Raw genomic sequence first — 144,179 nt, 5'->3', positions numbered from 1 at the left:
GAGCTGCTTCCCAGCATACTTAAGGATTTTAGGATAGTCCTTAACACCAGAGTCATTTTCTCCTTGAACTTTAGATTTATAGAGGCCTGAATTCCCAAACATTTCAAAACTATTCATGATTCCCGTTTTAATTCTATGAATGTGGGTAGGTACCAGCACCCAGGAAACTAAGGCAGGAAAATTACCTGAACCCATGCTGGAGAGTTTTAAGATCAGCTTTGGAAACATCGTTAAGACCTCATCTCAATAAACAAGACAATATGATGAATTAGATGAGGGGGGGGAGGAGCCTGGCGTTGTGGCCAAAGAGAGGGAACTGGTTAAGAATGACAGTCACCACTGGATCTGCACAACTGCATACTGAGATAGAGGAGGGAGCACCAAAGGACAAGAATGAGTAAGACTTGTGAACTGTGTGTGTGCTCATGGGATGGTGTGATGTGGAAAGCACAAGCTTTGTCTGGTTACAGTGCTAGTGTGTGCCAAACGTATGGCAGTAAGCAGGCCTCACATAGGGAAAGCCCTGTGCCTTGCTTGGTTTTCTCTTCTACAAACATTATACAGTTAGTATTGGAATCCATGAGGTAATGGTGTGCTATGAACACTATATAAGAATAACAATAATACAATATTTGTAATTCCTATGATGTCGTACACTAAAGTCTTAGTCATAACTAAAATGTTTACCAAGTCTTTCTAAGTGAAAATTAGGACTAAAAGAACATTTACTACTTTGGGTTGTTTGTTTGTTTGAGACAAGGTCTCATTATATAGCCCTGGATGCCCTGATACCATGTAGAGCAGGCTGGCCTTGAATTTACAGATATCCACTTGCCTCTCCCTCCCAAATGCTGGGATTAAAGGTGTGTGCTACCATGCCCAGCTCTTTGATACTTTTTTTCCCCCAAGATTTTAAATGAAAAGATTAAATGCTACCTAAGAACTAGACTAGGGAAGTCTTTACTAATCATCTAAGCCCAAGATTACCATCTGTGAGTGCCAGACATTCGCAAAATGCTAACCCCACATTTAGCACCAGAGTCCTTTAGCATCATTGTCCTTAGGAGAAAATGTTTAGTTGAATCCTGGCTTCACTTATTGCATAAAAACAATTCCCAGTATCTATAAATGAAATGAAAAACTAGAACCATTTAGAAGACACTGGGAAATACTTTAATAAGATCAAGACTTGGATAATCTATTGTCCATGAGAAGGCAGAGCCAGTAGCTAACCCTGAGGAGGGCAGGAGCCGGGATAGGATTGGACGCTGGAGACAGCAGGGATTTTAAACTGTTGTTTCAGAGAGTAGGAGTAAGTTTATTGTAATCAGACTCATGCAAAAGCCAGGAGTTTCACTGCAACAGTTCCAAGAAACAGCGGAAAGGCGAGAGAGTTTAGGAGATTGTGTAAACATATATCAGACGATTTAAATCAGACAAGAAATGTAAAATTGAGTGGAGACTGATACAGAGAACAGGGATAAATGGATTGAAGTCCACAATATAAGGACTTTAGAACCACTAAAAAGATAGGCCCCGAACAAGCTTGTGAATATGGAAACGGAGTAAACCTAATTATATAATACTAACACTTACAAAGAAGATATAATTAAACAGATGAGTGAAGAATAAACCACGAAATTGTGCCAAGAAAAATTTGACTTCCATGGTGGTAAAAATCCTAAGAAAAAAAGGAAGCAACTCGATAATATAAATAATTTCTTCATCTTTGACCATTCTGCAACATAATATAAAGAAAACTCTATTTACAAGGTAAAGAGAACTCTTAATTAAAATCTACTATCATTCAATGTGTAAGCATCAAGTAACATGGCTCTAGTTTGGCCACAATGTTTAAGGTACTGTCACTCCATTAAGAGCAGATGGTTATGGGACTGGAAAGATGGCTCATCAGTTAAGAGCCTGTACTCCTCTTCAAAAGGACCTCAGTTGAGTTCCCAATACTCTTGTCAGCAGCTCACAACTCCTTGTGACTATAGCTCCAAGGGATCCAAAATCTGCCTCTGGCCGCCACAGGAAACCATGATCCTGTGCACACACCCAACCCCCACCCCAGATACAAACATAAACATAATTAAATCTTGTTCAGTAAGTGATTATAGCAGTATTTCCCTCTGCATTGAGCTTCACAGTGCCACATACTAGTTCATGATAGCTTACTGACAGCTTAGCATACATGTCTGGATTCTTGGATGTCATTCAGGAGGTTGGAGACTGACAAAGATGCTGGTGAACAGCTGAGGCCAGAACCTCAGCATATTAGAGTCCAGATTTTAAATAGCATCACTTCCTTACGGTGACAAGATGCTTCGAATCTACCCCACTTGTGTGATTCTGTTCTCAGTAAGTATGGAGGTCAAAGTGAAACTATGATGGCTCTCACTTCACCTGTATGTAGATGCTAATCTAGAATTAGGGCTCAGTATTGAAAAGATTTCAGCTGAAGTTAGCAGCACAAAGTTGGGCAATCATTGCCTGATGACCTCTCAAGATGACTAGCTCTTTCAGTATCTTATAAAACTCTGTTACCCTCCAAAATCCTTCAGACCATTTGGTCCACAAAAGGCACAAGGTGTGAGTAACAGTCATACATACATATATCCTCAGTAACAGTCATACATACATATATCCTCAGTAACAGTCATACATATATCCTCAGTAACAGTCATACATACATATATCCTCAGTAACAGTCATACATATATCCTCAGTAACAGTCATACATACATATATCCTCAGTAACAGTCATACATACATATATCCTCAGTAACAGTCATACATACATATATCCTCAGTAACAGTCATATATATATCCTCAGTAACAGTCATACATACATATATCCTCAGAGAAGGGGTGTGTGTTTTTCAGCATGGCATCAATAAACTTTTTAATATTCACTTGTTTTGTATCTAAAAGGAAAAGAAACATTTCCTTTAATATTGTCAGGTATTAAATTATTATGACAAATACCAAATTGTGTGAAGATAAAATTATAACCACCATATAATACTAAGCCCTAAAATATGTTTAGAGATCAGTTTAGAATCAAAATCAGACACAGAAGGAAGGTGTTCAAAGTAGTACACAGTATTTTAACTTTAAATATATATTACGTGGCATCTCATTATGTCCATGTATGCTCATAGACATGTCTGGAAGCTCTTTGTCTTGACATCTATAGGATTCTCATTCCCTGTACCACTTACACACACATACCTTGCCAGGCAGCAAGCCCAAACTCTGCCTTTTTTTTCTTTGCAATTTTACCTCAGGAAAAGTGTCTGAAAAGACTAGGAACACTGGCTATTTCTAGATGATAGACTTTTGAGCACTTAACTATACTTTTGAACTTTCCTGATGGACTCAATACTTCTAACAAAAGGGATAAAGTCATGATTGTGAGAATAGTTCCCACATTATCATTTACCGTCAACTTGAATTAATTCTTTGATCCTCTGTCGTTCTGATTTAGGAAGGTAAACTCCAAAATTTTGAAGACACGTGTCCAGATCCTCATATTCAACATATTCATCCTGAATTTTACTAATGCCTTCAATGGCATTTTTCAATGCTGAAAATAAACCAAATTGTTCATTTTAGAATTAAGCAGACATAAACAAAAAACACAAGTATTAAGATAAATGTTAGGTCCAACATTAAACAAAGATACAAATCACTTTAGACATGTTGGATGGCAACTGCATAATCGGAGGCTTTAAGGAATTTATGTTTGTTCACGCTCTGTTGTTTGAAGACAGGGTCTCCTATAGCCCAGGCTAGCCTCAAAACTTCCTTTGTAACTGAGGATAACCTTAAACTTCTGATGTTCAACCACCATGCATGGTTTTTGCAATGCTGGGGATTGAACCCGGGGACATGTACATGCAAGGCAAACACTTTACAAACTGAGCCATATCTCTAGCCTCAAACTTTTCAAATGCTAAAAATCTGTAAGTATTAGAGAAAGTCAAAAATATTCTACTTTGCTATGTCATTTAGACCAAGAAGTGCCAATGTTATCCTATTGACACCATCACTACTGAAAATATTTAGAAGCAAAAATCCCACTTAATTGAACAAGTTAAAATTCCACAATGATTTATTTCATATTAGAAAAAACACAAGCAGAAAATCTTTGATCCTTACTGATACTTGAGATAGTGCGTGTAAGAATGTGTACTTTGATCCATGGCAAATTCATTACTCTAATCTTCTGCCATAATAAATATGATTACTTAGAAATAATTATTCTACATCTCTTGAAATCTATATTTTATTAATTAGGGCAGTGATTTCTTCATTATATTTAAATTGCTAAATTTGTGCTTCAGTGAAAGGATTCCTTTCTTTTCTTTTCCTTTCTTTTCTTTTCTTTTCTTTTCTTCTTTGAGACACTGTCACATTATGTAGCTTTGGCTATTCTGGATCTCACTGTGTAGACCAGGCTGGCCTTGAATTCACAGAGGTCTGCTTGGCTCTGCTTCCCAAGTGCTGGGCATAAAGAGAATGCCACTATGCCAGGCTTTGAAAGCATTCTTAAAAGAAATTATTCCAAAATATACAGGTTTTCATGCCTACCTCCCCTCTCCCATGCTTGGATTTCATCTAGCTTGAGCTTAGAACAGGTCTTGTGCTGTTGTCACCAGTGCTGTGAGTTCTTATGTGCTGCTGCTCTGCTGCATCCAGAAAACAGAGACTCCCTACAAGCATAAACCACCTGTCTCTTGATTTCTTTTCGCCCCCTATCTGAGCCTTGGGAAAAGGGGATGGATAAAGATGTTCCACGTAGTGCTGAGCATTCCACAGACTCGTTCTCTGCACCTCTCTTGACTAAGGAACTACTGCCAACTGATAGAAGCTGAGAAAGGGAGTTTGAATTTTCTTTAAGAGTGGACTAAGCAGCCAGACATGGTGGTGCATGTCTTTAATCCCAGCACTTGGGAGGCAGAAGCAGGCAGATCTTTGAGTTCAAAGCTAGCCTGGTCTATAGAGTAAGTTCCAGGACAGCCAGGACTACACAGAGAAATCTTATTGTGAAAAGAAAGAAAGTGAGAGAGGGTGAAGTGAGAGAGGAAGGAAGGAAAGGGAAGAAAAGGAAGGGAAGAAAAGGAAGGGAGGGGAGGGGAGGGGAGGGGAGGGGAGGGGAGGGGAGGGGAGGGGAGGGGAGAGGAGAGGAGAGGAGAGGAGAGGAGAGGAGAGGAGAGGAGAGGAGAGGAGAGGAGAGGAGAGGAGAGGAGAGGAGAGGAGAGAAGAGAAGAGAAGAGAAGAGAAGAGAAGAGAAGAGAAGAGAAGAGAAGAGAAGAGAAGAGAAGAGAAGTGAAGTTGGTTGAACACACTCCTGTGAAAAACCACACATCCAAGAGTATATGACAGTATCAACTATATTTTGTGAGTATTTTTTAAAAGTAGACATAAAGGAGGGAAAAATAATTTTAAAAATCAAGCAAATATTACATATATATTAATAATTTTTCAAGAGGTTGATAGACTAGACAGCAATCAACACAGAGAACAACTGAACAAGATGTAGGGAATGCCAAGCCCTAAATAGAACATGTATATCATATGTTCCTCCTCTCTAGGCTCAGGGATCATTGTGAAAGAAGGCATGGGAAGTGCCAGAGGCAGTGGATGACTTCAGAAAACAGTATCATCTGGACACAACTGCGCAGCTGCAGATATGAACTCATAGCAGTTGCAACAGCACACATAAAACCTGTGCAAGCTGAAGCCAGACCAAATCCTAGCGTGGCGATAGAAGCTGCACACACAATCCCACCTCTAGTCATGCAAGCTACTGGCAAAATGTGAGCTTCTGGGAGAAGACAACACTGAGTTCTTTAAAAGCGTAGTTCCTAGTGAGGTGGTCATACTCCAGTGGAAGACCACGCATCCAAGAATATTTGGCCAACACAAATTGGTCTTGAAGGGTATTTTTAAGGACACAAAACTCAGTGGGTAGTGAAGTGGGATGGATCTGGGAAGAGTTGGTGGGAGATGAGAATAATCAAAACACATTGTATGGAACTCTCAATGAGCTAATAAAATTTAGATTTTTAAGTAGAAGGGGTAACATAAATCCTTTGAAGAAAAAGTGAGATCTGAAAGAATATCACACAGGTACATGGGGGGGGGGTTAAACAGGTTCTCTCAAGTGTAAGAGTCAGACAAAGTACTTTATTTCTTAATATCATCTTGTTTTTACAAGCTGGCATTGACCTGCTAAGAGATCCAGCAGCAGGAAATGTCTGTCCCAGAGGCAGCGAGTGACTATCCCAAATCAAGTCCAGTTTTTTTGTTTTCCTTGGTCTTAGCTTTGTTTCATTTTGTGCTCTGTTTTGTTTGTGTGAAGACAAGCTATGTAGCTCAGCCTGGAATTCTCCATTCTCCTGCCTCAGCCTTCTAAATGTGGGAACTACAGAGGTACGCTCCACCACGCCCCACATAACCAAGTTCTCTATGTTCTACTTGATCTTTTTCTTTTCAGCCTAATTGTTTTTCCTCGAACTCATTCTAAATCAAATTTTCTACCTACCATCATAGTCAGGAAAGTTGTGTTCCTTGGAGACTGCCGTGATAAAGTCATCTAAATTCACCATTCCACTTTCTGTAAAATAAAGAATTTAAATTGCACAATCTGGTATATTTTACATTAAAAATATGTTTCATTTTTATTAGATTAAGAGAAAAACTTTCCCAATCCTATACTCTTTCTAAAATGAGTTTTTCTGAATTAGGACACTTCGTATCATTTTTTCCCTTTTGGTATCTTTGAGATCATAATTTTTTTTAAAATATTTGTTTATTTACTTATTTTATTTACTTGTTTGTTTTACACCAGAAAAAGGCATCAGATCCCACTACAGATGGTCATGAGCCACCATGTGGTTGCCTAGAATTGAACTCAGGACCTCTGGAAGAGCAATCAGTGCTCTTAACTGCTGAGCCATCTCTCCAGCCCTAAAGATCATAATTTAATTACAACACTTCTCCCTTCCCTTCAGTCCCTCCAAATCTTCTTATATTCTCCTCCCTGTTCTCCTTCAAATTCATGCTCTCTGTTGTTTACTAATTGTTCTTGTGTGTGCACGTGTGTGTGTGTGTGTGTGTGTGTGTGTGTGTGTGTGTAACATACATATATACATTAGGTATATATATATAAGATATATGTATACATATATTATATTAGGTATATATACACATATGTGTATAAAGATATAGTTAAATAAGTCTAATATATAATAATTATGTATGTATACATGTTATTTTAACAACCACTAGGGGAATATTAGTGCCATAAACTATACTAGATACCAAGGACACAAAAATAAGTAAGACACAGTCCCTGTTTTTTTAGTAGTTACTTGCAAAGGTCTGGGTTGGATGCTAAGGTTTGACAGATACAGGGAGAAGGAACGTCCACATCAATGGACCAAGGAAGTTGGGGAATCAATTTCAAGTCAAGGTGAAAGGTGAGTCAACACAGCATCCATTAAGACATCTTGAGAGCATGAAGCAGCCCTGACCATGTATCCCACAGCATTCCTGGGATTCAAAGGTCCAGTTCACTACTAGGTTTTAGATAGACTTGCTCCAACAGCAATCACTCAACCCTGATAAGCAGCAGAGACAGTTCCACTTACTAGCATCTACTCCGTATGCATTTTAAAATTAAATTTTCTTCTGACTTGCTATAGCTAAGAAATTACGCCAGATCCTGAAAATTCACTCTTAATGTTACTTTATTCACGAGTCTTTTGTTCCAAAGAAAAAGGTCTCTCTGTCTCTCTCCTCTCTCTCTCTGCCTCTGTCTCTCTGTCTCTCTCTGTGTCTCTCTCTGTCTCTCTCTCTGTCTCTGTCTCTCTCTCTGTCTCTCTCTCTCTGTCTCTGTCTGTCTCTGTCTCTGTCTCTCTCTCTCTGTCTCCCTCCCTCCCCCCCTCCCTCTCCCCAGATGAGCTTCCACAGTGGATAATTCTTAGTGACTGATAAAGACAACTCTCTAATGCAAAAGAAGAAAGAACTTACAGGTCTAACTGCTGCCTTATTCACTACCTGCAAATCCCTCTTATGCACAGACCCTTCAGTTACTTCTCCTTAAACCCAAGCTACTTGATTAGAGATTTTTATAACCCTTTTTAATAACCCTTGTTTTACTCCCTGACCTCTGCAGCAGCCTTGCCACCTCTGCCCACTCTAGACCACACAGGGAGGACAGCAGTAAGGAGTTAACCAGAAACAAGGCCCAGTTTCCAAAGCATTCCAGCAACCCAGACTTCACAAGGGTTTTCACAACGGTAGTTCTCCGCTTTTATGCTTCCTTTTTGTCCTGAGTGTATGTAACGTGTAGATGGCGTGGTGATAAACATGGGTGGTCACATACATGTGTGTGTGCACGAGTGTGGGTGTGTGATCACACACTACCGTGCCTGCTTAGCTTTTAGGGGGCTAGAAGGACCTCAACTCTGGCCCTCGAAGTTGATCCTCAAGAGCTTTATCTGGTGAGCCATCTTCTCCGCCCATTATTTGTTCTTTCTTAATCTTTAGAATGGTCCATTCTGTTCCACTCCTCAGTAAAAGAAACTCCTCCCACCCCCACCCCAGGTTCTTACTCCCCGAAAGTATTTAACTTTCTCAAATGTTTCAAGTTTCTCACCAGTTTGAGTGAGCTCTGGCACAATCCTCTGGAAGTCTTCATCGGATAAAGTGACCCCTACCGAGGGTAAAATGGTTTGAAGTTCTTCTGGAGAGATGTAATCTTCTTGGAGTTTAAGGATAACTTCATAGGCATTTTCTAAATACAGAATGGTTATTTGTATCTAAAGCAATAATGACTGCCAAATCCGTTTTGTTGTTGTTCTTATTTTATACACTTTGAGATAAAATCTTGTCTGTATCTTAGACTGACTAGCACCCTCGCCATAGCCAGGCTGGCCTTGAACTCAGACACCTACCTCAACCTCCTGAGTGATGGGGTTGCAGGTATGAATCACCATGCACAGCTAGTACTTAAAATCTTGAATAATCTGATAACAGTCTTATCTACTCATCGCCTTGCAGAAGGATTCTGTTATCTTACACTCTTTTTTTCTTTTAGATCATAAATAAAACTGTTAAAATTCTACAAATTCCTGTGCGGAGAAAGCAACCTGTTGAAGTGGCCCAGGCTGCTCGCCTCTGATTCAAACATAGTTTAGGTGTCGAAGACATCAAAGCATCAATGTATTTTGTTTAAATTCCAGAACTCCACTCACATTATTAAGGGTTCTTTCCCTGCCCATAAGTTGGCCCTTGCTATGCTTTGAATGTTCATTTTCACATAACAAAATCCTATGGGCATACACGAATGGACAATATCACTTCCATGGCATTCAGATAAGAAATATATAACCTGAATGTATGCATAAAGAAATACAAGGAAAATATAAATTTTTGTATGGTCACTATTCCTCTAGTGTCAAGACCATGAAAAACTGAGAAGACATTCTAGAATGAAAGATGGAGATGACCTGGTCACTAAATATAATGTATAATCCTGGGTCAGTTTGTGATCAGAAAAAGGATGTTCCTTAGACAATTAATAATATTTGAATAAGGTCAAAAGCCAGTAAGAATTTATATCAATGTTAATTTCATTATTCAGATCATTGTGCCATGAATATATAAGATATTAAAACATAGAAAAAACAGGTGAAGGGTATTTGGAAATAGTTGCACTATATTTATAACTGTTGTGAATATAATGTCAGTTTTAAATAAAGGGTTAGTTTTTCTCATTTAATCATGGAAGCAGTCACATGTCATAGAATTCCCATTACCATCAATATTTTTTAATATTTATTTATTTATTTATTTATTTATTTATTTAATTATGTGAGTACACTGTAGTTGTCTTTAGAAACACCAGAAGAAGACATTTGATCCTGTTACAGATAGCTGTGAGCCACCATGTGGTTGCTGGGAACTGAACTCAGGACCTCTGTAAGAGCAGTCAGTGCTCTTAACCGCTAAGCCATCTCTCCAGCCCACTATCAATATTTTTAAGAAAGATATTTATATCAAATGAATGGCTCCATTCCTCCTTACATACAGAACATCATATGGAAGTGGTAGGTGACATCATTTGATTTAATAAAGCCAGGTAGGCAGACATTGGCTTGTGAAGGCCTCTTCTATCCACTGACTAAATGTTTGCTACTCTGTTACTCTGTAAACCTGGGACGTTGATTCTTACTGAACACACAGAAATTGCAGCAAAGTAGTAGAGGGATCACAATAAATAACCATAGTTTTCCTTAATGGATATAATTCTTTTTTCAACTACGTTATTGTTAGTGTATGAATCATTTATTTTTCAGTAATCCTTATTTTTTAACTACTGCGTTAAATGCTGTTTGTTTTTAAAGGATTTTTTAAATTAATTTATTTACACTCCATATTTTATTCCCCCACCCTGTCCACCCTCCAACTGTTCCATATCCCATACTTCCTCCCCACACCCCTGTCTCCACGTGGATGTCCCCACCCCCAACCCCTCCTGACCTCTAAACTCCTTGGGGACTCCAGTCTCTTGAGTGTTAGGTATGTCACCTCTGAATGAACACAGACCCAGCAGTTCTCTATTGTATGTGTGTTGGGGGCCTCATATCAGGTGGTGTATGCTGCCTGGTTTTTGGTCCAGTGTCTGAGAGATCTCGGGGGTCCAGATTAATTGAGACTGTTGGACCTCCTACAGGGTCTCCCTTCTCCTCAGCTTTTTTCAGCCTTTCCCTAATTCAACAACAGGGGTCAGCTGCTTCTGTCCATTGGTTGGGTGCAAATATCTGCATCTCTTTCAGCTGCTTGTTGGGTCTTCCGGAGTATGGTCATACTAGGTCCCTTAAAGTTGTTGTTTTTTTTTTTTTAAGAGAAAAGACATGGCAAAATAACTTCACCAGACTATAACAAGTGCATAAGTTCCATACAAGGTACTTCTCTGATGGAGGCAGAACAGAAATGGGAAATAATTATCTTTGATGAGGGCCTTACAGCATAAGATACCTAAGAAGTATAGTAGTAATCATTCTTTTTTATATACATTTTCCATCCATTAAAAAAAACAATACCTGACATACCAGGGCTATCGTCACATATTTGAATTGTAGGACTCTAAACAAAATTTCACCAATTTCTTACATATTCTAATAAACTACAAAAAAAAGCTTACCAAAGAAAAATGCACCTACTTTTCTTCTTCCCCACCTCCTCTCTCTTTCCGTGTGTGTGTGTGTGTGTGTGTGTGTGTGTGTGTGTGTGTGTGTGTGTGTGTGTGTAAGTGTGCATGTTATGGGATTGTATGTGGACATGTGTGCCTGTGAATGTGGAGGTCAAAGGTCAACCTTGGGGCTTGTTCCTCAAGTGCTGTAGGCCACGATTTTTGAAACAGGGTCTTTAACTGGGCATAGAGATCTTTGTTTAGGCTAAGCTGTCTGGCCAGGAATCTCTATCTAAAGATCTGTCTGTCTCCACCTTTCCCAGGAATTATCATCAAAATCACAGAATAACATGTACTAGAGTCTGCATACCAAAAGTAGTGGTTACACAGGCTGACAATTAAAATGTTAACTATTCAGGGAAAATGTTTAAGTATTCAGTTAATGACCCATGCTGCTCATTTCTACATAGACTGAAGTGCTCGGAAACCTAAGTCCTGACTTAGGCATATGGTACTGACCTAAGGCACTGATTGTAGACGCAGCAGAATGTAGAGTGCTGGACAGCCTCCTCATAGCCAACTTCTGATATTCTGAGATAGAAGTATCACTTTTATCCAGTAACTTTTTGAGGCTTGTATCACTTTTATCCAGTGACTTCTTGAGACTTGAATCACTTTTATCCAGTGACTTCTTGAGACTTGAATCACTTTTATCCAGTGACTTCTTGAGACTTGAATCACGTCTATCCGGTGACTTCTTGAGGCTTGAATCACTTCTATCCGGTGACTTCTTGAGGCTTGAATCACGTCTATCCGATAACTTCTTGAGGCTTGAATCACTTCTATCCGGTGACTTCTTGAGGCTTGAATCACTTTTATCCAGTGACTTCTTGAGACTTGAATCACTTTTATCCAGTGACTTCTTGAGGCTTGAATCACGTCTATCCGATAACTTCTTGAGGCTTGAATCACTTCTATCCGGTGACTTCTTGAGGCTTGAATCACTTCTATCCAGTGACTTCTTGAGGCTTGAATCACGTCTATCCGATAACTTCTTGAGGCTTGAATCACTTCTATCCGGTGACTTCTTGAGGCTTGAATCACTTCTATCCGGTGACTTCTTGAGGCTTGAATCACTTTTATCCAGTAACTTTTTGAGGCTTGTATCGCTTTTATCCAATAACTTATTGAGGCTTGTATCGCTTTTATCCAGTAATTTTTTGAGGCTTGAATCACTTTTATCCAGTGACTTCTTGAGACTTGAATCACTTTTATCCAGTGACTTCTTGAGACTTGAATCACTTTTATCCAGTGACTTCTTGAGGCTTGAATCACTTCTATCCGGTGACTTCTTGAGGCTTGAATCACGTCTATCCGGTGACTTCTTGAGGCTTGAATCACGTCTATCCGGTGACTTCTTGAGGCTTGAATCACTTCTATCCGGTGACTTCTTGAGGCTTGAATCACGTCTATCCGGTAACTTACTGAGACTTGGAGTACTCTTCAAGGAAGGTGATTTAGACTTTGAATCATGAATCTTTATCTGTGATTCCTGAAGTCCCACAGAATCGCTGATGATCCCACTTGAGAGCCGTCTTGTCTCTGAAGATCTTTTGGAGAGTTTAAGTTCAGCCTCATCCTGCTTCCCAGTGGTTTTACTGGGATGTGGTTGGGGAGGCACAGTCTGGTTTTTTGGTGTGCTAGGTTCGGGCATTCTGGAAAGTAAACTGCTTTTCTTCTGTTGTGGGTGGTGTCCTGGGATAGTTGATGCTCTTTTACCTGAAGTAGCTTCATCCATAACTGCTAAATAAGAGAAATATATTCTGCTCTATCATTTATTTGTATGATTTGTACATTTCAAACAAATTCACTAAGCCCTCATAAAGCCCATTACAGAAATGATGAATCACTTAAATGTGTAAAACAAAGTTTAACAGAGTTGAAAGGGTTGGTGATTAAATGATCAAACTATTAACCAATACACCTTATTTTATTTAAATACATTTGTTCAAATCTAGAGTTAAAAGAAATACTCTGTGGGGCTGCATCGTTCTCTACTCCTCGATTTAGAAAAATAACAGGGTAAGAAGATAACACAGTTAGCAATACCCTCATTGTGAGTGTGCAGAGCTAGAAGAAGTTGCAGAAGGGAAGATTTTGTTAATAAATCTAAAATCCGAATAATTATTCTCATGAATGTTCTCCGTGTTTGTAGGTACAGAAGTCACAACTCTAGAATACAATAACCCAATGTCCGACATCACAACTTCATTTGTTGGTTCAGAAGACCGCCTTATGAATGACAACACATTTCCACACACTTCAAGACTCTCAATACTTGACCCTCAACCCAACTCTATCAGATTGCCACATGCCTAGAAATCAGACGAAATACAACATTTTGACAGAGCAGCAATGCAATCTTGAATATGAAGCCATTTCTCCTAGAAAATGAAAGTTTCATAGTTTGAGCTGTACGAAAATAAACTGAAGATAAATATTTGAGTTCTACAGTTCTTAAAGTCACTAAAGATGGTGTAAATTGATAATAATTAAATCTTTGAAGGTTGAAGAGATGACTTAGAAGTTAAGAGCATTTACTGCTCTTGGAGAGGACTCAAGGTTTGCTTCCAGACCATGGGGTTCACAACCATCCCTGACTTCAGTTGCAAGGAATCCTACTCATTTTTCTGGTCTCTGTAGGCACCAGGCATACACACACACACACACACACACACACACACACACACACACGTACACACACATGCAGAGTAAACACTAGTACATACAAAATGAAATAAACTTTAAAAAATCTTTAAGACTCCTGCTTTGAAATTTGTACCTTGTAAAATGGTCTGCCTATTACCTGGCTAGGCTGGCTGTCATCTCTCAATGACTTTTCCAGAAATCAGCTTGGAAAAAAAAAAAGTCCTATTTCTGTCATAATCATCATCACAAAGCAACAAGAAGTTTGAAAATTGCAGAACACTACTAGAGGAAGACAAAAATCCCCACCTAGCTGATTCCCCCCAAAATGCAAAAACACAAATTGCCTGAAGAAGATTTCAAGATTTAAGAAATATAAGAAAATTTTCATGATACACAAAAACTAATCCTATTGCATCTGAAAGATAGTATCCAAAATTATAAACTTAATGTAGAAAATCAATTTATAAAAATAAGAAATCTGGAACTTAAATGCAATGCATGAGAATATATATATATATATATATATATATATATACATATATGACAAAGTACAGCAGAACCAACCAAGTAGAGAAAGATCTCAAAGTCGGAAACTACAGTGTGTAATCCTAAGAAAAGCAAATAATTAAAAAAGAACAAAGAAAACTTAGTGGATTTGTGGTACAGGATTAAAATTAAACATTCCAATTTATGGGGAGTGTGTGAGGAGAAAAAAACAAAGAAGGTAGAAAGTTTACATACAGAGCAAGAGAATGGGGATTGGAGAGATGGCTCAGCTATAAAGAGCATGAACTGCTCTTCCAGAGGACCCAAGTCCGAGTCCCAGCAACCACATCAGCTGACTCAAAACCACCTGTAACCAACTCCAGGAAGATCACACACCTCCGGCCTCTGCAGACAAAATGCACCCAAATGCACATATCTACCTATAGCCACCACAAATATACACATAATTAGATAATTATAAATATACACGTTTAAAAAGCAAGATTCAAGGAGTCATTAGAAAGAGAACATTTTTTAATTAATAAAAAAGAAAACTTTCTAAATCTTGGGAAATATTCAAGTACCAGAAAATCTGAAGACTCCCATAAGATTCAACCCAAACAAGATGACATCAAGACCCATTATAGGCAAAGAACCAAACAGCAAATACAAAAGGAGAATTATTAAACAGCATGAAAGATGCCAAAGCATGGCGGGCATGGTTGTGCAGACCTGTAACCCTGACACTTGCAGGCAGAGGTAAGAGAACTCGGAGTTTAAGGTCAAAACTTGGCTACAAAGTAAGTTTGAGGATAACCCAGGATCTTGAAATCCTGAATCCCAAGGAACTAATTAGTAACATAGAGACACAAGAAAATGTAACACTCTAGTAAAAATTCATAGACTCAGATTATTACTATAATTGATGCTATGTAACTCACATATCAATATTATAGGTTTGTATGAGTGCATGCTTATACATGCACATTTATGGGGCGTGCATACATATGGTCGTGTGTGTGTGTGTGTGTGTGTGTGTGTGTGTGTGTATGAGAGAGAGAGAGAGAGAGAGAGAGAGAGAGAGAGCATGCGCGTGCATGTGTGTGCATGTGAAGCCAGAGGACAACCTTGGGTGTGGTTCCTTCCTGGGTACTATGCACCTTGGTTTTTGAGACTATGTTTCTCACTGGCCTGGAGCTTGCCAAGTGAAATAGGCTGGTGATCAGTGAGCCCCATGGATCTCTGTGGCCAGTGAACCCCATGGATCTGTCTCCCCTCTTTGGAACAAGGATTACAGAGGTGTGCTACAACACTCTTTTTCTTTCCTTTTTTAACAGCACCACAAAAAAATATTAAAAACTAAACCAAGAAAATATAAGACTCAAATGAACAAAAACATCAGAGAGAAGACATAACTAAATGCCACAGAAACCCAGATGTTCACAAATGGCTACTATAGAATATTTCACTTCAACAAATTGAATAATCTAGAAAAGGATAAATCACAAGAAATATATCATTTTCCATTTTCTATCATCATAAAGAAAATGAAATATTTAAACAGATCAATAACAAATAAAATGACAGATCAATAACAAAAGTATCATCAAAGGAAACCCCAGGATGCAATGGTATCACTAGTAAATATCAACAAACTTTTCAAGAACTAATATATAAACACATCCCAAAAATTAAAGTAGAGGAAATATTTCTAAATTCATTTTATTTTTCATGAGCTTTTGTTTTTTAATTATGTGCATATGGATGGGGTGTTCGTGTGAATGCAGATACCAAGAGTCCAAAGAAGAAGCTGGATCCTAGATCTGGAATCACAGGCAGTGTGGGTCACCCAATATAGGTGCTGGGAAAGCAAACTTGGGTCTCCTATCAGAGCAGTATATACTCTTGACTACTGAGCTGTCTCTCTCCTGCCCCTATAAACTCATAAGGCTGGGATCACTGTGACACCAAAGCCAGAAAAACACCATAAGAAACACAGATGCAAACATTTTCAACAAATACTAGCCACTGTGAAGGATCTACCACCATGTCCAAGTGGCATTTATAGTTGATATGCAAAGTTGGACCATCACATAGAAGCCTATAAATATAGTATATATTAACAGCCTAAAGGAGGACTGGCAAGATTGCTCAGTGGGTAAAGGTGCGTGCCACCAAGTTGGACAACTTGAGTTTGATCCCCAGGACCCACATCATGGCAAGATAAAACTGACTTCTGCAAACTGTCCTCTGATCTGTATGTGTGAATGGCAAACTTGTATACCCTATCTGAGACACATTAATACAATAATATAATTTAAAACTTTAAGCAATATAAAAGATAAAAATAACATGGTAATTTCAATAGATGCACAAAAAGTATTTGATAAAGCTGAACATTATTTAATGATATAACCTTTGAATGCAATAGTCTTAAACACATAAAAGCGACATATGACAAAGCCCTACCTAACTTCTTACTTGATATTGAAAAGTAGAAAACTTTTCCTTTAAGGTCAGGCTCACTCTTTCTAGCACAGCACTAGAAATCCTAGCCATAGCAATAGGGAACAGACAGGAAAGGTGACACCCAAATTGTAGGGCAGGCACAAATTGTTCCTGTTTTCAGATGACTAGAGCTTACAAATGGAAAGCTCTTTAAGATTCCATTACTACACATAATAATGAATTCAGAAATTCTCCATATAAAAATCAAAAGATCAAAAACATAAACTAAGATCTCGAACCATGAATCTACTTGAAGAAAACACAGAAAAATGTTTCAAGCCATTAATAAGGGCAACAATTTTTATATGATGCCAAAAGGAAAAAAAAACAGGTAAATGGGATTATATTAAACTAAGACACTTCTAGATAGCTTAGGAAACAGTAGTTTGCAGACTGAAAGAAGAATTTGAGAAACATTCATCTGAAAAATAATCCATTTCTAAAATACATATCTGTTTTTATAAAACCAAGTAATACAATTAAATGTTTCTCTATTAGTTAAACACAAAGACAACATCGGATAGGGAAGTGAAGAGCCTAGAAAATAAGCAACAGGGAAGCCTTGAATGTAAACGTCCAGAAGATGCAAAGATCAACAAAATCCAGTAGTTCCCCAGCATGCAAGTTGTCGGAACTCTGTATCCGAGTACTGAAAGACAAGTTTGGGCATTAAGACAGCGCTGACAGAATATCTGGTACACCCAAACTTACAAAGATAACTGTTGGACATTTGAGAACATTTGAGGTCAAATCAGTAGTAAAGATGCTTTTAAAAAAGAACAAGCAGATAAATAAATGACAATTATTAATTCGAAGAATGGGATTAATGTTATACAATCAGAAAGAAGTGCTATGTACCTCAGCTATACGCAGTGTTCTCAGAGGTTTATTAACATCAGGACTGAATGTGGCGCTCCTTACATTGGTCATAAGCATCTTGGAAGAATAGACTTGTGTGTGAGAAGTGTGGATGCTGAGGACAGAACAGGAAGCTCACACTCTCAAAAATTTGAAAAATTCTTAAAAGTTTGACAGTTCCTAATACAAATAATTATCTTCGATCAAAAAGTGTGTCCATTACAAAAGTTATCATACTTTTTCACATAAGTGTATATATTTGTCAATTAATTTTAGTAAAAAAAAAATCAACAATAAATTCTAAGTATGGAGAGCAAGGAGTCAGCTAAAATAGTCAAATAATTGCTGTCCCTGGAAAACCTAAGTTGGGGGAAATTGAAGATAGAGCTTGTTTTTGTAATAAGCTTAACCAAACTGCAGAACTTTTATAATTATTGGGATAACCTTGACAAATTTATGTTTGAACAAATGAATATTTGAAATGTGGCATGAAGTACATCAAAAGATCAAAAGGGATGTAATTAATGAAGAACTGTACCAAATAATCAGAAATAGTAAAGACTGTGTGAAGAAGTAGTGTCAGTGCGATACTCGTAGTAAGATGTGAAGAAGGAATGCTTACAGGATGTTATATTTTGGCCTCCCTGATTAGAAAGTTAGGAATAGAGGTTTACTCCCCATTAAAAGATTTTTTTTTAACTGTAGGCTAGAAGCTAACTTAAAGATTACTTATAAACAAAAGGTAGAGCCACATGAGATGCCTTACAAACATCTTCATACTGCCGTTGTAGTTCATCCAAAGTAAATATAATGTCTCCAATGTCCATAGTGTGGTAATCTGTAATAGAAAGAGGAATTTAAAGTATTTGCATTATTTTTGAACATAGATATAGCTGCCAACCTGGATACAATACGAATATGATTCAGAAGCGTGGGAAAGCGGCATCAGGGGGGCAGCCACTATGAGCTTTGAGTACTATCTGAAACTGTTCACTAGTAACTCAGTACACAATGAAGTAACAAATTAAGACTGTAGTTTTCTTCATTAAAGGAAAGAATCGCACTTTAAGTGTCTATGGTAGATAATCTGGTTAGCATTTTATAATATTTTTTGATGATTTACTATAGATAGAACTTCAAGCATTTACTCCTTTGTCTCAGTTTCTAGACTGTGAGCTCAAGAAAGGAGAATGCGTATTTCAATTATTTCCCCAACTCTTAGCAAAACATCTACTTCCTACCACTTAAAAATGATTTTGATGGGACTGGAGAGATGGCTCAGTGGTTGAGAGCACTGACTGCTCTTCCAGAGGTCCTGAGTTCAATTCCCAGCAACCATGGAGGCTCACAACCATCTGCAACAAGATCTGATGCACTCTTTTGGTGTGTCTGAAGAGAGTGACAGTGTATAAATAAAATCTACTCAAGAGCATCTAAAGAGTCAATCCCTCTACATGTGTATCATAAGTGATGTTCCAAATCTTTGTGTCCCTTAATATGTAAGCCAAACAGCTTGAGACCTACCCCCATACCATATGGTATCAAAAATCTATATCCACCTAAATACTGAAGGCTCCTAAGCAGTTTTTATTTCTGAAGTCAACTTTTCTACCCTCGTAGATTGTTTTTGCTTTATTTTTGATTTAAAATCTGATGCTATAACTTAAGTTGGCCTGGAACTGACTGTATAGTCCCTGCTGGCCCCAAACTGGAACAAGTATGGGAATTACAGGCATGTACTAGGATCACAGGCATGTACCAGTATAATATCCATGTGTGGGGATCACAGACATGTGCCAGGATCGCACACATGTGACAGGATCATAGACATGTGCCACCACACACACCCAGCTCCCATAGATCCTTAATCTTACGCCACCATCCACAGACTCTATCTTCTCTCCATCATAAGGAGAACCAACACAGAACTTAGAAACCTTTCTGCTTTCATCAGTGTCTCCCAATTATTTGTAACTAATGAGAAAAGCATACAATTACGTTTCAGTCTGAATTTGTACTGATCCCAATCCATCTACTTCTCCATCAATCTTCTACTTCTAAACCATAACTCTGTGCCAAGTTTCTGTTATTTTCTCATTGTGTGTACTTTAACTTGTCTCTCTGCACAGTTTAGGTACTGCCCAGTTGATTTTAACTCTCATGATCAAACACATCTATTTAAACAATTTTCATGGGTCCTGGAGATAGATATAGCACTGGCGGAGTGTTTTGCTAGCATGCCTGAGGTACTCCCAACACACAGGGGTGATTTTAATATTGAAAGGCAAGAAGCTTCTGTGTGATAATGTATGGTGTGTGTATGAAGAGAGGAATAGTCAAGGACATTTTTTAAAAAACAATGGCTATTTGGCAGGAAAAGGTACCATATGTAGCTGCAATTCTAAAAGGACACAGAAATCAAGAATGGGTTCTGAAATAGAACTGAAGATCTAAATAAATGGCAGCTAATACAAGGCAATTTTCCTAGTAAATGTGCCTATAACCAAAGCAACCTGACAGGAAAGTATTCATCACTGAAGGAAGTCAGGACAGGAACTCAAACAGAGCAGGAACCTGGAGGCAGGAGCCGATGCAGAGGCCATGGAGGGATGCTACTTACTGCTTTGTTCCTGTGGCTTACTCAGCCAGCTTTCTTACAGAACCCAGGACCATCAGCCCAGGGATGGCACCACCCACAATGGGCTTACCTATGGCCTGTTATAGAGGCACTTTCTCAACAGATATCCCCTCTGATAACTTCTGATAGCTTCTGTCAAAGTAACATAAAACTAGCCAGCACAGCCTGGAATATCACCTCAAATGTTCTTTATCCTCAGAGCTGTTGTTGAACATTACACCAGGAGGGTAATATGACCAGATCTGTGCTTTGATCATTCTGCCCAGAGTGCAAAAGGATCAAAGCTGTTATGGGTAGACTTGGGAGGCTGAACTGCCGTAGTCTCAAAGAAAAGGTACGCTCATTAAAGTGGATTAAAGTAGGGCAGTATGTCTCAGAAATATCTCAGAGTTTAAACTAAGAGAACTGTACAATGTAGACTCGTTGAAGATGACTCCAGCTTCTACTTCACCCCCCTATTTATAATTACAAGCTCTCTGATAGATGTTTGCAGCCAATTTCTACAGAAATCCTTTGAGACGACTTTTATTTGCTCAGTCTACCTTCCCAAATCACATGGAGATCTGGAGACCTGAAGACTTAGATGAGAATCCATAAATCAAAACATAAGGTTCTACAATATTCCACATAGATCAGTTGTCCTGGTAGGGCAGACCCTAAAGACTATCAAACAATATGGCTTGAAATTTGTCTCTGGAAGTCTCCTCTTTTATGAATACTACACACACTTATCATGCAAGAGCTCACCATAGATAATAACCCAGAGCTCTGGGAGGCCAAAGCAGAAGGATTTCCACAAATTCAAAGCCAGCCTAAGGCTACAGAATGATTTCTGGGCGAGTCTGAGATACAGAGTGAGATCCTGCCTCAAAAACACAAAGGCGTGGGGCTGGAGAAATGAGTTAAGAACACGTCACACACGCAGAAGACCAAAGCTCAGTCCACAGCACCCACATGGCGGCTCACAGCTGTCTGTAAGCTCTGGTTCCAGGGGATCCAATCCCTTTCTGGCCTCTGTGGGTACGTGCATGTGGTGTGTATACATATCTGTAGCCCAAACAACTTATGCAGATAGATAAATAGCAAACTTATGGAACTATTCATAGCTCAGTTCTAGCTCCTCTGTGTCCAACAGCAGCAGCCTTACGCAAGGCTGACTATAGGTATTCACCACAGAGCAGTATCATTTCTATGGTCCTCTCTACACTATAACTGTGTTTTATTCACCTTTATTGTTATCTTTATTCCACCTATCATTACTCCAGGCATAGTAGGTATTAAATAACTAACTGGCTTGTTGAATGAATAAATCATTTCATCAATCACTAACCAATCTATTGTAGGCTGTCTATCCTCTGGGCAAATATCAGCATGATATAGAACATCTCATAAATTTGTATAAAATTTGAAGTCAAGCTGTGTTGCATAGAGGATAATCAGACAGGATAGGAAATGTTAATCAAAATGACACAAGAATAATAATTCTCTATTAATTCAAGAACTCTGTGTCTCATTTCTGAAGTCAACAGTCCTCCTTTGTCCTATAAGAAATGACTCATTTATAAAGACAAGAAATGACCACTGAAAACAAGATGAGGCTGGATGTTTTAAGATTTTAATTTCTAGTTTATTTTTATTGTGTGTATACATATATATGTATATATACATATGTGTGCATATATACATATATATGTCACATTGTGTGGTCAAGTATTCGTGCTAACAAGGCAAGCCCTTCACCAACTGAGCTATCTCACCACCTCAGTGTTGCAATGTGTGTGTGTGTGTGTGTGTGTGTGTGTTAAGATTAAGTCTTACTATGTGACTAACCCTGGTTGGCCAGAAACTCATAGAAACCAGACTCCTGGAGGTCTGCCTACCTCTGCCTCCCAAGAACTGAGATTAAAAGTGTTTTGAGACCCTGCCTGGCCATGATGAGATTTTTTTTTAATTCATTTTATGAACTTTCAAAAATATATCAAACTAGAACAACTGTAGAACATTCTCGTGTGTCTTCCACGCTGATTTTTTTTTATGCCGGTATCAGTAAGCAGTACCAGTAGCAAACGGTAAAGTCAAGGGAGAAAAGAAGACATGAAGGCTAATAGTGTGTGGCAGAACTGATTTGAAAAAGTCAGATAACTCACTGTCCTCATAAGCATGCTGTATCACATCCTTGATCATCTCGGGGTTCACTGAGATATCCATGCTTTCCAAAACAGCAGCCACGTCAGTGGTGGCCACTCGGCCACTTTTCACCTTAGAAAATATCTTCAAGGCATTTTGAAATTCTGGAGGGAAAAAAAATGAACAAAAGTTATGGAACTGCAAGAATGGACAGCTCTTCCCGGAGAACAGCCTGATTTCGTACCAGTCACCTAGTGAGGAAAAGGTTACCCCAGGCGCACAGGTTTCGTTGTGACATTCCATACACACACACACACACACACACACACACACACACACACACACACACACACCATACTTCCACCATATTCACCTGCATTCCCCCCTCTTGCTCCCGATCTGAACACTCACCCTTCCCTTCCCCCTCTACTTTCAAGTCTTTTGTTGCTACTGTGGAACGGATGTTTAAATATGGCTACTTATAGGATCTTGAGTAAGGAATTATTTATAGGATCTGGGCACCTTACCAGTGAGGAAAATAGGGAGAGATCTCTTGATTCCCGATAGTATGCTTTGATGGTTTGTTTTGTTTGGGGGTATTTTGTTTGTTTGTTTGTTTTTTAGATTCTGTAAGACCTAGGCTCTCTGATTCTCCCTTGCTACTAATTGGTCATTTGTGTGCCTTGAAAACACATTTGTATTACATATACATGTATTTGTGAGCAACAGTGGTGTTTTAGAAAGTATTCTAACTGGATGTAGTGGTGCAGGCTTGTAATCCAAGTTCTTAGGAGGCAGAGCTGGGGAAATCAAGAATTCACAGCCAGCCTCAGCTACATAGCAAATTCAAAATCAGTCTAGATGACAAAAGACCCTGTCTCAAAATAGGATAAAAATATTCTAAAGTGAATATTAAACTTATAATAAGCTAGAAAGAGCTGAAGTTCTTTTAGAGTTCAATGCTTAGACATCTTATATCTAAATTTTAGATAATATATTATTTTTTATTTTGTTTTAAAAGGAATATGGGAAATATGAGATCTTGACTACTCTCAAGACATTTTGACCATAAACACAAAATAAATATTGCTAATCCCAAGAAGAGCTTGCTGACAAGAGCCTGGTATAGCTGTACCCTGAGAGGCTCTGCCCAAGCCTGACCAATATAGATGCAGATGCATGCAGCCAGACATGGGACTGAGCACAGGGACCCTATTGGAAGAGTTAGGGTAAGACTGAAGGAACACCCCTAGGAAGAACAATAATATCAATCAGACCCCTGAGAGCTCCCAGGGACTAACCACCAACCAAAGAGTACACAGGGGGTGCCCGTGGCTCCAGCTGGATATGTAGCAGAGGACTGCCTTATCAGGCATCACTGGGAGGGGAGCCCCTCAGTCCTGTGGAGGCTCGATGACCCAGGGTAGGGGAACGCTGGGACGCTGAGGCAGGAGTGGGGGGGAGCACCCTCATAGAAGCAGAGGGAAGGGGAGGGGATGGGGGTTTGTGGAGGAGAAAACTGGGAAGGGGGATAACATTTGAAATGTAAATAAATAAAATAACCAATAAAAAATGAACATAAATAAATAAACAAACTCAAGAACTAGGCACTAAAATATAAGCGATACTTTATAGCTATGAAGTATTACAAGTCTACACACATAGGTGGATAGAAAAAAAGGCTTTAAGTTGGATGACAACTAAACAAAGAAGCCCAGTATCATGGGAACTTGAAGGAAAATCTAAATAGGAGGTAGAGAATCAAAAGGGGGTGGGGGGAAATAAAGCAAGTATCTTATCTATTGTACACAGTCAGGCATTTAATAACTTTGGGTGAGTGAATTAAAAGCAGTTTTGCTTGCATTTCCTGGAATAAGAATACTACACCACACTCTCGTATTCTCAAGTCTAAGACAACACAGTCTGATTGACTGTAAAATACATGATCCCAAGGACTGAGCTAAGAAATTGATCTTGCCTAATGGGAATGGAAAACACTAGCAGTCTCAGAGTTTTGGAAGTATTGTTTCTATAACTAACATCAACAGTGCTTACAATAGCTTCATTGTTTACTTGTAATCCAAAATAAATAACTGAGAAGTCAATAAGTATCTGAAGGTTCAGGGAGAAGTTACATGCTGATTTTTAATAGAGTGGAGAAAGAACTATCGGTGGAGAAGAAAACACAACTTCAACCGAAAACAAGCACACACAAGAACAAAAATGCATACACAAAAATGGAGGTTTGCCTGAATAGAGGTTTGTGGTTAACCAGGGAAAGAAGATGCTTTTTATAAAATATTCTGTAGAGAAGTTTAGATAATCAAAATTATACCAGTCTCAGGGCCAGTGAAATGGCTCCACAGGTAAAAGTGTTTAACTAACAGGTCTGACAACCTGAGTTCAGTCCCCCAGAACTCATGTGGAAGGGGAGAACTGAATCCGCAAAGTTTGAAAGTTGTCCTCTGACCTATACACACACACCATGGTGTGCATGTGCGAGCATGTGTGCGCGTGCGAGCGTGTGTGTGCGCGCGCGAGTGCGAGCGTGTGTGCACGCGCGTGTGCGAGCGTGTGTGTGTGCACGCGCGTGTGCGAGCGTGCATGTGTGTGTGTGTGTGTGTTTGTGTGCGCGCGCGCGAGCATGTGTGTGTGCGTGCACACATGCACTCTTAAGTGCTGAACCATCTCTTCAGCCCCTGATTTGTTTTTGTCATAAAAAACATTTAAAAACTTAGATTAGGGCCAGTAAGATGGCCTAGTAGGTAAAAGCATTTGCTACTCAAGTCTGACAACCTAATTTAATTTCTGGATCACACACACACACAATTTTTTTTAAATGACTCCATCTAAGGGCAAGGGAGATGGTTTGGTTGGTTAAAAGCTTACCACAAAGTGTGAAGACCTGAGTTCTGGTCCCCTGAGACGCCCTTAGACCAGGCATGGTTTCACTGGTCTGTAATCCCTGTGGTGAGAAGCAGAGGGCTAGAAACCAGTGAGCCTAGTGTACCCAGTAGGAAGAACAAGAGGCTGTCCCAAATAAGGTAGAAAGCCAGACTCAGCACTCAAGTTGTCCTCTGACCCCTATGTGTACACCTATATATACACAAGAACATAGACATACATAAAAAAATGAAATAATTCATCTAGTTGTTTACCAGTTACATACGGAAAAACAGGAGTTTAACAATAGAAAATTATACTGCTGCAGTGACCCAGGGGTCAGTGTGTGTGTGTGTGTGTGTGTGTGTGTGTTTCAGAGATTTTGAATTAGGTTGTCAAGTTTGAGTAGCAAATGCTTTTACCTATTCAGCCATCTTACTGGCTCTAAATTGTTAAATGTCTTTAATGACAAAACGAAAATCAGGGGCTGAAGAGATGGTTCGGCAGTTAAGAGTGCTTGCCACTCTCAGGGAACTCCAGTTTGGTACCCAGGACTCACACCAGGTCCATGGTATCTGATGCCCTCTTCTGGCCTCTGTGGGTACCTTCACACATATGGGAGAGAGAGGGTGAGAGACAGAGACAGACAAAGACAGAGATGACAGTCAGTCAGACAGACAGACAGACAGAGAAAAAGAGATTCACATTAAAAAAACTTTTTAAAAACTCCTGTCTAATTTGTGTACTCTATCAAGTAAAAGAACATGAGGTTCTAAGAAGACAGAAGATGCTCTCTCTAGCCCTACATTGAAACCGGTTGCTATCCAAACCATTCTCTTTTATACTTTTGATCGATATTATCTTTACCTGGGTCCTGAGAGGATGATGGAGAAGTGTCATTCATGACCTTAAGGAACTCTGTAAAATCCAGGATTCCATTAACTATAAAAAGGGTTCAGAATCAAGGAGACAGAGAGCGTCAGAAAACTCATTAAGCTTAAAATGCAAACAGAAAACGTGAGTGTAATTTACTGATATCAGAATCTCGTTGCCTGTCCACAAGAGCCATCGCACATTTCCATTCTATAGAGAATAGACATATATATATGTATATAAAAGAGAGAGACCTGACCAGGAAAGAACTTAAATACCATATTAAATAATAAACAGTATTTCCATAATTGAATGCCAAGGATCAGGGATTATCAGCACTTTCCTGATCTTTATTCATGGTTCCATCAAATTTATATTTGTAACTTGCACTTGTGGAGGGATATCTGCATGTAAGTGTAAGTTTGGGCAGAGGTCAGAAGAGGGCATCAGATCTCTGGGAGCAGAAGTTACTAATGGTTTTGAACCATGCAGCATGGATGCTGGGAACCAAACTCTGGCCCTTTACAAAACAGCAAATATTCTTAATTGCCCCCAGACATCTCTCTAGCCCCCAAAATGACACATAACAAAAAAAGTATGCCAGCTTCTGCAAGTCATATTCAGAAATCAAAGTGAAACCAAAGGGCCCATGGGTATTTGTACTTTTCATTGACATTTTTTCTCCTTTGGACTTTCAAGACAGGGTCTCAGGTAGCCCAGGCTGGCCCAGAACATATTATGTAGCCAATGATAACCTAATTCTTCTGTTTTGACCTTCCAAGCACTGGGATAAAAGTTGTTTCCCACCACACCCAGCTTCTCTTTTAGGCATGTACACAGTCACACCCAGTTTTTTATAGATGCTTGGCTTCAAACTCAGGTCATTAGCCTTGCATGCAAGTGCTCTTACTCACTGAGCCATCTTGCTAGCCCTCATTGTAATAATCAATCTCTTCATCCATACATTAAAGGATCTCTAATATGTAATTTAGGGTTTTTGGATGATACCCAGGAGCTGGGTTATAGGGTAGTTCTCATTTCTCTCTCTCTCTCTCTCTCTCTCTCTCTCTCTCTCTCTCTCTCTCTCTGACATTCTGACATCATTCAATGTAAGCTAGACTAATGTAAATGACAAATATTTATAACCACCAAGATATGGTGTGTTTTTCTTGACTCCTAAAAATTGTGACGTATATAATCAGGCATAGAATGTTGACGTCGGGCTGGTGCGATAGCTCAGTGGGTAAGAGCACCCGACTGCTCTTCCAAAGGTCCAAAGTTCAAATCCCAGCAACCACATGGTGGCTCACAACCATCTGTAATGAGATCTGACTCTCTCTTCTGGAGTGTCTGAAGATAGCTATAGTGTACTTACATATAATAAAAATAAATAGATCTTTAAAAAAAAAAAAAAGAATGTTGACGTCATGATGTGTACTCCACCTGACTATAAAACATTAGGAAATTTTTTTTTCTGTGCTTCTTTTAAATAAATCAAAACCTTCGAAACATAATTTGGCATAAACTATCTTCCCACAGTCAGTTTTGAAAATTGTAAGGAAATCAAATTTAAAAGTTACACACATCAAGGCATGTATCATGACAGACTTGGAAAGAAGTCCCACATTCACCGGTGACATAGTGGACGTGAAGCTGTCTTCTTCCTGGAATAAGCAGCCCAACTCGATGGCAGTGGAGCCAGGAGACGTCACTGGCAGACCGAGGCCTTCCACTGGCTTTCACTCTCATATGTCAAAGCGCTTATTCCAGAAAGATTCAGGCAACAGAAAAACAAAACATGATGTAGCTTCACAGCCTAACAGCATACAAATGATTAAGCAAACAAGAGGTAGATACAAAAATACAAAAGGAATCTTTTTATATAATATTGATATAAAAATCAAGATTATATACATCATGATAAACTTTGTAAAAAAAAATTTAAATAGATATTTAAATACCCTGAAAACATATCCATAACACTGAAAGTATATAAAAGGGAATAAAAACCCATGCCTTTAATCCCAGCACTTGGGAGGCAGAGGCAGGTGGATTTCTGAGTTCAAGGCCAGCCTGGTCTACAGAGTGAGTTCCAGGACAGCCAGGGCTACACAGAGAAACCCTGTCTCAAATAACCAAAAAAAAAAGGACTCGGCGGGATAGAACTTTCCTCAAACTGGAGAAACTGAAAAATTGGGCTGCTTTGTGGACTTTATGACTAGATGCAAATCACTGTGAAGATCTTGGGTTTCATCTGGGGAGACTGGCTCAGATATTTATTACATCGTTAATGTGGCATCACTATTAAAATAACTAAATGAAAGTAGTCCCTTTGTAGTTCAATGATGAAACTGTATCAAAGTCCAGACCAGTAATCAATCCAACTACGTTCACCTGAGGCATCGCTTTTTAGTCGTTGTAAACCATGCTTTTAAAACGCTATAAAAGCTTCATGTTGTATTTGCCGTTAAGCTTTCCTATCATCATCTATAATTAACCAGATAAACATAACTGACATTCATGCGTGCAGGATGAGACAACTTACCATCGATGCTAACGGCCTTCAGCGCCTGACGAACTTCTGAATCACTGGTAGAAATCTTCAAGGCGTGAAGGACCACTGGCAAGTCGTTCACGTAAATCTTACCGCTGCGAACTTTACTGAAAATGAGACAGCCCTTGGAAAGGGCTGCACACACAGAGAACACTTGGTTAATTACAGTGAGCAGCCAGCATGACTGCCCCACACTCCCACAGGAGAAAGACTCGTGCGATTGCCTGCCCAGGCTTTCCCTTTCAGATCTAACTGTGATTTAGGTATGTCCAGAAGAGTAAGCCTTTCCTCTCTGCTCCCGCAGCACACGGGGTGCATTGCAAACAGCACGTTTTATGTTCTTGTTGTTTCTAGAAGACAAGGTTTTTCATTTTTCCTCTTTCCAGCGATACTGTATAGATTCTCCTCCCCCTCAAAATTAAAAAAAAAAAAAAAAAGGCTGTCGAATTGAATTTTGTTTAGCTCAGTGAAGACAATATTCAAGAAAAAGATCCAATAGCCAGGAAAGTCGGGGTAGGATGATTAAAATTCAGGGCCTGCCTGGGTTGCATAGTGAGTTCCAGGTCAACCTGGGAGGGAGGGAGGGAGGGAGGGAGGGAGGGAGGGAGGGAGGGAGGGAGGGAGGGAAATGGGCAAATATAAAAGGAGGAAGTCATAGAAAAGGGGGTGGGAGAAAGGAAATTAATAACAATAAAGGGGGTTGGAGGAACGGAGGTAGAAGACAGACAGTTCAGTAAAATGGGAAGCAAAAATAATGGGGTACTAACGAAAACAGAAAGTATTTAAGAAGAGTCGCTGGGCTGGAGCTGTGGCTCAGTGATTAAGAACCCCCTGGTGTTCTTCCAGACTAGGTTTCCATTCTTTGCAGCTCACAACTGTCTGTGAATCAATCCAGTTCTAGGGCATCGGATGCCTCTGCTGACCTCCATGAACACACACATGGTGCACAGACATACATGCAGGAAAACCAAACACACACATTTAAAAAAGAAGAAGGAGGAGGAAGACGAGGAGGAAGACGAGGAGGAGGAGGGAGGGGGAGGAAGAATAGTAACGGAAAGGGAAACTTCAAATACAGAGCATAACAAGACTTAACTGTGACTTTTATCTCAGCACTTGGGAGGCAGAGGCATGGGGATCTCCATGAGATCCAGGCCAGCCTGATCTACATAGTGGGCTAGAGTTACATTGTGTGACCAAGTCTCAAGTACATATACACATAGCATATATAAATATATATTTGTTGTTTATATTATATGCACTTATATATACTTATGTTATACATTATCTATATGAACATATTGTATATTTATCACATATATCATTAATATATAAATGCATATATATATATGACCCTGCAGAAGCAGAAATAAATAAGTATAAATGAAATGTAAAGGGATTGGTCTGCTGAAAGGGAACCATTTCTGAAGAGAGAGAAGGGGAGACTGTGAAAGGTGTTTATAAGTCTGTGGATATTAAGCAAGAATTGTTGGAAGTCTTCCCAGTAGTTTTTATTACCTCTCTATGAAGAAACAAACCTATATGATGTAGCAATCCTACCTCTGAGCTTTTATTTTTAATAAACAGTGGAATCAGCTACACTGGGAATGACAGCAGCATACCTACAATCCCAGCACTTGGAAGTCAGAGCAGGCCAGTCAGAGGCAAAACTCGTTCTCTGCCTCATTGGGAGTCTGAGGACGGCCTAGACTACATGAAGCTATCTCATCCCTCACTTCATTTTAAGTCTGAGGGCAGCCTGGGCTACATAAAGCAGAAACTGAAGGAATGACCATCCAGAGACTGCCCCACCTGGGGATCCACCCCATAAACAACCACCAAACCCAGACACTAGTGCAGATGGCAACAAGATCTTGCTGACAGGAGCCTTATATAGCTGTCTCCTGAGAGGCTCTGCCAGTGCCTGGCAAATACAGAAGTGGATACTCACAGTCATCCATTGGACAGAGGACAGGGTCCCCAGTGAAGGAGCTAGAGAAAGTACCCAGGGAGCTGAAGAGGTCTGCAGCCCCATAGAAGGAGCAACAATATGAACTAACCAATAACCCCAGAGCTCCCTGGGACTAAACCACCAGTCAAAGAAAACACATGGTGGGACTCAGGCTCTAACTGCATATGTAGCAGAGGATGGCCTAGTTGGTCATCAATGGGAGGAGAAGCCCTTGGTCCTGTGAAGGCTCTATGCCCCAGTATAGGGGGAATGCCAGGGCCAGGATGTGGGAGTGGGTGGGTTGGGGAGCAGGGGAGGGGATAGGGGATTTTCAGAGCGAAAACTAGGAAAGGGGATTACATTTGAAATGTAAATAAAGAAAATATCTAATAATAGAAAAAAAGCTATCTCATCCTCCACCTCTTTGTGAGTCTAAGGACTGCCTGGGCTAATAAAGCCATCTCACCCTTCACTTCATTGCGAATTTGAGGCCAGCCTGGCTCACATGGAGCTATCTCATCCTCTGTCTCATTGTGGGTTTGAGGCCTGACTGGGCTACATGAAGCCATAAAATAAATAAATAAATAAACACTTTAAATCAGAATCTCAATAAGATAGCACCTCCATACCTGTGACCAGCAGTATTCACAGTTGCCAAGACATAGAATCAAAATACAAAAACTACAGCCATCAAAAGATTAATTAATTTTTAAGCAAGGTATATACACAGAATATTATTCACTTAGTTGTTTTTTAAATAAATAAATAAATAAAAGAACTATTGTAATATGAACTGATAAGAACAAGCTGGAAGATGCTGCACTTAGTGAAATAAGCCAGTCACAGCCAGTCACAGCCAGTCACCAGGGCAGACCAGTCTACTTACACCACTTATCTGAAACAGTTCAATCTAAAAAGCAAAGACTAAATAGTGGTTGTTAAGGACTTAGGGGAGGGGGAAAAGAGGCATAAATGGGCATAAAGTTCCAATTGCATATGATAAACTCTAGAGATCTTCTGTACAATATTATATGCATAAAGAGCAACCCTACATGGTATACTTAAAAGATGTTGAGGTAGTTCTCATGCTAAATACTGTTGAAAAGAAATGGAAAGTAAAACGTTTACTTTCATAGATTTTAAATAAGCAAGTCATGTGTGTGCATACGTGCAAGTGTGCGAAGGTCAAAGTTCAGCCTCAAATGTCATTCTTCGTGAGCCCTCTGCTTGTCTTCTGAGACAAGGTCTCTCACTGAGACCTGAGGCTTGCCAATGAGGCTAGAGTGGCTGGCCAGCGAGCTCCAGGGATCTGCCTGCTTCTGCCTTCAAGGGCCGGGATTACAAGCGTGCACAGCCATGCCAAACTTATGAATATAAACGCTGGAGCTGGCTCGTGCCACGTTCTCACGCTAGCCTGGCAAGCACTTGAGCAACAGCTCTTAGAGAGAACTGGAGACCTAAGACAAAAGCAAACTTTAAATTTTTATATATATCTTTAATACAGCCAAAGAATAGCTGATAGACGTGAGAATTTGAGGAAAACAGTAAAATTTGGAATAGACCCCAAGAAAATTAGCACAAGAAAATGGGGGCAAAAATTAAAAGGGATACCAACCAGGCCAGAAGAGTGGCAAGTCTGAGTCCAGTGTGACCTGCATAGGCTCAGGGAGAGAGGGAGGGGGAGGGGGAGGGGGAGGGGGAGGGGGAGGGGAGGGGGAGGGGGAGGGGGAGGGGGAGGGGGAGGGGGAGGGGGAGGGGGAGAAGAATGTGAGTTCTAGAATTTCTTATTACCATTTAGTTCTTGGTGTTTTAAGAATTCTTCAGGTACTTGTTCATATAATGTCAGGGAGAGGTTAGAAGGTATAACTTTTCTCCTGTCAGAGAAAGGGTCACATTAGAAAGCAGCAAAGGACATTCATTAAAAAAACAAAACAAAACAAAAACTTAAAAATAATAGCAAGCCTATAAGTATCCTGAAATCATAAGAAATTTTATTTTGCCTGATTTATTATGGTAATTGTTGAAACACGGTCTCACTAAGTTGCCCAGGCTTTGTTAAACTCACCACGTAGTCAGACTAGCCTTGAACTCTTGGTGATCCTCCTGCCTTAACTTCGCAAGTGCTGGGACCACAGGCATGTGCTCCAAATTCAACCAAGAGAACCTTCATTAAAGAATTTCCACACGGGGCTGGCAAGATGGCTCAGCAGTTAAGAACACTGACTGCTCTTCAGAAGGTCCTGAAAAAATCTCAGCAACCACGTGGTGACTCACAATCACCCATAATGAGATCTGATGCCCTCTTCTGGTGTGTCTGAAGACAGCAACAGTGTACTTATTTATAAATAAATCAATCTTTGGGTCGGATTGAGCAAGGACTGAGTGAGTGGGGTTGACTGTAGTGAGCTGAGGTCCTAAATTCAATTCCCAACAACCACACGAAGGTTCACAACCATCTGTACAGCTACAGTGTATAGATGCTTATATACATAAAATAAATAAATAAATCTTTTAAAAAATGAAAGAAAGAAAGAAAGAGAGAAAGAAAGAAAGAAAGAAAGAAAGAAAGAAAGAAAGAAAGAAAGAAAGAAAGAAAGAAAGAAAGAATTTCCACATGGTAAGAGTTGATATTTTCACCCCAAAATTCCCATCTTGCGTCTTTGTGACAATGATTCTGCATGGAGCAGAATCTGCCCTTGTCAGTATGCTGACTCCTTAGCCTCTGGCTCCAGTCCAATTTTTTCTGCTCTTAGTACAAGCCATAGTTATTCTTTAAAGAAACGTTTATAAGACAAATCAAATAAGAACATCTTTAAGCAGAAAGAAATCCCAGACTCCACCATTACCTACAAATAAAAAATCTGGAAAAGGGGATTCATTTGGTAATACTATAAAATGTAAATGACTAGAATAATAATATTAGTGTTGAAAGAAATCTAAAGAGTCAACACAATACAAGATTCTGTACAAAAATGAACAGGGAGGGGCAGAACAAATGGCTAACTGGTTAGGATCAAATGCTGCTCTTCCAGAGGACCCATGTCAGGTGGCTCACAGTCACCTATAACTCCCTTTACTGGCCTCTATAGACACTCACACATATATGTGCACACACACACAGAGAACTTTTTAAAGTTTTTTTTTAATAGGTGGAGCCAGTGCACACTTTTAATCCCAGGACTCAGAAGTCAGCAACAGGTAGAGCTCTGAGTTTGAGGCCAGTCAGGGCTATATCATAAGACCCTCTCTTTTAAATAGCTGGAAGTGAGGCCCAAGATACAATGTGAATTTCACAGAAACTGAAATAGGATATGTGGTCAATAGGATACAATCTAAGTCCTCCAACCCCACATAAAGTATTTCTGCCTCTGCCCAGGCCTTCCTAACAAATTATTGGCACTCTGCATATGGAAGAGATACACAATTGCAAGGGGAAACCCCCAAGTTCAAACCCCACACTCAAAAGTCAGAGTAGAATGATTTAAATACCCAGCAGTTGAAGCTGTACGTTGAGTTAGTGAAGGTTTGTGACTTGGCAACTTGGAAGGACTTTCTTTCTTGGTTATCTTCTCCTTTGACACCTTCAAAGAGGGAGTGGCAATCTAGAGCCCAGAGCAATTACGTTGATTAGTGAGCAAGTTCAGCCTGGCAATCCATTGACTTGAACAATAAACCCCCAGAGAGATAACCATACCACAGCATCTGGCTTAGCCATGTTCCTGCTATAAAGCTGCTTTTTTGGAATTACATTTCATGGGCACTAAAAACTTTTCAAAACTACATATTCTTTGGAAGCACCACTTTTTTTCCTTAAGTTCAAAACTAAATAACTTTTAATTAATATTTTTGATTAACAGTAATAGATTTTATAGAACAGGAGAAACCTGTGGCAAAAAAAAAAAAAAAAAGAATCTGACTCCGCTACCAGACTAGGCTCATATACTGGCCTTAGCTATATAAGCAAAATACTGTGGGGAACCAATGGTTACACAAATGATACAAGTGATTTCATTTTAGGTCATCCTTACAATTTAACGAATTAACCACTTAACAGAGCATGTATAAAAAAGATTGGGAAAACCACAAATGACAAGGGACATAGAAAAATACCACTTTAGAAGATGAGAACTCATACGTGTTTCCAATTTTACATGCAGCTTGGCCCTTGGAGCATTAACGACTGTGGAGAAAACTCAAGCACCAGGAGATTGGTGGGAGTTGGTACTGAGGCTCCATGTAGCGCTAATGTTCTCAAAAGTAATGCTCTCTATAAGAACCAGCTGGGAAAAACAACAATAACAACATTTAACCCCAAAGGAGGAGTACACAGGATAAAGACTTGCCCTGTCTCAACTCCAAGCTAGAAGAAAAAGAGAAAGAAAAACCCCTCCTTTTTAACTGGCTATCTTAAGGCATGTGTGAATGTTCAATTCAAATGCATAAGCCAAGAAAAGTGGAAGTTTTTAATTAAAGTGCTCCAAATTTGTGAAATACAAGGCAGAAATAGATGCAAATTCTCTCCAAAATAAAAAGATACCTGTTGTAGCCAGACATGGGGATGGTGCATGCCTGTAATCATGGCCCTGGAAAGACAGATGCAAGAGGAACACCAACAGTTCAAACCTTCCCGTCTACAAAAAAGGTTCCAGAATAGTCAGGGCTACACAGTGAGTCTCTCTCTCTCTCTCTCTCTCTCTCTCTCTCTCTCTCTCTGTGTGTGTGTGTGTGTGTGTGTGTGTGTGTGTGTGTGTGTGTGTGTGTGTGAGTGTGTGTGTGTGAGGTGTGTGTATGTGTGTGTATGTGAGTGTGTGTGAGTGCATGTGTGTGAGTGCGTGTGTGTGTGAGTGCGTGTGTGTGTGTGTGTGTGTGCGTGTGAGTGTGTGTGTGTGTGTCTCAGAGAAGAAGAAAATCATCACAAGGTTCTCAAATGTAGATCAATTACAAGTGAAAGAAAGGACACAGCTCACACGAGCAAGAATAACAAAGATTTGGATGCCACAAGGATTTCACACACTGGATTCACTAGACACCTTCTTGAGATAACTACAGAACATGAAGGGAGCATGACATATAGATAAACTTTAAGGAACCACTAAGTAAAACTTTTGGAAATAAAATAATCATTGGAATTTAAATCTCAATGAACAGGGTTAAACCTGTACATTAAATTTGGGTAGAAAAGCCGGGTGTGGTAGCACACGCCTTTAATCCCAGCACTCAGGAGGCAGAGGCGGGCGGATTTCTGAGTTCGAGGCCAACCTGGTCTACAAAGTGAGTTCCAAGACAGCCAGGGTTATAAAGAGAAACCCTGTCTCCAAAAAAAAAAAAAAAAAAAAACAACAACAACAAAAAAAAAAGGGTAGAAAAAATATGTTAACTACTAAATAGATAGGGAACAAAATACTAAAACCAAAATAGAGTAATAAAAACTTGTGGGGAAAAAACATGAAGCAATGTAACCCTGGGTAGTATACCCAAAGGTCCACACATTAGAGACTTTTTGCCTGGAAGGGGCTATGAGGAACCAACGGAAGCTTTGAGAGCTAGTGATGTATTGGGAGCCCCTAGGATACTTGAGGTCTACTGGTGATGGACAGCAGGACCCTGGTATCTTACTGTACATGAACAGGAGTTTGGAAAGGGAGTGATCTGTTTAGCCTTTGCTCCTCACCAAGAGTGGAGGAGAGCTGGAGAGAGGGCTCATCGGTTAAGAGCACTGACTGCTCTTCCAGAGGTCCTGAGTTCAAATCCCAGCAACCCCATGGTGGCTCACAACCATCTGTAATGGGATCCGATGCCCTCTTCTGGTGCGTCTGGAAACAGCAACAATGTACTCATAAACCTAAAATAAATAAATCTTTGGGCTGGTGAGATGGCTCAATGGGTAAGAGCACCCAACTGCTCTTCCGAAGGTCAGGAGTTCAAATCCCAGCAACCATATGGTGGCTCACAACCATCCGTAATGAGATCTGACTCTCTCTTCTGGGGTGTCTGAGGACAGCTACAGTGTACTTACATATAATAAATAAATAAATAAATCTTTAAAAAAAAAAAAAAAGAGTGGAGGAGAGGTCTCGAACTTCCAGAGCCACAACAAAAAGAAAGCTCTTACCATCTAAGCTAATTGCCTCAGAGTGTGTGTGTGTGTGTGTGTGTGTGTGTGTGTGTGTGTGTATGTTAAAGAGCATAAAGAATGGAGTGGTGTGGTCCAGTGGCAGAGGAAACCAAAAGGATGACAAAGAATTGGAGGACAGCAAGCATCCTAAAAGATGTGTTAAGGGTGGATTTGCTTGGTGTGCACAAGGCTCCAGAAATGGGAAAAAAATAAAAAATAAAAACAAAAAGGACAACAGATTGAGCTCTTCCAGACTTGAAGTGTTTATTCTCAAGTTTAAGAAGCACAACAAATAACAAGACAGACAGATAAAAAGAAGTGCAGACCTAAGTATATAACAGAGGATACAGTAAGCGCAACGTTGGTTCCATTTCTTGCCCTAATATCTGGAATCCGTATACGTGACCGTGTTTAAAGGGAAAAAAAATCTTTGCAGATGTAATGAAAATGAAGATGTCAATACAAGATGTCCAAGGACAGATGTGCTTTTACAAATAAGCACAAGATAGACTATGAGATACAAAGCCCAGGGAGAAGACCATTGAAGACCCATGCAAAGATCAGGGCAGATGTGCACCAACCAAGGAACACTGAGGGTCAGAGTTAAATGGCAAACAATAGTAACACACAACACAGTGAAAATTTTTTTAAAAAAAAGAAGTTTAAACTAAGTCAATAGGAAAACGTAAAATCTCCTAGTCTTCTAAGATCGAACGTATTATTTTTGGAAAGAAGGAGGAAAGAAAGGTCAGTTAGATATGGTGGTGCACACCTGTAGTCCCAGCTGCTTAAGAGATGGAGGCAGTAAAATCACTTGAGCCCAAGAGTTTGAGGTCGCTGTGGACAACATAGTGAGAACCTATTTGAAGCAAATAAATAAACTAAACCAAAACAACAACAACAACAAAGCAGAAATTTTTATACCACTATGAAGCAATACTCTGAAAAAGCGACCTAAAGGAGAAAGGCTTCGTTTCGAGTCATAGTTCCAAAGTGCAGTCCTTCACAGAAGGGAAGTCACCGTAGCAGCAAGAACTTGAGGAAGCTGCTCACATCCACAATCAGGAACAGAGAGCAATGAATGCATGCACACGTGCCCAGCTCAACTTCACTCCCACAGCCCAGGATCTCCTGCCTAAGGGCTGGTAGCACCCAGGGTGGACAATTCTTCCCACATCAATGTAATCAAGGAAACTTCCCCCAAAGACATGCCCAGTGTACAACTGGCACTAATCATCACAGGCATAAGAAAAGAAAAGGAAGCCAAGCAATAGTGGCCCACGCCTTTAATCTCAGCACTCAAGAGACAGAGGCAGGTGAATCTCTGAGTTCAAGGCCAGTCTGATCTACAGAGTGAGTTCCGGGTCAGCCAGAGCTACACAGAGAAATCTTGTCTTGGAAAAAAACAAGCAAGACGGGGCAGAAGAAGGAAAGGAGAAGGAAAAAAAAAAACCCAATATTTAAAATAGTAACATTTTAAAAAATAAAAAAAAATAGTAATAGTTAGTGGCCTTGTTTGTGTTAGCCAGAAGCCAGAAACAACCCAGACATCCCACAACAGAAGAATGGATACAGAAAATGTGGTTCATTTGCACAATGGAATATTACTCAGCTATTAAGAATAAGGACATCATGAGTTTTGCAGGCAAATGAATGGAACTAGAAAATATCATCCTGAGTGAGGTAACTCAGACCCAAAAGGACATGCATGGCATGCACTCACTAGTAAGTGGATATTAGCCCAAAAAGGTACAGAATACAGATACAAGATACAGTCCACAGAACTCAAAAAGGTTAACAAGCCAAAGGGCCCAAGTGAGGACTCCTTAAAATGAGGGAGAAGCAGGAGGGGGGAGGGAGGAACCTGGATGAAAAAGGAGACAGGGAAGGAAAGAGGGGAACATGGTCGGGTATTGGGTGGGGGAAAAGGACTGAAGCCCTGAGGACCAGCAGAAAGAATGGAAACAGGCAACTTTGGAAGGTAGGAGGTAGAGGGACCCTCCAGAATGTTCCAGAGACCTGGGAGGTGAGAGACTCCCAGAACTCAAAGGGAGGGACCTTAGATGAAATGCCCTACAGTGGAGAGAGGGAACTTGTAGAGTCCACCTCCAGCAGAAAGACAGGGCATCATATGAGGGATGGGGTTGCCATCCCACAGTCAAAACTCTGACCCATAATTATTCCTGTCTGAAAGAACTGCAGGGACAAAAATGGAGAAAAGCATGAAGAAAAGGGGGTTCAGCGACCGGCCCAAAGTGGGATCCAGCTCAAGGGGCCCGAAGTGGGACCCAGCTCAAGGGGAGGCCCCAAGTTTTGACACTACAACTGAGGCTATGGAGCACTCAAAAAAAGGGACCTAGCATGACTGACCTCTGAAAGATCCAACAAGCAGCTGAAAGAGTCAGATGCAAATATTTACACCCAACCAATGGACAGAAGCTGCTGACCCGTGTGGTTGAATTAGGGAAAAACTGGAAGAAGCTGAGGAGAAGAACGACCCTGTAGGAGGACCAGCAGTCTCAATTAACCTGAGATATCTTGGACACTGGACCACCAACCAGGCAGCGTACATCAGCTGATATAAGACTCCCAACACATATACAGCAGAGGACTGCCAGGTCTGGCTTTAGTTAGAGAAGATGCGCCTAACCCTCAAGAGACTGGAGGCCCCAGGGAGTGGGGAGGTCTGGTAGGGAGTCGGGGGAGTAGAGACATCCTCATGGAGGCGGGGGAGGGGGTGTTAGGGGAAGGAGGTATGGGATGTGGAACAATCAGAGGGTGGACTGGGATGGGGATAAAATCTGGAGTGTGAAAAAAAATTAAATTAAATTTTAAAAAATAATAAAACAAAAATAAAATAGGAACATTTCAACACTTGAACTAAAACATCCAGAAGCTTTGGGGGCTGGGGACAAGGGACACTTGCCAGGTTCAGACTCGCCTCCGTTCTCTTACTATGAAGCTGTACTTGCACACTTTTCTTTCTCCTGAGTTTTTTTGATCCTGAGAACTCTGTAGGTTTTTCTTCTCTGTACACGAATAACGATGTTTCATATCTAAATGGCACAGAAATTAGAATAACTGCTGAGTTGTTTTCCCGGCTTTATCTTCCTCTCGATCTTTGATTGTGGAAATTTCCAAATAGGATGCTAAGCTCTCCACGGACCATCACCCGGCTTAAATCATGGCCTAATTAGATCTTTTTATCCCTGCTCCCATCTCCTATACGTTCGAAATCCCAATATTTAGTCATCTGCATAGAGTTCATCAGTAATGCTTCATCTGTAACAATTTCGATAAAAGTATCTATCAGGTATTGTTTCTTCCTTTAAAAAAACACTTTAAAGCATCATATGACACATAAACATTAATAGGCATCTATTAGTATCACACAGACAATGGGTGTACAAGTTTCCAGTTGTCTGCTAAATAAACTTCCACGCTCCGCATCAGATGCAGTTCGCGTGCCATGCTTGCTTGGAATGTGTTTTAAATCTCCTTTCATCTACACAGCCTCTCCTTCTATTTATTATTCCTGCCAATGTTGGATCATCTATCCTGCACATTTTCCACTATTCCAGCTATTGGAAAATTTAATCCTAAGCAAAATTGTGAAGTAAGAGGAAATGTCATCATCTGCCCACTTCCTTTCTTAGCAGATACCGTGTCCTTCTTGATACTATATCCTCATTAATCCCAACCCTCCCAAGTTCCCACGCTATGAGCGTGGTACCTGCTCTTATCCCAGACACACCCCAAAGCTGTCTACGGTTAGTCACCTATACAGACCTCTGGCGTCAAAGGAAATGGCTTTCAACTATTTTGACTATGACTCACGTTCTAAAATATTTTTTTCTACTAAGAAATAGAAACAGAAAGAGACCAAATATATAAAGACTGAACTTGTTTTACAAAATGTAGCTGTGTTAAAAAGAAACATTCTAATGTCTTCAATTTCTTCTTAATCTACTTCCTTACAAAGGAAAACTTGGCAGTGACCTCTGAAACTGACGTCATGGCCCCTTAGCCACACAATTTGGAGCTTGCTACTTCTTTGCCTCACCACCCAACCCACACCTCCTTGATGAAATTAAGTCTTTCTATTTCCGACTTAATCATGGCTTCCACAGGACTGCACAGAGTTTAAGCTTTCATATTTTTAAAGTATAAACACATATAAAATTATGAATTACCTCTAGCACTTTATGAAAAATAAATGGTTTGCTATAAATAATGTATTAAAACATTGGCCCTACATCCCACTCCTTTGAGATTTGTGTCTCCCAAGGCATGAGTTTGAACACTTCAACACTAAGGAAGGAAAAGAGACACTTGCAGTATCTTCCACTCCTTGCCAGATAACTTTTATGTGGTTTTCCAGAGATAAATATTTTGATCATCGTTACCTTAGAAATGTAAATAGTGGTCAAAATGTCGTATTAAATAAAACAGAAATACAAGCATGATAGAAGACTTCAGTTCAAATGCCCTTCCAATTACAATACACAGGTAATTTCTAACTTCACGAATCCATTAGACCAAAACTTGGTAGAAAAAAAAAAAAAGATGAGGGGCTGGAGAGATGGCTCAGTGGTTAAGAGCACTGACTACTCTTCCGAAGGTCCTGAGTTCAAATCCCAGCAACCACATGGTGGCTCACAACCATCTGTAATGAGATCTGGTGCCCTCTTCTGGTGTGTGTGTCTGAAGACAGCTACAGTGTACTTGCATATAATAAATAAATAAATCTTTTTTAAAAAGGAAGGAAGGAAGGAAGGAAGGAAGGAAGGAAGGAAGGAAGGAAGGAAAGAAGGAAGGAAGGAAGGGAGAAAAAGAAAAAAATGAGATAAACCCAAAACATTTTCTCATAGTATTTCTTTCCTATAGTAAACAATTTTTCTGCCTTTAAGAAATATTAAAAATGAAGACTGTTTGCCTAGGTGTATACAGAGTGCCAGAACTTCTTTTTTAACTAACAAAAGACATCTAGGTAACTGGTATGCCAAAAAGAAACTACAGGATTCAAATGATCTAATTTCATAAACCCAAGCCCAGATGGAAGAATGCTTCTATGTCCTTCTTAAATTCTCTTGAGGACAAACGTACAGACCTATGAGCTACTGCTCCCATCTAACTGAACCTCTGTAAAAGCTTTTAGACCGCAATGGAGCTGCAACAGAAGTAAGAAGAGGTGTAAGAACAACCGTGCAGGTGCTAACACCGTGTTCCTAACAGAATGACCACAACACACACGACCCTACTGTGACACATATGTGCTGCGTGTCTGACCATTTTAAACCTGAAAAGGGATAATTTTATAATGTAAATTCAAAGTTTTTTAACTTACATTTTTTTATACTCTGGGATAAAACCCTTACTTTCAGATGAAATTTTCTTCCCTGTTGTTTTAGAAATTTTGCAGTATTTCTTAGTTTCAATATTTCTTGATATCAGCTTGGTTGTGATAGTATCCGAGCCATGAATTGATACATCAATGCTTTCTTCTGTCTGAGAATAGCCAATAATCACAGTCATGTATATGCCTCTTCACATACATATTAGATATAACATTCAACTAAAGGGAGTTTGGTTATAAAAGGATCTTATTTATTTGAACATTACTATTCTAAAAGAATATGTATCCTTTAATATAATACATAGCTATAAAATGCACAGAATTCATGAATATACATAGCTGCAAATTTTTATCAGATTTTTCAAAACAATCATTTTACCACAAAAAAAAACTATTTTCAGATACAAACCTAAGGCATGGTCCATGCAAGGAAAAAAAAACCACATTCTATTAACATTAAAGAGCATCTACTCTGTAAAGAACATCAGCAAGAGGTTGAAAGGCTAAGCCAGACACTAGGAGAAAAGTATTTGCAAAGAACACATCTAATAAAGGATTTTAAAGTATGTTACATGTTTATGTGCATGCAGATGCACTCAGCCTTGTTACAGGTGTGGAGGTCAATTTAGAAATGGCTAGGATCTCTGAACAAAGTTTGCAACCTGAGATATACAGACATCAATCTAGTAAGCACACGAAAAGGATATTAAACATCATCTTATGAGAAAGAGCAAGTTAAACAAGACACCACTCCACATCTGTTAGAATGGTAACAATGAAAACTATAAAAACAATAGAAGACACTCAAGACTGGGCTGGAGAAAGTAGCTCAGGAGTTTAAAGCACTTGTTGCTCTTGCAAAGAAGTCCAAGCTCACATATGGTTGCTCACAATCACCCCTAACCCTAGCTCTAGGAGATCCAGTGGCCTCCTCTGATTTCTGCAGGCACACAGCATGCACATGGTACACATACAGATGTGCAAGCAGAACATTCCTACACATAAATAAACGTAAAAAAAAAAACCATGAGAGTAAAGACAGAAGTAAATAGATCAACATAACCATTCTCATAAATTGGAAGAACAAATATTGTGTGTCTACACAAAGCAACCTATACAGTTGATGAAATTATCAAAATTTAGACGCCACTTCACACATAAATGTAAACAATCTTAAAATTTGTATGGAACCATCATGGGTTCTAAATGCCCAGAACACCATGAAGTTAGGAGGGAGATGTGTTGGAGAACCCAAGGAGAGCAGGAGGGAGGGAGCTGGGATATAATATGACCAAGATACAGTGCATATGTGTATGAAGTTTTCAAAGAATAGAAAATAAATAAAATAATACAAAAAAAGAGGCTGGTAGACATCTAAGTGATTCTAGATTCTGTCAGGTTGACAACCCTAACCATCACAAAGAGCTGTTATCAAAGAGATTAATTGACCAAAATGTGGAAGAAAGGGAATAAAGGTATAGTGATGGTGGGTACATAAACTACCAATGCTGTTGCCTGGCCTCTACAGACACCTGCACTCACATATAAGTAAACACACGCACACACAAGGTGAACAGTTTAAAGGTGCTGGCAGCTCACTATGCCTGTGTGCATATGAGCAGCACAAACTGAACTCAGTAGGTAATGTTTTAAAAAAAAAAAAAAAAAAGACATGACATTAGAAAGGAGACAGTGTTGAGAGAGTCTAGGGGGAGTGGGAGCAAGGGAGTGATGGCTATGACTAAGATACAGTGTAATGAAATCTTCAGATAGAAACAGACTGTCAGGAAGAAGAAAGGATGGAGACAAGGGAAGAAAAGAATTAAGGGGTACAAAGTCTCAATTGCACTGAAGGAATGTCTCAATAATCTAATTACTAACTGCAGGGTGGCTATAGTTTTAATAGCATATAATACCAGCAACTGTCATTGCTGTTGGTTGCTATCAGAACTAGCTGGCAACACTATTGCTAAAGATACAACAAGTCTCAAGACATAGGAAAACCGAGCTGAAACCCAACCGGACACTCCCTCCTTTCTGGCCAGCCCCAACAGTGCTGGAAGCTGCTCTCCAGGCTGCCAAGAGAGAATTGTCAACAACTGCCTTATTTGGCTGTGGCCCCCTGCATGCAACAACACTGACTATCCAGGAAAGATGAGCTCACAGGTAAAATAAGGGCTAGCCAGTGGTGGGGCTCACCAAATGCTTTCTGATTGGCACGTGTGTAACAGTAAATCTGGTCAGAAGCCCTAGGGTGGAAGCTGCTGTCGCTGTTTCGCTAAACGGACATGACATGCCTGTCAAAACTGCTTTCTAAATAACTGTGTTTATGCCCACAGGAAAGTGCTATTGGCTTTGATTACGAAAGCTTCTGTTTACGGTGGTCAACGGTGACTACACCGACTCATAACTAGTCAAAATACAAAGAATAAATGACTACTGGATGCTGCCGTGGTTTCACTGAGAATGGTCTTTGTAACGCTTATATTTGTACACTTAGTCCCACTGGATGACCTGTTTGGGGAGGATCAGGAGGTGTGACGTTAGACTAGATGTGTCCTTGTTGGAGGAAGTGTGTCACTGGGGTGAGCTTTGAGGTTTCAAACCCAACACCTGACTCAGACCTAGGCTCAGCCTCTCTCTCTCTCTCTCTCTCTCTCTCTCTCTCTCTCTCCCTCCCTCCCTCCCTCCCTCTCTCCCTGCTGCCTGTGCATCAGCATGCAAAGCTCTCTTCTTTTGTAAGAGCTACATTGGTCACGGCATCTCTTCGCAGCAATAAAATAGTCACTAAGACAAATGCCCAACCATAAGTGGCTCAGAAAACTTCACAGAAGAATGAGTAGAAAGAACTCTGATGTCTTGGTGACGTGGCAGTGTTATCCTTGAACTCACAGCAGCTGTGATTATCTGCACAAGACCTCTACAAGACTGAACCCAAACACATCCTGTCACAGAACAGTGAGGGGCCAGTGGAACCTCACCCCTCTCTGAAGAGCCTATCTAACGGTGGAAATCCAAAATGGTATAGCCATTTTGACAATGTGTTTAAACTGTTTGATGACCTAAAAATTATCTTACCAAAAAAAACCCCAGGAAATATATATTATATTTATATAGTTTAATGTATGTATGAATTCCACAACATGCTTTAGAAGCTTCTTTGGTATAGTATTACCTTATTGCTAAATAATATTCCAACATATGTCTACTGAAAGAGTTCAAAAGTCATCAGTTACTAAACAGGTTTATCAGAACTTTATACTCTTTAAATGTTTAAAAGTAATGAATAAGAAACAATCATAAAAATAATTTTAAAAGGAGAAGAAATCTTTAAAAGTTAAATAAATAAATAAATAAATAAATAAATAAATAAATAAAACTTACCTTGCAAATTAAATGTGTTTTCTCCATTTTTCTGTTTGGAAGTAAATTCTGTCCTTCAGGACCCAAAGGCTTTGACGAATAAATAGGAGTGAGCAATAATAATATAAAAGTGTTTCCTGACAAACTATAAACAGAAAAAAATAGGAAGAAAATATCACAAACTATAAACAGAAAAAATAGGAAATAAAGATCATATCCCTGTTTAAGAGACAAAGGGGTTATATTTATCTACTTGAAGTTGCCTCTTCAAAGAAATGCTCAGAGTATAATACACAATAAACAGCAACAATGTAGACTGGTGGGCAAAAGCAGGAGGAGACAGCTAGTAGGTGATAAATCAAAGGTGACCCAGTTTCCTAAGTTTACCTTTTTGGTATACAGAGATATAGAGAAATGTACCTCAAATGACATGAGAAAGAGAGAAGCCATGTTTGTTGTTGTTTCTGTTGTTGTTGTTGTTATTTAAACAAACCCTAAGACAGAAGTGTGGAAACAACAACCACCACATTACTGGGTGCTTAATATGTGCTAGACATTACAATAAACACATGGACATGGTTGTTTCATAGATTACTCATAATTATCCCTTAAGGAATTGTCATAGTCACCATTTTACAGAACACCCAACCAACAAACAGGAATTAGAATATGAATTCAGGAAATCTAGCTCCAAAGCCTTGGTCCTGTATCACACAATATTGCCTCAAAACATTGATACTGCATAGGGCTGGGAATATGGCTTAGTGATTCAGAGCAAAGAGGCCCTTAGGACCCAAGGTGGGTTCCCAGCATCCGTGTCAGACACCTCACAACTCTTCAGCCTTCTTCTGACTACATCAGGCACTGCACTTACATGCACAAACCCACATAGAGACACACACATATACACATAATTTTTAAACCTTTTGAAAATTTGGTTGAGGGAATCAATGTTGTTGCAAACAAAAGATATTTTATCCTGGCTTCACACCAAAGACTTTCATGTTATGCAAATGTAATGACCTACATTTAAAACACTCAGAATTTTTTTACTGCTATACAAGCCACATCTGATGAGTTACTCATTACATTGTTAGTTGTACTACAGTACTAGTTGCAACTATCAGAATTTTTTTCTACTATAAAGTGTTAATATTCTAATGGACAAACTGTACCACAATTGCAGATACATTATAGTTAATGCCACTATTTAATGTTCAAACATTAACCTCCATTTATCATATTTGCTTAACAATAGATCCTCCACCTCATGCAAGAACTTACGCTGTGGAGAATTTCCCCCCAGCTTTGCTTTGGGGAGGTAAAAGCTTGAGAGGAAAGCAGACATGGAAACACAGAAACCATCCAAATGATCTGACAGTCGTAGAGCTGAAGGCACCGGGAAGTTTCCCAACCACTAAGTCTCCACATAACTAGGACAACCCATTGACTGACCACTTAGAGACCTCTCCACCTTTCTGCACCGTTCCTCCATCCAGTTACACGGACATTCACTTTGTCCTTTAATATCGCATCTCTTCTCAGCCTCTGAGACAGCTTAAACCTTTTCCTCAGCAAGTCTCACCTATCCAGCTCTGTCACCTGAGGGTCCTACTACTGCTCTCTAAACCCTACTCTCTGAATCGTCCCACCATTGCCCTCGTGTCCCTGAGGTTCTGCGTTCTGTACTTCGTCCCTCCTGGAAACCTGGAGTCCTCCCTCCAGTGCTTCAAGCCTCCTCACAGGATGCTCCAGGTGCCTACTCACGCTCCCTGCCCGCGAGGCCCCGCCCCTGAAGTCACCTGATCAGCCCGAAGCTCCGCCCATGGAACCGCCTGAGGGATCTGGCGCAAAGACCTAGCCACTGAAGTGTCCAGCCCGGCTCCCTGGGAAGCCGCTGAGCTGGTGAGCACCTGCTGCCTGGGCGCCTCCTGGAAAACGCTGAGGTGGCGCGCGCATTCCCCACACCTCATAAGGGCCTGTGACCTCATCCGATCCAACCGAGGCCGGTTGTGGACATCGTTGGAAGACCGTCCTCGGACTTGGGTCACAGCTGCCTCCTGTTCGACTTTCAGTCCTTCTCTGGTACTCTTAGTCCCGCTGTGGCCTGTCCCCAACTTGAGGTTTGTCTCCCATCATTCCTTTGACTATCTTCACCATCCCTTCTAGCACCTTCCATGCCTCCTAGTCTCTAAAGGATAGCAACTCAAGGTCATCTGTCCCACCAACTTGTTTATATTAGGCCTGGTTGTTTCCTTTGTGGGGAAGAGCTTGGGGTCTGGGGATCAGGGAGTCCCACAGATAAAATGAGGTTGGCAATGTATAAATCCTAGTCTGTGAATATAAATGCTTTTTTAGGATGTACTGAATTTTAAAATTCTGTGAAGTAAAGAGTGTTTTGAGAATATTTTTCTCCAGAATTCTGACATAAAGTGCCTTAAAAAACAAAACAAACAAACAAGACAAAAACCAAAAAAACTTTATCACATTTTGTTTGATATTGGGGATGCAGTACTCATGCCACTGTCTACATGTGGAGATCAGAAAAAGTCCTAAGGAGTTGGCTCTTGGTACACACTTGTGGAAATCAGAAAAGGATTTAAGGAGTTGGCTCTTTTCACCTTGTGGCTTCCAGGTATTGAACTCATGTCATCAGGTTTGACAGCAAAAACCTCTCCTCTCTGAGCCATCTTGCTGGCCTTCAAGTATATTATTTTTATAAACAGATCAATGGATTTTCTCATACTGCTAACCCAACCAGAATTCTCCCTTATTTAACTTGGAGTGAATAGCACAGGCCTTAGATAGATGAATACAATTTAAATTCTGCCCTTACTGTGTACAATTGGCAAATTTCTTATGCTCTTTGAATCTCGGTTTTTTCATCCTTCCAAAGTTATAAGAATTTTTAAAATATGCCTGTGGACTAGCCCGGACCCCTCAGAGCTCCCAGAGACTAGGCCAAGAACCAAGGAGCATACATGGGCTGATTCGTGACCCTCGGCACATGAGTAGCAGAGGATGCCTTGTATGGCCTCAGTGGGAGAGGATACACATAATCCTGTGGAAACTTGATACCCCAGGGAAGAGGGATGCTTGTGAGGATGGGCGGGTGGGGAAGTACCCTCTCAGAGGTGGGGGGTTGGGGTGAAGAACTCAGGAAGGGGGCACAGGTAAGGGAGACAACTTTTGGAATGTAAATAAATAAAATAATTTAATAAAAAAAAGTGTGGTGCCTTAGCAAATGTTACTGTATTTCACGCATTTAGCAATATCCCCTTTCTGTCTTCATGTAAACATGAAATAATTTTATTTCTATTTCACTTATTTTCAAATTAACAACTCATAAATTAACAACGTGTAACTACTATGTTATGAGATATGGTGTGTTTTAATATATGTACTGAGAATAGAATGGTTGAATCAAGTCATCACCTCACATTTGAAATTTACTCCCCAGGCAATTTTTAAACATAGAATACACTAGTAACTGAATGATATGCAATAGATTTCAAATTGTATCCCTCTTATCTAGCGGAAACTTTGTACTCTTTGAGCAATCCCCCTGTCCCTACTCTGTCTCACTCTCTGACAACCAGCAAGTTCTTATCCACATGGAGACATCTCCTCATATTCTACATATATGTGGATCATGCAATATTTGCCCTGGGACTGGCTTATTTTTTGTGGCAAAATGTCTATCCATCTCCTTTGTGTTGTCATAAATTACAGAATCTCCTTCTTTAAGGTTAAAATAATCCTTAGCTGTGAATGTACAGTTTCTGTATCCATTCGTCCACTGGCAGACACTTCCATGAATGTACACAGTTTCTGTATCCATTCGTCCATTGACAGATGCTTCTGCTGTCAGACATTGGTTATCATGAATAACGCAACAGTAAACATAGCTGTGCAGCTGTCTTTTGATGTACTGACTTCTATTTTCTTGGGGTTTCTAGATCATATAGTGATTATTTGTTGCTGGTGAGAAATCTTTGGGAGGGGAAAACCAAGCCTCTAATCCCAGCACTTGGGAGGCAGAGGCAGGTGAATCTATGAGTTTGAGGCCAGCCTGGTCTACAGAGTGAGTGCTAGGACAGGCAGGGCTACACAGAGAGAACCCTGTCTAGAAAAGCCAAAAAACAAAAATCAAAACAAAAACAAAGCAAAGAAAAGAAAAAGCCAAAAAACAAAAACAAGCAAAGAAAAGAAAAAGAACAAAGAACGAAAGAAAGAAGAAAAAGAAGCCTCCGTACTTCTTTCATGGCAGCTATAGTGACTTGTATACTTTGTGTTGCTATGATAGAACATGACCAGACGAATCCAGGGAAGGAAAAGGTTTATTTGGCGTCACACTCCATTTCGGATAGAAGCCTGGCAGGAGCTCAAACAGGAGGGTGGAAGCAGGAGCTGCAGCTTTCCGCCCTGCTTCTCCTTCTTCAGCTACCTTTCTTACATAATCCAAGAACACCTGCTCATGAGTGGCACCACCCACAGTAGGCTAGAGCCCACTCTGTCAATGAAGTAGTCAGAAAATGGCCCCACACATATGCCTTCAGGCCAGTCTGATGGAGGCGATTCCCCCTGTGAGACTCCCTCTCCCAACCAGTTCCTGGTCGGTCCTTGCCTCTTCCCAGGTGTCTCTACTTTGTGCCAAGCTGACAAAACCTACCCAGTACGGTGCCCTTGCCTTTACATCCTCACCAACACTTACCACTAGCCTTCTCTGTAATAGACGTTCTAACAAATATAATGCAAGATCTCACCACTTTCTGTTTTCATTTCCCAAATGAGGCATGATTGTTAAGTATTTTTCAGATATCTGTTGGCAGGTCTTCTTTCCAGAAAATGTTAAGAGCTTTTGCCCATATTTTCCCACACATGAAAAGCTTTACTTTTTTATGGTTTATTTGTTTTATCTATTACTTATTTATTGTTTATTTAAATTTGGTCTTTGACAACTTCATAACATGTAAACCATTACCTTCTGATTGCTCCCACTCCATGCCTCCTCTTATCTCCCTCCCATGCCCATCAACACCCCAAGTCCCTTTCATGTCTTTTTGTTCCATGATGCAGTGAGTTTAACCATAACCTGGGACCCAGTGGTGGGCTCACCAGGACCTTTGCTCTGTTTTCATTAATTGCTATTTTTCTTGCTATTGACTCATTTGGGCTTCTTATATACTTTGGCTGTGAAGCCCTCACCAGACATATGCTTTGCAAATATTTTCCCAATTTTTAGGTTGTGTCTGGACCTTTGACACCTCTGCTGTGCAGAAGGTTTTTCAGCTGCTAATACCCTCTGTGTCCATTTCTGCTTTTGTTGCCCCTGCTTTCAAGATCAAGTGCAAAATGCTGCCAGGCCAATGTCATGGAATTTATTTTCTTCTAGTAGTTTCACAGTTTCAGATCTTACATTTAGGTATTTTATCCATTTTAAGGTGATTTTAAAATTATATTTATATTATATATAATATAGATTATATTTTAAATTTAAATTGTATAATATATACATATATGTCTTAATTAGGGTTTTACTGCTGTGAACAGACACCATGACCAAGGCTTATAAGGACAACATTTAATTGGGGCTGGCTTACACGTTCAGAGGTCCAGTCCATTATCATCAAAGTGGGAACATGGCAGCGCCAAGGCAGGCATGGTGCTGGAGGAGCTGAGAGTTCTACATCTTCATCTGAAGGTTGCTAGGAGAATACTGACTTCCAGGAAGTTAGGATGAGGATCTTAAAGACCACAGCCACAGTGATACATCTACTCCAACAGGGCCACACCTTCTAATACTGCCACTCCTTGGACCAAGCATATACAATCCATCAATATATGTGCCCAATTCCTTTCTCTAGTATGTAGATATTCTCTTTTCTCAGCAGCATCTATAGAAGAGATTGCCATTTCCCCATTGTCTATTCTAGGTTCTTTTATTTAAAATCAGTTAACTTCTAAGAAAGCATAAAGTCTTTTTCCATCAGCAGAAGCCCAAAACATGTCTTAAAGAGGTTTGTGAGACTAGCTTTAATCTCATGTACTAGAACTCAGTAAGATTTAAACAAGACTAACAACATTTTTAAATTGTTTAAAGAATTTTATTTCCGGGGCTAGAGAGATGGCTCAGTGGTTAAGAGCACTGACTGTTCTTCTAGAGGTCCTGAGTTCAAATCCCAGCAACCACATGGTGGCTCACAAGCATCTGTAATGGGATCTGATGCCCTCTTCTGGTGTGTCTGAAGACAGCTACAGTGTACTCATTCATATACATAAAATAAATAGATCTTTTAAAAAAATTATTTTATTTCTAAGGACACTTACACACACAGAGAGAGGGAGAGGGAAGAGAGAGAGAGAGAGAGAGGAGCTGAACCTAGTAATGCTGGGAATGCATGCTATGATCCAGAACTTGGGAAGCGGAGACAGGGTTGCCATGAATTCAAGGCTAGCCTGATATACATAGTGAGTTTAGTAAGACCCTGTCTCAAAACCATGCAGAGGGGCTGAGAAGATAGCTCAGCCAGGAAAGTGCTGGCCTTGCAAGCAGGGCTTGAATTTGATTCCCAGAGCATACAGCAAAATGCCAGCTGTGGTGACGTGCCTCTGTGCTTGGGAAACAGAGGCAGAAGCCCGGGACTCGCTAGCTAGCCAGCCTTGACTTGCATTCAGTTGGAGGAGGGTTTTGTACCTGAGGAGCTGTAGATACAAAATTGTACCCAAGAAACACAATCTTCTGCTCCTGTGCCTATTTAGAGGACACAAATTGGTTCTATAATGGGCTGTGAGAGGGTGAATTTATTTTACGTGTGGGAAGGCTAAAAATAATTCGTGGCCAGAGGCTAGACAGTGGTAGTTTTAGACTATATCCACAAATACTATTGTTAAAAAAAAATTCCCACAAATTTAGTGATTTAAACAATGCAAATTTATTATCTAGAGGTCAAACATCCAAAAAGGCTCTCTGTCGGCGGCATGTGGTGGTAAGATGTCTCACAGGAAATTCTCAGTTCCCAGGCCTGGGTCCTTGGGCTTCTTGCCTCGAAAGCACAGCAGCTGGCACCGTGGGGAAGTCAAGAGTCAAGATGACCCTTCCAAGCCTTTTCACCTCACAGCCTTTCTGAGGTACAAGGTACAAGGTACATGACCCACATCGTCTGGAACCCCCAGGATCTAAGGTGAACAAGAAAGAAGTCGTGGAGGCTGTGACCATTGGGGAAACCCCACCCATGGTGGCTGTGGGCATTGTAGGATATGTTGAAACCCCACAAAGCCTCCAGACCTTCAAGACTGTATTTGCTAAGCCTATCTGTGATGAGTGTAAAAGTCGGTTCTATAAGAACTGGCACACATCTAAGAAGAAGGCTTTCACCAAGTACTGTAGGAAATGGCAGAATATGACACAGGCAAGAAGCAGCTGGAGAAGGACTTCAGCAGCATGAAGAAGTACTGCCGGGTCATCCCCATAATTGCCCACACTCAGATGTGTCTGCTTCCTCTGCACTAGAAGAAGGCACACTTGATGGAGATCCAGGTGAATGGAGGCACTGTGGCTGAAAAAACTAGACTGGGCCCGAGAGAGGCTGGAGCAGCAGGTTCCTGTGAACCAGGTGTTGGGGAAGGATGAGATGATTGATGTCTTCGACGTGACAAAAGGGTACAAAGGGGTGACTAGTGGTTGGCATACAAAGAAATTGCCCCAAAAGACCCATTGAGGTCTGCGCAAAGTTGCCTGTATTGAAGCCTGGCACCCTGCCCTTGTAGCCTTGTATTCAGGCAAAGGGGCAGAGCAAGTGAGGAAAACCAGAGCTGAAAAAAACAAAACAAAACACCCACCCCCCCCCCAGGAAAACAAACAAACAAACAAACAAAAAACCCCAGAGCAGTCGGTCAGGGGAGCAGAGGTAGCCTTCTTTCTAAGCTCTGCTCTTGAGATGTTTGCTTCATGGAGCTTCAGCTCTGTGGAGTGCTCTTCACTCCTCCCAGGGATGGTGTAGGGAGTGCACAGATGGATATCCATCCCTGACATAAAAATCACTGACACTTGCCCTCTTGTCTTCTTCTTATCATCATTTTTACATGATGTCTATGCATGTGTGTGACTGTTACATGCTATGGCTCTATAAGAACTGAGAAGAAAGGCTACCATCACTGAACAGAGATTAACAAGAAGATTTACAAGATTGGTCAAGGCTACCTCATCAAGGATGGTCAACTCATCAAGAACAATGCATTTACTGACTATGACCTGTCTGACAAGAGCATTGACCCACTGGGTGGCTTTGGCCATTATGAGAAGATGACCAATGACTTCATCATGCTCAAAGGCCATGTGGTGGGGACCAAGAAGTAAGTGCTTATTCTTCAGAAGTCCTTTCCGGTCCAGACCAAACATAGGCTCTGGAGAAGACTGATCTGAAGTTCACTGACACCACCTCTAAGTTTGGCCATGGTCGTTTCCAGACCATGGAGGAGAAGAAAGCATTTATGGAATCACTCAAGAAAGATGGCATAGGATGCCAAGGAGGAAGGTGCTTGATGCCAGGATCACTCTGCGCAGCTGGTGGGGTCTCATCAATAAAATGTTTCCAGTAGCCGGACAGTGGTGGTGCATGCCTTTAATCCCAGCACTTGGGAGGCAGAGGCAGGCAGATTTCTAAGTTCGAGGCCAGCCTGGTCTACAGAGTGAGTTCCAGGACAGCCAGGGCAATACAGAGAAACCCTGTCTTTATCCTTTACAGGGATAAAATCAGTGGCTCCAGGCTCTAAGTGCTATGGCCACATTGACTAACTTATGGCCAAATCACTCTGCCATCAATCACTTGCTTGCAGCCAATGTTGTTACCCTACTCTGACTCGTGGGTCCCAAAAGGACTCTTCTAAGTATATAGTACCCACCAGATAATCCAGGATAATCTGAGCTCAAGATCCTTAATTATATTGAAGCCCTTTATTTCATGTATGGTAGCATAGTCCAAGGTTCCACTTTTAGGATGTGGATATCTTTGGGGGAAATAGGGGCCACAGCTCTGCCTATAAAAAATGGAACCTGCTCAAAAGGTGGCGATTGAACCATCCTCAGTAGAACATTGGTTGGTTCAGTGAGCTACATACATGACTAGAACACAGCTTACAATGTGACATCATAAAACTAACTCATAAAAATCATGGGACTTCTTCCCTATACTCTGTTACTTACTCTGAGAAAAGCCAACACTCAGGCAGTCCAGCCAGCACGGACTCCATGTCTCCTGCCAACAGCCCTGTGAGAATGCCCTCTTGGAAAAAAAAATGGTCTCACAGTTCTTAGGAGCCTTCAGTTGACTGGAGTCATGGCCAGTACTTCGGATTCAATCTCATGAGACTCTGAGCCTAAACCTCTAAATGAAAGCCATTCCGAATTCCTGACTCCAGAGGCTGGGCAGTATTTTTGAGTTGCTAAATTGTGACATAACTTGTTCTGTATGAGTAGGCAATTGGACACAGTCCCCTAGGTCACTTCCTGGTCCATCGTGGCTGCTTTGCTTCTGATTCCTACAGAAAAGGAAGGGATGGAAGACCATGCATCATCTCTCCTTAAGTGATGCCACTGGAAGTCGTGGACCTCCTTCATTTGCATCTCATGATCTAGATGGGCATGGCACATCCGGCTGTAAGAAGATTAAGGAGAAATGTGCTGGGCTGCATTAGCAGTCTGCCTCGATAATGATTACAATTATCAGAAAAAACTAAGTCCAGCCCACACCCACCAACATTTTTCCCGTTTCTTAACTAGTAACTTCCACTGGCCACCAAAGTGACATTTACACATGGGTCACTGACCCCTCCAAATTTTGCCAAGTATGTATTAGTCACCAGAAAGCCCAGCTAAATACATTTTGTAAAACAGTTAATTGTGGAACTTTTTCCTTAAAGTTCTTTTCAGAGAAGCCAAGGATGTAGCTCCATTTATAGGGTTTTCTTACAATCTACAAGAACCCTGGGTTCAAATCCCAGCACTCCAGTTGAAGGCTGAAGGATCAGAAGTGCAAGGCCATCCTAGGTTACATAGTGAGTTCAAGGCCAGAGTGGGCTACATGAAACTCTCAAAAGAAAAGAAAAGAAAGAAAGAAAGAAAGAAAGAAAGAAAGAAAGAAAGAAAGAAAGAAAGACAGACAGACAGACAAACCATGTGGCTGAACACATGCTGGATCAAGAACAGAGCATGTGTTCACTGGCTAACTGCCTCTTCCTCCTCCTCCTCCCCCTCCCCCTCCTCCTCCTCCTCCTCCTCCTCCTCTCCCTCCTCTTCTTCCCCTCAATTTCTTTCAAAGTGGGTCTTTCCCCTGTTTGCTGGGATGCTTCATTTTTGTTGTTAATTTGTCTGGCTCTGAATTCAATATGCTTTTGGGTGGGTCTATAAGCCTGCTTCCTAGAAGGATTAACAAGGGGGAAGCTGCCCCTAGAGTGAGCAGCATTTCCTTGGTTGCCCAGATATGAGGTCTTAGGAGAGAGAGCTGTATCCGTTTGCTCACTAACCCTTGCTGGTTAGTGCATCCACTGGCTTGCAGCTGCTGCTGCTGCTGCCTGTCTGTCCCTCACTGACATGAGAACCCAGCCTCTTCAGCCTTCCAGTGTGGGCTGAAGACCAGTGTCACTCCAGGCCCTCAGCACCGGGTTTCAATAGTGCTGCTGAGGCATCCATACCCAGCATGTACTGTGTGTGCCAGCCTAATAAATCTCCTTTGTGATATATATTCATTCTATTTGTTCTCTTCCTCTAGATAATGCTTCACATACCAATCACCTCGAGATCTGGATGATAAAGATCTGATCACACTCACCAAGTTTCATATAAAAATGAAGGCTTTGTTGTGAATAGGACTGCATGCTACATCCTGACATGCACACACAGACACAAAAATGATGCTCACGTATTACCCATCCCAATCTAAGACCAAGTCTAAAGGTGATAAATTGTTTATCACATGGAGGACATTTCAAGGCAGTAAAACACACAGATGGAGCCATAGATATCACCGGCTCCTCTGAACCAAGTTTTGTGAAGCAAGAGTAGGGCAGAGATATAAACTTTTTTATTAGATATTTTATTTATTTACATTTCAAATGTTATCCTCTTTCCTAGTTTTCCCTCCAAAAATCCCCTCCTCCCTCCCCCTGCTCCCCAACCCACCCACTCCTGCTTCCTGGCCCTGGCATTCCCCTATACTGGGGCATAGAACCTTTAGAGGACCAAGGGCCTCTCCTCCCATTGATGACTGACTAGGCCATCCTCTGCTACATATGTAGTTAGAGACATGAGTCCCTCCATGTGTTTTCTTTGACTGGTGGTTTAGTCCCAGGGAGCTCTGGGGTTATTGGTTAGTTCATATTGTTGATCCTCTTATGGGGCTGCAAACCCCTTCAGCTCCTTGGGTACTTTCTCTAGCTCCTTCATTGGGGACCTTATGCTCCGTCCAATGGATGACTGTGAGCATCCACTTCTATATTTGCCAGGCACTGGCAGAGCCTCTCAGGATACAGCTGTATCAGGCTCCTGTCAGCAAAATCTTGTTGGCATCAGCACTAGTGTCTGGATTTGGTAGTTGTTTATGGGATGGACCACCAGGTGGGACAGTCTCTGGATGATCCTTCCTTCAGTCTCTGCTCTGAACTTTGTCTCTGTAATTCCTTCCATGGGTATTTTGTTCCCCCTTCTAAGAAGGATCAAAGTATCCACAAGATATAAACTTATTTAAAAGACTTTGAGAAGAGAGACCCAAATTACTCTGTTGCACAGGACTTTGTAGGGAAGTTTCTCCATACTCAGCCATCCTGCACACTCAGAAGCACTGGCATTCTCCATTTTGTGCTGGATTTTGGGGTATGTAGAGTGCAAACATCAGGAAGTCAAGAAGGCTTCCGTCAGATTTCAAGGGAAGGTCCAAGGAGGTCAGGAGATGTATGGCAGCATCAGAACCACTGTGAACATCCTCTGGAGAGAGTAATGCATACGCTTTATTTAAAGAGAGAGAGAGGAGGAGAGAGACAGAGAGAGGGGGAGGGAAGGGAGGGGGGGACAGCGAGAGAGAGCGAAAGAGAGGGAGAGAGAGAGAGAGAGGGAGGGAAGGAGGAAGAGGAAGAGGAAGAGGAAGAGGAAGAGGAAGAAGAAGAAGAAGAAGAAGAAGAAGAAGAAGAAGAAGAAGAAGAAGAAGAAGAAGAAGAAGAAGAAGAAGAAGAAGAAGAAGAAGAAGAAGAAGAAGAAGAAGGAAGAAGAAGAAGAAGAGAGAAGAAGAAGCCGCCAAAAGCATAGGCTTTTCTGAAGAAAGCTGTAGGCAGTTGCGGGGGAAGTGGGTGTGGCCACATGGGCCAAGATGGCGCCCTGGCCCATTGCCAGGCCCAGAGAAACCCACATGTTTACTGCCTTGCCCAAACATGCGCAGTGAAACTGCATGCGTAAACTGCCTGCCAAGTTAGATTATTCCTCGTGATCCGGATCTGTCAGCCTATCTGTGACCGACCTGAGCGCGTGCCTGGAGCATGTGTGATTCTGATTGGATGAGGTGGTGTGGAGTGAGATGAGGTCAGTTGCCGCTACTGTATAAATATAGCCCTTGCCCCGAGTATAAAGAGGAAGCTGAGGAAGCTGTGTGAACCCATCTTGGTGTCCGTGTCATTCTTGCCTCTGCGGGTTGGAGACTGAAGCAGGCAGTAAGCAGGCCCAGCCTACCAGAGGAGCCAGGCAGGCAAGGCCACGGGGACAGGGCTACCTAGCACATCACAGCTCACAAGGCAAACTCCCAGATGTGGGACATAGAACTACGGGACTGTTTGCAGTGTTGGGGGTCAGTTACGCTTTTGTCTCACTCTACGCTCCAAATACCCTATTTAAATTTTTATTATTTTTTTTATTTTTGTGTGTGTGCATGTGACATGTAGACAGACATATGCCACCGTGCATGTGGAGGTCAGAGGACAGCTCCGTGGAGTTGGTTCTCTCCTTGCACCTCTGTTCAGCTCCCAGATTGAACTCAGGCCACCAGGTTTACCGTGAAGCACTTCACTGGCTGAACCATGACACTGGTCCCCACTGTTTCCTAAAGCAACCACGTACCCCATTTGTTGGTTTCTTTCCCAGAGGTCCCAGCTTAGAACCTCTTCAGAGTTGACTTTGGACCTGGACAATAAAAACCGCTGATAGTGTGTGGATCCTTAAAAACAGACTTAAATGAATTTTTCATTAGTATATGGGCATAAGCTTATGAGGGCAGAATATAAGGGTTTGGATACAAAATAAACACACACACACACCTTATCTATCAAAGATTCATCCCAATTGCAATAATCAGAGGAGTTTTAAGGAGGCTTAAATCATAAAAGGCTCTGGATCTAGTCAATAGATTAATTCACTGATAGACTGATAACTTGATGGCATTGGGGTGGTGGGAACCAGGAGAGAGGGCCTAGCTGGAGGAAGCTGGTCACTGGAGGTCTGCCTTTGAATGGCATCTCTTCCCCAGCCCTTCCTCTTTTTCTATCTACCAAGGAGTAAGAACACTTTCTCCCATGCCCCTCCCATACCATGTTTCCACCTTACAGAAAAGCAAATAGACCCACACCAGCCCCAGACTGAAAGCACAAAACTGTGACCTAAATAACTCTTTCCTCAAGTAGGTATTTTTCTCAAGTGTTCATCCCAGAAACAATAAGCTAGCATAAACATTCCATCCCCAGACATTTAGTTACCAAATGTCTAAATGTAAATAAAACAAGGAGACTCTCATAAGATCCCAGACAAGATGGAACACGTTTCAGATGACTCAGCTGTAGACGAATCCCACAGATTTCAGCTTTCAATAGGTCATCTACATCCACTCAAGTCTCTTTATGATGCTGAATATTGTGTTGCCAAAATTTAAAAAAGAAATGGCTTTTTAAATTTGTGTTTGGGTGTTTTGCCTGCATGTATGTCTGTACCTTGCATTCATGTCTGATGCCTTAGACGGCCAAAAGAGAGCATCAGATCCCCTGGAGCTAGAGTTATAAACAGTTGTGAGTCACCACATTTCATGCTGGAAACGTCCTTTGGAAGAGCAGTGAGTGCTCATAACCACTGAGCCATCGCTCCAGCCCCAAATGTTTTAAGATTTTTTTTTTTTTTTTTTTTTTTGGAGACAGTGTCTCACTGTGTACCCCTGCTATCCTGGAACTTACGGACATCTGTCTGCTTCCATCTCACAAGTGCTGGGATTAGCCTCATGTATTGTCACATTCTTCACATTCTGGCAAGCCTTTCTTGTTTTCTTTTGGGGGGGGGGGGGTAGTGCGGGGGGGGGGGGTGTTAATTCTGCCCAGGGAGGAAGGGTTGTGCACTTGAGTGCAGGTGCTCACAGACTCCAGAAGATGGCATGAGATCCTCAGAAGTTAGTCGCGGGCAGTTGTGAGAGGCCTTATGTGGGTACTGGGAACTGAACTCGTGTCTTCTAAAGAACAATTACATATTCCTAACCACTGAGCCTTTTCTCCATCCCCATCCCCAAATGTTCATTATAGAAGGAAATGATGAGGCAAAGAAAAGAGTTATTATACTCAATTAGCCGTATACTGGTGATTTTTCAGGGATCCATACATATTTGCTTCTTTTAGTTTTTGTTTTGTTTTTCATGTTTGTTTTTTAAGGAACACTTGATATGAAGAAACTAAAGAATTCCAAGATGAAAATAGATCAAAAGTAGATGTTCAAGGCTGGCAAGACTGCGCAGTGAATAAATGCACTTGCCACCAAACCCTGAATTCAATCCTCAGGACCCATTTGATGAAAGGAGAGACCCAACTCCCACCAAGGTATCTTCTAACCTCAGATACGTACTGTGATGTGCACGCGCACGCACATGCACACACACACACAATTTTTTAAAAGAGAGGTTTAAAGAGATTTTTCCTGAGTTAATATCTGGTTTTCTGAATCTGTCCAATAAATGTCTACAGTGTAGTAACTGAGTTAATTAATAATAAAACATCTACCTCTGGGGCTGGTGAGATGGCTCAGTGGGTAAGAGCACCCGACTGCTCTTCCGAAGGTCCAGAGTTCAAATCCCAGCAACCACATGGTGGCTCACAACCATCCGTAACAAGATCTGACTCCCTCTTCTGGAGTGTCTGAAGACAGCTACAATGTACTTACATATAATAAATAAATAAACTTAAAAAAAAAAAAACAAAAACAAAACAAAAAAAAAAAACATCTACCTCAAGAGGACATGGATACACCAACAACATAGCTATCATCAAGCATTCTAAAGTTAGCTACTCTCAAACAAGCAGTCAGCAAAACCATTGGGAGGGGGCATTAAAACACAGATTGCTGGGCTCTGCCCTCAGATTTCCTTCTTTACCCCCTCCCCTTCATTAAAAATAGACTCGTTTCTAACATAATAAATCCTGATTATGGTTTCCCCTCCTTCTACTCCTCCCAGTCCCTCCCCACCTCCCCTTCCATCCCAATCCACTCCCTTTCTGTCTCTTGTTAGAAAAGAACAGGCTTCTATGAGATAATAAAATACAACAAAATAAAATATAATAAAAAAATTACCATGTCAAAGTTGGACAAGACAAACCAACTGAAGGAAAAGAGCCCAAGAGAAGGCACAAGAATCAGAGGCGCAGTTATTCACACACTCAGAAGTCCCATAGAACACTAACCTGAATGCTGTGATATACATGCAGAGCGTCTGGTGTGGACCCATACAGCCCCATCCACGCTGCTTCTGTCTCTGAGACTTCATAGGAGTTTAGTTCATACTGATTTAGAGGGTCTTGTCTCCTCAGTGTCCTCCATCCCCTCTGGCTCCTACACTCTGTCAGCCTTCTCTTCCATGGGGTCCCTGAGCTCTGGACGGGGGAGGGGAGATTTGATGGTGATACCTAACCACTTAAATGTGCCAGCTGAGTGTTCAAGGAACCTATTTAGTGTGTGTGTGTGTGTGTGTGTGTGTGTGTGTGTGTGTATGTGTGTGTGTGTAAAATGTATGGCTGTGGGTCTCTGCATTTATTATTCAATCCTTACATGATACATGACAACATTTTGTATACATGACAGTGGTCTCATGAGATTGTAAGAGAGCTGAATTTTCATATCACTAGGTGTTATCATAGCTATCAAAAATGCTTGTTATTCATATGTAAATGTGTTGCTGCCAAAGTACAACACATCGGTTGTGTACAGTACAGAATACTTGACAATAGCTCTGTTGCCGCTTATGTATTTACCGTGCTATGTTCCAAACATTATTTTAGTGTATACTTTTTCTTCAAGGTTTCCTGTGAAAAGGTATGTCCTTCTCCCTGGCAGCAGCCTCTTCTACCTTTGGTTTCCCGTGTCTCGGGACTGTATTAAGAGGCCTTGGGAAGTGTCTCACTTGCACTCCCCAGATTTGTGTACCCACACACACCTACAGCAGCAGGACTACTCGACAGTTCTCAGGACATATGGTTGTGGTTCTGAGACTTGTCAGTTTTCATTTCTTTGTGAGGGTGTATGTGTATGTGTGCGTGTGTGTGTTTCTATCTGACTGTGTCTGTGTGTATATACGTATGTATGCAGGTTCCCTCGGGAGCCTGAATGGATTCCCTAGACCTGGAGTTGAAGGTAGCTGGGAACTGAACTCCACACCTCTGAAAGAGCAGAAAGCACTCTTGAGTACCGAGCTATCTCTCCAGCCTCTCAACTGCATTTAAAAAACAAAAAACAAAAACAAAAACAAAACTTTCTAGGTGATACTATAATTTACCACTAGCCATTTTAAGTAGAAGTTTGGCATGTAAACGGCCCTGCAAGTCATTTGTCACTGAGATTTTACTCGTGATCCCTACAGGCAAAACCTGGACTATATTGACGACGTGTTCTACTTTGTTTGCAAAAGATCCTAAATAACCCCCAATTTAAAATAATAATAATAATAATAATAATAATAATAATAATAATAAAGCCTTAGAAAGTAGTAACCTGCTCATTTTGAAAATAGCAAAGCTCTGGACTCAGAAGCCAGCTCCAGCTCCCACAGCAGGCACCATCCTGTTACATCCGGAAGCTTGCTTTTACTATACAGTTGTCCCTTTGGAAGGAAGCAGTGACACTCTTTGCACCCAGCAAAAACAGATCTAACAACATGGGGTAGTCTCAGGCCAGTTCTTTTGGAAAGCACATTTAATTCTCTGTTACACAACTCAGAGGAGGTGGGGAGGGTGTCAGGAAGGCGCGTAAGCAATTTCAACCAAAAATGGACAAAGACTCTGATGTTGCTGTGGGCAGCTTCAGAATGACTGTCTCTGAGGGAAAGAACGGGAACAGAGCTACCTGCCAGGCATTCTCTGTCTCTTCCTGTTGTCCTCAGACAGAGACTGGACCGAAACCACCTGTAAGAGAACGGGCCCAGCCGCTCTGTGCTGCGCATTCATTCCCAGCACAATTTTAGATGTTCATCCCCTGGAAACCACTCAGACTGTTCCTCAGCCTCCGGAGAGAACAGCTACAGATATGCCCGAGTCCTGACCGGCGTTGCCGCCCAAGCACCACAAGCCTCATTCCAGAAACCGTCAAGATTCCTACTCACCTTTCACTCTTCTAATACATTTTCTTCCTTCCCTGCTAGTTTCCTCATCTAAACAGTCTTCTCTAAAGAAAACCCCACTCTACTCTCACGGACTCTGCCTCAGTAGCTAAAGGATGGATCTCTGACCATCTTCCCTGTCCCTCTACTGTACTCCCACCACCTAAGCCAAGAGTAACCCAAGGGCACAACCGGACAGTCGCTGGCTTTCTCCTGTACTCGAGGCCTGCTCACCACACCAACATCTGGATCAGCCACTCCTTACTGAAGGTCCTCCCTGGTATGCAGATGCAACTGTATGCAGAGTGAACAAGAAAGAACAAGTTGGATAAAAACTAAGTGCTACATCAGATGCACCCACTAACAAAAGATGAAGGGAGTCTGAGAAGGAATGAGACTCGCTGAGACAAGTTCTAAGAATAGCATCTGCTCTCGTGAAAGCCAAGGCATTCAGTCTGGAAACTGAAAGACAAACAGGAGCAACACCACCTCTCCCCCCACAAAACACACACACACACACACACACACACACACACACACACACACACACGTTTTCAGTGCTGGGAATCAAACCCAGGACATTCCTTAACTGCTTGTTCTACTACTGGTCAACATTCCAGCCTCCTTATACACACACAGAATCTGGACCGCAGGCTTGATACCGTATTTACTCTCGGCATCTTAGGATGTTGATACTAAAGCTGGGAATACAGATCAGTTGGTAATGTTCTTGCCTAGCATGTGTGATGTCCTGGGTTCTATTCCCAGCACTGCATAAGCCAGGCAGGATAACTCATGCCTGTAATTGTAGCACCTGAGAAGTGTAGAAAAAGGATCAGAAGTTCAAGTCAACCTTGGCTACATAGCAAGTTCAAAGCCATCCTGGGATACATGAGACCCTGTCTTTCAGAAAAAAAGAATAGTGACACTTGAAATAGACTTTCCAAGTTACCAAATCCAAAAGAATATTGAACTCCAGAGGGGTGGGGGAAATGGCTTTTCTGAATTAACTTTCAGGTGTTTTGACAGCGATCCCGAGGCCAGGACTCAGGTCTCAGATCATCAAGATGCTGTTTATAGGCCTCTTGTCTCTGGGTGGTAAGCACTGATTTTTAACATTAGATCTAAGTCAATGCCAGCAGAGCAAACCATGCTTGCTGGGCCAACAGAACCCAGAACCCAGTCGAGAAACCTCTTCAAGAAAGGGTCAGTGTGTCCACATACCCATCTTCACATGCTTCCAGGAAGAGGGAAGCCCCTTGCAGACCCAGCCACTGACTGGCAAGTTACTAAGAATGTTTGCCACACACTCTGTGTGGGGTTTTTTATGCTCTCCTTTGTCATCATACAAAATTATAAATATAATAATGCAAGTATGTTTATATACGTGCTCCTCTAGAGTGATCGGGCCTCATCATAGTTTTGGGTGTCCCCATAGGGAATAAAATAAAATTGCACTTGTGGCCTCCCAGATTAAAGGCTGAGATAAAATGAGGTTGTCCAGCCCACAGGAGAACAGGCCACACATGCAGTTCTGACTGGCCTTTCAACTCCTCCCTGGCACGTTGTTCAACAGACTCATGGGAGACTCGGGGGACTCCTTCACAAGACACCGAAGAGGTAGATACACACAAGCACCCCCATGGATGGGTGTAGCAAGCACACAGAGGCATAGGATGAGGTGTGTGGAGGTGCCCGGAAAGAGGAGCAGAAAGCCTGGAGAGTGGGGATGGACCTCCAGCTCTGACCACTGCACTCTCCCCTGAGGAGAAAGCATCTGACCATGAGAGAGAGCCTCAGCCCATAGCATCTGACCATGAGAGAGAGCCTCAGCCCATAGCATCTGACAATGTCAGAGAGCCTCAGCCCATAGCATCTGACCATGACAGAGAGCCTCAGCCCATAGCATCTGACCATGACAGAGAGCCTCAGCACATAGCATCTGACCATGAGAGAGAGCCTCAGCCCATAGCATCTGACCATGAGAGAGAGCCTCAGCCCATAGCATCTGACCATGAGAGAGAGTCTCAGCACATAGCACAAGTCTGTGGCCATCAGGGTGTAGAAGCAGGAGGTAAGAGATGGTGTTGACACAATGACACATGTTCACAAATCTCCTGGGAAGAGCTACCAATGAGGCAATTCTGAATGGCTGTGATTATGATCTTGGAGGTGCTGGCACACCCCCCAGGCCATGCATGACCCCTGAGTGGCCTTGCCATCCTCACCCTTAACAGGCCAAAGAGCCAGGTGACAAGGACTTTCCTTATGAGAGAGAGAGCCATAGCAGGACTGAGGTGCTGGCAAAAGCCACAGGCAACTCTTGAGGACTCGATTCTCCCCTAACTCCACCATCAGCCTGAGGAAGGGAGGGAGGTGGGCAGAGGCACAGACGATACAGCTGAGCTTCAACGTCAAGCACTTTCTACCACAGCTGTTGACAGTCAGCCCCAAGAACCGGAAAATTACAAAGTTGGTATAGAACCAAGACTTGACACCACTTCCTCTGGAATGGGGGTTGGGGAACCTCAGCCCTGCCCTTCTCTTCTGGGAGAATGGCCTGACAAAGCAAGCTAGCTTCTCAGAGGTAATGAGCACCTGCCGGGCATCATGAGTCCCCCTCAAGCTAAGCAGGAAGAATCCTTTGGGGAGGGCCCCTGAGGACAAAGGCTGTGGAGCTCTGCCTGTGAGACACATCACAAGTTTTAAATTACACATTTCCCCACACTCGTCACACACATAAGTACACACAGAGAGATACATTCCCACATACTGACATTCTTCCAGCCCAGCCCAACCCACGCCCCAAATCCCACCCATACACCCACACACCCACACACACACAAATGTCCTCTGTAAACATAATGGCAGAGAGTCCCACGGTCCTGGCGTCATCTGAAGATGGTCTCATTAAGTCCCCCGGTAGGTGATATTGGTGAAGGTGGAGGTGGCCTCTTTATACAGCGGGTTGTTTGCCTGCAGAGGGAAGAGAGGAGAAACGGTGGTCAGCTCCATGCACTTCCTTACCCCAAACGGTTAAACGTCATCTCAGAAATCAGCCAATGTTTACATTTACTCATCAACTCTTAGGATGGGAATAGATAGGAGAGAAGGAGGGGAGAGGGATGCTGTATTGCTGGTCTGCCACTGTTTCTAAGGGTTTTTAATTCAGTCACTTTGGGTGGAAGAATATTTGTCAGTCCCAGACTAGTATACTGTTTGCCCTGCCTCTCCCGTTTCTTCTTCTGTCCCTACTCTTTCTTTCCCTTCATTAAGGCAGTGCCCGCGATGGGAGCCAGAAGGGAAAATGTAGCAGGTGAGGTCAGAACACAGAGCCCGGCTTTTGCTGAAATTATTCCTAACTTGTTTTTATCTCATCTCTCGGGCCAGTTGCTACCCACAGACCTGTTGTGTGCCTTCACCAGGTTTCCCAAATTACTTCCTAACAAAAAGTAAATGAATCCCCCTTAATGGTAGTCAAGAAATTTAGAACATCCCCTCCATGTCAAGAAATCTAGAGAAGTTCCTCAGCGGCTCAAACGCTGTACATTCTTGGCCTGTCTAGGAAAAATAAAGTGAAGTTGGACTTAAAATTAAATAAACAGTTCTCAAAGAAAAATGCTCATCCGACGACGGACTAGCGAGCTGGCAGAGCGGGCAGAGCGGGCAGAGGCGGTTGCTGCCGGGCCTGATGCAGCTGACACTGGTCCTCAGAACCCACGTGGGAGGCAAACCTGACTCCTGCAGACTGTCCCCTGACCTCTGAAAACACACCATGGCCATACACACATGCATGGGGCTTTTGTTGTTTAGATGCTCGTTTGATTGGATTAAATCAGGTTAAACAGCATTCTGGGGTCTCCAGAGGATCCTGGTTTGCAAGCTACCACCTCTCATTTGAAGGAAAAGAGAAAAATGAGGTAAACAGATGTAAGGCCATGACATCTAAGAGGCTGACTCCGAAAGTACTTCCTGTATTGCCCCATCCCTTCCTTTGTCAGGCAAGCTGCTTTACTTCTCTGCCCTCAGTTTCCTTAACTATAGGATCCGAATGATAATATTGTCCATCAAAAGGGCTGTTACGGAGATAAAGTGTCAGAAGCATTTAGCCCTCAGGAGACGTTCTCTGCTATGTCACTTTCTGTACAGTGTGTTACATGTCCCTGATACAGATTTGCCCTGTCCCCTCAACTGGAGAATTAAGCTTCTCCCTTTGTCATAGTATCCCGTGTGAGCTCAGTGATCAGGACATGTGGTCACTGTAAGGTAGAGGACTGGGAGGCCTCATAGCACATACAGATAAAAGAACAGTCAAAACATTTCCCAGTTTCGAGGCTGGCTGACCACTGAGCATCTCCTGCCCCAACCTCGGGTTCATGAACCAAAGACTCCGGAGAACTCAAAGCTCAGCACAGCCACTCACTGTGTCCCACTTGGCTCTGGCTCGTTCTTCCTCAAATTTAGCAAATTCCTTCCGGTCATGGATAGTGATGAGTAGCTTCCAGATGAGCAGAGTAGCAAGGCCAATGAGCAGGATGGCCCCCATCACTGACAGCAGGACCACCAGGATATCAGGACCCTTGGGACACTCTGGGAGGCAGAGACGGAGAGCAGGAATCACCAGAGACTCCCAGGAATGAAATCGGAACAGAGGGATTCAGAGTTGAAGATGGGACCATCAGAAACAGTAAGTTCGTCGCTTTTTAAAAAGGACAATCTTTAGGACAGCAGTCATCTGCCCTGGGTACCCTAAATCGGGGTTCTCCGGCTGAACCTAACCCATTCAGTGTGGAGGGATGGCTCCGAAGCTGAGAACACACGTTGCTATTGCACAGGGCCCAGGTTAAATTCCCAGCATCCTCATGGTGGCTCAGACCCATCTATAGCTCCAGATCACCTGACTCCCCCTCTTCCAACCACCACTGGCACCCAGCCATGAATATGCTACACACATATCCAGTGAGGCAAGTTGCTCTTAAATATAAATCTCAAAAACAAAATTTTTTAAATAAAAAATCGATTTGGGGAGTAACTAAGCCTAGTGGTGAACATCTTGCTATTTTTCATGAAGCCTGGGCTCTATCCCTATCATTACACACACAGACACTCATACACGCACACACATGCACACGCATGCACACACATGTACACACGCACGCACTCACACACGCACACCTACACCTGCTAACACACACAGACATTCAAACACACACACACACACACACACACACACCCCTACACCTGCTAATCCTGGAACTTACATTCCTGTAGAGCAGCCACTGGCTAGCAGTGGGAGCAGCTAGCTCTTTTATATTCAGAACATTAGTGTTCTGCTTACCAGAGTCCTCTCCCCAGTGTCCCCTAAGCACAGGCAGAGTGTGGCTTGACCTTGGGTCTGTGCCACTGGACATTCAGGAGCCAAGACTGTCTGGGTTTGAATACTGGCTTTAATGCTTACACTGCTTATCTGGCCTTCAATAAACTAACTTTTCTAAGTGTCTATTTCCTGTTTCTCCATCTTTAAAATGGACAAAGCCTTCACAGGCAAAACCTTGTGATGAGGAATGACAGAGCTAAATAGATTTAAAGAGCTCAGAACAGTGCCTGGCACAAAGCTGACTCCTCGATAAACACCAGCCACCATCGTCACTGGTGGTGTCTCATACCTAGCCTTGTCATTTATTGTCCCGTCGACATGTGCATCTCTTGCCCTGGTTCAGATGTTTAAAACCCTGAGAGCTGTAAACTCAACAGCCCTTCTCCACATCCATGGGGACCAGGAAGCCTGCCAGCCAAGATAATGTAGTAATCTAAAATCATAACCCTACTGGAGGCTGACCTCTTTGTTTCTACCCAGCCAATAACCAAAGCAGACAGGAGCTGTGATATTTATCCACCAGCCAGCTGATTCTATTCTAAAGAGCTCAGCGTCCCATAAACCTCGGGTGTCTAACAAGTGACCTCACACTGGCAGCCTCCAGTGTCATGAGACCAGGTGTTTGCTTGTATGGGTGCTGCTGAGTCTGGAGAAGAAGTCACACCCACTTTCCACTCCATCTCCCACCTTCTCTAAACAGACACCCTAGGCTCACCACATACTACACAAAAACAACCGCTACCACAAACCACTCTGGCCATTTCCCAACCCACCAAATTACAACCTCTTGATAATGAAGGGGCTCCTGAGGGGAGCTTGTGAGGTTCCAGTGTCCAAATTACCAGGAGCAAAGGGCCCCAGTTCTTCTGGGAAAAACAACCGTGAATTCTTTGAAAGCTTGGGATAGGCCTGACCCTCAAACCTCAAAGTGAAATTTTCACATAGTGGTCTGGGCAACACAGGTGGAATTCTAGAGGAAAGCTGTCTGTCATCACCAGGAGTGGGAGGCAGGAGACCAGAGGCAGGTGCCTCTAGAGGTCCCTCTTAGCCAGTGGGTGACCCAAAGCCAGACAAGCCTGGGTAGCGTGGGCAGATGTAGTAAACAAAAGTATAGGAAGTCCAGATCGATCTGGCTTCCCATAAACAAGTTACTATTTTCGTGTGTGTATACTAAATATTGCACGGAACCCATGGTGTTATTTCTGGCAGCCTTAGCCAAGAATGAAGAGAGCCCATTCCATGTGGCTGAATCCATTTGGAAATGCTCTTTACTGCCCTGTGGTGACTCAGTCGTCCAAAGAAAACATCTGCAAGGCCATGAGGTGGTGAGGAGAAAGAGAATAATCTCTTCCTGCACCTCAGGACCCCAGCTGCCTGTGCTGCTCCCAGCTAGAGTCCCTGGAAATCCTGGGGACTGGTTAAAAGGAGAGGCAGAGCCAGGGGGTAGGAGATGTGCCCCCCCACCCCCGCCGACTGAGGGTCCGACTGTGGAAATACTGCACCTGCAGGAGGCCCCAGGTTCTACTTCCAGCACCACGAAGTCAAAGGGCACCTGTAGGTCGCTAGACCTGTGGATCCCATTTCCCAATGTGTGTTTTTTTTTTTTTAAATGGATGTACTGGCTGAGAATATGAAAAGTGACCATACCCCGACCCCGGGTTGTTTGGTCGTATCAGATGACTCTATACTCCCAGTCTCAAAATCCTAAGCCAAATGATTTGGGTTTGTGAGCCAACGGGATCACCAGCAGATTGTGTAGCAAAGAGGTGAGGTGAGGTGCAGAGCCAACAGCAAAGGGCTGAGAGCCCAGGCTAGGGCAGGGGTGAGTAGGAAGCTGTGCTCAGACCGTAACGTGTGTTCCTTCACAGGTACCCACAGGCTCCCCTCTGCCCTGCCCATGACCACTTTCCCTGGGCTCGCTCAGCAGAACGAGGACGACACCCATTTCTATTCGCTAGCCCACATATAAAGGTTGAGAGTCGTGCTAGATGTGAACCACCTGACCTTGGTCATGGAGACCAAGCTCGGGTCCTCTGTAAGAGCAGCAAGTGCTCTTAACCATGCGAGCCCTCTCCAGCCCCGGTGAGTCACCTTCCTGCTAGTACTTAATATAGAGCCCCCTTACCTCTTTGGCCTGTTTTGTTTGAAAGGGTTACAAGGAGAAATTTCTGCCTAGCAGGGTCGTCTCTCCCTCCCTAAGGGCAGGGCTGGGGCCTCGGGGCTCACGTACCAGGCTCTTCCACCACATAGAGGACTGCCCTCCCACTGGTGTCTTCGTAGTACTGGAATCTGACGACACAGTCATCCTCGTTCTTGTAGGTACAATTCACGGCGTTTTTGCCAGTATCCGCTGACAAAGGGAGAATATGGAGAATGAGAGACAAATCAAACCCCAGAAAGTTAAGAGTTTTCCCCAAACCCAGCCCATAGGACATCTGCAAAGTGTATGACGGGGAAACTGCCTGACTCTAGGCAAGACACAGAGGTTGGAGGTCGAGCTCGGCCATCAGCACTGACTGGCCCTCCGTGATGAAGTTTCTTTCCCCCCTGGCCCTTTCTGGTTCTTATTTCTTCCTCCGAGCAGGGCGTGCTATCAGAGCATTTGTACATTCTGATTCAAAGCCTGTCTCTGCCACCTATCAGCACTGGCACCTATCTACCCTGACCACCTTCATGTATGAAAGAAAGACGATGTCCCCACCGTACCTCGTTGCACGAGATTTAAACAGCATAAAATAGCAGTTGACACACTGCGGTCGGGCGTCCCCTCCCCTCTCTTTCCTTCGGCTGCTTCCCCAGTGCTTCCCAGATGGTTTGTGCAGCCCTTCCAGTCCTTTTGCTTCTCTTTCTGACTGTGTGTGCCTCTCTACCGCCATCTCCTGTCTCTGACTCCCATGATGCTTGTGGGTTTCAGCCCTCCTCAAACAGAGACCTACTGGTCACTGGGAGACACTGTGGGTTAGTTACTCTCCACTGCGTGTATCTCACCATATACCGATGGATGCAGACAGGTAAAACTGGCAAGGGCCGCATCAGGAAATGAATGAAAACCGTTGGGCAAGCAGATAAAGGGAAGAGAGGTCGGTAGACACCTACTCTCTGTTAGCAACTGTCGATTTCATGTCACTTAACTCTCCCCACTAGGCAGGGCCATAGTTTCTTTTTCATAGATGAAGAAAAGTAGACTCAGTGAGATCAAAGAAACCCTCCCCCCACCCTCACTCCTACCCCCACACCCCCACCCCCCACACACACCCACACACCCACACCTCCCCTGTATCCTTGCACCCTGCTGATCACAGCAGGCCTGGTCTCTCAAGATAAAAACACTTCTTCGAATTCAACCCCCAACCACCCACCTCACTGCAACTCACTTCTGCGATCAAAGGCCCAGAGATCTGATATCCCTATAACTCCTGTGCCTGAAATTGTCTTACTGTGGCCCTCACATGAAGAGGCATTTCCCCTCCTAACAGGTGATTGCTATCTGCGCAGAGATTAGCATCTCCTGGGCACCACCCTTTCCCTCTCAACTCAGACAACGTATCAGATATACCGAGAGCAGCAGCAAAGATTGTCTTTAAAAAACAGCACAGAGTACAGGCCAGAATGATGGTAAATAAGAAACTTGATTCCTCTGTTTATACTTTGGTCTTATTTCAGGAGGAAGAGGGGGTCCAAAAAGTCAAAAGAGCTATCAGAGAGCAGACATGGTCACGTTCATAAGCTGGAGGTTTCCATGCAAATCAACAAGCTATAAGCAAAGGCCTGGGCATTACTTAACACTGTTTTTAGATTCTGTTTTTTATTTTGAGTATTTTGTCTGCATATATATGTCTGTGCACCATGTGTGTGCAGTACCCATGCAGGCCAGAAGAGGGCACTGGATCCTCCAGAACTGGAGTTACAGATGGTTGCTAGCTACCATGTAGGTACTGGGAACAGAACCCGTGCCCTCTATAAGAGAAGTCCACGCTCTGAACCACGCAGCCATGTCTCCAGCCCCCTTAACACTTTCTTAAAATCATTTTTTTGAGAGCTGGTCTTGCTCTGTACCTGGGGCTGGCCTGGAATACTCACAGCTGTAGCCCAGGCTGGCTTCAAAGTAAAGACCCACCAGCTTCAGCCTCCTGAGTGACAGGGTCACAAGCGTGTGCCACCAGGCCCAGTGTCGCTTAACTCGCCTACTAAGCTAGGGACGGCAGCCACAGGTGTATGCCTAGTTTTCTCATCTATGAAACCTAAGACATTCCCTTCCTCTCCTTTAGCAGTAAACTAAGAATTATGTGACTTGCACGTCCTTGCACGTGCTGAGCCTGGGGCTCCAGTTAGCAGGAGGTGTGAGCTCCAGAACACATTTGCAAGGACGAAGGAGACTCCCAGGTAGCCAGCCTTCGCCAGGTGCCCACTACACATCAGGCCTGCACATCAGGTGGCAACTGCTCTTCCACCTTGGAAAAAGGAAGCTGGTGAGCTTTGAGGGAACTGTGTGTGGCCTGGGTTTATCCTGGGCACGTGAACCCTCAGACCCGCTGCACTTACTCAGCTCTTTCACCTGCTCGATGTCATCCCGGCAGTAGCGGCTGCAGGTGTTTTCTTCATGGAGCGTTCCCCGGTTGAACTTCTTACACTCCACACACTCCCTAGAGGAGAGAGGACACAGCAACTAAAGCCAGGCAGGGACAGCTCTACGTATGTATGTATGTATGCCATGTACCCAGAAGGCATCATGGATTTCAGGAATGAAGAGGCCCTCCTCGCCTCAGACAGGACCTGGCCAGCCAACCCTGGATCTGAGAACAGAACCTAACCTGGTCTTGAACTTTTGAAACCCCTGCCTCAGGCTCCTGACTGCTGGAACTATAGGATCAAAAAATAGACTTCATTAAACTTCTTCAGAGATGTTGATGATGGTGATAGTGATGGTGATGGTGATGGTGATGGTGATGGTGATGATGATGGTGATGGTGAAAGTGATAGCGAAGGTGATAGTGATGGTGATGATGATGGTGAAGGTGATAGGGATGGTGAAGATGATGGTGATGATGATGGTGAAGGCGATGATGAAGGTGTTGGTGATGGTGAAGGTGTTGGTGATGGTGATGGTGACTTCCCACCAATTCTCAGAGGTTTAAGGTCAGAGTTGGTCACGTGATTTGAGAGTCCACTGAAAAATTAAAATTCTGTCCAAACATACCTAAATTTCAAGACAGTGACCACAGAGCATTATCTCAGCATGAGGCTCTTTCTTCTAAGCCCTGGGCCCTACCGCAGCTCAGAGGGCACGACCTGTGTGAACCTGGCAACAGCAGAGCCATAGACTTGTGCTGACTGACGCTTCCTCAACGTCCGAACGGGGCAGCTCTGTACTAACATGCCCATTTCACTGAGGCCCACCAGAACCTCAAGCCCCCTGCACCTGAGGCCCACCAGAACCTCAGCCCCCTGCACCTCCCATAGAAATCAGAACACTGCAGCGGAAAGTTAGAATGTCCTATTTGATCCCCCTCCCCATGCAGAGGGCTTCGAGATGCCACTCTGGAAGAGGGCTGGCTCCAACTGGTTCTGCTTTGGTCCCTGCACAGCTGGTGCCACCTCCAACTTCCCCATGGGAAAAAGGAAAGCACCATTTGGCAAACAGTTCTCTAAGACAGATCCCCAGAGTTGGGAGTTCTCCGCCAGGGCCCCCTTCCTTCTCCCGGCCTCCCATGTCTCTGCACGCTGTTCACTCACTTCTTAAAGGAGCAGGCATCTGGGCAGGTGGGGCACTTCTCACAGGTGTCTCCATAGGAGCCTGGCTGGACGCACACACAGCTGCCGCACTCGCAGTTGCCCCGGCCGCTGCACAGCAGCCCATTGGTGGACATGCAGGTGTCAGTGCGTGTAGTACAGTTGCAGTAGTAGCCAGTCCAGTCCGAGTCACACACGCAGTCCCCACAGTTACATTGCCCATGGCCTACAAACAGAGCCAGGAGACAGCAGACCAGCGGTGAGGAGCCCACCCCATGACACAGGCTACTAACCTTCCCCGTTCTCCCAACCATACCTATGGGTTGGTTCTAATGTTATTTGTGTTAACTGGGCTCCCAAAATCACATGGAAATCCACATGTCTGCCTCCAGTTGGGTCTTATTGGTAAATAAAGTTGCTGGCAGCCAATGGCTGGGCAGGGAGACAGAGACAGGACCTTACATTTTCCGGGCAAGAGACCATGGGAAGAAGGAGGCTGGAGAATCGCCAAGAGAGGGAAGCAGGAAGATCGGGCTTGGGAGTTGGAGAAGCGAGAGCCAACAGTCACGTGAAGGAACCTGGAGTGCACCGCCTGAGTGAGCTGCCCAACTGGGTCCAGGCAGCCAAGTTAGAATGTAGATTTTTAGTAAGTAATAACTCGGGAATAGAGGGGAGAGTGTGTTAGTCGTGGGGAGATTTGGAAGTGCCCAGCCATTGCATTGAGCGGCTTCGGGCATATTCAAATAAGGCTTCGTGTGTGTGTGTGTGTGTGTGTGTGTGTGTGTGTGTGTATGGTGTGTTTCATTCTGAAATTCAAAACAACATTTAGGCGGGTGTAGAGGAGGCACTCGCACCCACCGGAGAGTTTAGAGTGTGTTAACAAATTACCGCACCACCACACTAACAGTGATCCTGCAGGTGAGCAGGGGACCTAGCGCATTGCTCGAAGAGCTCTAACCCATAGAGACAAACAGCAGTTTAGGCACCCCAAGGGCGAAAACCCAGAAAGCAAAGGACTATTCAGATCTACATCTCCCAGACTTCCTGCCCTTTTTCTTGCCCTGTTCTGAATCCTTCCTCCTTCTCTGCCAGCATCCGTCTGAGGATTAGAGCCAGCTCCTTAGACCTGAGAGCTCCCCATAGCCTGTGCCCACACAGGGCATTCAGGAACTTTGACAAAGTGGTGTGGTGAAAGGGCTTCTCCAGCCCCTACACCTGCCTTCTTTTGATCTGACATGACTGTTCCCTCTCCAACATGACAAGAAAGGCCAACCATCACTACCATTATCTTCTCCCTGTTAGGTCAGACATCAACAAGGGCTCTGACTTGAACTAGTTAGCCCTTCCCACCAACAAAATAATGGACCAGCCACCAAGGCCCATTACTGTGTTTCTCAAACCAGCTAATTGTCACCTTGCAAGGTAAGAAGCAAGGCTCTGAGGGAGAGTGCACGAGATGGTAAAGTGTACTGGAACGAGATGAGAGAATGGTACAGCCTCGTGCCCTGTGTATACAGGTAGATGGGGTAGGGTACCCAAGGGCCAGACAAAAGGCACTGAGAGCCTGTGGAATCAACCAACAGGCCAAGGAAGCACAAGGAACAAATATAGCCTACCTTACAGCCGCGGAGGGCCAACACTGCTAAATAAATCCCGTGAATGCCATAGAGAAAAGGAGAAAAGCCGGGTAAGAAGAGGAGAGAGAGTGTCCAGAGGAAAACAGCAGAAATCTGGTTAGCCATAACCCCACACAGTTCAAAAGCCTCCACCACACCTCACAGAGCCCAAAGACCTCCAACAAACTTCTGCTGATCAACTCTTCCTGCACCTGCACCGCAAAGCTTTAGAAACATTGACGATTCATTTCTGAAGTTGCCAACACGGTTCGGCAGCATCCAGTCTCAACGATACAGCCTGCCTTCTTCTTGTACACCCCTCGTCTGCTTGTACTTTTAGTCGGTGATGCTATTTTGAGAGATTCTGTAAAGGAGCAGCGAGGCCTAGCTAGATGAATGAGTTACTGCGGGGGGCAGGGGTGGGTCCTTGCAGGGTACAGTAGATATCTCCCTGAACGACTCCTGGCTTGCTCTCTCTGCTTCCAGCTGGCCATGAAGCCAGCCACTGTCTTCTACCTCATGTGCCTGCTGTTATGCTGCCCCACCCTAAGCGTTTGGGACCAAGCAAGCATGGTCTGGACCTTCTGAAACCGTGGGCCAGAACAAATCTTTCCACCTTCATTCCTCTCAGGTACTTTGTAGCAGCGACAGAGATAATTAACACGTCCTGTCACCCTATGTAGCTAACACGTCCTGTGGCCCCATGTCACCCTATGAGAGCACAGTAGGGCAGCTTGGGGGGGGGTGGCGTTTAGAGAAGAGACTTATGTTACTTTCTAAAACCAGGGAAGTTTAATCTTCCCACTGGCACCTGTGCCATCAGTTGCTCTCAGCAGTGACAGTGAAGTGCATGGACGCCTACATGCCATACTCTGTATGTCCTTACCCTCTCTTACAACCCAGTAGTGTCAGAAAGGTTGTGTAACTGGCCGTGGGGCCAGCAGAGTCAGGGCCCAGTCTGGACAGGGCTCAGCCTTCTGCAGTTTCATGGGCGCCTGTTTCTATTCATACTGTTCTTTCTATCTAGATCTCCCTTTAACCCTGCGATCACTTCCAAGTCCCGATTCACCCTTAAGGCCCAACTCAAGTGTTCCTTCCTCTCACTAACTTTTTGTGACCTGTTCAGGTGGCGCCAACTGCCTTCTCAGGTGCCCCCCACCCCCACCCTGGAACACTATGGCTGCTGTACATCCACCCTTACTCTATGGCCATTTGCTTTATTGTGGGTTTCTCTGAGCTTCTTGGTAGGCGATAGGCTTATCACGTTAGCTTTATCATTAGTGGGGATTACCATGAAATCTTTTATGGAGTAGGCAGACAGTTAGTGTTCCTTCAGTCACCCACGTACTCAACACCCATTTACTGACCTCGTACCACATACTGGATACCAGAGACTCAGCAGTGAGCGTGCCAGACAAGATCCGTGCTACAAGGGAGCTTGCAATCTCAATCCATGGAAAATACACATACATACAGCAACTGTGCCCTGGGCTGTAGTATTACAGTAGTGCAATGAGCTGCCAGCCCTGCTGTGAAGGGTCCAATCATTTCCCCGAGTGTAGGACTGGGAGGGAGACTGGCATGGGAAGGCAGGCCAATTGAAGGCAGGTTTTACCTCACAATGCTGGATTGCTCTTGTAGTCATTTAACAGGACTTTAAAAGTCGGCCACTAAACCCTACAAAGAGTGGCCCGTTCTCTAGAGCGCTGCATCAGGAAGAACTGGACAGCTATTCAAAATATGACTGTTGGAGACTCGAGCCCCGGGCTACCTTGCCAGCAGAGTCTTGCCCAACACCCGCAAGGGTCCACACGGGACTCCCCACGGGACCCTAAGACCTCTGGTGAGTGGATCACAGTGCCTGCCCCAATCCAATCGCGCGGAACTTGAGACTGCGGTACATAGGGAAGCAGGCTACCCGGGCCTGATCTGGGGCACAAGTCCCTTCCGCTCGACTGGAGACTCGAGCCCCGGGCTACCTTGACAGCAGAGTCTTGCCCAACACCCGCAAGGGCCCACACGGGACTCCCCACGGGACCCTAAGACCTCTGGTGAGTGGAACACAGCGCCTACCCCAATCCAATCGCGTGGAACTTGAGACTGCGGTACATAGGGAAGCAGGCTACCCGGGCTTGATCTGGGGCACAAACCCCTTCCACTCCACTCAAGCCCCGGCTACCTTGCCAGCTGAGTCGCCTGACACCCGCAAGGGCCCACACAGGATTCCACACGTGATCCTAAGACCTCTAGTGAGTGGAACACAACTTCTGCCAGGAGTCTGGTTCGAACACCAGATATCTGGGTACCTGCCTTGCAAGAAGAGAGCTTGCCTGCAGAGAATACTCTGCCCACTGAAACTAAGGAGAGTGCTACCCTCCAGGTCTGCTCATAGAGGCTAACAGAGTCACCTGAAGAACAAGCTCTTAACAGTGACAACTAAAACAGCTAGCTTCAGAGATTACCAGATGGCGAAAGGCAAACGTAAGAATCCTACTAACAGAAATCAAGACCACTCACCATCATCAGAACGCAGCACTCCCACCCCACCTAGTCCTGGGCACCCCAACACAACCGAAAATCTAGACCCAGATTTAAAAACATTTCTCATGATGATGATAGAGGACATCAAGAAGGACTTTCATAAGTCACTTAAAGATTTACAGGAGAGCACTGCTAAAGAGTTACAGGCTCTTAAAGAAAAGCAGGAAAACACAGCCAAACAGGTGATGGAAATGAACAAAACCATACTAGAACTAAAAGGGGAAGTAGACACAATAAAGAAAACCCAAAGCGAGGCAACGCTGGAGATAGAAACCCTAGGAAAGAGATCTGGAACCATAGATGCGAGCATGAGCAACAGAATACAAGAAATGGAAGAGAGAATCTCAGGTGCAGAAGATTCCATAGAGAACATCGACACAACAGTCAAAGAAAATACAAAATGCAAAAGGATCCTAACTCAAAACATCCAGGTAATCCAGGACACAATGAGAAGACCAAACCTACGGATAATAGGAATTGATGAGAATGAAGATTTTCAACTTAAAGGGCCAGCTAATATCTTCAACAAAATAATAGAAGAAAACTTCCCAAACATAAAAAAAGAGATGCCCATGATCATACAAGAAGCATACAGAACTCCAAATAGACTGGACCAGAAAAGAAATTCCTCCCGACACATAATAATCAGAACAACAAATGCACTAAATAAAGATAGAATATTAAAAGCAGTAAGGGAGAAAGGTCAAGTAACATATAAAGGAAGGCCTATCAGAATTACACCAGATTTTTCACCAGAGACTATGAAAGCCAGAAGAGCCTGGACAGATGTTATACAGACACTAAGAGAACACAAATGCCAGCCCAGGCTACTATACCCGGCCAAACTCTCAATTACCATAGATGGAGAAACCAAAGTATTCCACGACAAAACCAAGTTCACACAATATCTTTCCACGAATCCAGCCCTTCAAAGGATAATAACAGAAAAGAAGCAATACAAGGACGGAAATCACGCCCTAGAACAACCAAGAAAGTAATCATTCAACAAACCAAAAAGAAGACAGCCACAAGAACAGAATGCCAACTCTAACAACAAAAATAAAAGGGAGCAACAATTACTTTTCCTTAATATCTCTTAATATCAATGGACTCAATTCCCCAATAAAAAGACATAGACTAACAGACTGGCTACACAAACAGGACCCAACATTCTGCTGCTTACAGGAAACCCATCTCAGGGAAAAAGACAGACACTACCTCAGAGTGAAAGGCTGGAAAACAATTTTCCAAGCAAATGGACTGAAGAAACAAGCTGGAGTAGCCATTTTAATATCGGATAAAATCGACTTCCAACCCAAAGTTATCAAAAAAGACAAGGAGGGACACTTCATACTCATCAAAGGTAAAATCCTCCAAGAGGAACTCTCAATTCTGAATATCTACGCACCAAATGCAAGGGCAGCCACATTCATTAGAGACACTTTAGTAAAGCTCAAAGCATACATTGCACCTCACACAATAATAGTGGGAGACTTCAACACACCACTTTCTTCAAAGGACAGATCGTGGAAACAGAAACTAAACAGGGACACAGTGAAACTAACAGAAGTTATGAAACAAATGGACCTGACAGATATCTACAGAACATTTTATCCTAAAACAAAAGGATATACCTTCTTCTCAGCACCTCACGGGACCTTCTCCAAAATTGACCATATAATTGGTCACAAAACAGGCCTCAATAGATACAAAAATATTGAAATTGTCCCATGTATCCTATCAGACCACCATGGCCTAAGACTGATCTTCAATAACAACATAAATAATGGAAAGCCAACATTCACGTGGAAACTGAATAACACTCTTCTCAATGATACCTTGGTCAAGGAAGGAATAAAGAAAGAAATTAAAGACTTTTTAGAGTTTAATGAAAATGAAGCCACAACGTACCCAAACCTATGGGACACAATGAAAGCATTTCTAAGAGGGAAACTCATAGCGCTGAGTGCCTCCAAGAAGAAACGGGAGACAGCACATACTAGCAGCTTGACAACACATCTAAAAGCCCTAGAAAAAAAGGAAGCAAATTCACCCAAGAGGAGTAGACGGCAGGAAATAATCAAACTCAGGGGTGAAATCAACCAAGTGGAAACAAGAAGAACTATTCAAAGAATTAACCAAACGAGGAGTTGGTTCTTTGAGAAAATCAACAAGATAGATAAACCCTTAGCTAGACTCACTAAAGGGCACAGGGACAAAATCCTAATTAACAAAATCAGAAATGAAAAGGGAGACATAACAACAGATCCTGAAGAAATCCAAAACACCATCAGATCCTTCTACAAAAGGCTATACTCAACAAAACTGGAAAACCTGGACGAAATGGACAAATTTCTGGACAGATACCAGGTACCAAAGTTGAATCAGGATCAAGTTGACCATCTAAACAGTCCCATATCACCTAAAGAAATAGAAGCAGTTATTAATAGTCTCCCAACCAAAAAAAGCCCAGGACCAGATGGGTTTAGTGCAGAGTTCTATCAGACCTTCAAAGAAGATCTAATTCCAATTCTGCACAAACTATTTCACAAAATAGAAGTAGAAGGTACTCTACCCAACTCATTTTATGAAGCCACTATTACTCTGATACCTAAACCACAGAAAGATCCAACAAAGATAGAGAACTTCAGACCAATTTCTCTTATGAATATCGATGCAAAAATCCTCAATAAAATTCTCGCTAACCGAATCCAAGAACACATTAAAGCAATCATCCATCCTGACCAAGTAGGTTTTATTCCAGGGATGCAGGGATGGTTTAATATACAAAAATCCATCAATGTAATCCATTATATAAACAAACTCAAAGACAAAAACCACATGATCATCTCGTTAGATGCAGAAAAAGCATTTGACAAGATCCAACACCCATTCATGATAAAAGTTTTGGAAAGATCAGGAATTCAAGGCCCATACCTAAACATGATAAAAGCAATCTACAGCAAACCAGTAGCCAACATCAAAGTAAATGGAGAGAAGCTGGAAGCAATCCCACTAAAATCAGGGACTAGACAAGGCTGCCCACTTTCTCCCTACCTTTTCAACATAGTACTTGAAGTATTAGCCAGAGCAATTCGACAACAAAAGGAGATCAAGGGGATACAAATTGGAAAAGAGGAAGTCAAAATATCACTTTTTGCAGATGATATGATAGTATATATAAGTGACCCTAAAAATTCTACCAGAGAACTCCTAAACCTGATAAACAGCTTCGGTGAAGTAGCTGGATATAAAATAAACTCAAACAAGTCAATGGCCTTTCTCTATACAAAGAATAAACAGGCTGAGAAAGAAATTAGGGAAACAACACCCTTCTCAGTAGCCACAAATAATATAAAATATCTTGGCGTGACTCTAACTAAGGAGGTGAAAGATCTGTATGATAAAAACTTCAAATCTCTGAAGAAAGAAATTAAAGAAGATCTCAGAAGATGGAAAGATCTCCCATGCTCATGGATTGGCAGGATCAACATTGTAAAAATGGCTATCTTGCCAAAAGCAATCTACAGATTCAATGCAATCCCCATCAAAATTCCAACTCAATTCTTCAACGAATTGGAAGGAGCAATTTGCAAATTTGTCTGGAATAACAAAAAACCTAGGATAGCAAAAAGTCTTCTCAAGGATAAAAGAACTTCTGGCGGAATCACCATGCCAGACCTAAAGCTTTACTACAGAGCAATTGTGATAAAAACTGCATGGTACTGGTATAGAGACAGACAAGTAGACCAATGGAATAGAATTGAAGATCCAGAAATGAACCCACACACCTATGGTCACTTGATCTTCGACAAGGGAGCTAAAACCATCCAGTGGAAGAAAGACAGCATTTTCAACAATTGGTGCTGGCACAACTGGTTGTTATCGTGTAGAAGAATGCGAATCGATCCATACTTATCTCCTTGTACTAAGGTCAAATCTAAGTGGATCAAGGAACTTCACATAAAACCAGAGACACTGAAACTTATAGAGGAGAAAGTGGGGAAAAGCCTTGAAGATATGGGCACAGGGGAAAAATTCCTGAACAGAACAGCAATGGCTTGTGCTGTAAGATCGAGAATCGACAAATGGGACCTAATGAAACTCCAAAGTTTCTGCAAGGCAAAAGACACCGTCAATAAGACAAAAAGACCACCAACAGATTGGGAAAGGATCTTTACCTATCCTAAATCAGATAGGGGACTAATATCCAACATATATAAAGAACTCAAGAAGGTGGACTTCAGAAAATCAAATAACCCCATTAAAAAATGGGGCTCAGAACTGAACAAAGAATTCTCACCTGAGGAATACCGAATGGCAGAGAAGCACTTGAAAAAATGTTCAACATCCTTAATCATCAGGGAAATGCAAATCAAAACAACCCTGAGATTCCACCTCACACCAGTCAGAATGGCTAAGATCAAAAATTCAGGTGACAGCAGATGCTGGCGAGGATGTGGAGAAAGAGGAACACTCCTCCATTGTTGGTGGGAGTGCAGGCTTGTACAACCACTCTGGAAATCAGTCTGGCGGTTCCTCAGAAAACTGGACATAGTACTACCGGAGGATCCAGCAATACCTCTCCTGGGCATATATCCAGAAGATGCCCCAACAGGTAAGAAGGACACATGCTCCACTATGTTCATAGCAGCCTTATTTATAATAGCCAGAAGCTGGAAAGAACCTAGATGCCCCTCAACAGAGGAATGGATACAGAAAATGTGGTACATCTACACAATGGAGTACTACTCAGCTATTAAAAAGAATGAATTTATGAAATTCCTAGCCAAATGGATGGACCTGGAGGGCATCATCCTGAGTGAGGTAACACATTCACAAAGAAACTCACACAATATGTATTCACTGATATGTGGATATTAGCCCCAAACCTAGGATACCCAAGATATAAGATATAATTTGCTAAACACATGAAACTCAAGGAGAATGAAGACTGAAGTGTGGACACTATGCCCCTCCTTAGATTTGGGAACAAAACACCCATGGAAGGAGTTACAGAGACGGAGTTTGGAGCTGAGATGAAAGGATGGACCATGTAGAGACTGCCATAGCCAGGGATCCACCCCATAATCAGCATCCAAACGCTGACACCATTGCATACACTAGCAAGATTTTATTGAAAGGACGCAGATGTAGCTGTCTCTTGTGAGACTATGCCGGGGCCCAGCAAACACAGAAGTGGATGCTCACAGTCAGCTAATGGATGGATCATAGGGCTCCCAATGGAGGAGCTAGAGAAAGTAGCCAAGGAGCTAAAGGGATCTGCAACCCTATAGGTGGAACAACATTATGAGCTAACCAGTACCCCGGAGCTCTTGACTCTAGCTGCATATATATCAAAAGATGGCCTAGTCGGCCATCACTGGAAAGAGAGGCCCATTGGACTTGCAAACTTTATATGCCCCAGTACAGGGGAATACCAGGGCCAAAAAGGGGGAGTGGGTGGGCAGGGGAGTGGGGGTGGGTGGATATGGGGGACTTTTGGTATAGCATTGGAAATGTAAATGAGTTAAATACCTAATAAAAAATGGAAAAAAAAAACAAAATATGACTGTTAATTGGAAGAAAGATAAGGAGCAGATAGTGGTCTGAAAATCACATCAGTCACTCCAAGAAGGGGAGGGAGGGTGGTACACGGCCATACTCTGATGGTAACAAGATCACACCCGCTGCTCTCGATAAACCCACTGTCTTTTTGGGCACTATGGGCCCCTACACTTGTAGTCCTGCACTGCCCTCTCATAGATACATCATCGTTCAAGACTCAAACACGTAAATACAACTCAGCTACAGTACTCCCTTAGAAAGAAATACATGTTTCTTAGAACAGACTGGTTGTAGGGGGGCCCACAGTATATGCTAAAGAGACAGAGGAAGGAAGATCACAAGGCCAGCCTAGGCTATACATTAGGGCTGAAGAGATGACTCAGCAGTTAACAGCACTGATTGCTCTTCTAGAAGGCTAGAGTTGGAGTCCCTCACCCTACAGGGTGGCTAGCAACTGTCTGTAACTCCATTCCTAGGGAAATGCAGTGCCCTCTTCTGGCCGCCACAGGTACTGCATGCACATGATGTAAAGACACGCAGGCACACAGAACACCTGTATACATAAAGGGGGCTGGAGAGATGGCTCAGTGGTTAAGAACACTGGCTGCTCTTCTGAAGACCCGGGTTCAATCCCCAGCAGCTCACAATTGTCTGTAGCTCCAGCTCCAAGTGATTCAATCCTCTCACACAGATATACATGCAGGCAAACACCAATGAGCATAAAACTAAAAATAAAGAAATCATTTTAGCAACATAAAAAATAGCCAGGTGGTGGTGGCACATGCCTTTTAATCCCAGCACTCAGGAGACAGAGGCATGTGAATTTCTGTGGCCAACATGATCTATAGATCTAGTTCCAGGACAGCCAAGACTATACAAAGAAACCCTGTCTTGAAAGACATTAATTAATTAGAAATCTGTTTTGTTTTGTTTAAGGAAGAAAAAAAAAAAAAAAAGGTGAGACCAGAAGCAAGCCGCCCACAGAAATAAAGTTGGGGCTGGCAGAAAAGCTGGGAACCAGAAATACTTTTAAGTCTTGAGACTGGGCTCTCTAAAGGATATAAAAGCCATTGAGGCTTAAGAAATAGATCCATCAGTAAAGGGCTTGCCATGGTCAAGAAAATCTGAGTTCTATCCCCAGAACCCATTTGGAAAAAAAAAAAAAAAAAAGCCGGGTATGCTGGCTTGTATTTGTAAATCCAACACCAGGAAGGCAAAGACAGGCAGATGCCTGGGGCTTGCTCACAAACTAGGTCCTAGCAAGAGACCCTGAGACAATAAGCAAGGTAGACACTTCCTGAGGAATGGCAGAATAATCCTCTGATGTCCACACATGGATGCTAATACATACACACACACACACACAGACACACACACACAGAGACACACACAGACACACACACACACAGAGACACACACACACACAGCAGGTATGTGGTCTAGGATAGAAACTCCTTCCAGCCTGAGCCCATGGTGAGTTTGGAAGCATGGGTGGCACCACAGAGCAGGGCCCACTCTGAGGAAGCGGAACTGCCCTTGCACAACCTTCCTCCACTGGTCAACTTCTGAACGCAAGGCGGATCCTGTCAGCTCCAAAGAAAGAGCAGCTGTGAGCTCTAATCAGACAACCCTCCCGAGCAGCAGCTGGGCCTGGGGATGCCAGAGGGTAGGTGCTCCACCTTGTCCACTACGCTTGCTTTTAGCCAGGTTCCTGGATGGAGAAAGGAGGATGCCACAGAGGCCTGGCAGGACGCAGAAGAAGCCACAGCCCTCCGCAGAACCTGAATCCCACAGTGTTTCCTTTGTGAGGCAAAACAAAGTGATCTTTGACAAGAGGATCTGCTGGGCCAGCCAGAGAGTGGAAATGGAAGAGGGTAGCCGGAGCCAGTAGGCTGACCCCAGGCCCTGGCAGAGTCAGCCCTTAAAAGGAAACCACAGTCTAGTAATGTCACAGTGTTGGTACCTCTCCAGCCAAAGGGTGGGTGGGGGAGGCCTAGGCTGGGTTCATAGGAAAGCCAGAGGAGGGAGCAAAAAAATGAAAGAGTGGGAGAAGAGGAAGAGGGGTTTCAGTCAGAGGGAACATGGTTACTCTCCCTGAAAAGCCAGACTTCCAGACTGACTTACAATTCCACTCCTTTCCTGTGAGAACCAGCCTTCCTTGGAGATCCATCAGACATTACCTCCATGAGACTGCCCACGAGTCCCCCACCCATGATTCACTCTCTCTAGGGACTCTGCGGACAACTCACTTCTGGGTTCTAGCAGGTTGTGACTCCTGATGAGACAGACACTTTGGTATATTAATAAACAGTAAAATTGTCTGTTGATACCTGTTCCTCCCATGTGGCTACAGCATAAGGCCCAGCCCACAGAGGAAGCCCATCTGTGTGCAGCAGGCGGGAAAGAGCCTGGGAGGAAGCATGCTGTCTGAGGTAGAGGGGAGACAGGTAAGAGCTACAAGCAACCTCAAAGACCAAGCCTGAAGCGCAGGGGAGGGGGGGAGGGATGCGGGGGGGGGGGTGACCAGGCAGCCACCTGCATGCTTAGAGGCCACAGGCTAGGAAGGAGCCAAGTCACAGCTAACACTCCTGCCCCGTGATGACCCCAAGGCAGGCATCAAAGAACACTGATGTGCAGGACATTGGCTCTGAGAGGTCAGGAATCACATGTGCTGTGCACTCCATGAACATGTGTCCCTAAGGATGTGATAACAGTGTCACAAGGACAAGATGAGGCTCAATGGGCACCAGACACCCTGGTGAGGAGCAGTAAAATGGGTGTGGCATCCAAAGGAGTCCTCCCTCCCCGCAGGGGGAATGGAGTGGAGCACACAGGACCAGACATTTCGACACTTCAGGAGGTGGGAATTGCCAAGGCTCTGTGGAGTGGGTGGCTGGCTGGGACCCCTCCCCCAGACCACACCCTGAACCAATCATCCCAGAAGAGGTGAAGGGGCCCTGAGGCTCTCCTGTAGGCCTTGCCTAGGCCGACCTCATCCAGCACTCCCAGCTTGCTCCTTTGGGTGCGCCCTTGGTAGAACAGCATAACTGAAATACTGGTAAATATTAAAATGAGCTGAAACCCCTGCCTCTCACCCTAGTTCAAACTGCTATCATGCGCCAGTTTTCATCACTGGGGTCCTGATCTCTTGCCACTAATTTAGCTAATCTAATAATGATATAATAATTTAATAATATCAACTATTATTATTAATCATTTAATAATTTTATCACTAATTTAATAGTGATATCTCTTTCCCTCACTGAAGTGAACGATGTTACAGATCAGCAAAGGTATCACCTTTATGTTTATGGGGCATGTTTTAAATTTAAAGATTGTTTTTAAATGATGTGTATGGTGACGGCGTGTACGTTGAGTACAGGTGCCTTAGAGGTCAGAGGTGTTCGAGTCTCTAGGGCCAGAGTTACAGGTGTTTGTGAGGTACATCAACAAAAATAGTACACGCTCTTAACCACTGAGTAGTCTCTCAGGTCCCCTGGGACCTGTTTTTACATGGCATATTTATCTTTCTTATTGAGCTTGGTGGTGGTGGTGGTAGTGGTTGGGTGTTGACAAGCCTCAAACTTACGATGTAGCTAAGGATGACCTGGACCTCCTCATGACAGTCTGTAATGCTGGGCTTACAGGCATGTGCCACCGTGTTAACGTGAGCACCTGAGTCGCTCAGCTCAATTGGCTGAACCTCAATGCAAATGAAGTCCACCTGGGTCTTAGATCACCACAGAAAACAGTTAAACAGACTCTGTTCTGTTGATCACACAGCATCCTGTACATGAATCAGTCCAGCCAACGCAACCAGCAAATGCCTGCAGCCTGTCTGTCCCAAAGAGGAGCTACACTCCAACATAAACCTACCTCCAGAGCCTAAGAAGATAACTCAGGCTGTCCATTTGCCCTTAGAGTATTCAGATAAAGGCCATATTGACCATGATTTTGGCTCCTCTTTGTCGGAAACACATCCAAATGGTCTCAGGGGCCAGTTTGAAGTTACCAATAGGCCTCAGGACTGCACTGAATTTCACAGTAGGGACAACTCAGAATCCTGCAGGTTGAAGGGCTCAAAATTCTCATCTCCAGGCTGGAGAGACAGCTTGTGTTACAAACATGAGGACCTGAGTTCAGATCTCCAGCATCAGGTTTTAAAAACTAAAGCCAGGCTCAGTGGCACAAATCTATATGCTGTAATCTCAACACTTCAAAGCAGAAACAGCTGGATCTCTGGAGCTTACTGACCAACCAGCCTAGCCAACTGGTGAGCTCCGGGGTCAATGGGAGACCCTGTCTCAAAAAGTAAGGTAGAGAGTAACTGAAGAAGACACACAATGGTCACCTCTAGTCTGTATAGCCATATACACACATGTGCATTCACACACATGCAACACATACGCATGTGCACACTCGTGCACACATGCACACTTGTGCACATGGATGCACGCACACACACCCATACACACACACACACACACACTTTTCATCTGCAGGTAGGTAATTCCTATGGCCACACCATCCTGTGGAACTTTCTGCTATGTCAAAATGTTCAGTACCCACATGGTCCAGTATGATAGCCACATGTGGCCCAGTGGAAAGCTGAACTCATGTTTTCTATCTTAACTAATTTAAATAGACACATGTGGCTGGTGGCTACCATCTTGGACAGCACAGAGACAGAATACAAATAATAACAGACAGATGATAAACAGGGGTAATGTTTAACATGAGCATACCGTTTTCAAGGACTGTTCTAAGTACCTCCAATGGCTTGCATATATACCACTACTTCCTAAGTCCCTGGAGATAGCAAAATAAATTCAAGTAAAGTTATCATTAGTTTTACAATATATTTCCAACATCATCCATCTGTAAACTACCACGAGACTGATATTTTTTAGATGACAAAGATGTTGGTCCTCAAGTTCAAAAAAACTAGGAACTTGCAACATTATCAGAGAGAGATGAAGACAGAAAAGCAAGATAAACTACTTCCCCTTGGTGTTTCTCGACTCTGCCTACTTGTTCCAGCTTACAGGAACAAAGGGAAAAGGACTGCTCCCGTCCCCGGCTCATTTCTGTTTTTCTATTCAGTGGACCCTCAGTTCTGCCCGCCTTGCCAACCCCACGCCCTCCACTTGCTCCCAAGGCACTATGGGTACGCATGCACACATGGCTCTTGAGCAAGCAGATAGACGCCTGAACTCACCGGAACACATCTCCCCTTTGTAGCGGACGCAGGAGAAGTCATCGCACTCACAGTACTTGCCAGTGATCTTGCCGAAGTCGCTGCTATGGCAGACACACTGGCCACAGAGGCACTCTCCCCGCTGGCTGCAGATGGGCTGGCCCTCCTTGGGGCTGCACTCTTCCTGCTGAGAGGGTCGGTAATCCTCCTCAGAGCACTCACACATGGACCCCAGCCAGCCCTGGTCACAGCGGCACACCCCACACTCAAAAGTCCCGTTCCCATTGTTGCAGCGTGGGCTGGAAGGCTGGGCAAAGGCCTGGCAGGCACAGTCACAGTCGAAGGTCACCTGGACGGTGAGGCTGTCCTTAAAGCCCACAGGCTTGATAGTGAAAGACTGCTCCTTCTCCTGGGGGCAGCCACGCACCTTGGCCTCGATACTAAAGCTCACCTGAATGGAAAGATGACATTCAGACCTAAGTGTAACACCAGCCCCAGAGGAAATGCTATGCTGTAACCTTCCAAGGACAACAAAATTAATTGACTGTCAAATCCACATGCCCAGGGGAATTCCTCAGCCTTAATTCTATTGAGTCTATAGAGTAAAAGCTACACTGGCGTAACACAGCAATAATACCACTGTGGCATATCTCACTGGACAGTTACAGACACGCAATAGAGGACTGGTTTTGTCCTGAGAAATAAACCAACTCAAGCAGGACAGAACCTGTGATTTGGGGAATACTTTCTTTGGCCAACTATGCTAGCTGGAGTTAAGTAGTATTGTTACATAATAACAGCAAGGCACACAAAATGTTGCTTTGCACCACACCATGCTATACAATGGTCAATAGCAAACTGAGAGATTGCTGTATAGCATTTTATTGCAGGGTGCGGTGTGTGTGGTGTGAACACGTGAGTTTAGAATATAAACTTATAGGGAACTGGACCAGAAGATCTATTTCCTTTCATTCCTCTCTCCCATGGACCAGGTAGAGGAGAGGAGAACGGGCAAAGAAAACCAGGGGAACTGGAGAGATGGCTCAGAGGTTAAGAGCACTGGCTGTTCTTAACAAGATGACCTGGGTTAAAATCCACACAGCTGATCGCAACCATCTGTAACTCTATTTCAAAGGAATCTGACACTTAATTCTAGCCTCATCGGGTACCAGCCACATGTGTGATACACAAATATACGTGCAGGCAAAATAACCGTACACATTAAAAAAAAACCCAGTAATAATCAAGAAAGCTGTGGGGGGGGGGTGGAGGGGCAAGATGAATATTTACACTCTTAAGTCTCAACAGGGCAGGAACTTTTGCCTGTTCCACTTGCTGATGGATTTTCATCAGCCAGAATAAAACCTGGTACAGCCAGTGCTCAGCAAGAGTCCACAGATGCTATACTGCCCCCATTTTATGTGGCAGAGAAAAGAAAAGCATTACCCTGGGTGATGAGATAGGTTAAGAGATATTTTCACTTTCAATCAGACGTGCAAACACAGAAAACCAAAATAGACATTTTAAGAAAAAATAAATAATAGGTTTCCTTGGCAGCTCTAGAAACCTTAAGCATCCGAAGCTTCACGGGCAAAGATTGACAACCCTACTACCCTAACACCTAATTCTGGAAAGGGTCAGGATGCACACAGATCTCGGGGCCCATGGTCAGAGTCTCAGCATCAGTCCCTCCCCTAGCCCACCTCACCGTGTCTCCAATCTTGAGGCCCACACAAGACTTGAGGCCCGGGATAACCTCGTTGTTGAGGCAGGTGGCATTGAAGGACAGTGACAGTTCTTCCGGCAGGTCACGTACTTCCAGCTCCACTTTAGAGCGGATTTTCTGAGCAGAAGAGGGTAAAGGAAGGTTAGGGCACTGACAAAAGCCAAGTCCATCCACACAAAGCCAAGCCAGTGGCCTTGGACTTGCCCTGAGGTTTACCTGGCAGTTGCTGCCATGGAGGCTCTATGCTCGGTCACCTCTTTTGTATGTGGCTGAGACCTGGCTTTCCCTCACTCTGCCCTACAGCTGCATTCTTGGGCATCGAATCCCCATTTGCAGCCTCCTCCTCCTCTAAGCTCCCCACATGCCGTTCCTGTTCCTCCCTGGCCTTCCTTTCTGGCCCATTTCTGAAGGTGCCATTCATTACTCCCAAGGCTGGCCACCATCTACCTCTGGGAGCATAAAGGAAACGCAGTAAGACCATACAGGAGAATGGCAGATGGCTCCCAAATCCGAGCTCTGTTAGAACATGGGCCTGCACCTTTAGGAGTGACCCCACAGCCTGAGTCCCTGCAGCTGTCTTTGGGACAGAGAGTTCCAAGACAATTTGTGCTCTGACTTGACTGTTCTCAATGTATATAGTACCTCCTGGCTTCTCTGTGTGTGATGTTCAACCAAACCATATGATTGGAAACTTCCCGCCACTCCTAAAGCGTATACAGAGCTGGAGCCTCCCTTTGTTCTAGGGATTGGTCTTAGACTCAGCAAGAAGATTGGGTTTGGAGATAAAGGTTGCTCATTGGAGAGGCTCCTTGGGCCTCCCCTCCCACTGCTATCATGGAAGTTTGTCCTGTATCTCTGTCTTCCTCTCTCTCTCTCTTTCTCTCTCTCTCTCCTTTCTCTCTCTCTCTCTCCTTCTCTGAACCTCTCACTCTCTTAATGAAGCTCCTCTTCAGGCTCTACAGGGAAGCCTCTTGTCACCTTTAAGGTCCTATTATGTTCAGTCCCCCTATTATATTGTTTGTATCTAATATTCTCCCACCCACAGGTCCAAGCACGGCTTTTTGATATAATTTCCTTCCTGAAGGAAATTTATGTGTCTGTTTTCTGCCGTAGACCACAACATCCCTCTTGTACTTCTTTTTTTAAAAAGCGCTGATGAGTAAGCTTCGTCCAGCAGACGCACCAGGGCCTCCTGGGCCAGCATTCTTACCCCGTAAGCATCAACAATGAGCTGGAGGACGTTGCTTGAGTCATCAGACAGGACTCCCACTGTGGTCCCAGGAATGAGCTCACTATAATTCTAGAAAGGAAGACAAAGATGTCCACAGCGTCCTGAAGAAAGTGGTCTCCTCCTCAGGTCCTCCTTCGTCAGACTGGCAGCGGTTGTTTGTTTGTTTCTTTCTTTCTTTGTTTTTGGGAGACAAGGTTGCACTGTGCAACCCTGGCTGTCCTGGAACTTGCTCTGTAGACCAGGAAGCCTCAAACTCAAGAGATCTGCCTGCCTCTGCCTCTGCCTCTGCCTCCCAAGTGCTGGGATTAATGACATGCACCACTACCGCCCAACTGGCAGTCTTAAAATTAAGTTTGGAGGGCACTGTGAAGTATCTTACTTGTTACTACCAAAACAGATCTAGCATATTTTCATATCTAAGAAACATTATTTAAAAAACAAAAACCTTTTTCTACCCCTCCCCCCACTGAGTCACCTCCGCCGCCATTGCAAACCACCACAGGTTTCCTTATAGGTGAGAGGTTGAAGGGAAAAGGCTACAGGGAGGAATGTAAGCAGCCTGGAGAATGAGTTTAAAAGGATTTTTTTCCTGGTTGGGTCCCTGGCTAGTGAAAGCAGGAGCTGGCCACCGGGGTCAGGTCCCACCTATGGTGACAAGAGAGAAGCCCAGAGCCCTAATTACCTGGTAAAGGCTGACGACATTTTCAGTCACTGCAAAGATCAAGTTAATGTTTTTCTGGGATAGTTTCTCAGTCATCAGCCCCAGAGATGGGTAGTCCTGAAAACGGGGAAAAGGTGAAGGTTAATAGACACGTCTCACAGGCATCCCTGGATTCTACGCCTTTGAGGCTGTCTTATTTGGGGTATGACCAAAGCAATGTGAAACTTTGATTTTACCCACTAATCAAAGTGAGTGTTATGGTTTGGGTGTGGCTTCAGCAAACCCCTCAGGTTTCGTGAGCTGAAACTGATTTCCCCCTGTGAGATGCTGAGACAGTGGACACACACACACACACACACACACACACACACACCGCTAAGGTATTTAGGGTAAAGTCTTTGGGAAGTAAGGAGAATTAGAAGGCCCCAGAGTTGAATCTCACTAGCTTAACAAAAGAAAACCAATGAAGACAGAAACCCACACGCATGCTCCCTGTCCTCCGGACTCACGCATGCTCCCTGACCTCCTGCCTCAGGACCGCCTGAGTCTTGGGACTCAGCCAGCCGTGATCATCACCAGATGCTGTCCCTCAAATTCACAAGTTCTAAAAACAAAACGAAAGCTCTTTTCCAACTTACTGTGTCTGTGCTATTGTATCATTAGCAACAGAAAATGGCGCAGTGCCTGAGTGAAAGGGTAAAAAGTCCCAGAAGCTCGGCTATGAACCCTGGGCTGGTGGCTCCAAAACCAAGCACCTTCCTTCCCGCTCAGGCTCAAAACATCTCCATGGGCTGGGCCCCACTGTTGTGGAATTACGGGCAAATGCCCTAACCTCGCTCTACTGGTCACCTGCCACATGATCTCAGCCTCACTGTCCAAATGTCACTCACCCCTACGCCTGCCTCTTCTCCTCAGCACTGACCTGGCTCATTTCTCCTGTTACCTGTCATCTTGGTAATCCTCCTCCTTCCTTAGCCTAAGCTCACCTCCTCCAGGAAGCCCTCCTTGACCACCCCAGCTTCTAAGAGCTTTCCTCCTTCAACTGCCAATAGCCCTTGACTGTGTCACCCACCCAATTAGTGTACATCATGAGTTCCATGCTATTAATACTGTGTAGGGATAAATCCTCTCTCTTCATCTAAACCTCCTAAGAGTAGGTAGGTCCTTATAGCTGTTTCATCTCTCACAGCTCCAGCTCAGTGCTCTGGGTAGACTAGTGTCAAAGTTTGCTGACTTACCCATTGTCTGACATTGCTCAGCTTGGATGTGGTTAATACCAAGGAAGTGGAGAGACCAGGAAACAGTACGAGTCATGACTATGTCCGTGGAAACCTAGACCTTGTGAGGGAGCTCATGAGATCTCCAGTCAAGTGTCCTGCCTTTGATCATTTACAGGTGGTTCCTCTATTTATTGACTTTAAAAAACAGAGTAGGCTGGAGTGGCTTGGTAGTTAGGTAATATCTAACATACTGTAAGATACTGGGTTCAGCCTCCAGACCAGAAAAAAAAATAACAGGCATGGTAGCTCAGACTCCTAATCGCAACACTCAGAAGGCAGAGGCAGAAGGATTGCAAGGTAAAGGCCAGCCTGGGCTGCATATAGAATGAGAGAGACCCTTTCTCAAAAAAACAAACAAACAAAAAAAACCAACAACAACAAAAACAAACAAGGCAGACATAGCGGCACATTGCTGTACCCTCACATCTACGAGGCAAAGGGCCTTCCAGCCAGCCCAGAATGCATAGCTGGGGGGGGCGGGGGGGACAAGACAGGAAAAAAAAAACATCAAGACTTCCTTCCCAATACCCAAAGTGCTACTATATATTAAACATTGTCTCATGGCTCACAGCAATTTCTTCTATTTCAAGTTAAGCTCCTTTCTTCTTATTTAATTAACTATGGTTAACTAAAACACATAAAATAACTTTTCAGAAGTTTTCTTATATATCTTCCTAAATTATCCATGGACCATCTTTCCTTCAAACCAGATGACTCTGTGCCCTTTAACCTTTCCTCAACAGACTCTGCTCTCTGGGGTTTTTTTTATTTCATCAATGAAACCTTTGTCCTTTCCCCTCCCCTTTTTTTCCTCCCTAACTACAAGTGAGAGCATGATTCCACGAAGGGGCCATTCACAGAGGAAGGGAAAACATGAGCTTTCCAGCTGTGCCTGGCACATGGCGTGGGTCCATTCTGGATGCCAAGAGGCTGGTGCTAATGACGGTAGACTCAGTGTGCACACTGACCACAGGCATGGTCAGTGTCTATAGACCCTGGATGAGTGAGTCCCTGTGGGATGTGCAGAGACAAGCATCGGCTAAGCCCCATATGATGCCCACAGGAAAAGCTGTTTCCAGTTTCACACAAAAGCTCTTGCCCTACCAGAGTGAACACGGACCACGGTAGGGGCCAGGCATCTCACCATGGTAGTGGAGGCAGAGTAGTGGTTGTCGGTGCCAATGTGACAGTGCCCATCATTGGGCAGGACAATGCCTGCCAGCCTTCCATCCAGGGCAATATGGGTCTTGGCATCCGTGGTAAACACTAGCAAATGGGATGCGTCATTCCTCCAGCCAATTTTTTCCTGTTTAAAATAAGTAAATAAATAAAATAAATAAATAAATAAAAAACACCACAACTTCAGCTATGTCGTCAATACAAAACTAAGACCCCAGAACCGGCATAGCTTGAAAAGCTGGACAAGTTGTCCTGGAGACCGACCTCAGCCCCAAGCCTTGGAGCATAAACTAGAGCTTCCCAATCTGGCCCATAAGGGAGCCATCACATCATTGATTAGTTCATGATGCTAAAGCAGGCCTCCTTCAACTCCACACATAACTCCTCCAGTGACCGGGACCCATCTGCATCCACAGAGCTGGCCTCAACCAGAAGAAATCCCACCCTAACATCTGCCCACTTTGTTGAGGTCAAGTTGACCCAGGCTTGACTCTGAAATAGTTCCAGAAACTGTGGGAAGATGTTCTCCCTCAGAGAGATCTGGAGCTACTGTGGTTTAAAGCGGTGTTTGCTGTGGCCTCGGCATGGATATAAAGACAGACTTACTACACATACTGTGCAAAGTCCCGTGTGGTTCCCATCCCCCATCATACTGGAAACCCCCAAGTGAACTGTTTCCTTCCCCATTTTCATTTGTGCCAGCTCCACCTGGCAGCCCTTGCCTTTCGAACTCACATCACATACTGTAGCCTGCATGATGGCGTCAAAGCCGCCCTCTGGGGCATCTCGATTACGGGACACGCTCTGTTTCTTCACTTCTTCATTGAAGCGGGACACCTGGTCGGTTAGCGTCAGCACGTGTTTGTAGCCAAACATGGGCAAGCAGGCATTCTTCATACTGGAGGGAGACGAGAGGTCATCTTAGCAGAAGCCATGATGGAAGGGCAATACGGGGGTCAGGAAAAGAGAGAGGGACAGATATGGCCAGTGGCATACCTAGGCCAGGCCGTATCATATTAGTTCTCATTCTCTCATTCTGTGTGTGTGTGTGTGTTTCTGTGTGTCTCTGTGTGTGTCTCTGTTTCTGTGTCTCTGTCTCTGTCTCTGTGTGTGTGTGTGTGTGTCTTTCTCTGTGTCTGTGGGTGTGTGTGTCTCTGTGTCTCTGAATGTGTGTCTGTGTGTATCTGTGTGTCTCTGAGTCTCTGTGTGTCTGTGTATCTCTGTGTGTACCTGTGTCTGTGTGTCTCTGTGTGTGTCTGTCTGTGTCTGTGTCTGTGTGTCTCTCTGTGTCTATGAATCTCTGTGTCTGTGTGTGTGTGTGTGTGTGTGTGTGTCTCTCTCTGTGTGTCTGTGTCTCTGTATGTGTGTCTGTGTGTCTCTGAGTCTCTGTGTGTCTCTGTGTGTGTACCTGTATCTGTGTGTCTCTGTGCCTCTGTGTGTGTCTGTGTGTGTGTGTCTGTGTGAGTGTGTCTGTGAATCTCTGTGTCTGTCTCTGTGTGTGTGCATACACAAGTGCATGTTGGTGCTAAGGATTGAACCCAAAGTCTCATGCATACCAGATAAACGCTCTACCACACAGCTCACTCAGATGCCTCACGGAATCACAACTACTGAGACAATCTAGACTCCAAAGCCCTTCAAGCTACCTGTGGCATCATAACCATACCCCCAGATAGCCAAAAGGGCAAGAAAGGAAGCCATTAAGCCAGACAGGAAGATTAAACTCTGGATCCCCATTTACCAAGCATGGGCTCTCCGTTAGACTCTCTGAACCTGTATTCCATCAAGGGTTTGGTCACAGCAACAAGATATGCAATTAATACATAAGCTAATCGAAGTCAGAGCTGGAGGTGTAGCCCAGTGGCAGGATCTATAGTGAGCCATCATAGTGCTTCTCCCCTGAGAGCTGTCGTGGGACCAAATAAAGCGGTTCTACAAGAGTTGGGCTCAAGCTATCATGGCTGTTATCATTAACACTGTTTTACTGCAACAATCAAGCAGATAGCCAGTAAATTTACAGATCATGCTCTGCTCTCCCCGACTAACTGATGTCTTTTCTGGGGGAACATGGAGCCCAGGCAGAAGTTTAGAACTGTCCCACAGAATTTTTTTATAAAGTTAAGAAGTAAAGTTATGCTTTGTCAGCCTAGAAATCATCATTTTAATATACTTTATTTTTAATTGTGGAGGGGAGAGAAAAAAGAGAGCAGAGACAGAGAGAGTGGGTGTATGCAGGTGCCCACGGAGGCCAGAAGGCAGCATTAGATCCCCTAGAGTTGGAGCTAGAGGCTTGGCTCAAGAACTGTCTGACCAGCTGGGCAGTGGTGATGCACGCCTTTAATCCCAGCACTTGGTAGGCAGAGGCAGGTGGATTTCTGAGTTCGAGGCCAGCCTGGTCTACAGAGTGAGTTCCAGGATCAGCCAGGGCTACACGGAGAAACCCTGTCTCAAAAACAAACAAACAAACAAACAAACAACAACAACAACAAAGAACCGTCTGACCTGGGTACTGGAACTGGACTCTGTTGGATCCTCTGGAAGAATGGGAGGCATCCTTAACCACTGTGCCATCTCTCCAGCAGTAGTAATCATAGTTTTAAATCACTACTGTACATAGATTTACAGTCTTTGTCAAGTAAACCATTCACTAGTAAACTGCTATGGTTTGAATGTGAGATGGATGCCACAGGCTCACGCGTCTGGACACTTGGTCCCCAGGGGCGGCACAGTTTGAGGGAGGCTATAAAACCTTTAGCACAGATCCTCGCTGGCATACATAGGGTTATATGTGCAAGGATGGATTGTTCCAGGTCAGCTCTCTGTTCAGCCCTGGTGGTGTGTAGCAAGCAGCTGCCACAGGTTCCTGCCACCACAGACCAAGCCACTTTACACACTCCATGCCTTACCTGTCATGATAGAATACAGACTCGGAGACGTGAGCCAATATATACCTTTCCTCTCTTAAGTTGCTTCTACCAAGTGTTTGATCATAGCAGCAGGGAAAGTAACTAAACATAAGCCAACAGAGGCCCAGGGCTGGAGGCGCAGTTCAGAGGTAGAGCACTCGCCCAGCAAACATAAGACCCTATGTACAATTCCTAGAGCTCCTTTGACCCCAGAACCTCCTGGGGACCAAGTGTTCAGACGTGTGAGCCTGTGGGGCCCACTTCACATTCAACCCATTGCAGTTTACTATTGAATGGCTTACTTGTTGAAGAGTGTAAATCTATGTAGAGTAGTGATCTAAAACTATCATTACTAGGGCTGGAGAGATGGCCCAGTGGGTTGGCTTCTGTCTGTAAACAGCACGTGGGAGGGTGAGGCCAGCCTAGGCTACAGAGCAAAATTCTCTGTCTGTCTCAAAAAAAAAAAAAAAAAAAAAAAAGAGGTGAGGGGCTAGAGAGATGGATGGATGGGTGATCTTCCAGGGGACCTAGGACCCAGGTTAAATTTCAGCAACCACCTGGTGGCTCACAGCCATCTATAACTCCAGTTCCAGGGCATTCAATACCTTCTTCTGGCCTCTGGCAGCACCAGGCACACACATGGTACACAAGCAAGCATGCAGGCAACACTGATACACATAAAACAATAAATTTTCTAAAAAATGTATTTCTATAAAGGAGGTGGATAAAGAGAATGTAGCCATTTATATACTGTTAAAGAGTTCAATAAAGTGATTTAATTTTCTTGCACTCTAACTTTGTATAATTTGTGCCCTTGGTGACTATAATAGGGACCACAGAACTAATTCCTCTGGAATCACAATTACATTCTTATTCTTCTAGACTTCTCTCTGCTTTTGAGCTTGCCCCTCCCCCTCACATCTGCTCATTTGTGACAAAGCCGAAAAGCTGGTGGCACTTCTGTAGAAGACCCCTGGCAGCTATGAGCCCTATTGACACAATACTCCAGATAGTAGGCCCATCTCCCAGGCAGGGAACAAGTTGCAAATGCTATGGCTCTTGCATAAAGCAGTCAACAAAATGACCTGAAAGATGCTAGAGAGGTGGCTCAATGGTAAAAGCACTTGATGCTCTTCCCAGAAGAACAACAGAATTTGGTTCCCATCTCACATCCACCTGCAACCCCTGTCCCAAGGGATCTGACACCCTCTTCTGGCCTCCACGGTCACCTGGCACACATGCATGCGAACAGGCCCAAACACACGCATAGAAATAGAAATTAAAAACATAAACTTGTAAAGGAAAATCCTGGAGCTAAAACTGGGAGCCAGGACTTGGACCAGCCTTTGATCAAGGGGGAGGTGTTTCACTGGCTTGTGGAGAAAGTCCTTACTTGTAACAGGGGTTTTTGATTGCCTGTGGTGGGGAGATGTACATGTACGGCGATACAGGCTTGTCCACGAAGGCCCCAAAGCCAATCCGAAGGTTGCTAGTAAGCTTGCGCATCTGAGAGGCCAACTTGGTACCCAGGGTCTGGATGCTGGACAGATCATCCTTCATGGAGAAAGACAGGTCCATCAAGTAGTAGATGTCCACGGGGTAATCCTCCACCTGCCGCACTTGAAGTGAGAAGATCTTCGAATCATCTGGAAGGCAGAAGGGTGTTAGGGTTTTTTTCCTGCCTCCTCTTCTTCTAGGATCAAATACACGAGCAGGCCTCCATGGAGGGTTAATAACTGCTTGATCAAATTATGCTTGAAAGTGTTGGTGGCCTCCCCTCTCCCCACCACATACACACACACACACACACACACACACACACACACACACACACACACACACTCCACACCTCCTGCCCTCTTGCAGCATCTTGAACCTCTTCTTTTCCACTCTATGATTTCCCACCATCTCTAAATCCCCATGTGTGGGACCCTCTGGGTCCCCAGGGTCTATACTCTAAGTCATACAACTGTCAGTTGCTTCAGTTCAGACGCTGTAAAGCACAGGCACTATGCTGGATATAGTGGTGCGTGCCTGTCATCCCAGCATGCACGAGTCAGAAGCAGAGAGACTACTGCAAAGTCAAGGCTAGCCTAGGCTACATATGAGTTCCTGACTGACCAGAGGTAATGTCTCTAAAGTAAATAGCACCGTGTTCTCTCCACATCCCAAAGGACTCTTTGCATAGAGTGGATCTCTCTCAAGCTCTTATTGATTCAGTCAAGTCAAGTCTAGATACTCCAAAAAGCTCCCCTTAGCCTAATAGCATTCCCTTTTCTGTCCCTACTTTGCCTGCTCCCACACAGTTCCTGTGCCCTGAGGGAAAGAGGCTTACAACTTCCTTTCTCATCCTTCTGCTTATCTGGTCCTCCATCAGAGCTATCAACTAGATAGCACACATCAGGGGGAAGCAGAGCCACAAGGAGCAGTGTTGTAGGGTGGGGGTTCATACTCAGATTTTCTGACTGCAATCCTGACCCCTTTCATTGTCTTCCATTCTCCTGCCCACACACCCCCACTCCCCATCCCCTTCTCTTTCCACCCCAGTCCTATCCTGTGCTGCCCCTCCCGGGAGGAGTTCCCGCTCAGACCTTCAACAGTTGATGTCCTGTGCCCACTGGTTTCAGGTCTCTCCCCAAGATGATCCCACACCCACACCGACACCCACGCTCACCTGGCCGTAGTCGAAGGGCAATCCTCTGAGGGCTGACTTGAGTGATCTGGGCGCTGCTTCCAGAGCCCTTGCTGCTGAGTGGCCTAGCCTCCAGGATCTGGGCCTCACTGACTGGGAACTCAATAGACTCTGGAGCACAATTGTCCTTCAGCAGGTTCTCCTTCAGGTTACATCGGGGTGAGCCCTGAGACAAAGTCTATGAAGAGAAGAGCCCGAGGGAAAGGTCAACATCAGAGCTAGGGCGGCTGTGCCTCCTGCCTGGTAAGTCACCTCCCCCTGGCCAAGAGCTTCTCTGGCTCTTTGGAGCTAATCTAGCATAAAAGAATTGTCATGGTCCTTCCATGGTTAATCCTCAGGGGCACGCACAGGAAGGGAGAATAGACTGACTTAGTGTCTGTTCATGGATTGACAACAGAGAAGAGGGACCATTAAGTAAGAAGCCTGCTAAACAAGTATTTTCCAAATTGTAAAATATGATTACTTTGTGAGTCTCAAAATCAAGTTTACTAAGTAAAACATAATTAAATAGAATAGAAAATATCCAAGTATATAAATAAAAGTTTCATTATTTGGGGAATCTTTTATTTACTGGAAGATGGCACCTATAATGAGTAATAGTCCATGAGGTATTTCTTTCTGTGGGTCAAGGTTAAAACCATTTATCAATGCTGTGTTACATGCTGCCTGTTTTATAAGGTCCATGATTGTGTGTTTCCTGCCTCCCTTCTTTATCCAAGACAAAGATGACAGAGCAGATATGGTGGAGGGTAAAGAATAAGAGCCCAAGAATGAGCTGGCTGAGACTGGCTGAGACTGACACCCCCACCCCCTCCAGGCATTGTCACCACTGACTGGGTACCAGAGCATGACACACAGCTCACTTCCTTCAGCTGTATCATGAAGGGGAAAAGTCACCCTTGGCTACAGACAGCAATCAAAACCATAGAGACGCAAAGGGAGATTGTGGCTGCCAGGGGCTGAGGAAAAGGAGGAGGAGGAGGAAGAGTTGTTTAATGAGCCCAAAGCTCTAATTTTGCATAATGAAATTCAGTTATGGGGACAGATGACAGTGAGGGCTTCACATTATACATAGACAACGCCACTCACCTGGACACTTAAGGTGGTTACGGTGGAAAGGAATGGGTAGGAAGGGGCTGGGGAGATGTCCAGTCAGGAAAGTGTTTGCAGCACAAGAATGAAACCTGAGCTCAATCCCCAGCACCCGTGTTAAACACACACACACACACACACACACACACACACACACACACACACACTCACACTCACACACACACACACACACACTCACACACACACACACTCACACACAAAGAGAGACCTGGGTATGGTGACACATGCCTGCAAACCCAGAGCTAGGGAGGCAGAGGCAGGAGGAGCCCTGGGACTTGCTGACCAGCGACGTTAGCCATCTTGATGAGCTCCAGGTTCAGTGAGAGACCCTGAGTCTCAAGAAATAAGGTAGAGAGAAAGGAAGACACACAAAATAGATCTCCACACATACACACAACCACACGCACACAGAAAGGTCAAGATGGTAAGTTCTGTTATATGTATTCTACCACAATAAAAAAAAAAATACTTTAGAAGGAATTAGCTATTTAATAAGAAGAACCTCTCATCGTAGGAATGCCATGCCAGGCTAAATAACACCAGGCAAGCAGAAGGCACTCAGCAGGAGTCAGCTGTCAGCATGCTCCGTTGAGTAGTTCCTGAATAATCTACCTAGGAATAAACTCCACAAGCTGAGGAAAAGTGCCAGAGGACAGGTGCTGGCAGCTCTCTCAGCTTCCTCCTTCACACTGGACAAAAAAAAAAAAACCACACTGACACGTATGTATCACCTCAGCCTCAGGGTCTGGGTCTGTGTGTCACATGCAAGAATGAAATGTTCTTGGAAGGACACTGAAATCAGGAAACAGGCCTCAGATCTAGGTCATCACTAGCTAGCCACGTGACACCACAGAAGTCACTCTGAGCCTTAGTTTCCTGATTTGTTTGATAAGTGGGGTTAACAACAGGATGTTTTCAGTTCCATCGTACCCTGACACTAGGCATATTTAACCAGCACTGCGTGAGCTCATGTCCAGCCGTCACATGCCAGGTTGGGGGACTGACCTGAAAGCTGGCACACCCCTACCTGCCCCTGTTTCTAGGTCTTCAGACTCTCCTAACTACCACCATTCAAAAGCCATCATCAATATGTATATGCATATATTCAAGAACAACTATTAACATTTACTGAGCCCTCACTGCATACAGCATGGGACAAGCACTTCAGGAAAGTCACTGCAATGCTCACAGCTTGGTAATGCTGGAATTACTACTTATCATTTCACAGGTGAAGAACCTCTAGGGAGGGTCTTCACAAATGAGGAACTCAACTTTCTAGTTAAGAATGGGAGGAAGGGTGCCCGGAGGAGCCACAGCAGAGAATGCCCCAGGCATTCAGAGACTGGGATGCAAGATAAGGCTGTGAGAAGATCGGGAAAGATGGGTAAGTCCTTCCTGTTCAGTTGTGCATAACCTGGCCACCAGGACACCTGCAGAGAGATCAGTCACAAAGGCCTGTGTGTGTAGTGATACAGTGCAGCACTCACACCTCATCCTCACCCATACACACTACACACATACATACACTCTCCACACACATACACTCTCACTACACACATACACACTCACTACACACTACACACACATACATACTCACTACACACACATACACACTCACTACACACTACACATACACATACACACTCACACCTCATTCTCACCCATACATACTACACACACACACACTCACTACACACACACATACACACATTATACACACTATACACACACATACACACACCTCATCCTCACCCCCACACACATACTACACCCTCACACACATGCACATACACACATACACACGAACCACACTCTATCACACATGCACACTCACCCCTCATACACATACATACACACTGCATCATTTTACACACACACACCACATACACACTCCACCCTTACAGACACACACACAAACACACACACATACACACACACACACACACGCAAACGCATACACCTCAACCTGACCCAAACAGAAAGAGAAAGGGGCTCTGGCCTGTACCTTTCTTCTCTCTCAGCTTTCAGATATGAGGCAGAGGAGTAGCCCCCACAAGGGGAATAAGACTTAACCTTCTTGGTGACAAATGTCCCATAAAAGACACCACAGGCCATGCCTGACGATGAGAGAAAACCTCTATCCTGACACCTAACAGAAAAGCGCTGGGAAGAACTAACGGCTGGACAGACCAAGCCTTGTGATCAGCCACCCATCTCTGTCTGTGCCTGTCTCTCATCCTTCTAAACCATACAGTCTCAGGAAGCCATCTCTTCCTTCTAAAGCACACGCATGTACATATACACAAAAGTATACATACATGCATTCACACATGTACACACACACATCATCTTCACCACCATCGTCACCATGACTCTTATCTCTGGCCCCAACTGCCCACACACCTCCCAAAAAGGCTGTGATTAAGTCACCAGGAGGCCAGCAGACCTGAGTCTTTCCAGAGCAAGGCAGAGGCTGATGGAGGGAACCAGGACGGGGAGACCAGGGATCTGAGGAGAATAGCAAGCCACCCAGATCTTCAGGCTCAGCAAGGGGAGCAACTGCTTCTGAGAGGCCCTCCTCGCTCCACTTCCTTTTTTTTAATGTATTTATTTATTTATTATATGTAAGTACACTAGCTGTCTTCAAGCACTGCAGAAGAGGGCGTCAGATCTCATTAAGGATGGTTGTGAGCCACCATGCGGTTGCTGGGATTTGAACTCAGGACCTCTGGAAGAGCAGTCAGTGCTCCCAACCACTGAGCCATCTCTCCAGCCGCCGCCCCCCCCCCCCCACTCCACTTTCTAACCTCAGTCTTAAGAAGAGAGAGTTGAATGCTCAGACGTGCCGACAGTCCTTACCCTTCCTATAAATTTCCTTAGGGGGGGAAAAAAAACACTGAAAAATAAGACCAGGCTGTCTCCCTCCCTTTACAATCGATGACGTTACAAGTCAAAAACCTAACAGGCTTGCTCAATGGCCCAGCTCTTCCTGAGAGCCTGGAGCTCTGGAAAGATCCCAAAGATACCAAGGCAACATCTTCAACACCCTTGGCCACAGTCCCACCCCAAGCCCAGATGGGAGAACAGATATCTCCAGGTCACTGAGAGAGAAAACTAGAAAAGGGGTTGATGTGAATGTTCTAGTTCCCATCAAAACCCGGATGTTAGAGGAATGAGTCAAGTCCCGCCCCCTGGGGGAAGCGATCACCCATGGAGGTGGGAGGCTCCAGGCTCCGCTCCTGGATTACCTCCCTTTCCTGGGACAGTGAAACACGCAATTAGGAGCAGCCCCCGCTTAATCCTCTTTAAGGAAAGTACAGCATGAATAATGGTCACTGTGATATCTGTCTCACAGGGTTGGGCCGGGGCTAAAATAAGACTGTGAGATGATTTCAAAACACAAAGTCTCAGTATGAGTCAAACACACTCAAACCCTCTGGGGGTCCAGTGTAAATAAAAGTAAAACCAGCCGCTTTCCTCCAGTCCCCATTATAACGGCCACTGCTACTGTATGCTCTTCTCCTTGGAGGAAGCCCTGGGAGTGGATTTACATGCGCTAGGCTCTATGACAGAGCTGTCTCCCTAGCCTCAAACTACTAAGATTCATGCTTTGTTGGTTGTGAAGATGAGGGACATATTCCTTTTCTTTCATTTTTTTAAAGGCAGGGTCTCAGCATCTAGTCCTGGCTGCCCTAGCTCCCTACGCAGACCAGGCTGACCTCAAACTCACGGAGATCTGCCTGTTTTTGTCTCACTGCTGCTGGGATTAGAGCTGTGCCCCAGTCACCTTATTTTTTGATAGAAGGTCTCTCTGTGAATCTGAAGTTGACTATTTTGGACAGGACATCTGGCCAGCAAGCTCCTAGGATCTCTTCGTCTCTGCTCCCCAACACTGCAGTCAGAAACACGGGGGCCAAGCCCAGCTTTTACCAGGATGCTGGGAATTTGAACTCAAGTCCTCTTGCGTGCATGGCAAGTGCTTACCCACTGAGCCATCTCCCTAGTCCAGCCTTGAACTTCTACCTCGACCTTGATCCTCTTACCTCTACCTCCTGAGGACCAGGACTGCAGGCATGTTGCCACCATGCCCAGTTTATGCGATGCTGGGTTGAGCTCAGGGTTTCACGCATGTAACACAGGCTCTCCAACTGGGTTGCATTGCCAGACCCTACTATACATTTTTATTCTTTTTTTTTTTTAAACAATAACAAGTTTGGGGCCAAACTCAAGGGGGACATCTATGCTCCAGGTTAAAAATAAGTATAAAGAGACTTCAGACATGCTCATGAGACCCTGATAAACACACACACACACACACACACACACACACACACACACTCAGAGTAATTATAGTGTCCTGAGCCTATCCCCAGCAGATACAGAGCAGAAAGCAAATCCAGCTGGGGCCTTCTACTTGCTAACCCAAACCTGTTCTTCTTCCTCTTTCATTCTTAGATGTCAAGTTTGTGAGCTGGCCCACCTTCCAACCTGGCTCAGGTATCCTGGGTATCAATTCCTAGCATTTCTTCTTGTCTTAAGATTGCCAACTTTAGGAAATATGCAATGCCTACCAAGATGAAAATTATCTACTATCTAATCCAACTGGAATTGGGTGTTCTGTATTTATCTGGCAAGCCCAATTCTACCTCTACCCATCCTGTCCAATCCCAGCCTCCACCAGTAGCAATGTTGTCCCTCTTGCTACCATGACAACCTGTTCTGTTGCAATAGGCCCAGGGTCCATCCCCAGAGCCTTTATATTTGACAAGCACTCCCAGCTTGTTAAATTACCTTATGATTTCAGAAAGTTCTAGGATCCAGTATGTTACCACTTGAGCCAAAAATATAGGTTCTAGCTCTGTGAGAAGCTGATGCCTCTGCTAGCTGTGCTGATCAGAGAGATCGAATTACTCCAGTCCATGTTATCTAACCCATGCCTCTGTCTCTCCAAGAACACACCCTAGGTGGGTGGGCCCAAGACACCCCACTCATCCACTTGGCTCTGTTTTCCTCTTACCCAGCCAAGGGCTTGCTATACACACCCAGGAGCTGCTGTCCTTTAAGGACCACAAGCCGAGCCCAACCAGTTGTTTTCCGAGGCACTGCCAACATCAGCACCACTTGAAACAGTCAAGACAGGGGAGGCAGAGGGATGAGCAGGGATCCCAGCCCCACCGTTGGATGTTTAAAGTCAAGATCCAAACACTTTCAATAGTTCAGCTTGCCCTGTGCAAGAGAAGTCCAGCTCCCTCAGGAAAAAGATAACTAGTTACAGCCCAGGGTTCCTCCCTGCTTGACACACTCTGCCCCACATCAGACTCCCCAGCCCCACCCCTCCTCCCTCTCACTTAGCGATGGTAAATATTGGCATTCACTTTATTCCATTCTGAAGGGACTATTTCATCGGGCTTCCTACCTCCCTTCTTTGGTCTCCTTTGGTCCTGGTTGCTACCCATTTCCCAACTCCACCCCATCAACAAGCTGATCTTTCCCTCCCTCTGGCCTCCCAGTCTGCCCCAGAGGGCAAAGATTCACCATAGTGATTGGTAAATATTCCACATTTGCATCTAGTCACATGGAATATGTTCACGTGGCCTAAGGAGGGGCTTTGGCTGGTCAGAACCCAGCTCTGATTTATCCCTATAAGATCCAGATGCGGGAATGAGAGGGGACTATGCTTGAATAGCAGTAGTCCTTCCTCAGGGACCTCCTTTCTGCTCCCCTCTGCTCCGGCCGTCCAACTTCAAGCCATCCTATCCAAACACGGCACCCTCGGCATCCCACTCCTTCTTCTGGAATTGTTGCAGAATTACAACTTCCTCAGAAAGGAAGCTTGACACAACCATGATGGTGACCGGAGGCAGGAGGATATGACAAACCAGAAGGAAGACAGCCACGCCACACTTGAGCCTCCAGTGAAGCCCAGAGGGGAGGGGCACCTGTGGGGGTGGAGAAGGAATGGGCTCACCCTCCCCCAAGCCCCAGAGAATGTTTCATTCGCTAAATGAGATCAATCTGGCCCAGATGTTAGGCAGCTGCCCCTAGAAACAGTTCCCGTGCTGAGCAGCAGAGGCCAAGGCTGTGTATGGAGCTGGCCTTGGAGGCTCTGGCAGCCCCTCCTCTAGGGGGTAAACACAGCCTTCTGCTCCCTTCCTCCCCAGTCTGACCAGGAGCTTGCCTTTTTAGGAAACCCAGAGGATCCAGAAGAGAGGCAGACAAAGATCAGGAAATAGCTAGGGTGGTTGAGGAGCGGTATAGGGCAGAGGCTGTAGCTCTAGTGGCTGAGGAGCAGACAGGCCAGCAGCTCAGGTAACCACCTGCTGGGGGTGCTGACTCACTCCCACTGGAACTGCTGGGAACCTCTCCAGCCACAGGCTTCCCCTACCTCCCCATCAGCTCTTGCCAGCTCCAAATTCCCAGCCCGGCCACAAACATAGCCATTCCCTCAGACACACTCATTCCCTAGGGACTCAGACACAACACACCCTCTGCCTAGACACAGCTAACCCCTTCCTGTCATCGTCTGGTCCTCACCATTGAGCTGTGCTCCCTCATCCATTGATACTTTAGAGATGAAGGAAGGAAGGAAGATAGAGGGGCGTCACTGTCAGAGAGAAGGGAAGAAAAAAGGATCTTTAAGAAAGTGTACACAAACACACATATACAAATATATACAAACACACACATACATGCACACAAACACACACAAACACACATACACACACAAAGACACACAAACATACATATAAAGACACAAACATACACACAAACACACACATTCACAAACACACACATACACACAAACATATAAACATACACAGAAATATAGACACACAGAGACACATACAAACACACACATAACATTCCTCTTCTGAGTTTTTAGGGTTTTTTGTTTTTGTTTTGCTCTGGGGGTGGGGGGGGGTCGGATGAGCTGGCATCCCTCTATACCCCTAGCGCCTCTCTTCTTTAGAGAGTAAAGCCTTTCTTCCATGAGATGTTCCAGCCCAAAGCAAGTATAGGCTGGGGAAGGGTAGCAATAATCACAGTAATGACGATGCCCAAGCAAAATGGCTGGAGTGGAAGGGCAGAACAGGCTCCAGGATCATTGCCAGCTTCCACCATGCATCCTGAGGAAGGCGTCACCTAGTCTTGCTCAGAAGGGGAAAGAGACTGCGTTTAGGAGGAAGGAAATGATTCTGTGTGCCTGCACCTACACTGAAGCGCCTAAATCTAGGGAAAGAAGGCATCTGGGGCAAGTTAGGATGGGGGTGGGGAGCCACACCTGTGTTGAACATTCAACAAGATCAGATGAATGCTACAGGTTGGGCACCAAATAGTTTGGGGCTAAATTATCCCCCTAAATAGCTACCTATTGCCCACCTCTAGGTTTGACTTAACATTCTTAAGACTAGTAAAGTCCTTTCTAAAATGTGCAGACTCCTAGCTTCCACCAACCCCACAGGCTAGGACTGTTATGAGGTAACCTCAGACGCTCCTGACTGCTGTAACCACCTCATCTGATGGTTCACCAATGTGTGTCTAAAGTACCTTGACCTATTGCCTTCTTTGTTCTGTTACTATAAAACGTTCACTATAGTGCTTATCACGTTGGAACCCAGTATTTGAATCTATGTTCCTTGGCCATAGCCACTTACATTTGGCTCCAGGATAAACTACCTCATATTCCTTTTAAAGGTCAGAGTTGTGTTATTGCATTGACAAATAAGGCATAGGCTCCTTACCTCATCTGAGCACCAGGCACACACAGGACTCACAGCCAGACACTGCTGGCAGGAGTTCACGCCTCGTGTGGTACAGATGTTGGACTCTGCAACAAAGAGGCAAGGACATCAGCACCTGATTTGCTCAGAGCAGTGACCATCCTGCCCCGGCTACCCCAAATTTCCCAAACACTCAAGTGATACACACAAACATACTCTAACCCTACCCATTGGGCAAGTTACCAAACATGGGCTATTACACAAAAAAGAAAGTGGGTAGGGAGAAACTCACTCCTTTATCAGCAAATGAAGACCCAAGGGCCCCATAGTAAATGACAGAAAGGCTTTAATCAGTGGCTGGTTTTATACCTGCACTGCGCGAATGAAAAGCTAAGGCCCAGCGTAAAGGCCATGCACCATCTCCAACTGTCTAACTGCAGCCACGGCTACTACAGAGGTCCTGGGACTCAGATGCAGTAAGATTGACACCTAAATACTGTGGGCTTTAATGAAAGCAGGGTAACCTCAATTGCCATGTCCCACTATCTGAACTCGTGTCAAGCTTTCCAATACATCTATCTTGAGGGCCTAAGCATTGAATGCACACAAAAGAACTAGCGTGATGGCTCTCAACCTGTGGGGTCATGACCCCTTGGGGGCCCACACATCAGATATCCTACATACCAGATATTTACTGTTACAATAAACATAGCATAACATTTACATAACAGTCGTACAATTGTTACTGTGATGACTCATCACAGTAGTAAAGTCAGTTATGAAGTAGCAACAAAATAATTTTGTGGTTGGGGGGAGGTCACCACAGCAGGAGGAACTGTATTAAAGGGTCACAGCATTAGGAAGGCTGAGGACACTGAACTAGAGATCAGGAAGGCTAATGGGGGCTGGAAGAATGTGGCACTTCTGAGGCGCTCTGATGCAAGGTCTAGGCTCCATACTGCACCCTTGAGCAGCTCCCCTCCTCTCTATGAAATGGCTGACCTATCGCTCAGGATTTTTGCAAGAATTCAATAAGCCAAGAGGATGCTTCAGGATGCCACTCAAAAGTGAAGACTCCCCACATTGACAAGCGGCAGGGGGAAGACTGCAGGGAGGAGGAACAAGGACAGCCAAGCGGACCAAAATAGTGCTGAGAAGCAGCCAGGAAGTGAATCTCAGGCAGCTGCCTCGTGGAAGCCTCTCTCCTGGAGTGGTGTCCCCCCCCCCCCCCCGTGGTGTCCCCGGCCTCAGACAGATAAATCCTCTCTGCCTACTGTGCCTCCGGGAAGTCTTTATCACCCAGGAGCAGGTAGAGCCATTCCTCCTCACACAGCCTGACAGTCCTCAGACGACTTTCTGAAGGGCTTCCTTTGCCCATAACTCTTATTTTTGGCTTTGCCACCAGCCAATCTATTTCCAAATAAATTATCCTAATTGCCAGGGTGTTTTCTTGACATCTCCAGAACGTCTCATCTCCCTCTAGTCAAACATCTATTTTATTATAACTAAATTCTAGCTATCTCAACAGCTGAGCGGGACACACTCAGAAAATGCCCCGCCGTGGTCAGAGACTATCTGTCTGCATCAGTGTCTTGACCTGATTAGGATGCTTAACAACTTTGTACAAGTAGAGATTAACATAGAAAATTGATGATGATGATAATGATGTTGTAAATCTATTTTTATGAGAAAAACACATACGATTCTCATCCAACAAAAATGTCAACAATATCCACCTACTAGAGAATGTAAGCCCCAAAGGTTAAAGCTTATTGTGTCAATCTATTAGCCAATCTATTTCCATATGACTGTCAAACTATAAAACGCCCTTCTTTGAATTCCTCTTTGAACTAGTTCTAACACCTTACCAGTTCCCACACTGTTTAAGCTGATTAGAATCTTTGATACATGTTCTTTCTGTATGTTTATATGAACATAGTAACTTTTACTCTTTTAAAAATTACATTTTAAGAGCTGATAAAATAGCTTAGTAGTACAACGAATGTTTAGCATGCTTGCGGACCTGAGTTTCATCCCCAGCATGGAAATAAAATAAGGAAAGGAAGAAAAGAGGAGATGGGGAGAGCAGGGGAAGACAAGGCAAGGTCAGGTGGACCCTTCAGATCTGCCTGCCTAAACCAGCCCAAAGATGCACTGACGCCAACTGGAAGGTCTGGGGCTAAATTGTTTTATTTTGCTGCAAACAAGCTCATTTCTAAACAGTATACAGAGTTCTAGAATAAAACCTATAGAACCAGGCTCGGTGCTGCACACCTATAACTCCAGCAATCAGGTAGCTACAGCAAGATTACTGTCATGAATCGGAGCTATCCTAGACCACACTGCAAGCAGCAGGATTCTATTTCAATATCTAGATTTAGATTTAGATCTACAGAGACATAACCATACACATATAATATGTAAATGGAGCCTTGGATAATATATGATATCATTCATCTCCTCAAAACACTGGATTGGCCGTGGAATCCTTGAAGCGCCGTTTAGAAGCTCCAGGGTCCCTCAGAGGCTGGGCTCTGACTTGCTGTCTTGCTTCAAAGGCTTTTTTTCCATTCTACATGTGACCAGTGAGACACCACCACAAGCTCGTGAATAACTATTGGCTCTATTCTCCTGTGTGTGTGTGTGTGTGAGAGAGAGAGAGAGAGAGAGAGAGAATGTGTATTGTATGTATGTGTATGTGTTTGCATGAGAGAGAGAGAGAGGATATGTGTGATGTGTGTGAGAGAGAGAGCAACAGAGAGAGACAGAGAGAAAGTGTGTATGAAAGCGTGCATGAGTGTGAGAACGTGTGTGTGAGAGACAGAGTGTGTGTGAGTCTGAGTGTGAGTCTGAGTGTGTGTGTGTGTGTGTGAATGTGTGAGAGAGAGAGAGAGAAAGAGAGAGTCTGAGTGTGTAAATAGCAAGATGGCAATTGGCTCCAAGCCTGTCCCCAGCACACCTGAGTGGGTTAACTCTCAACAATGCAAGGTCTACTGGAGGAAAGGTAGCTGATATTTCCACAGCTGCCAGGTTCTGAGCCCACAAAACCAGCTGTGTCACCCAAGGATCCTCCCTGCAAGGGCAGTCTGGCCAGACCTTAGCCTCACAGCTGTTCCCCTGGGGTTGGACAGAGCCCTCTTCACTACAGCTGGATCAGAAGAGTTCTGAGAAGAACCCAACCTGGACTATTTCAGTGACTCCCCTCTTTGGGGAGTTTCCATGGAGACCGGCAGCAAAGAGCAATCCTGGACATAAACACCACCAATGCTCACTAGAAAGAGAGGAAATCCAAAGGGAGGTAGTTACAATAAAAAGCGGGATGGGTCCAATCAAGTTCTTTTTTTCTACATTTATTGGTTTTGTTTGAGGGAGAATGAGAAAGAATGGACGGGCACATGTGCCATAGTACATGTGAGACAGAGGACACCCTGAGAGTTGGTTCCCTCTTTCTACCGTGGCGGTCTTAAGGATCAAACTCAGCCTGTCGGGCTTGGCGGCAAGCACCTTTGCCTTCCTGAGCCATTTCTACAGCCCAGCCCACGTTATTGTTCAAAACCCTCCCCCTGTCTATCCGTTTGTCCATTCATCCATTCACCCACTCTCAAATTAGCATTCCCAATGAGCCTCTGACTTACAGCCACAACAGAAAGCCTTGCCAAATGTGAAATAAGAGACAGCAGGCCCCTCCCAGGGTACCAGCAGCCAGTGACCTCAAAGAATGGGCTGAGCTGCTCCTTTAGAAAGTCCCTTACCCTCTTCCCTTGATGTCCTGTGTTAATGAATCCCAGGTTGACAGTGGAAGAACAAATAATCCCCCAACAACCTCTCCAACCGAGTCCTGCCACTAAGGACAGAAGCCCTGGAGCATGGTGGTTGAAAGTGACTGACTCATCAGAGGTCTCTGAGGTGGGCCCAAGCTGATTCAAAGCCTGCTACGCCCAGCTGCCCCTCCCTTCTGGGCTTATGGGTCCCCTCCCACCCTCCATTTCTAGTCATTCATAAAGCCTGGATTCCTTCTAGGCCTCTGCAGTCCAGAAGGGCTTACTGGAGAAGTGGGGGTTCCTCACCAGAACGTCAGTGAAAACAATGGATGGCTCCCCAAAACCTGTGTGAGAGAAGCCAAGCAAGGTTGACCAGGACTGTCCTGGTTGTAAAGCTTCAATGAGCATTCGTGACCGCGACAGCTGGCGGACAGAAAGTGCTCAATGAACGCTGGGGCCGGAGTTGGTTTTGTTGTTGCCTTTTTTATCCTTAGCTTCGAGCTATTTACAGCAGACAAATGTTTTGCTAATTTTTTTTTCAATTCCTTAAAGTCACTGTATACAGGACACAGGCCCAAAGCTAATTAAGCCCTGAAGAGTAGGTTAGAGATGCAAGGGTGGGGCCCAAACGTATCAAGATGAGGTGAAAATCTAAACAGAACAAGGAGTGTGCATTCAAAATCCAATCTAGGAACAGGGGCCGAGAGAAGACAGTCACTGGGAAAGACAGACAGGACCAGCCAAGAAGTTTGCCTGGAAAGTGGAGATACAAGGCTGTGGTTTGGCCTTTCAGCCTGGTTCACAGGACCAGAAATGAGATAAAGGGTGGGGAAAAAAAAAAAACAGAGGCAAAAAGGAAACAAGTTGGGACCAGGGGAAGTCGTAACGCATCAGTGAGGGCTGTGTCTAGGACACGTTGTCCAGGGACACAGGATGTCAGAATGTAGGGGCAGTACGCCCTTGCATCAGGACTTAGTTGGGGTGAGAATGGAGGACAATCCACACTAATGACCCCTGTGCAGATCTCTCGCTGCCAGCCAGAGAAAAAGCTGGCCTGGAGCCTCAGCCCTGCCCTTGAGCTTGAGTCACTTCCCACTTAGGTCCATGGGGTCAGTGGGTGACCCAGGTGGTGCCTGATTTTCCAATGCAGTCTCCTGAGTGGGTCACTCAATGGACAGAATAGCTCATGGTAACGGCCCTATGCATACATACATGGGTTATCAAGAACAAGTTGCAAGGAACATTTTTGGTTTTTATTTCTCTCTTAAGGGTAGGTAGCTCAGTAGCTGAAGGAATCGTGCAAGCACAAAAGCTGGAAAGAGAGAGGGGGGAAGGGGAGGGAGAGAGAGAGGGAGAGGGAGAGGAAGGGAGAGGGAAAGGAGGAGGGAGAGGGAGAGGAAGGGGGTGTGAGGCTCATGAGAACAGACTTCTGCCCTCAGGAGCAAAAGGCTCCAAGGGTCATTGCTGGATCAGTAGAGAGCAGAGGTATCTGGTTTCAGATTTTAAATTGTTCTTTAAGTACATCCAAGCCAATTAAATGTGAAATTTAACAATACAAATTGTGTGTGATTTGCCTCCATCAAGAGTAAATATTAAAATGTTATTGGTTGAATATACACGAGAGAGAGAGAGAGAGAGAGAGAGAGAGAGAGACTGACTGCTGTCTTAACCCCCAATACCTTTGAATGTGACCTTATTTGGTCACAGAGATGTAAACAAGATGAGGTCATTAGTGTGCACACTAACCCAAGATGACCAATACCTTTGTAAGAAAGGAAAACCCCACACAAAGACAGATGCAGATGGCAGACGCCAAGCGGCATCAGAGACAGAGGCTGGAGTGAAAAAGCTAGAAGCAAGGAGTATCAAGGAGTGCCAGGGCCACTAGAAGCTAAGCAGAGGCAAAGATGGCTTCTACCCAGAATCTCAGACACATGTTTCTGATGTCCTAAGCCATCAACTTAAGGACTTGGTCACGACAACCCAAAGAAATGAATTCTAAGCGGATTTGCCTTTCCACAGCCATATGTGGCATTGTTTTGATGAGCAGTGTGTCCTTAGATACTTCCATGAATTGGAACAAAAACAATTAGCCATCTTGGCATGGAAACTTTGCCATGTTTGATTCACCCATGAGTAAGGTCAGAGAAGGTCCTTTAGGTATACAACTTTCTGCCAATATTTATCAACGGTCCTAGCATTCATTCACTCATTCATTCATTCATTTATTCACTCAACAAGCATTCAGTGAGCACCTGCCTTGCACTCCCAGGCACTGGAGAAACATGGATGAACTGAACAAGTCCCTGTTCCGGTGATGCTCATGTTTTGGTCAGGAAGGCAATAATAAAACAGAAACAGGAGAGAGAGAGAGAGAGAGAGAGAGAGAGAGAGAGAGAGAGAGAGAGAGAGAGAGAGAGAGAGAGAGAGCAGAGGCAAATGCTTCCAAGCAAGGCAAAGCAGTCATGCATAAACTAGTCTAGCAGTGTCAGCTACAGAAAACAGTCCAGAAAGGTTCTTCTGGGAGGTTGACATTCTATAATGATGCTGTGACATTAACGGGAAGGCATTCGCCAAAGAACAAAGTCCGATGGACAGACCTCCTCCCATTGAAGAAATAGCAGGAAGACAGAGGAAAGAGGAGGAGAGAAGCAGAGGAGAGACTGGAGAACTAGGGGCCAGCACACAATTGGGAGCACAGCCTGCATCACACAGTAGGGATGCTGAAGGAATCTGAGCAGAAGCGAAGGGGAGATGCTCAGCCTGGCCACCAAGCACAGGATCGAAGCCAGAAGGAAAATGGATCGGTTGGGATATAATTAAAAACAATCCGGGCAACGGTTTGGATTGAAAGGGCAGCGGTGTCAATGGTGTGGTCAGACTCTAGATGCACTCTATTCCAAGGACTTGCTGATGGATTAGGCATGAGGAACTAAGGGAAGATTTGAGTGAGCACAGCCACTTTAGAAAAGGTTCCTATGTTTTGGCTATTGGGCTTCCTGCTTCAGGGCCCCTCCAGCCACTAGGACCCTCCCTACCTTTATAAGTGAAGCCAGACCGTGTCTGGCTATCGTCTCTAAAGGGGTCACTTAGGAAGCCATGGGATGCGGACTGTAAAATCCCATCCTGTGAACACTGTGATCTAAAGCTAACACTTAGCCCTGGAGGGACAGAGCGGGTGTGCAAGAGAAAGCAGTTCGTCCAAGAGGTCTGAAGTCCTTGCCATTCTGCAGACCGTATGAGCTCAGTGGCACCCAACTCTCTGGTGCTCTCTTTAAAACCCGGTCACTTGCCTACTCAAGATTTATCACTGCCCCACAGTACTCTATGGGCCACCCAGCTTTATCAGACAAGCTCTGAAAAGCCCAGACAGCTATTTTTATCCCCTCCCCACCAACTCAGCCTCCCAAATAAGGGCATAATATTTACTGCACGAGGATTAGGTAAGGTAACATATGTGAAAGAGGCATGTGGTAACTGTCCAATCAATGACCCATTTTCTTCCCCATTTTCCTCCATCCAGTTGCTTCCTGCACCACAAATACACCTCTCTTCTCCTCTACCTCAAGTTCATAATAAGCAGGCCCTTTGTCTACAATGGGACATCAGAAGGAAGTCACCCTGGCAGGAGACAGGAGCCCCCAGGACCAGACCTCACCAGTCACTAAACTAGTTTGTGATTTGGGTGAGTCCCTCACTTCTTAGGAACCCCCTTTCAGCTTTTCTGTACTTGATTAGAGGTTCTTCAGAGTGCTATTGGCTCTCAAAACGTATATTCTTTCAGAACCAGAAGGTGTCAACAAGACCGCTAATACTCTAGAAGCGATAGATAGATAGATAGATAGATAGATAGATAGATAGATAGATAGATAGATAGATAGATAGATATTCTTAGACCTGAAGTCGCTCAGTATACAAGTGGACATTTCTTCCTCATGGCCTAAAATCTGGGTCAAATGCTGCATTTTAGAATTCTGGGAGATTTTATTCACAGCAGCCCCACCCTGCCCCCAACTGACTCATTCAGTGTACAGAAGAGACGTGCCTGTGCCATGCTCTGTTTCATGCACAGCTCCATGGTGTCCTGGAGGTGACCTTGGCATCCAGCTTTGTAGTTCTGGGGCATCCCTCCCCAACTTTCCATGGTATGGTGCCAGCGGTTGTGGTGTGAACAATTCCACCAACCAATCTTGGTAAGAAGGCAAATCAGTTTTGATGGAAGGTTGTTTGGCAACATTTATTAAAATCAGAGACAGAAATAGTAGCACACAGAATACCAGCACCTTGGAGGTAGAGGCAGGGGGATTCAGGAGTTCAAAGACAGCCTCATTAAAAAGTGAGTTCAAGACCAACATAGGTTAAATGAGGCCGTGTCTCAAAAAATAAAATAAAATAATAAAATCAGCCTCCCAAGTGCTGGGACTTAAGATGTGGGTTACTAAGCCCAGCTGTTTTTAAAAACAGCAATTTTCAAGTAGAAGACACACTGTTGAAAACTCTAGTCACCATGCTATATATACATAGATCTCTTGGTTTTCCTTCTGTTCTATAAAGGTCAGAATTCAAGGTCAGCTTGGTCTACAGAATGAGTTCCAGGACAGCCAGGGCTACATACAGAGACCGTATCTCAAAAAAGTAAAACAAAATAAAATAAAATAAGTAAATAAGCAGCTTAAGTTTCTCACCAGAAACAAGTGGTATCTGTGTGCACTAATTCATGTGTCCTATAGCATGATTTAGCCATTTCCCAATGTTTACATTTCAAATTATGCTGCATATCAGATACAGAATTTTTATTTGTGGATTAATGATAATAATGGGAGAGAATGAAAAAAACAAAAAAACAAAAACTTTGACCAGCCTATCCCTATGGCCTTCTGGAATCACTCAGGGCAAAGTGTGCTCTGTTCTCAAGTGTGCTCTGTTCCCAAGTTGTGAGACTCAGCACTCCCCAGCCTCTGGTGAGATGCTCAAATACAGTCCTCACAAAACACTTGGAGAAAAGGATTAGTCTAGGAGAGTTAACACCAGAGTTTGTAACGATGGGAGAGCTCACACACCAGATTTTTTGCCTCTAAGAATTTCATCAGCAAAGAGGGTTGACTACAGGGACTTATAAAGTGGCTACTGGGTGTGCCTTTTGACAGCCTCCCGGAACGCTCTTCTAGTGCAGTATTACAAGCCTGGTTCTAACCTCAGGACTTCTCCCTTCACAAAGAACCTTTGCATGGAGTTCCAAATCACTGAGAAGTTAAAGGAGAAACTTCTCTAGTAAGAGATGAGAGAAAAAGAGAGAATCCTGAACCAAAAATAAAAAAAAAAATCTAATCTGCCCCTTCACCCACTCCACAGCCTCTGAGATACCAGGATGAAGGCTTACAGATAAGGTGACTCGCTTGGTCCTCCAGCTAATTGACAAAAAAACCCACAAAGCCATGCATGACGTAAGTTCTTAACCACAGGCCTAGTGCTCTTTTCCTGAGAATTTTTCTACAGAAAAGGAAGTTGTATGTAGCACAAGTTAAACTACAGAAAAAACTGTATCAGCACACATGTGCTAGCTGTACATATGGGGGGTGGGGGGTCTGAGTAGAATACACCACCTTCCTGACTGGTAGCACTGTCAGAAATGGGACAAATAGGGACAAATCAGACGTTGGTCTAATGGTGAACATGTCTGCACCTCACTCTTTCTCTCTGGCCTTCCAGGGAAAGGAGCTGCAGGGATGGCAGTGGTCTCCTGGCAAAGTGTGATGTCTAAGGACTTGTTTTGCTTTGTTTGCATTTGTGGGTTTGTTTTGTTTTGTTTTGTCTTATTTTATTTTGTTTTTTCAGAGATGCTACCAAATACGTGAGGAGCAGAACGGATCCAGGCGTACTGACCAGTCCGTTGACCTCAAGAGCGACATGTCCTATTAGACCACAAAACATCTGTTGCCAAGGCAGAAAGATCGTAAGAGCCAGATGTTGGGTGGGACTAAAGTAAAGCACTGGCATCTCGGTGTGGTGGGACAGCTCTACTCATACCACGGCACCTCTGGTTCACCACACAAGATCATGACAGTCAAAGTCCCAGCAGGGGCGAGGGCTGGCTCACAAGTCCCCGCCCCTAACTTAGCCACTGTTGACAGCTGATGGCTTCTGAAGAATGGAGAATTTTCTTCAAGGATGTGGTCCCTGGTAGGTGGACCCCTCTCCAGTGAATGGTTTCACATCCATTAAGTATATAGATGGCACATATGGGATACTGAGTTATAGAAAAACAGAGAAGGAGAAGGAAGAGGTAAACTTGGGAGGGGGGATGGAATTGGGAGTCATTGTGGGGAGGAAGGAGGGGACAGTGATCATAATACAGACTACCAAAATATATATATATAAAAACCTAATAGAAATATATTTGGAAATATCGGTTGCTTTTAGGACCAAGAATAATAGAAAGAAAGAAAGAAAGAAAGAAAGAAAGAAAGAAAGAAAGAAAGAAAGAAAGGAAGGAAGGAAGAAAGAAAGAAAGAAAGAAAGAAAGAAAGAAAGAAAGAAAGAAAGAAAGAAAGAAAAACAGACAAGTAGAGATTGTTACAAATTCCTCAGTTCTTTCGTTTGTTTATTTTTGTTTTTCTTTTTTGGAGCAAAGTTTCTCTGTGTAGCCCTGGCTGTCCTGGAACATGCTCTGCAGATCAGGCTGGCCTCGAACTCACAGCAATCTACCGGTCTCTGCTTCCCCAGTGCTGAGCACCAGGCTCTCAATTCTTTACCTAGTAGTAGGAACCTCTCATGGCTCAAATGTGTCTCTCCGATTGAACACCAGTGGAACCTCCAAGGTTTGGTGGAGGTAGCTGCACTGCATCCAGGGTGATATCTCACTGCAGTAGGATGGAACGACCCCAGGGAGCTCTTGGAATTACTGACACAAGCAACAACTCAGAAGAACAATAAGTGCATCCCAAAAGGGGGAAGCCAGACTTAAAGGCTACTCACCGTGATCTCTTCTCTGTGATATTCTATACAAACAGATCTACAGGGACAGGAGACAGAGCAGTGATTGCCAGGGACCAGACGTGGCAATAGGAGATTTACAAAGAAGCTGGAGAGAACTTCTTGGAATACCAAAAATACTCTCTATTTTCAATATGGCGGTGATAATTTGTCTTTACCAAAATACACAGAATTACACACTGAGGATGCTAAACCCCATGGTACATTTTCATTTGTGTGTGTGTGTGTGTCTATATGAGTTTGTGTGCAGCATGTACATCCAAGGACTGGAATTGCAGATGGTTGGAAACTGTCTCCTGCGGGTGCTAAAAAGTGATCCCAAGTCCCCTGAACGAGTATTAAATGCTCTTAAGCACTGAACCATCTCTCTAGCCCAACACTCCTTTTAAAAGAGATATACTTTTTATTTTATATGTCCAAGTATTTTGACTGCATGTATGTATTTATGTATGCAGTGCCTAAGGCTCAGAAGAAAGTGTCAGGTCCCCTGAAATTGAAGTTACAGACAATTGGCAATCAACTATGTGGGTTCTGAGACCTGAACCCAGCTCCTCTGCAAGATCGAGTGCTCTTAACTGCTAGCCAGATCTCTAGGCCCCAATCCTAGCCCCTTAAAAGAAGTGGAAGTTTTCTGGGGACATGGTGTGCCTAGAGAGAAGGGTAAGTTCTTATCATTATGCTACATAGTCTCAAGTTCTAATAAATTCTGGTAGTTTCCAAAGAAAAGAAGCCTTAGACAGCATCATCTCCAGATCTTAGGTTCATATCCACTAGTGGCCTGAGTTTGCAGTAGGCACATGACCCTTTCCACTTGGAGAGAAGGGAGAGGAGGAGATGGTGAGATACAGCAGGCCACTCTGTGGGCAGCACAGAGGCTAAGGACAAACCAAGTGGTTTATTCCTGAAGCTGCTCAGTCACACACACACACACACACACACACACTCCTTGCCCAGTTAATTATCTGTCTGCTGATTCATGACTTGCGGTTCCTGTGGGCATGCCTCCTGACTGTTTCTGCCAACAAGGGCAGGATTCCTGCAGCTGGAGGCAATGATAAACAGAGAAGCCAAGGAGGGTGGAGAACTGCAAAGGAAGAGTTTTCGTCGGGAATTCTAGAGTCCCATTCAGATCCCTCTCCTCGCTGCACTGCCTCCTTGTCCCATTGGATGCTCTTCCAAGCCACAAATGCCACGTCTCACCTTTGCCCTCGTGCTCAAGAACTTGAGGGGAAGAACAGAAAAGATTATTCTAGTGATTCCCTCCAAAGACAGGGAAAAGGGAGACACTTCAGAGGACCCCTGTGTTCTGTCATCCTCTGGTCAGAGGACGGACATCAGTGCAAGGATTCAAAAGATTGGGGTTGTAGTTTAGTAGTGAAGCACATTTATTGTGCACAAAACCCTGGGTTCCATTCTCAGCAAAACACACACACACACACACTCACATACATACATACACTCACACATAGACACACACTCATTCACACACTCATGTACACTCATCCACACTCATGCATACTCACATGCATATATTCAAACATAGACACACACTCATATACACTTACATACATACGTACACTCACACACACTCACATACATATACTCACACACAGAGATACATACACACATATACTCAAACATAACAATTCACACTCAGAGAGACACACTCTCACACACAGACACACTCTCACACAGAGATACACATTCACACACATACACACACTCTCACACACACAGACACACACTCTCACATATATTCACACACAGAGAGACATTCTCACAAACATATATTCTCTCTCACACACACACTGTTCAGGTAGAACACCCGAGACTATAAATATGTAAATATTATATTTCTCCAAGTAAAGAGACATCACCTCTAGGTGCCTTTTTATACCAAGCCCTACATAAATTTTTTTGTTGCCTGTGTGCCAAGCACTGGGCACAGTGCTGAGCAAAATATACATTTTGCTCTCCCTGTAGAGACTGAAGTCTTATGTATGGATTTTACCGCCCTCCATCTCTATGCAAAGTTAAGACTCAAAAAAAAAAATGAATGTGTGGACATCTCTCCTCCTGGGTCTTCTCTGTAGATTCTTGGAGGACCCAAAGGGCTGAAATATGCCAAGCTACCACAGAGGAATGAGCTGAATTCAGAGGCTGTGAGAGCTGAATTCTCAGCTGGGAGCCTGGACCGCACCAATGCACGAAGCAGCAACAGCTCTGGCCCGCAGTCCATAGTAGACAGCTTAATAGCAACAGCAATCACCACGCATGGAACACTTCATTTGAGCCTTTGTCTCATTTAGTCTGCCAACGAGAGGCACTATTTTTCTCCACTTTACAGGTGAGGAAGCCCAACTAAGATATTAGGTAATTTAACAAGATGGCATGGTCAATCAGGGGCAAAGCTAAGAATCAAACCCACATCCCGCTTGCTTAAACCCCAGCTGTCCCTCTTCCCCAGCAAAAAGCCTTTCCTCATCTCTCCTGGCCCTGCGGATTCCTGAAGAGAGCTTTAGTTGGACAGTTCCCAGAATGCGGACTCTAGAGAACCAAGCACCTCATCCTAGCTGACCTAATTAGGTTAGAATACCCACTGCGATACAAGGACGCCTTGTTTTAAATACAACAAAGTATTTAGATGAAGCTAAAAGGATTACTTTTGTAGTTAGAAACTGAAAGTCAGCGTCTCCTCAGAGCAGAATCTCCTACCCCTCCTACTCTGAAGGCCCTTCTGTGGCACCTCACTCCGACCCTGTTCTGTGTGTCCCCAAAGTCACCACACTGCCTGCTTCCCCAGGGACCTAGTGATGTTTGCAACTCTGCCACCAACACTGAGATGGCATGTGAGTATGACAGACACCTCTTGCACAGGATGCTCTAGAGGCTTCTGCCCCTCAACAGGACTCTACATCCTCTCAGAGGGAGCCTGAGGCTAGCTTGGCACAAGCCATCGCCTCCCTAGATTATTCCAATCACAACAAATCTGTGAACAGATATCCTAAAGGATCCGTTGTTTGTTTGTTTGTTTGTTTGTTTGGTGTGTATACCATGTGTACACGCATGCACATGTACATGCATGCTCATATACAATTGTCCCTGGGCAGAGACCAAAAGACAACCTGAGTGTCACTCTTCAGAAATATCACTTCTATTTTTTTAAACAGGATCTCTTTCTATCCTGAGGTGGTGATGATGACACTCAGAAGTCAATGTGAAAGTTATAGATACAAACAAACCACAAAGTGTTTTAAGTAAAATCTCAAAATAGCTGAGGGGAACTGGAAATTGCCTAACACAAAGAGTACTAGCTATCTTTTGTTCAGTGTATCTGTTATCTGTGAGGACACTTTCACGCTGTACAGAAGCAGGGCCTGTCATGACATGCCAATTAAAAAATTAAGTCGAAATGTTTAAAAGGTTTTAAATTCACGAAAGTTAGCCTATCTGTTAGAAACATCAGCTTTCCTGGAGGATTTCCCCATTCCCCATCAACGGCTACCAGCAGCTGACAGAGACTCTAATATCTCCAGGGCAGAATGCTAGAGAGCCTGGTTCCTGTTCTGTGGTGACAAAGCTTGTTCAATGTAGGCTAAAGACCACAGTTTTCATCTTTCGCTTGGAAGCTTCTGCCACAAAAGACAAATATCAGTTCTCTACTGAAACCCCTTTCCCTTTCCCTGTCCCATGTCTATGTTCATCTGTACCACCGTACAAGGGTCAGGAAGGCAGCCACCAAAATCTTTTTTTAGATTACTTAACTTCAAAGTCAACTTAATAAAGTTTACCTTTAACAAATAGTCCATCTGGGTCTGGAGATGTAGCTCAATTAATAAAGTGCTTGCCTGCCATGAGGAGACCCTGGGTTCGACTCCCTGCAGCATATAAACCCTGAGGGGTGGTGCATGTCTATAGTCCTAGCACTCCTTAGTAGAGGCACAGGGGAATCTGAAGTGCAAGGTCACCCTGGACTACACAGAGTGTGAGGTATCCTGAAATATATGAGACTGTATTACACACATGTGCACACACACACACACACACAACTGCGGGTTTTACTTGCTCCAGCTGACCTCCAGCAACCACCCCCTCCCGCTCCCCTAGGCTCTGCGGACTGGATGACTCCCCTTCCCTGCAGCGTTAGTGGGCCTGAAAGCTGACGATGCAGGCAGCTGATGTTGTGGGACACACGCAGGAGAGACAAAGTCAGCCCCAAGGACCTCTGTGCTGACTCCCAGCACACAGTCAGGGAGTGTTGGGTGAGAGGTCGGCCCCAGAAGGGACGGAGCCCGAATCCCTGCTCCTCCTTAAGGAGTGGGGCGGCCAGAAGATTGTCCTGCGCACTCCAGAGAAAGGGGCAACCCAGAGCGCACACACCCACCCAAGCAGGTGAGCTGCATCCTTCTGCCAGCGCACCGGGACGGCCCAGCGGATCTCCATCTTTCCTCTGCTTCCCGGGCCAGGCCAGGATCTCCGCCACCAGCGATGCGCCCTCGAGGCCACGGGAAGAAGGATCCGCCCCCCGCACCTCTGCTTCTCAGTCCTAGCTCCGGGTTCCCAGGGTCCTACGGCATTTCGCGCACCCGACTCGCTCACCTCCAACAACAACGCCCGCCAGCGCCCCCAGCGCCAGCAGAGCGGCCCAGAGTTGTCCCGGCCACTGCGCTCGCATCCTGTCCGCCGCCCTTCACGCCGCGCGCGCGCCACGGCGAGCCTGGCACCCGCAGCTGCTTTTCCTGCGGAGGGGAGGGAAGAAGGGAGGGGACGGGGTGGGTGGGACACAGCGGGGCGGGCGGAGTGCTCGCGCTCCCTCCCTCCGGCTCACGCCTGGACCCTGCCTGAGGCTGAGTGTGATGGGTAAACTTTGCAATCTTCCCCAGCCCCCCGCCCACGAGGACCTGCCCGCGTTCACTAGAGGAGACCGCGCCCCCCGGGGTCCTGTGTGCATCTGGGTCCCAGGTGTCTGCGCCTGGGTGCTCGGTTTAAAAAAAGAAGAAAAAAAAAGCTTTGGGTCACTTCCTGGACTCTGCTAGTCCCACCTCCGCAGAGACATCAACACTGCTATTTCACTTCACCGGGCTCAGTTTGCTTTCCTCCTGGTTTCATTCTTTTCCTCAACGGGCAGGCAGCTGTCAAATGCTTTCTATGCAGCCTCTTGTCAATACCACACCTGCAGCTTGTGGTAGGAAAGACGGATCCGAGTAGAGCCTCTGTCTGTAAATGCTTGCTTGCCCGTAGCAGGTGTCTAAGAATCATTTTAGAACAGTCACCATATTGCCTTCCAACTCAAATTCACTAGCTTTATAGTATTTTCCTCAGAGAACACTTGCTGCTGTTCCTATCCCCTGCACTAGTTTCCTTGAGTCTTCCCCAGATGGGAAACCCCTAGACGTGCAAAAGGTGCAAAATGCTGAAGCTGATCAGGATGTCATAAGAAGTGACTGGGCCTGTGCATCCTTACGCAAGAAGGGTAGTGTTGTAAAATAAATAAATAAATAAATAAATAAATAAATAAATAAATAAATAAATAAATAAATAAAACTAGGGCAGGCGATGTGGTGCAATCGGCAGAGCACTTGCCTAGCAACCACTGGGCTCCATCCCCAGCACTACGTGAAACAGGATGTGATGCCTACAATTCCAGCCTAAGGAGGCAGGAAGACCAGAAGTTCCAGGTAGTGCTTGAGTACATAGGGAGTTCAAAGCCAGCCTGAGCTAGAGCAGACTCTGGAGGAAGGGTGTGGAAAGAACTCAGCCATGATCCATCACCCAGCCTTAGCCCAAGAGATTTTTGTCACTCCTAAATGTCCCATGCCTTTCCATCTGACTGACCTTCCTTCCTCTTTCCATTTGGAAAATCCCACTTACTTTTCAAAACATCTCAAATGCCATGTCTTCCACGCCATCTTGTCTGATGTTCCTCCTCCTCCAGCCTTGTCCTCTCCAGAGGTGTACCCTTCTTCCTCAGACTTCTCACACAACAGGATATTATATCATTTCATGTCACAGATATGAACTTTATAACTGTATAAATTCATGGACACAATTGTATTTTCCCCGGTATTTCATTACTCTACACAGTGACTCATAGCAAGTTTGAATACACCCTAGGCTACATAACAGGAAAGTATCCCAAGCAAACCAAAAGTAATAGTGAGGCTAGGGAGATGTCTCAGTGGACAAGAGTGCTTGCTGGACCAATGTGAGGACCTGGGTTCAAATTCCCCAACAACCACAAACAGATCTGAGCATAGACATCTGCTGGCCTGTAATCCCAGTGCAATGGGAGGAAGTGGTGAGGCAGAAGGCTGCCCGGCAGCTAGCCCAGCTCCAGGCTTAGTGAGAGACCCTATCTTGTGAAAATACAGCATCCTCTGATCTCCACATGTATGTGCATGGGTACACATGGGTATAGCCATGCAACCACCGTATACATAAGCCTACACTACACACACACACATATCACACACTTATATACATATACACACAAAACAGTAATTTAAAAACACAATTTAGGCTTTTTATTTTAAATGGTTATTCATCTCTTAAATCAGGAGAGCAAGAGATTCACCCATCTGTCTACCACTTCTGCTACTCTTCACTCTGTTCTCTAGTTCTGAGTTTCAGTCTAGAATCATCTCCCTTCGTCGTGCTAAACTTTACGTTTAGCAACTCCTGGACCTGGAGGAATGGTTCAGTGTTTAAAAGTACTGTCTGCTGTTCTGGAGGACCCAGGTTCGAGTCACCCTCATGGCAGCTCACAACCATCTGCAACTCCAGTTCCAGGGGATCGGATATCCTTATACAGACATGTGCAGGCAAAGCATCGATGCACACAAAGTTAATCGATGATATTTTTAAGTTTAGCAACTCTTACAACTCTCCTTAAACAAATTTGCTGAACTTCTGGCTATTTCACTGTGTTTTTGATGATATTTCTTATAAATGGCTTTATAAATTGTCACAAGTTTCCCTCCACCCCTTTCTATGTCCCTGTTTTTTTAAAGTTAATTTGTAGAGTGTGTGTGTGTGTGAGTGTGGTGTGTGTGTGTGAGATGTGGTGTGTGGGGTATACATGTGGTGTGTGTGTGTGTCCTGTGTGTGTGGTGTGTGTATGTGTGTCCTGTGTGTGTGGTGTGTGTGTGTGAGGTGGGGAGTGTATGTGTGGTATGTGTATGTGTGCCCTGTGTGTGTGGTGTGGTGTGTGTGTGTGTGTGTGTGTGTGTGTGTGTGTATATGTGTGTGGTGTGGTGTTTGTGTGTGTGGTGTGTGTGTGTGTGTGTGTGTGTGTAGTGGTGTGTGTGTGTAGTATATGTGTGGTATATGCAACTATATGCATGCCATGGTACACATGGAGGTGGAGGACAGCATAGGATCCAGGAATGGAACTCAGATCATCAAGTTTGCTTAACTAACACTTCTGCCCTGTGAGCCATCTCCTAGTGTTCAAGTTTGAGTCTATCTCGGCAGAGAACTTGAAGCAGCTGTTCACATCCTGACAGGAGGCCAGAGGGCAAAGAGACTTGGACCTGTATGAAACTGAGCTATTACCCTCCAAGGTTCTCCTCTACCAGCCAGGTCTCACCTTTTTGCATTCTGAACCTCAAAGCTTCACCACCAACTGGGGATCAGTTAGTTATCCAAACAAATGAGCCTCTGGGGGCCACTCACACTTAAGCTGAATCAAAGACATCCCACTGTGTGCTGACCCTATTGTCTTCACTGAAGCTTACCGTCCTCCCAGTTCTTTTCTCTATCCTCTTGTTCTGGCTGCCCCCTTCCCACCTTAACGGTTCATCTTGAAATTAGTTATGTTTATTTTGTAGTTCTCTTCTGTCCTTCCCCAGCTTCCCCTAATGTCCACATCTTGCATTGATTGCCAAATCATAATTAACCAAACAAAAGATTGTTGATTCAGTACTGTAAACAGATCCTGTCACAGAATGTGATCTCTGCTGCTTTTCCCAGGACCCCAGTTCTGATCCAGGCTCTCTGTTATATTTAGTCACTGAGTCTCCCAATTATCCTTCAACCTACGGTGGGTATTTTCATAGTTGTTCTTTTTACACGCCATCCCTGGTTGGAAAGGATGGTGTCTGAGAAGCTCTGTACACAGGACAGTAGGCAGAGATGCAAACATTGCTTGAGCATCCTTCTTGTAACGGCCTCCTCACCGCAGCCCTGAACCTGAGGGAGCAAGGGCGGATCCTGGTTACCACATCTCAGCCTGTGGCATGCTTTCTGGATCCTGATGAATAGACAGGGAGATGTGTACACGATGAACTCAGCCAGTCAGAGCCCATTCCCAGAATCCTAAATTGAGAAGGAACACCCAGGGTTCACTGTCAGGGTCTGTGCAGTCAAGCTTGGGAACTGAAGGTTTCCTGAAGGCTGAAACCAGGGAAACCATTTTGAACGGAGTGCAGGAGAACGCAGGCCGAAGTCTAAACTCTTGCTCAGGCAGCCTCAGGTGGAAACTAGTCATTCCAGATTAAAGGCCAGGAAATTGGACCAGGAAGTTGTGATTTTTTTTTCTTTCCTTTTCTATCATTTACACATATTTGAAAGGTCAAGGCCAATTTTTTCATAGTTTGTCTTCTGTTTTCTCATGATTGAGTCATTTTGGGCACGAATACCACAAAAAAAAAAAAAGAAAGAAAAAGAAAAAGGTCAAAATGTTGTGCCTTCTCAGGCCATAACATTAGGAGGCCAAGATGTTAATGTCTTATTACTTACAAGGTTGACTTCTATTGCATAGTTATGGTAGTGTATTCCCATGACTATAAAGTCACAATTTTCTCTTTGTTATTAATGCAAATTTCTTTCTTTCTTTCTTTCTTTCTTTCTTTTTTCTTTCTTTTTTTTTTTTTTTTTGGTTTTTTTTTTTTTTGTTTTTTTTTTTTTTTGGTTTTTTCGAAACAGGGTTTCTCTGTGTAGCCCTGGCTGTCCTGGAACTCACTCTGTAGACCAGGCTGGACTCAAACTCAGAAATCCACCTGCCTCTGCCTCCCAAGTGCTGGGATTAAAGGCGTGCGCCACCACCGCCCGGCTAATGCAAATTTCATAAGAGGTACTTTAATTCTGTGTCTGAAGGCTTGAGTTCTGTCCCCAGGCCCCACAGGATAGAGAGAACAGACTCCCGCAAGATAGCTTCTGACCTCCACACACGCCATCATGGAATGAGCCCCTGGGGGGGGGGGGGTCGGGGAGAAGGGAGGACGTGACACACAAATTAGTAAATAAGTGAAGTGTAACTTAAAGAACGAAAGAGCCACTGCGGGTGCACAGTAAAGTTAGCGAGTTTTCAAGCTTTGCAGCCGGTGTTGCTGCCCACTGAGCCATCTCTCCATTATCCATCCCTGTCTTCTGACTGCAGCACTTGCTACTGTGTATTTAGCATGGCTCACTTGCTACTATGTATTTAACATGGCTTTCCACCTTCCTTCAAGCACTATTAATTAATATTCTACATAAGGAAGAGCTGTCCTGCTTCTATTTCTAAAATTAATTGATTCGTATCACTATGAACTCACTTACTTTATTCCGTAGGTTATAGCCTAATCCTTCAATATTCTGTCATTCAGTTTCTCCCAGGTTTTTTTTTTTTTCCTTCCTCTTTGATTTTTCTCTTAAGCCACTTCACTCTATGGTGACTAGTATTTTCTTTTGCTTTTATCTGTTTGGGTTCTGGGGAGATAGGTAGATAACTGGTTTGTTTTCACGGTCCATATTAGAAACTTTTAGCCATTGTTTCTTCAAATAATTTCTCTCTTTTCCTATGGAAACTCCAAGTAACGAGTTTGAGATTAAGTGATATCTTACACAGTGGTGAGGCTTTTGTTCCGATTTTCAGTGCTGGAGACAGACCCCAAAGTCTCAGAATTCCCCGGCGGCTGCCCTAGCCCTGAGCACACCCCAGTTTCTTTCAGCCATTGATCATTGCTTATCTTGTATGCTAGTCTACTGATCTCTTCTTGTGATCTCTAACCCTTTCCTCTGCCTCTCATAGGTCTCGAGAGCTTATCTGTGGAGAATTTTCATTTCACTTCAGACATTGTACATTTATTTTTTTTATTCTACTTTTTTTTTTTTTTTTTGGTTTTTCGAGACAGGGTTTCTCTGTGTAGCCCTGGCTGTCCTGGAACTCACTTTGTAGACCAGGCTAGCCTCAAACTCAGAAATCCGCCTGCCTCTGCCTCCCTAGGGCAGGGATTAAAGGCGTGTGCCACCACGCCCGGCTTTCTACTTTTTTTTAACTGTAGAATTTCCTATTGGTTCCTTTTTGCTCTCAATTTCTCTCTTCAGATTCTTTATTTCTTAAACTGTCAGGTCCCTAGTCTTTCTTAACTCCATAAGACTGTTCATAAGGATTGCTTAAAGTGCTAGTCAGCTGGGACTGGGGACGCCTCAGTAAACAAACTATTTGCCCCATGAACATGAAGACCTAAGTTCAAACCCAAACTCCTGCATGTTTAGAGATAAGAAAAAAACAGAAAAGAAAAGGCAGAAAAATGGGGGGAAGGTATGCCAGTGGGGACAGGGGGCTCCCCAAGGTTCACCAGCCAGCTAGTCTTGCCATTGGTGAACCACAGATTCCGCTAGAGACCCTTGGACAGTAACAAAGGACAGCATCTGATGTCACACTCTAGCCTCTGTGTATAGGTGTGCATGTGTGCACATACACACAAAAAAAATTATTAGCTAATTCTGTTTCATCTAAGGGTCTGTTTCTCTTGCATTTTGTTTGTTTGTCTGTTTGTTTATAAGTATTAATTTGAATCAGTTATCGGTGTCTCCATTTTAGTTTCTTTTTATTGTTATTTTGTTTTAAAATGATTGTTGTTGAGGAAGAACAAGCCCACTGCTGCACTTGTGTGGTGGTCAGAAGAGTTAGTTCCTTCTGGGGATCTAGGGCTCAAACTCATGAATGCAGACTTCCTTGGCCATCTCCATAGACTTCTTTTTCTATGTTTGTGTTGAGTTTTGTTTTGTTTGTTTTGTTTTACACAGGGACTCACTACACCATCCAGGCTAACCGTAGTCTTATGATCCTCCAGCCTCATCCTCCCACTACTGAGTACAAGAATACACTACCATGCCTACCTTGGTTGCCAACTCCATTTCTTCATGTGTATAGTATAAACACCCATGTGTAGGTGGGTTTTTGGTAGCTAGAAGTGTTCTGGATTGGGGCCATGGTAATAGGTCATCCAATCCGACTTGTTTGGGTTTATATTGATTAATGTGGAGCATCTCCTTGTGCATGTGTTTACCATCAATAGCTCTTTGGGAGCCGGTGATTCACTCTACATCCTAGAGCATGAACTTTCTGGGGAGCCACCTAAGGGAGAACTCACCATCTGACTAGGCTGACTCCCCACATGAACATATCCAAGCAACAGGCAGCAGCCTCCAGTGTCTTCTCAGCTCTCAGTTGCATTACGAAAGGAATAGAGACTCTCCCGTGGACATATACATCCCCCGAGTGCACATGCCTCCCATCACCCGACCAGAAGACAGCAAGGAACACCCAAGCAGGCTTCTCTCCACTTAGCTTCCTCGTATCTAGTGAGGGTCCTCCTCAGATTCCATCCTCAGCAAACACTGAACTCTGCTCCTCTGTTCAGTGGCCTAGCATGCACTTCTCTCAGTCTTCAGCCTCCTGCTTTTCAATCCAGAAAGAGCCTCGAGGCAGAAAACCCGACACATAAGGCTCACTTTGTGTGCTTTTCTCCTTCAAGAGACCACAATGTTACCCAAGGCGCCACAGTGTTACCTTTCCTGTTGTTTGGAACTAAAAAGCAGCTTCTCAAATATGTTGCCAAACCTCATTGTTATTTACAGTAGGGGAGCAATTCCATAACAATAGCTGTCAGAAGCTGAGCCTTCTCCTCCATCACTACTTAGCATATAGATGCTGTGAGGGCAGGGACTCATCTTCCCGGCCATAGGCAAGGCAACCCCTCCATAAATAAAAGAATCTATATCCTCCCTGTATTGTCCCTCACCACAGCACTTGATTGTTGATCTTAACAATTGAGAGGCCAGAGAGGTGGCTCAGCCCTAGATAAGAGCATCTGCCACCAAGCCGGACAACCTGAGTTCAATTCCCTAGGACTCACACGACAGGGAGAACCAGCTCCTACTAATTGTACACACACACACACACACACACACACACACACACACGACATATGTGTGCCCTCTGCACACAATAAATAAATGAAATGTAATAAAAATTAAAAATAATCTTAACAATCTATTTGTCCCACCACCGATATATACAAGATGCACTAAAGAAGCGAGAGTAAGCCGGGCGTGGTGGTGCACGCCTTTAATCCCAGCACTTGGGAGGCAGAGGCAGGTGGATTTCTGAGTTCGAGGCCAGCCTGGTCTATAAAGTGAGTTCCAGGACAGCCAGGGTTATAAAGAGAAACCCTGTCTCGAAAAACCAAAAAAGAAAGAGGAGGAGGAGGAGGAGGAGGAGGAGGAGGAGGAGGAGGAGGAGGAGGGAGCTAGGAAGGCTTATACTCAGCTCACCTGCTCCTTTTATTCAGTCTAGGATCCTAGCCCAGAGAATAGTGCCAAATGCAGTTAAAGTGGGTCTATTAATCTGATGTAGAAACCCCTCGTGGCCACACCCACAGATTTGTCTCCATGGCAACTCCAAATCCCATAAAGTTGACAATCAACCTTAACCATCACAGGATTTTGAAAAGGCCATTAACTTTTCTCTACACTTTTCCCCCATCTGTAAAATTAGTCATTTCCCATGCTTTTTACCCTAATATCACACACACACACACACACACACACACACACACACACACACAACCTGACCTCAACCCACACTCAGGGCTACTCGGTTCTGAGAGACCACAGTTGGAAAAACCCTTTAACCTACAGAGCACAGAGGAACTGTGTTCTCACTGTTATTATTTGTGGAGAGATTACAGACCTCTTGGTGAAAAGCCACTCCTCTGGTTGAGGCGACAAAGCGTAATGTAGCTCGCTGGCCCGAAGGCTTCTCCTCCTACATGTTTGGCAGAGAACTTCCTTCTGTCTATTGAAATGACCCATCTGTCCCTTGGCTTGTAGAAGAATGGGCTTTTCAGGGTTCATACTGTTTTTTTTTTTTAATGGCATAATTTAGAATGTCTGTGTTCTGGAGGCTGTCTTCGAAAGTACTCTTGGAACTGACCAAGGACATTGGAAGGAATGAACTTGGCCTTATCACTCAACATCCAGTCACTTACTGCCATTTAGGCAATGTGTGCATGGGCCAGATGGCTCCCAGGATGCTAAGGATGCAAAGGCAAAGAGCCCTGGGAAGCCAGGCTGAGAGAAGTTTCCGGCTCATGAGAAGAAGGCGAGAAGCCCAGAACTTGCCATCCCAGCCTCGCATATCCACGAGTGCCTCGTCGAGCCAGAATGAAGCTCTGTGCCCACAAGGACGTCACAAGATGACCCAGGCCATGTCCTCAGAGCAATCCATGAACCTTCTCCAGCTAATAATCCCCAAGATGAGAGATGCCTCATTCTGATACAGGCTGCTGCTGCTGTTTGGCTCCAAATTTGCCCTGACGCCAAATTCCTGTCCTGGTACTTCTCTAAAAGTCCCTAGCTCCCGCTCCAGGGCCTTGCTCTAGTAAAAGGAAATCTGTTGCTCAGCTCACAAGCTTTTTAGACTTCTTAGGCATTTCTTACTCACCCGCAGAGGAGACAACTTGGTGAAGGGGCTCAGCAGGTAAACGCATTTGAAACTAAGCCTGGTGACCTTTGACCTCACCTGGAGGAAGAATCTGACCTTCACACCTGAGCTGTGACACACACATGCACGCAAACACATAAATAAATAAATAAATAAATAAATAAATAAATAATAAATAATAAAGTAACTTCAATTTATTAAAAAGGAAGTTAGAAGACAGAAGTTAGTTGAAGATAGCCAGAATTTTAATCTTGGCTTCACAATTTACTTTGGTAAGTTGCCTAAGTGTCCTGAACCTCTGTTCCTTCCTCTGCTTCAGAAATGGAAGCCACTTAGCTCTCAGTAACTGACTTATAATAAGTATTCGATCATCAATATGAGCATCCCACTTGTGCTTGTCATTGTTTAGATGTAGTCTCACTGTGCCCCCACCAGAGGTTTATGGTCACCGGGAGGCAGTATGGGCCTTAAAAGGAAGCCTAATGGGAGGTCTTAAGTCTCTGACGGCATGAGATGTTTTACATGTGGCCGACTCAACAGGTCTCCTAAGATCCCCTTGTAATTCTTCCTAAGAAAGTTATTATCTGCCGGGCGAGGTGTCACATGCCTTTAATCCCAGCACTTGGGAGGCAGAGGCAGGCGGATTTCTGAGTTCGAGGCCAGCCTGGCCTACAAAGTGAGTTCCAAGACAGCCAGGGCTATACAGAGAAACCCTGTCTCAAAAAACCAAAGGAAAAAAAAAGAAAGTTATTATCTAAAGAGCAGGGCTGGCCAACCAATACTCTTCTTCCCCTGAAGATGTACTGCTGCTGCCCGTGACACACACTTCCCCCAGGTCGTCTGCCATCTGCCATTGGATCCACTAGAGCTGAGCTTATGCAGGTACTATGCCTTCGAACCTCTATAGTTATGAGCCAAATAAATGTTTTCCCCATACAACTTAGGCAACCTGGGAATTTCCTTATAGAGATGAAGAGCTGACTCAATTCAGGTTCTCAGTCTGGCCCTGACATCTACCTACAAATCAGGAAAACAATTGCTTCAGTGCTATTGCCTATCATTAGCTGCCCCCTCCCACCAGTGCTGGCTGAAGCAAATCCTGAAGATGCTGTAAGCTATGGCACTGTCACTGCTGGACAAACTGACTGAAAATCTGGGCCAGGTCTTCTGCCCCATGCTAACCTTGGTAGGACCCAGGGGTTATTCCCTAGCCCTTAAATAGTGCCACTAAGATAAGCCCCTTTGTCCCAAGCACTGGGGAACTTACCTCTTCTGAACCCAGGGAGATGTTCTTTTTACCTGCAGAGTTTCTGGAGCGTTGTGACTCTCTCTAATTGGCAAAAGCTTGGATGTCGATGCTGCTAGGAAAGTGGTTACCAGCTTCTCAAGTGGGTCTGGGACCTCAAGGGTTCAGAACAAATTCAGAAGACTGATCCTGGAGTCTAGAGCTCTGTGAGATGGAAGGCCTTGCTCTAGCCACCGGCCACAGCATATCCACTCCTTTCTGCTGTTCCTCTCTGTGGTGCAGGACCCAGTCAGTGGCTCCCCAAGTCCCTTAAGACCTTCTCTCCAAGAATAGTCTCCAAGGCTGGACCTAGCACACTTCAGTAAGCATATGCAGGACCCAGGATTTGTCTCCAAGCCCACAAAATGGGGGTGAAGGGAGCTAGCACCACAGGTCTCCAGGCAAAGGAACGGCCTCTCCCATCATTCTGGCCTACTTTCCCTCACCATGAGGAGCTCCTGACCAGACCCTCCTCTGCAGCGTTTCTCCTAAGAGTAAGAACTAAAAACTGAGAGCATCCACCATATTTGGCATTAAATAATTGTCATAACAACCCATCCTGTGTAAATGGAAACTGAGCCTTGAAGATATGAAAAGGTATTTATAGTGTTCATTATTGTCCTATTATCTACCTTTATTTTTGTAGCATTAGGGGCTAGATACTATGCTGAACATCGTTTTCCATAATACTTTTTATTTTCAGGGAACACAAAATAGACATGAGAATCCTGATTTTACGTGAGCAAAATAGAGTCTCAGAGAGATGTGGTAATTAGCTTAAGAGCACCCAGGTATTAGTGGCAAAGATGGGATTAAAAACAGGTCTGTCTGACTCAGCGCTGACCCTACAACTCACTGTCTCCTTTTTTGTAAATATGGTACAAGGTGCCAGACACCCCTGACTGCTTCAAGTTAGCATTGCGAGGTTGGTAGGGAAAGCTCCCCTCTTTTGGCTAAAACACCCTTTGGATATCTGTTTTCTGAGATAAAACTGAGAAACCCACAAAGAAAAGCGATCTCTAGTGCCGAGTAGTAGCCCAAGCCAAGTCCAGGAATTCTGTGCCACTGGCCCCGGGAGTTCTACCTTCCCACCCCCACGGACTGCTCTATTTCTAGGTCTTGACCACTTCCTGTCTTGACTATTACAAGAAGTCACCAGCCCTGCCTGGCTGGATCCTGATACGGCACCGGAAAAAGCCAGGCATTAGACCAAGGCTTGGGTGAAACACAGAAGTTCCCCCCACACACACCCAACTCCCTAGGGGATTCAGTTTTTTCCTGAAAGGATGACAAAGAGTAGGGTGACCATGAGCTCGGAGCAGAATTTGCCAGCAGCGCGTCTCGCTTCACTGTTTCCAACCCAGGAAAGCCTAGTCCTCAGCCCTGGCCTTCCTTCTCTCCAGGCAGGAAGATCTCCCCACCCCCCTACCCCCCACTCCCCACACCACTCCCCCCCACACACACACCCCTGCCCTCCTTTGTCTATTGCTTCTCTCCACTCTTGTGTCCCATCACCTTCCCACACTCAGAGGCTCGTAGTCCTTGAGAAACCCCCAGGGCTGTCTTCACCTGCCCTCCTCCCCCTGTTTCTTAGATTCGTCCTTTGGCCCTTTGGGTCTGTATCTGGACCCTCACATCCACCCCGTCGGTGCGCAGAGGATTCTGCGTAGTAAACCTTCAGACCCGGACTGTCCTAAGTCACTTTCTAAAGTTTCTAAACATGGAGGTCGGAGGACAACTTGGAAGAGTCAGTCCTCCCCCTTCACCACATGGGTCCTGGGGATTGAACTTGGGTCATCAGGCAAGCATCTTTAACCTCTAAGGAATCTCAGCAGCCCAAGACATATGTTAGTAATTACAATGTTTCTCCTGTGCATACAAAGTTTTCCATTTTTATAAAAACACAATAGCTCGTGGAAAACAAAGACTTTAAATATTTTCCTACCATCATTCCTCAGTATGTATTCAATTAGTGTGACTTCGGATTGGACTGTTAGAATGTTTAATTTTAAAATTTGCAGTTTGAGTTGCTGCCTTGCCTTTATTTAAAAATCATTAAAGGAGGGTTAAGGATGTGGCTCAGCCAGGAGAGTGCTTGCCTAACAGTGGGCAAGGCCCTGGGTGTGGTGACACATACACTTCCAATCTCAGCACTTGGGACATAGAGGCAGGACGGTCAGGGTTGAAGGGTCAGAGGTAAAAGTCAGCTTTGGTTATGTATAATGAATTCAAAGGACTGCATCCAAAATTGATTAAGGGCTGCTGGCAGGAAGTTGGCTCTCTTCATGGATGTGGCCCCTTTGAGGTTGCCCACAGTCCAGCAGACAGCCTGGTAGCTATGCACGTGCTGACAGCACTAAGGAGATTCCGAAGTCAGTCTGAAAAGGGAGAGTTCATAAGTCTGCAAGAGAATCATGGGAGGGAAGGTTAGGAGAAGGATTGTAAGGGAAGGAGATAGGACGTGGGTTTGATCAAAACATTATATGCATGCATGAAATTCTCCATTAGCAAAAAAACAAAAAAAAAATCCTAATTGTTAAATGAATTTTCGGTTGAGATCGGAGGAGAGGAGCAATTTCTGAAATAACCCTGAATGTATTGCTAGCATTTCATATGCTGTATTGGTGTAAATTAGTACTGTGTCCTATGTATTGGTTTTCTTTGTAGCAACGGTTATAAAAATCAAGTATCAAGCAACTCAGGAAAACACTGAAGATGATCTAGATTTGTTTTCTTAATTAAATGCTTAGACGTGATTTAATTCTCCGTCTAAAAGTGACCAAGCACATCCATCTTTTACATGCAAATTGGCTTTTATCTTTAGTCAGCGGTACAACAATATGAATGTCAAAGGATTGTTTTAAAATATATTTCATCAGGGCTGGAGAGATGGCTCAGCAGTTAAGAGCACTGACTGCTCTTCCAGAGGACCTGAGTTCAATTCCCAGCAACCACATGGTGGCTTACAATCATCTATGATGGGATTCAATGCCCTCTTCTGGTGTGTCTGAAGATAGTGACAGTGTACTCACATACATGAAATAAATAAATCTTTAAATATATTTATATATGTATTTAAATGTATAAATATATTTAAATATATGAATATATATTTAAAGATTATATATGATTTATATATTATCATTTATTTATATATAATATATGTATGTATATGTATCATCATGATTCTGTGTGGGTGCTGAAAATCAAGCCAGGATTCTCTGCAAGAACAGCAAATGTTTCTAACCACTGTGCCATCCCACCAGGCCAGCCCAATTTTCTTTTATAGTGCCTCTCTTATAACATCTGCCTTCTACTTGGTACACTTTACATGTGGTGTGCAAAGACACTACTCTGCTTCCATGCTAGACTTAATATTCCTTAAGGGCAAGAATTTGATGCTATTTGAGTCTATAAAAACAACAACAACAACTCAAAAGTCCAAGCAAACTATCAGCCAGGCACTAGCATATATTACAAAGGCTTTGTTCTAATTCAAGGGCGAGGAGGGATTGTGACACTGCATGATGAGCAAGGCTCTGGGTTTTATTTCCGTGAGAAGAGATGAGAAAAGAGGGAAAATTAATTCTAATTAAAACAATATCAGCAATAAAATACCTCAGATAAATAGCAAGGTAATGTATGAATCTCGCTACATTCCAATTAGTGACAGCTTTTTACATTAGTCTTGGCCCTTTTCTTTTTTTTTTAATTTGGATTTATTTATTCTTATTCTGTGCGTATGGGTTTTTGCCTGTGTGTATGTCTGTGCACTACATGTGAGCCTGGTGCCTGTGGAGGTCAGGAAAGATCATTGGATCCCTTAGAACGAGAGTTACAGACCGTTGTGAGCAACCATGTGGGTGTTGGGAATCAAACCCGCGTCCTCTTAGCAGCTGAGCCATCTCTCCAGCCCCCGTCCCTTCTTGTGGAAGCTCAGAGGAACTGAGTTGAGAACTGAGATGGGTGGGAATTGAATGGAGAAGGAGCAGGACTAAGGAGACCATCATTTGAGTCTCCTGTGATGCCCCAGGCATGAGAAGGTGAAATCAGACCAAACCAGCCAGACTCAGCAGCTAGCTCACCGTGTTCTCTGACATCAAAGTCTCCCATGGAAAACAGACACTCTAGCTCTCTGTCCCTACATCAGCTCAGTTACACCGTGATGCTTCTGTCGCCAACAAGTCATAGCATATCTGATGTCGGCAAATACAAAATGACTAATATTCTTTGCAACTAGAGGCTGGAGAGATGGCTCAGACGTTAAAAGTACGTACAGCTGAGAACCAGAGTTCTATTCCCAGCACCCTAGTTGGATAGCTCACAACCAACTACAACTCTGCAGACACCTCCACTCACATGCACAAACCTACACAGACACACTCACGCACATAAGTAAAGAATAAATCTTTGGCCAGGTGGTGGTGGCACAGGCCTTGAATCCCAGTACTCCAGAGGCAGAGGCAGGTGGATCACTGAGTTTGAAACCAGCCTGGTCTACAGAGTGAGTTCCAGGACAGCCAGGGCTACACAGAGAAACTGTGTCTTGAAAAAAAACCCAAATACATACATACATACATTCATACATTCATACATACATACATACATACATCTTTGAAAGTACTCTTTTACATATGACCAATGTTCGTGAGATGGAAATTATTCTTATTTGACAATGGACTCCATCCTAAAGAAAAGCTAAACTAGGAGGGGAAGGAGCCTGTAAGTGCTGAGCGCCAAAGACAGGGAGGGAACACGACCGTGGTCCTCGGAAGATGGAAGCCCAGTGCAAAGCATCAGGCTCTGAGAAAAGGACATTGGAAATGTGACTCCAGTAGTAGGGGAGTCTGCATCCAGGTGAGGGGCACGTGCCCTACACAGATCCAGAAAGTTCTGGAAGGAGCACCGGGGGAGCACGGGGCATGGCAACAAACAGGTGTAACCCTAAGGGTCAGGAAGCAGAGCAGGAGCAGGCCGGCTCTGTGATGAGACAACCCCTGAGCTGAGGCAGAGGAGTTCCGGGAGGACGTTCCCATTGCCAAAAGAGGGACCACAGGAGAAAAAGCAGCAACTGCCTCCCTAAACCAAAGTAAGCCCCCAAGGAAGGGCAAGGGTCAGGGGTCAGGGGTCAGGGACCAGGGGATGGAAATAAAACACACGTTCTGGGAAAAATGAGAAGAACTGTTGTCAAGTTCATGGTGGCCTGGGAGGAAGACTGGCCTGGCCAGATGCAATGTCAAAACATCCAGTGAGAAGATAAACAGAATCCCACAAAGGCTCCAAACAGCACTTCTTGACCTTGTATGGATCTCTGACCCCTCCCCCCGCCCCCCCGGAAAATATGATAGCAAAGCACAAAGCCTGTTCTTGGAAAAAGGAGTACACAGAGGCCTGCGAGAGTCTTTTATGGTTAAGAATTCCTGTTTCTGCGCACAAGGAATGAGTGGTACTCGGCAGGGAAATTCTAGCTATGTAGTTTGCAAACAATTAAATAAGGAAACAGGTGAGACTGACGGGGCTGAAGGAAGAGTTCCACAGCATTTTCTCATACGTCAGGACGGGGAAAGCTAAGTGCTCTCCTTACAGACCTCAAGTTATGACAAGGAGCTGGCAAAGAAAACCTTAGAACACCTGAGTTCAAAGTGGGATTGAAACACAATCTTAAAGTCTGGGGGTTAGCTCGGGTAGTAAAGAGCCTGCCACACAAGGGTAAGGATCTGAATTCGGATCCTCAGACCCCACATAAAAATTGGCATAGGCTGGTCAATGCCTGTAACCACAGGACTGGGGTGGGGGAAGAGGAGCAGATACAGAAACAAGTAGATTCCTGAAGCTCGTTGGGCAGCCAGCCTTGTCAAATAAATGAGCTTCCAGTTCCCTGAGAGACCCTGTCTCCAAATAAATAGAGGGAGAGGGAGGCGTGGGGGTGGGGGTGGGGCACAACTGGCATCTACCTGTGGTCTCTGTATCCATGTGCACACACATGTGCGCCTGCGCACACACACACACCAGACACACACAGACCTACAGAAAAAACTACAAACACCACATTCATCAACCAATAAATATAGAAAGATAGACGGACAGATTCAATGTTAAAAAGTGGCAAACAGCCAGGCGTGGTGGTACACACTTTTAATCCCAGCACTCGGGAGGCAGAGGCAGGCGGATTTCTGAGTTTGAGGTCAGCCTGGTCTGCAAAGTGAGTTCCAGGACAGCCAGGGCTATACAGAGAAACCCTGTCTTGAAAAAAAAAAAAAAAGAAAAGAAAAGAAAAGAAATCTACTCATGTGCATTATTTCGAGTGAGTTCTCTCTCACCACTTCAGGTTCAAAGCCCATATACACAAGATTCTTTCTATCCAACATAAGGCTGTGGAGCTGAGTTCAGATCCCAGCATCCATATACAAAAGCACCTCCAGCAGCTACCTCTGTGTCCTAGTGAGGAGTAGTGTGGCTGTGATGAAGCACTATGACCAACCGTAAGCTGGGAAGGAAAGTGTCTATGTGGCTCACACTTCCACGTCCTAGTCCATCACCGAAGGAAGTGAGGAACTCAGAGAGGGCAGGGACCTGGAGGCAGGAGCTGATGCAGAAACCATGGAGGGATGCTGCTTACTGGCTTGTTTGTGCATCCTTGCTTGTTCAGCTGCTTTCTTATAGAACCCAGGACCCAGCCCAGAACAGCACCACCCACAATGGGCTGGGCCCATCAATCTCTAATTAAGGAAATGTCCTATAGGCTTGCTCAGTCTTATGGAGACATTTTCTCAGTTGAGGCTCCCTTCTCTCTGATGATGCCAGCGTGTATCAAGTTGACGTAAAACTAGCCAGCATCGTCTGTAATCCCTCTATAGAGGGAGAGAGAAGTGGGTCCCTAGAGCTCACTCTCCAGCTGGTTGTACCAAATCAGTGAACTCCAGGTTCAGTGAGACATCTAGTCTCAATGAATGAATGAATGAATGAATGAAGTAGAAGGCAAGCAAGAAAGCTCATCAGTGAAGAGTGTCCTCTGCTCTTCCACAGGACCTGAGTTCAGTTTCCTGCATCCATATCAGACAGCTCACAACTAAACACAGACACACACACCATACACACAATTAATTAACTAAGCATAAGAAAAAAGTTTTAAACATGACGCAGTCTGCCTTTTTACCTTACAAGCTATGGAACCAAGACAAAGTGGGAACATGATTTAGGAGCCAAACTGGGTCATGCCAGGAATTCATATTTCCACAACAATGTCCTCTCTGTGACCTGCATTGCCAAACGTTGTGATGAAGCTTGCAGGCTAACTAACGGCTGTGCTTCCTTTTAAAATAAACAAGCTCTGCGTTTGTCTAAAGGCTCAAAGATAAGCTAAGTGACTCCTGGAGTTTCTTCCAGCCCAGGCTAAGCACCTCAGACACACACTCGGGCTTCCTGCTGGAAGCACACTGTTGCAATTCCGCCATCTACTGGTAAGAACTGAACATGGCACCCTAGCCATCACCAACATACATTACCTTAAATGACCCAGTAACCAGGGTTTTTGCAGGACGCCAAGCACATGGTGGCACTGTGCTGCTAAACACTGCCTTCGGGTGATTACACGACCCTAGAAATCTAAAAGGTCTCTAGCTCTGACATCTTCAGCTGTCTCAACCCAGTGGCTCTGTTACGGAGAACAAGCTGAGAGTTCTGTTTAAGGGGTGTGTTCATCTATAACAGTGGGGAAAGCATCAGGGAAGGGGCAAGTCTGAGTCGTATCTCAAAGGGTTAGAATAATTTTAATGTTGCTGCCCTACTGATCAGTCAGGCAAGATGCACCCCCACCACAATGGTAGCAAATCGGAGACTGGCTCCACAAGAACAAAAATCACATCTGATACTGTAAAACTGGCCAAAACTGGCTGGGAGATCAGAGCCCTTAGTGAGGAAGGGGCAGCTCTTGTTGTGCTAAGTGGATGTGATATGCTTCTCCTGGCTTTCTCTGCTATTACACAAGCCAGTATTCTGTGCCTAGGGAATGGTACCACTCTCAGTGGCTGGGTCATCACACCTCAATTAATATAATCAAGATAATCCCTCATACACAGACAAGCCCACAGGCCAACCTAATTACATAATTCCCCATTGAGACTACCTTCTCCTGTGATTCTAGATTGTGTCAAGTTGACAATTACCACCAACTCAAAAATATTTGGGCATTTTTGTTGTTGATGATAATGGTGGTGGTGGTGATGATGATGATGGGAACTGAGCCATAGATGGTAGACAAGAGCTGACCAATGAGCTATGTTCCCAGCCATTACTATCACTATTATATCTGAATGTTCTTGAATGGGGACTATAGTTCCCACCTCCTGGGCTGCTGGAAATGGCTGTTATCTTCTCAGCACAGGGACAGTCACACAGTAAGAGTTCAGGACATTGATTGTGGGTTGTTTTGTTTGTTTGTTTGTTTGTTTGTTTATCGCTCTGAAATTTGCATTTGTCCTCAAAGGTGCCAATTTCATGGTCACATCATCTCTAATGACCACTTTCCTCAAATCCTTCCCACAGGTAGCAGAGACTGTGGGCCGGATCAGGAACTCGGTACTGAGTTGGGGAAGAAGGCAGGGGCGTCCTTGGGAGGGGGAATTCTCCAAGCCAGGTTCTGTTCACAGCCTCCGAGTCAT

General features: G+C 44.2%; 2 protein-coding genes and 1 pseudogene across 3 annotated transcripts in view; 1 reads left to right on the top strand and 2 right to left on the bottom strand.

The window, feature by feature from the left end:
• Positions 1-42,450, bottom strand: part of Efcab13 (EF-hand calcium binding domain 13) — an 89,078-nt gene extending 46,628 nt beyond the window's left edge. Inside the window, exons 1-13 of the mRNA XM_030246468.1 lie at positions 42,263-42,450; positions 39,857-39,971; positions 34,290-34,402; positions 32,592-32,674; positions 28,841-28,984; positions 22,560-22,703; positions 18,541-18,612; positions 12,596-13,016; positions 11,742-11,782; positions 8,676-8,813; positions 6,558-6,629; positions 3,450-3,593; positions 2,857-2,931 (exon numbers count right to left, since the gene is read on the bottom strand). Coding sequence (XP_030102328.1) covers positions 2,857-2,931; positions 3,450-3,593; positions 6,558-6,629; positions 8,676-8,813; positions 11,742-11,782; positions 12,596-13,016; positions 18,541-18,612; positions 22,560-22,703; positions 28,841-28,984; positions 32,592-32,674; positions 34,290-34,402; positions 39,857-39,971; positions 42,263-42,450 — 1,750 coding nt within the window. The remainder of the gene's footprint in view (positions 1-2,856; positions 2,932-3,449; positions 3,594-6,557; positions 6,630-8,675; positions 8,814-11,741; positions 11,783-12,595; positions 13,017-18,540; positions 18,613-22,559; positions 22,704-28,840; positions 28,985-32,591; positions 32,675-34,289; positions 34,403-39,856; positions 39,972-42,262) is intronic.
• Positions 52,600-54,247, top strand: Gm11662 (predicted gene 11662; annotated as a pseudogene).
• On the bottom strand, positions 62,808-125,284 carry Itgb3 (integrin beta 3). Of its 2 annotated transcripts, none has more exons than XM_006532312.3 (15): positions 124,905-125,086; positions 109,788-109,873; positions 100,915-101,110; positions 99,634-99,886; positions 96,070-96,232; positions 95,300-95,461; positions 92,897-92,992; positions 92,194-92,283; positions 90,966-91,100; positions 89,279-89,708; positions 74,339-74,561; positions 73,148-73,248; positions 70,836-70,955; positions 67,652-67,818; positions 62,808-66,204 (listed from the first exon to the last, which is right to left on the bottom strand). In XM_006532312.3, exons 1-15 carry the CDS (start codon positions 124,921-124,923, stop codon positions 66,139-66,141), a joined length of 2,307 nt encoding a protein of 768 aa, XP_006532375.1. In that variant the 5' UTR covers positions 124,924-125,086; the 3' UTR covers positions 62,808-66,138. The 2 variants fall into 2 exon arrangements, with proteins under 2 accessions (XP_006532375.1, NP_058060.2); NM_016780.2 differs by lacking the exon at positions 124,905-125,086 and adding an exon at positions 125,120-125,284 and having other exon boundaries at positions 62,811-66,204.
• Positions 125,285-144,179: the final 18,895 nt, after the last annotated feature.

This window comes from Mus musculus, chromosome 11, assembly GCF_000001635.26.
Source record: "Mus musculus strain C57BL/6J chromosome 11, GRCm38.p6 C57BL/6J".
Lineage (NCBI taxonomy): Eukaryota > Metazoa > Chordata > Mammalia > Rodentia > Muridae > Mus > Mus musculus.
This window is presented reverse-complemented; position numbering and strand designations above follow the sequence as displayed.

What these genes read in the sequence shown, in the direction of transcription:
- Itgb3 (NM_016780.2), bottom strand. Translation starts at nt 125,195, where the DNA reads ATGCGAGCGCAGTGGCCGGGACAACTCTGGGCCGCTCTGCTGGCGCTG. An exon ending in GGCGGGCGTTGTTGTTGGAG is followed by an intron (nt 109,874 to 125,119) that starts GTGAGCGAGTCG and finishes TCTTTGTTGCAG; the next exon opens with AGTCCAACATCTGTACCACA. An exon ending in GCCTCAAGATTGGAGACACG is followed by an intron (nt 89,709 to 90,965) that starts GTGAGGTGGGCT and finishes CTTTCCATTCAG; the next exon opens with GTGAGCTTTAGTATCGAGGC.